The 144,179-nt window shown below is 37.5% G+C and overlaps 1 protein-coding gene and 1 long non-coding RNA gene across 2 annotated transcripts; both read left to right on the top strand.

Moving 5' to 3' along the window:
• The first annotated feature begins 2,063 nt into the window (after nucleotides 1–2,063).
• Nucleotides 2,064–90,729, top strand: LOC130682653 (THO complex subunit 2-like). The gene is made up of 28 exons (XM_057497497.1): nucleotides 2,064–2,109; nucleotides 3,549–3,619; nucleotides 4,464–4,585; nucleotides 5,133–5,266; nucleotides 18,731–18,897; nucleotides 29,588–29,680; nucleotides 31,866–32,021; nucleotides 32,523–32,695; nucleotides 33,937–34,132; nucleotides 54,038–54,079; nucleotides 54,491–54,621; nucleotides 54,713–54,814; nucleotides 66,074–66,158; nucleotides 66,773–66,866; nucleotides 67,282–67,362; nucleotides 68,896–68,992; nucleotides 71,052–71,169; nucleotides 71,765–71,944; nucleotides 72,794–72,958; nucleotides 83,816–84,091; nucleotides 85,095–85,236; nucleotides 85,684–85,841; nucleotides 86,735–86,863; nucleotides 87,222–87,353; nucleotides 87,439–87,623; nucleotides 88,952–89,130; nucleotides 89,375–89,477; nucleotides 90,198–90,729. Exons 1-28 carry the CDS (start codon nucleotides 2,073–2,075, stop codon nucleotides 90,727–90,729), a joined length of 4,080 nt encoding a protein of 1,359 aa, XP_057353480.1. The 5' UTR covers nucleotides 2,064–2,072.
• Nucleotides 90,730–90,813: 84 nt separating this feature from the next.
• Nucleotides 90,814–97,288, top strand: LOC130680239 (uncharacterized). Its single transcript, XR_008993239.1, has 3 exons — nucleotides 90,814–90,873; nucleotides 92,336–92,371; nucleotides 97,159–97,288. It is a non-coding gene; the product is annotated as an uncharacterized LOC130680239 (long non-coding RNA).
• The last annotated feature ends 46,891 nt before the right edge of the window (nucleotides 97,289–144,179 follow it).

Raw genomic sequence — 144,179 nt, forward strand, 5'->3', positions numbered from 1 at the left:
TACTCAATTAAAAGTGCTAGTATAAAAAATAATTTGGCTAGAATATGTTTTTCTCCCAATATAGCATCTCTCAAGGTATTTTCTTTAGTTTGTGGTTATGTTTAGAAATTAAATGTATTTTTTAAATTGAGGATTCAGTGATTTTGAATTGAGGTTGCATAGAGGACCTTCACTGATACCAATTTTCATGTTTTTGCAATTTCTTTTAAAAAATATTAACTAGATTTTTCCCCCTAACCTTTAAGTGGTTATTCTGTTTCATTCTGTTATTTTTTAGAGTATTTAAGTTAACTTCAGATCAATTACTTGTCATGGTGGTTTGGTATTTAAATTGAAAGATGAATTGTCAAATTGTAGTCATGTTTATTTTAAACCAGTAGTTAAGTTTCAGTTTTTACAAGTGGTGTATTACTCTATTAGGCTGTATTTTAAACTGACAGAAATAAAATTATCTGCCCAGTTGAGAAAAACTTTCATAACTGTTACTGAGGTAGGACCTGGCACTTCTTGATATCAGCGTGCATTTTCCCCTGTGTTGCTCTAAGCTTCTGTGGCCTTTTCCTGTTAGTGTAGGTCATCTCCTTTATAATTTTGTGTTTTCCTGAGGATAGTTATAAGGAACTTCTGTGTTTAGCTGTTGTGATTTTTTCTCCTCACATTGAGATGTATTTCAGCAGTAGAGGTTCAATATGCATTTCTCTTTTATCACTGAATTGTCTGTATGAGAAAGCAACATTAGTTCATGTTGGAGTAGTCTTTCAACAGTGAGTTTTCCATGTTTGAAAGCTCTTGTCTTGCTCTATTATTTCTGGTCTTCAGGTATCCTGAGTACTTGCACTCAAGTAGACATAGCCAAAGTTCATAGCCATTTAAGAAATTTGAGGCTAAAATCTGGTTGACAGTTAAGGTTATTTCATTCCATTAATTGGGCATTGGTGTAGGGTTTAGTGTATTTATGGAATTTGATTATAATACTTTTCTCATTTATTGAAAATGAACAGTCCAAATGAACTTAATGTTTATAAAAAGTTTTTTATTAATGTATAGTTGACATATTAGTTCTATTTGTATGACAGTGATTCCACATTTATGTACATTATGAAATGCTCACCATGACAAGTGCAGTTACCATCTGTCACCATAAAATGTGTGTTTTGTTCTTCCTTAGCTCACCCTTCCTTTCAGTCCTTCGTGATACATATTCTTCTGCAGCTGGATTGTCTTTGTCATGGCCTTCTCATAGTACTGAATCTCACGGTCCCACTTCTTAGCCACAGGAGCATATCCTGTGTGTCTCTTACAGCTGCCAGGTTTTGCTTTAGAATTATATTTCTTTCCTTTAGTCTCTGAAAATAGGCTAGTTTTAGGGTTGCTACAGTGCCAGCAAACTAACTGCAATAATTGAATTATGTCCTTCCTAATGAAAAATTGCTCTAAAATGGGGCATGGGAGTGGGAAGTTAGGAGACAGATCTAGTAAAATGTTGAAGTTTTCGTCCAGAAATGAGGGGAGATTTTTGGGTGTGTTTCTCCAAAGGCTTACAACTGTTAGAGCATAAGGAAAATAAAGATAGATTTTTGGTAATTGTCTTCAGAGAATCTTGAATTAGGGAACACCAGCTTGTGATTGTTCTTATATTTTTTAGATTTCTGTTCTGATACTACTATGATTTTTGCATAGGTCAGTGATGGGCACAATATTTAAAATTTTGGATGATAAATAAACCATTTTTAACAGTTTTGCTTTAGGTAGGTGTGAGGTACTGAAAATTCCAGTGGTTTCTAGCATGAAAATTCATTGGAAAAATTTCAATCAGTTGTGCTCTGTAATATTTCCTGGTGTTTATTTAGGTTTCTATTTTTTGTCAAGTTACTTAATGATAGAAATTTAAACATTTTTTTCCAACTGTTATCTCTTTATTTTCTCTATATTATGAAACATGAAGAATTTTATTACATGTCAACACAGTCGTGTTGGGGTTTTTGTTATTCTGAAACCATAATACTTGCTGGTGTGCTATTGTGTTTTATTATGAATAATTATATTTTTAAAATTAGGAATTTCATGAGGATATGCCTTCCATTCTTGCTGATGTATTCTGCATATTAGGTAGGTATTAAACCTTTATTTCACCTGTAAAACGTGCTGTTTATTAAATTAATGTACTATGTTAAAATGTTTTCTTCCAAAGTAAGGATTTTACAATGTACAAATGTTTTTATAAATCTAGAATATATATCTTTTTACTCTATAGAGACTATATAGTATTGTAAGTCAAATGTGAGTATAATCACTGTTTATAAACTTGTGCTAGTTTTAGTTTATAATTCAGTTTTCAGAATGTATCTTGATATAAAACAAAGCTAAATTAAGCCATTTCAAATAAAAAGGCTAAGTTTTCTGAAGTTAGCTACATTGGCCAGGATATTGGGAAATGGCACTGTCCAGGAAGGGAAAATGGAGAAGGGCAAAGAAAACATGGGTATATTTCATGATAAATCCCCTTCTCTCAATTCTCACAGATGGTGGTAGAAAGTAAACCGAAACAAAGCGGTGGTAGGATGTCTGGGGAGAGCCCTACAATACTTAGAGGACAACTTTTAATACATCCCTAAAATCAGTGCTGCTTTCTATAGCACATTCTAAAGTATGAGTTGACTTTAAAAATAGGATAATAGTATGTAATTAGTTAAAGTAATAATCCTAAAATCAGCTTTGTAATCTTGCTAATTCTAGATGAAAATTTTGATGCTTGGCATTTAGAGCTAATAGTTTTATTTCTTTCATGCCACAGAAAATTATTCGACAAATAGGTCTCAGTTTTTTTTTATTGAAGTATTGTTGATATGCAATCTTATATTGGTTTCAGATATACAACAAGGAGGTTTCAGCTTTTAAAAAAGATTTCAGTAGGAAGAAAATGAAAATCTTGAATACATTTTTGTTTGCTGACTAGAATTATAATTCAAAATAGGATATTAAAAATATCTTTTAATACTGTCTTTTCTTAGAACTGATGGCCAGGTAGCTTGAATAGAACATGGTACATGGTAACAAGGTGGCCAAGGTCAAGAGTTTTGAACTTCCTGAGTAATAGGATCTTTAATGTCAGAAGAGATCTTTGTTGTCACCCAGTTACACTTAACACTCAAGAAAGGAATTTCTTCTTTAGCATCTCTGACATGTGGTCATTTAAACTTTGCTTTAATATTTCCATTTTTGAAAACAGTGGGTTTTTTTTGAAGCTTTGTTGCTTTTCCAGTGCCGTTACATGCATCTTCTGTGTAATCTACTTACCATTTCATGGGTTTACCATTTTATGGGTATGCCATTGGTCACAGGGTCAGTCTACAGTATAAGGAGAAATTAATTCTAAGCATTCATATGTATATGGAGGACAGATCATGCTCACCATAGTTTCAGATTTTTTTTCCAAATGAGCATTTCAAAATTAGCTAGTTTTAAAGAAAATTAAGTATCTTATTTTAGTGTTGGAGAGAGTCTTGGAAAATATGTCAAACTTTCATCTTTTTTTTCCTTCACTGTAGATACTGAGACAAATTGTTTAGAAGAAAAAAGCAAGAGAGACTATTTTACACAATTGGTATTAGCATGTTTGGTAAGTTTTAAAAAGCACTTTCTACATTTTCCATTGAACACTTGTAATTGCAGTAAACACGATAATGGAGGAGGATGTTGACATCTAGTTGACTATTCATTTTAAGGTGAGATTGGGGTTTTGAAATGGAATGATTTGTAAAATTGGACATACTAATTATTTCTATGAAGTAGACATGCTAGCATATCATTTATCTATACATATAAAACCTTAGGTGGTATTCCTGACCTAATAAATTCCTGAGAGAAAGGTAAACATCTATCAAGTGAGTAGAAATTATGTGGACAGCTTTTAAACTGAGCAGTTTTTCCTAAATGATTAGGTATGGAGAAAAGAAATGAAGGTAGTTTAAAAATAATAAATTCTAGAACTTGTCATAATCATTGTCTAATAAACCATTTTGTTTATACATTTAGAATCAAGGAGAAATGCCATTACTCAGACCTGGAAGAATGTCCTTGTCTTTGCTGTGCTAGAATTTGACTGAAGTGCTGTATTATCTTAAAATACAGTTGACAGATTCAATTTTAATCAGAATTTCATCGGTTGTTCTTGTCATTTGTAGGCCGTGTACAGCATGCACTTAATTTTTTAGTGAGTGTTTTTTTAAAGAGCTATGTCATATTTTTCAATATTTGCAGTCTTCATTTTTTCAATTGAAGTTCTAAGCTTTTTTTATTGTTACAAATTGATACGTTTTTGTGTTATTTTAGTATTTGGGAAAAGCTGTTTTGAATATATTGAAATATACTCAATATAAATAAATATATAATATATTTTAAATATTGTGGTTGTGTAGTTGGAATGCTAAGGAATAAATGGCCTTTAATATTTTTTAATGCAGTATTTAGTTTCAGACACAGTTCTAAAGGAACGCCTGGATCCAGAAACATTGGAATCATTAGGGCTTATCAAACAATCACAGCAGTTCAATCAGAAGTCAGTTAAAATCAAGACAAAACTCTTGTAAGTACACGTACCTTTCTGTTGCAGATCAAGTACCTGAGTGTGTTTTCTTAGCTCTCATTTTGAATACTAGAATTTCTAAAGGCAGTTGAAGGTTTTTTATGTTGCTCTTACCATGTGTCTCCTATTTTTTCCTTTTAAAAGTAGCCTGTAATTACTGAGTTAGCATTGAACGTGGCCTGTGTGAAACCAGTATAAATTTTTTTCCATATTAGAAGTTGAAATAGTGTTCAGTGCTTTAAAATAATTAACAACTGGCTATATTCTAGGGTATATCCTGAGTGATGGAAATAGTAGTATGTTGTTCCTCCTTGGGATTAGCAATATCTATTCTTTGTGTTACTGATTTTCCCTGTATAATAGTCTCTTTGAACTATTGTTATCATTCTATCCTAAAAGATAAACAAAGGTAAGTTTTTCAACAATAATTCTTAGTATTGTTATCTGAGAGAGATAAGAATATTCAATGAAAAGAATACAGTACTCTTAATTAAGCTTGCTAATTGAAATTAATTTTATCCCCTGTATGATATTTATCTAATTTCAGTTATAAGCAGCAAAAATTCAATTTGTTAAGAGAAGAGAATGAAGGTTATGCCAAGCTGATTGCTGAATTGGGGCAAGATTTATCTGGAAATATTACTAGTGATTTAATCTTAGAAAATATCAAATCTTTAATAGGTAAGACATGCATAGTATGTTAATAAGAAATGTGTTTTTTAGTTATTGGAGGATATCCATAAAGACAAAATGAGTGCATTCCCTATAGTTTTTTTTTAATTAAGAAATGAGAGCATGTGTTTTTAAACTTGTTTTTTTTAAGATTTTATAAGTAATAAAAAATTTAAGTTGATGATGAGAAATCTTTTTGTCACTGTTCCCTGTGTGTCTGTATTAGTTTCTGCTTTCTCTGGTATTTCTCTTCAACTTTTAAGTATTTCTCAATAATTTTATAGAGAGCAGAAAATAAAGTAAGCAGTTGAAACATCAGTAAAGTCTTCGCTGAACTCTTGAAATGCACAGATGTTTAGTTTTTGTGAACTTGATTTACAAAATATCTTTATCAGAGACATTGAACACACCTTATTTTATCTTTACAGCAGCCTGTTAAAGTAAGTGGAGCAGGTGGTATAAAAGTGTAACAGGAAAGTTATTTTTTATAAGAATTTTTTAAAATAAATATTTCTTTAGCATTATTCTTTTTATTTGCATTGAGCATATAGAGGAAATAGTTGGCTTCTATGAAAAGGAGGAATGAATGGTAGAAAAATAGGTAGTCCTGATTTTTCAAGAAAGGAAAGAATTGTCGCTCTTAATGGTTAGGTATTTCTTAATGGTTAGGTATTGTGCTAACTTAGGGAAGATTATCTAACACCTAGATGTCTTAGGTTTTGAGACCTTTTGGAGAAGTTGTATTTCCTGTTTCTCTGGTCATATATATATATATTTTCTCTTTAGATAGTTTTTATTCATTTAGTTATCATTATTCTACAGTTACATGAAGAACATTATGTTTTCTAGACTCCCCACTGCACCTAGTCCCCCCCACAAACCCCATTACAGTCACTGTCCATCAGCGTAGTAAGATGCTGTAGAATCATTACTTGTCTTCTCTGTGTTGCACATCCCTCCCCATGTCCCCCCGGCATTATACATGCTAATCGTAAGGCCCCCTTTCTTTTTCCCTGCCCTTATCGCACCCTTCCTATCCATCCTCCCCAGTCCCTTTCCCTTTGGTAACTTTTAGTACATTCTTGGGTTCTATCCTTCTGCTGCTCTTTTGTTCCTTCAGTTTTTCTTTGTTCTTATACTCCACATATGAGTGAAATCATTTGATACTTGTCTTTCTCCACCTGGATTATATCACTGAGCATAATACCCTCCAGCTCCTTCGATGTTGTTGCAAATGGTAGGATTTGTTTTATTCTTATGGCTAAATAATATTGCATTGTGTATATATACCACATCTTCTTTATCCATTCATCTGCTGATGGACACTTAGGTTGCTTCCTTTTCTTGGCTATTGTAAATACTGCTGCGATAAACATAGGGGTGCAACTGTCTTTTTCAAAATGGAGTGCTGCATTCTTAGGGTAAATTCCTAGAAGGGCAATTCCTGGGTCAAATGGTATTTCTATTTTTAGCTTTTTGAGGAACATCCATACTGCTTTCCACAGTGGTTGAACTAATTTACATTCCCACCAACAGTGTAGGAGGGTTCCCCTTTCGCCACAACCTCGCCAACATGTGTTGTTGTTTGTCTTTTGGATGGTGGCGATCCTTACTGGTGTGAGGTGATATCTCATTGTGGTTTTAATTTGCATTTCTCTCATGACTAGTGATGTGGAGTATCTTTTCATGTGACTGTTGGCTATCTGAATTTCTTGTTTAGAGAACTGTCTGTTCAGCTCCTCTGCCCATTTTTTAATTGGATTATTTGCTTTTTGTTTGTTGAGGTGCGTGAGCTCTTGATATATTTTGGATGTCAACCCTTTATCGATCTCTCATTTATAAATATATTCTCCCATACTGTAGGGTACTTTTTTGTTCTATTGATGGTGTCCTTTGCTGTACAGAAGCTTTTCAGCTTGATACAGTCCCACTTGTTCATTTTTGCTTTTGCTTCCCTTGCCCGGGGAAATATGTTCATGAAGAAGTCGCTCATGTTTATGTCCCAGAAATTTTTGCTATTATCTTTTCTAAGAGTTTTATGGTTTCATGACTTACATTCAGGTCTTTGATCCATTTTGAATTTACTTTTGTGTATGGGGTTAGACAATGATCCAGTTTCATTCTCTTACATGTAGCTCTCCAGTTTTGCCAGCACCATCTGTTGAAGAGACTGTCATTTCCCCTTTGTATGTCCATGGCTCCTTTATCATATATTAATTGACCATATATGTTTGGGTTAATGTCTGGAGTCTCAATTCTGTTCCACTGTTCAGTGGCTCTTTTCTTGTGCCAGTACCAAACTGTCTTGATTACTGTGGCTTTGTAGTAGAGCTTGAAGGTGGGGAGCATGATCCTCCCCACTTTATTCTTCCCTCTCAGGGTTGCTTTGGATATTCGGGGTGTTTGGTGCTTCCATATGAATTTTTGGACTATTTGTTCCAGTTCATTGAAGAATGTCATTGGTAATATGATAGGGATTGCATCAAATCTGTAGATTGCTTTGGGCAGGATGGCCATTTTGACAATATTAATTCTTCCTCGCCAAGAGCATGGGATGAGTTTCCATTTGTTACTGTCTTCTTTAATTTCTCTTAAGAGTATCTTATAGTTTCCAGGGTATAGGTTTTTCACTTACTAGGTTAGGTTTATTCCTAAGTATTTTATTCTTTTTGATGCAATTGTGAATGGAATTGTTTTCCTGATTTCTCTTTCTATTAGTTCATTGTTACTGTATAGGAAAGCCACAGATTTCTGTGTGTGTATCTTGTATCCTTCAGCTTTGCTGTATTTTGATATCAGTTCTAGTAGTTTTGTAGTGGAGTCCTTAGGGTTTTTTATGTACAATATCATGTCATCTGCAAATAGTGACAGTTTGACTTATTCTTTACCAATTTGGATTCTTTATATTTCTTTTGTTTAATCTAATTCCCATGGCTAGGACCTCCAGTACTGTGTTGAATAACAGTGGGGAGAGTGGGTCACCCTGTCTTGTTCCCAATCTCAGAGGAAAAGCTTTCAGGTTCTCACTGTTCAGTATGATATTGGCTGTGGGTTTATCATATATGGCCTTTATTATGTTGGGATACTTGCCCTCTATACCCATTTTGTTGAGAGTTCTTTTCATGAATGGATGTTGAATTTTGTCGAATGCTTTTTCAGCATGTATGGAGATCCTCATATTTTTGTCCTTTTTCTTGATGTGGTTTATGATGTTGATGGATTTTCGGATGTTGCACTGTCCCTGCATCCCTATCCCTAGGATGAATCCCACTTAGTCATCGTGTATGATCCTTTGGATGTATTTTTGAATTCGTTTTGCTAATATTTTATTGAGTATTTTTGCATGTAAGTTCATTGGGGATATTTGTCTGTAATTTTCTTTTTTTGGTGGGGTCTTTGCCTGGTTTTGCTATTAGGGTGATGTTGGCTTCATAGAATGAGTTTGGCAGTATTTTCTCCTGTTCTATTTTTTGGAAAATTTAAGGAGAATGTTTATTATATCTTCTCTGTATGTCTGATAAAATTCTGAGGTAAATCCATCTGTCCCGGGAGTTTTGTTCTCGGGTAGTTTTTTGAGTACCGCTTCAATTTGTTTGCTGGTAATTTGTTTGTTTAGATTTTGTGTTTCTTTCTTGGTCAGTCTTGGAAGGTTGTATTTTTCTAGGAAGTTGTCCATTTCTTCTAGGTTTTCCAGCTTGTTAGCATATAGATTTTCATAGTAGTCTCTAATAATACTTTGTATTTCTGTTTGGTCCGTCGTGATGTTTCCTTTCTCCTTTCTGATTCTGTTGATCTGTGTTGATTCACTTTTTCTCTTAATAAGTATAGCTACAGGCTTATCTGTTTTGTTTATTTTCTCAAAAACCAGCTCTTGGTTTCATTGATTTTTTCTATTGTTTTATTCTTCTCAATTTTATTTATTTCCTCTCTGAACTTTATTATGTCCATCCTTCTGCTCACTTTAGGCCTCATTTGCTATTTTTTTTTCCAATTTTGATAATTGTGATGTTGTACTATTCATTTGTGTTTGTTCTTCCTTCTCTAAATATATCTGGAGTGCTATATACTTTCCTCTTAAGACTGCTTTCACTGCGTCCCACAGGAGTTGGGGCTTTGTGTTGTTGTTTTCATTTGTTTCCATATATTGCTTGATCTCTATTTTGATTTGGTCATTGATCCATTGATTATTTAGGAGCATGTTGTTAAGCCTCCATGTGTTTGTGGGCCCTTTTTCTTTCTTTGTACAATTTAGTTCTAGTGTTGTACTTTTGTGGTCTGACATGTTGCTTGGTAGAATTTCAATCTTTTTGAATTCACTGAGCCTCTTTTTGTGGCCTAGTGTGTTGTCTATTCTGGAGAACCATGTGCACTTGAGAAGAATGTGTATCCTGTTGACTTTGGGTGTAGAGTGCCAAAGATGTCTGTTAGGTCCATTTGTTCTAGTGTGTTGTTCAGTACCTCTGTGTCCCTACTTATTTTCTGTCTGGTGGATCTGTCCTTTGGAGAGAGTTGTATGTTGAAGTCTCCTAAAATGAATGCATTGCATTCTATTTCCTCCTTTAGTTCTATTAGTATTTGTTTCACATATGCTGATGCTCCTCTGTGTTGGGTGCATATATATTTATAATGGTTATATCCTCTTGTTGGACTGACCCCTTTATCATTATGTAATGTCCTTCTTCATCTCTTGTTACTTTCAATGGATTGAAGTCTATTTTGTCTGGTACTAGTACTGCAACACCTGCTTTTTTCTCCCTGTTGTTTGCATGAAATATCTTTTTCCATTCCTTGACTTTTAGTCTCTGCATGTCTTTGGGTTTGAGGTGAGTCTCTTGTAAGCAGCATATAGATGGTTCTTGTTTTTTTCTCCATTCAGTGACTCTGTGTCTTTTGATTGGTGCATTCAGTCCATTTACATTTAGGGTGATTATTGGTGGGTATATACTTATTGCCATTGCAGGCTTTAGATTCATGGTTACCACAGGTTCAAGGCTAATTTCCTTACTATCTAAGAGTGTAAGTTAACTCACTTAGTATGGTTTTGCAATCACAATCTAAATGTTCTTTTCTGTTTCTCCTCCTTTTTCTTCCTCCATTCTTTATATATTAGGTATCATATTCTGTACTTTTTGTCTATCCCTTGATTGACTTTGGGGATAGTTAATTTTGCATTTGCTTAGTAATTAGCTGTCCTACTTTCTTTACTGTGGTTTTATTACCTATGGTGACAGCTATTCAACCTTAGGAACACTTCCATTTATAGCAGTCCCTCCAAAATAGATTGCAGAGATGGTTTGTGGGAGGTAAATTCTTTCAGCTTTTGCTTATCTTGAAATTGTTTAATCCCTCCAAATTTAAATGATAATCTTCCCAGATAAGTAATCTTGGTTCCAAGTCCTTCTGCTTCATGGCATTAAATACATCATGCCTGTTCCTTCAGGCCTGTAAGGTTTCTGCTGAGAAGTCTGATGTTAACCTGATGGGTTTTCCTTTGTCTATGATCTTATTTCTGTCTCTGGATGCTTTTAACTATTTTTCCTTATCCTTGATCTTTTCCATTTTAATAACTATGTGTCTTGGTTTTGTCTTCCTTGGGTCCCTTGTGTTGGGAGATCTGTGGATCTCCATAGCCTGAGAGACTATCTCCTTCCCCAGACTGGGGAAGTTTTCAGCAACTACCTCCTCAAAGACACTTTCTATCCCTTTCTCTCTCTCTTCTTCATCTGGTATCCCTATAATGCGAATATTGTTCTGTTTGGATTGGTCACACAATTCTCTCTATATTCTTTCATCCTTAGAGATCCTATTTTCTCTCTGTGCCTCAGCTTCTTTGTATTCCTCTTCCCTAGTTTCTATTTCACTTAGTGTCTCCTATACCGTATCCAACCTGCTTTTGATACCCTCCATCGTGCCCTACAACGATTGGATCTCCATCCTGAATTCATTCCTGAGTTCTTGAATATCTTTCTGTATCTCCATTAGCATGTTGATGATTTTTATTTTGAACTCCCTTTCAGGAAGAGTCACGAGGTCCATATCATTGAAATCTTTCTCGGGAGTTGTATTAGTTATTTTACTCTAGACCTGGTTTCTTTGGTGTTTCATATTTGTACATGGCGCCCTCTAGTGTCCAGACGCTCTATTCTGGAGCTGCTCATCCCCTGAAGCAATGTTGGTGGTCACAGTGGAGCGGTATTGGTGCCTGGGTGGGAGGGAATAACTGTACCCCACTTCCCAGCTGCTGTGCCTGTCTCCACTGCCTGAGCTAGTGGACCAAGCACACAGATATAAGCTTTTGTCCCAGAGCAGTTGGATATTGATCCCTGCTTTCCACAAGCAGCTGGAAACCCAGTCTTCCGAGGAACTCCACCTGCCCCAGCTTTCCAACCCCTGTTCAGTGAGGTCTGCTCTTCTCTCCAGGTGTGTGCAGTCTGGCGCCGTCCTCTTTCCTGTTGCTGTCTCAGGATTAGTTGCGCCAACTATATTTTCTTGTTGTATCCAGTTTTAGGAGGAAGCCTCTGTCTCTCCTCTCATGCCGCCATCTTTAATCCTCTCTGGTTATATTTTAAAAGATGTTTATGCCTAACTTCTTTCCCTGTTTTTTAAATTTATGTATGACTAAGAGTGGGGAGTATCCTGATCCTTACACAGTTCTTCCAATGTTATACTGAGTAGGAACTCAGATAAAACTAGGTTTAACTACAGTCATCTTTAGTAAAGATCATGTTTTTAGCTTATGCTTTTGGTATAGAAGGTAAGATGCTTTTAGTTTAAAATTTCTACTTTCCTTGAAGTAAGTTTAATTTTTGCATCTGATTTACTCTCTCTGCTACTTCCTCCTGTTTTCACACCAAGACTTGTATTCCCCTAGGCCTGCAGGGCTCTTCCTTACCTGGGTGGCAGTGGCATGTGTAAAAAAATCCTCCTGTAGGGTTTCCTTTTCTCTTTCTAGGGTAGGCTGTACCTTTTTCCTGCAGCATTTTGTTCTAGCTTGAGATGCCTGTCAGTACTGCTTTCCTATAGGTTTGTCTTTCCTTATGGCCTGCTATGTGCTTTCCTAAGATGGTGTTTCCCACGTAAGAATTTTGTGGTGTGTAAGTACCTGGTTTTTTTTTTCACTTTGTTTGCCTATATCTTGTCAACTCATCTGGCCTTGTTTCTTCTATTTTTTGTCCTTGTGAATTTATACCTTTTTATTTTGGTTCCTTGTTATTTTGGCAACATTTGAAAGCGGGGTTTTCCTGAAGGTGTACTTTTATCCAACTGGGAAGGGAAAATGGATGCTACTTACTTTTGCCCTCAGAGAACTGGTGGTGTTATTTTCTCTGAAGAACAGTGTGGGAATCACAACTGCAAGCTCATGACATAATGGATATTCCATGAGTATGAATAGTTAGATTTTATGTGCTAAACTTCTTGTTCATCAAGCATACTATGACGCACAGAAATGTCACCTCCTCGGTGTAGCCTTTCCTGCCATCTCACCCAGGCCTGCCTCATGTTCACTGTTCTTCTGAGCACTTACCACCATATAACATGCAGTGCATTTTATTCCCCAACCCCACTGGAATGTAGGCTCCATGAAGACATGGATTTTTGTTTGTTTGGTTTAGTATCTCTAACAGCAGTGCCTGATATATAGGTGCTGGATAAATACTTGTTGAAAAATGACTGCATTTTTCCCCCTTTCTTGTATGGTTTGTAGTGATTCTTACCTTCCTTCCCCTGACATTGTGGTGGGGGAACAGGATGGTACTTAGTCTGATCAGGAGCATCCTTATTTATTACCATTTAACTAAAGGGTAGTTACTTGTTCCCTACAACATTCTAGTTTATCAAAATGTTTATATCCTAAATATAAAAAAGCTTCTAGCCTGCCGATAGCCTGGGGTTGTTTACTGCATGAAAAAGCAAGGAAGAAGAACTTTTATGAGCCTGCATGTGGTTGTGTTTTCAAACCTAACACTAAATTTGAAAAACTTGTCAAGTAGGAGTGGATAGGATAGTGATCACTAAGTTCTTGAGCTGTCGTGATAGATCCCACACAAACCGTCCCTGCATCAAGATGGCAGAAAACATCTACAATAAATTAGAGATGAGGATATTAGAGCTGGACTCCTTTGATTGCTGAAGTAAACCATAAGCACTTTACTCTTCTGAATACCCTTCGAAATAAAGTAGTAGCTAGGTGTTCTTCTAAATTAGTGGTCAGCAAACTTTTTTCTGGTAATAGTGAGATAGTAAATATTTTTTTGTTTTGTGGGCCACATGGTTTTTGTTGGACCTACTCAACATTACCATTGTAGTATGAAGGAAGCCACAGGCAGTATCTAAATAAATGATTGTTTCTGTGTTCCAGTATGACTTGATTTACAAAAACTGAATGGATTTGAGACATAGGCTATAGTGTGCTAATCCCTGCACTAAGTATAAAGTGGTGGCTAACATTATTTATGGACCTAGCTTACTTGAGTTTAGTTTTAAAGAATGAAAATGGTTCTTCCTGGTTTTGGGTTTAGTGTTTCAGGATCTCTTTGGCCTAGGCTCTAGACCTGTCCTACTCACCCTCAATCAGAGACCTCTTCATCAAATTTCAGGACCTTCATTTGTTGCCTGGTGTCCAAGGTTGTAGCTTTGGCTGGGGGTAGGGTGAGAGTCTCTGCCTCTTGAGTCTCACAGGTTAAATGTGGTTGCTTGTCAAATGACCACAAAAACATTAAACACAAAATAAAAACCCAAGCCAAATGATTTTATTCTTGGACAGATATGGGACATTTAACCCCCTTGACTATGTTATCTCGAGTATGCTTAATATTTTGTATTGGAACCAGTCTGAATATAAGGGCCCTTCAGCCTAGAAACATCTTACTGTGTTAGCTGTCTGCTGTCCCTTTGAAAGGGAAGCCAGTTGACTGCCTCCTCTGCCTAAGTTTTTGGTTTATTGAAGTTTCTTTACTGTATACTAGTTATGAAGAAGTTGTTTTTCTCTACTATTAAAAAGAAGATAGCAATTGGTGTTCACATTGCTAGTTTTTTTATAATTATACTTTCATTTTGTTTGTTTTTATTTTTGCAAGTTTCATTTTTCTGCCTTTTGGTTCCTTGGTTCTTGCCTTGATCCTATGTGCAGTTTTTTGCAAATATTATTTCTTAGCAATAGTCTAATACAGGTTTTTATTTGCCTGTTTTAGTCCATTAGGGCTACTGTAACAAAGTACCACAGACTGGGTGGCTTTATAAACAAAAGAAAGGTGTGTTTCACAGTTTTTGAGGCAGGAAGCCCGAGATTGAGTGCCAGCATCTTTGGTTCTTGCCTTGATCCTATGTGCAGGGTTTTGCAAATACTATTTCTTAGAAATAGTCTAACATAGGCTTTTATTTGCCTGTTTTAGTCAATTAGGGCTACTGTAACAAAGTACCACAGACTGGGTGACTTTATAAACAATAAAAAGTTATGTTTAACAGTTCTTGAGGCAGGAAACCCACAATTGGGCACCAGCATGTTTGGATTCTGATGAAAGCCCTCTTTTGGGTTGCAGGCTGCTGACTTCTTGCTGTATCTTCATATGGTGGGAGGGGCAAGGGAGCTCTTTTTTTTAAAGGGCATTGCCCTCATTTATGAAGGCTCCATTCTCATGACCTAATCATCCCCTCCACCCCCCCCATCCTCGCTATAGGTCCCACCTTCTGATACCATCATATTGGGCATTAGAAATTCTACACAGGAAATTTTTTTGGGGGGAGGTGGAGGACAAACATTCAGACAATAGTATAGCCTATTTCTAAAGTGAATTCTAGATGCCAGATCATATTGTTTTATTCAAAATAAGTTTTTTTCTGTATTGGTAGGTCTGTTATATCAGAAACATGGTTACTGGAGCTGTCATATTGTTTGACATTATGGGCTAAACATCTCTCCCAATCATGTTTACAATATTACATTGTGTTTTTTTTTTGTTAAGAATCTCAATTTGGCCTTTTCCTAAAACAACCATTGTCAGTTTAATTATATTTTTGCCTCTAGTTAAAATCACTTGGTCTAATACATTGGCTGTCTTGTCCATCTTTGAGGAAACTCCAGTTACTTTTCAGTGCATTTTTTCAAAGATGTATCACCCAAAAGGTGTGAAGTCCTCAAGATTTGAGAAGGCATTTTATTAATCTCTGTATCACAAGCATCTGGTATATAGTAGGTATTTATGTTTATTTAAATGAAGGAATTTCACCATTATAGATTCACCATTTCTATATTTTTCCACTTGTTCCCTTCTGATACGGTTCCTTTGTTTGTTCCTCAAAAGTCATAAAGATATTATATGTGCTTAAAATATTCCTTAATGTGGCTGGTGAAAGAGGTAGGGAGCTAAGCTTATGTTCTCACGTAAGGTCACATGACTACTGATGGTTAGGGTGGACAAGACCTTCTAAGATGCTTGAGCACAAGAGTGTCAATGTTCTGCCACAGCTGCCATTAGAAAAAAATTACTTCGGACATTCAAGATTACTGAATGTTACTAGAGTCCCATTGTATATGAAATAGCTTAGCTGTTACTTAGCAAATCTGTAAGGTTTTAAAAAGCATTTTTAAAATCTTTGGTTTGGTTACATTTTCTGTCTTACATAGCAAAGGTCACTCCAAATGATTGGACTAACTGATGGCATTTGAGACATTTAATAGTAAATTCATTAGCCAATTCTTCTTTTTGAAAGATGCAAGGTTGATACCTGTTATAAATAGAAGTGCATATACTGCCTCTTCTAGATTACTGGCTTAAATTGCACCTAGAAATAAGTTAGTAGATAGTTGACAGTACAGGTCATTGATAGAAGTCTCAATAGAGTAATACTGCTTCATAAAACATGTCATTGGTTCATATTATAGCAAACTAAAAATGTAAACTTTAATGTGAATGAAACAACATTTCCATGTAACATGTTGCTGTTCTAGTTCTTATATACAAGTTTTTTATATGTAGCTTAATCAGTAATTAATTATAAGCCAGCCATTTTTTTCAAAATTACATTCAGTGTATCTTTTGTCCTTTCTGTTAGAGTATTATTCATTTTATATAATGATTGAATCTTTACATTTAGTAAATGTAGGAGTAGTTATAAGGTTGGAGAGTTTGCTAGATCTTCCTTTGATAATGTTTATTGTCAATGTTACTAGCAGTTTGGAGAAATTTTTCCCATCTTTATTCAGGCATAATTGACATATAATAAACTGTCCAAATTAAAGTGCATCTTGAGTTTTAACATATGTATACACCTGTGAAAACCTCACTGCAACTTAGATAATGCTTGTTTCTATTACCTCCTTCCCCACCTCCCAATTTCCTCCTTTTTTATTTCATTCCCCTTCAATCCCTCCCCAGGCAACCACTGACCTGCTTTCTGACTCTAAAGACCAGATTGGATTTTCTAGAATTCTTTTATAAATGGGATCATATAATGAATATTCTATTTTGTCTGGCTTATTTCATTCAGCATCATTATTTTGTGATTCATGCATGTTGTTTATATTAATAGTTCTTTCCTTGTTATTCCTGAGTGGTATTCCACTGTATATACTACAAATATACTGTACCACAATTTCTTTACCCATTCATATGTTGATGAACATTTGAGTGTGTCCTATTGTATATAGAGCTGCTAGGAATATTTTTGTGTACAAGTCTTTGTGTGGACATAGATATTTCCTTTCCTTGGGAAAATACCTAGGAGTGAAACGGCTGGGTCATATGGTAGGTGTAAGTTTGACTTTTAAGAAAACTCCTAGTTTTACAAAGTAGTTGTACCATTTCATGTTTTATATTTCTCCTAGTAGCATTTAAAAATTCAAATTGCTATTTTGGGAGTCACTTTTACATTTATTTCACTTTTTCAGTTGTTATATTGGAACATACTTTTTGGGGATATAGGGAAGGGCTAAAATATTTAGATGTTTTCTTCCGAGGACTTTAGGTCAACATCTTTTTGGAGAATTTGTGAAAATTGGAACTCTTTTCAGTAAGACATGATCAATGTATTAGTCCATTTTTTTCCTTAGTATGTGAAATGGAAAACAAAATGTGTTCTTAACTTTGGATTTCATAAAAAGAGGAAAGAAATACTTATAGTATTTGAAGAGTTTGGTTTTCTAAGTAATTGCCAAGATACTGTGAATCAGACATTAGTTTTATAGCATTTAATATAGTTGCAGAGTTAACAGGAGTAACTCTGGAAATCTTATAAAATAGGTTATGTAAGAATTTTCTTTGAAAAATCCCCAAAGTCATCTGTTAGGTACAGTGTTTGACATAATGCCTCTCCCTAAGGTTAACACAGTTCTATTTTCTGCTGCATTAGCCAGTGTTTATTTGCTTGCCACAGTGAAGTGGTTAGCTAGCATGTACGGGTTGTGTCTAATGAAAAAATATGTAATTTAAAACACTAGAATTCTATTTGGCTTAATGCATAAGACATATGGGAACTGATATAAACAGCATAGCAGATTAATAGCTCATGCTGACTTTGGGTCATAAGTATACATTTTATTGAGAGGAATGGTGGGTAGAATTGCCTGCATCATTTAATTTAATTTTTATTTCTATCATTTTTTTTGCTGTGTGTAAATGGTTGTATTCTCATAAATTAAATGCATACATGATGTCACTGCACTATAATATAATATGGCAGCAGCTGAAGCTGAATGCAAATAGAGGTAATGATTTACTAAGAGTAGGGTGGCTGATAGGCAGGTTTACTAAATCTGTGTCCATTGGCCCTTTTGAGCTTACCTTAAGAGATTAGCAAGGATAAGTAGCCGTCTGCACTTATTCAGTGCTTCTTTCCCATCCTTTTCCTGCTCTACCTTATTTTTTTCTTTCTCTCTTGCTTATCTTTATAAATGCTGCCCAAAACCATAAGTATAAATCAGTGGTACAATTATTTTCTGTAGCTTTGTTGTGTATGTAAAATAAACTAAAAAATGATTCTAACAATATGTTCTGCTTTCATGAATCTGAGCTTTTAACTGTTTGTAAGCATTCAAAGTACTTCTGTATAAAACATTAAAAAATCTCTTTTAGTTGCTGAACTTGTAAAATGCATTGTTTGATTTTCATATTTTGCTAAGAGTTAACAATGTTCATCTTTTTCACTAGCGAGAGTAATCAGTAACTGATGACACAGTGTGGCAAAGAGGAACGTTTGCTTGACTTAGTGTTGCAGATCCTGAGCTTCAGCTCTATCACTAACCCTCTTTGTAATGCTGGGAAAGTCACATTTCTTATCTGTAAAATGTGGGGAGTGGACTTGATGATCTTGAAAATTATGAAGATATTCTTCTGGGGAAGGGGAAGCAAATTTATAAAATAAGTTGTTTTTAAAAACATTTTTATCTTGTTATGTAGGTTTTCCCTGAAAGTTAATGGCTTTAGTAGAAATGATGTATAATCACTTTTGAATTTGTGTATATCTCATCTCTTGCAGGATGCTTTAATCTGGATCCCAATAGAGTTTTGAATGTCATTTTAGAAGTGTTTGAATGCAGGCCAGAACACGATGAATTCTTTATATCTTTATTAGAATCTTATATGAGTATGTGTGAACCACAAACACTGTGTCATATTCTTGGATTCAAATTCAAGTTTTATCAGGTAATAAAAAAAATGTGTATGTGTGTATCTCTATATATCAATGGAGAAAGAGGGAGAGGTTAATTTCATCATTTTATATGTATAGTTTAATTTGATTTTGTTTGTAAATGATTGGCTCCAGCTCAGCCATTCAAGCAGAGGAGAGAAGATAAATGGATAGGTAACAAAGCAAGATGATCAGCAATATATTAGTAGGGTGAATGGTTTGATGTGAAAGCCTAGAGGAAAGCATAATAAATATTTGCCTTTCAAGAGAAGGAGTCAGGGAGGACTTTGCAGATACAACCTTTTTTTCACCTGGTTCTTGGAGGATGAGTAGAAGTTTTTTGAGAGTTGTCCGTGCAGATGTAACAAGTACTGTGAGAGTGAGGACATGCCAATATAAATGTATGTAACAGACTGAAGAAATGGTCCATAATCTGATGTGGCCGGATTGTAAAATGGGAAAAGAAGGGACCAGAAGTGAAGTTGGAAAGGTAGGTGTACTTTAGATTGTCAAGGTCCCTTGATATCTGTGCTGATTCAGAATTTTACTGAATAGATAGTGCCCATCGCAGTGACCTTGGAATTTTTTATGGATGTGAATAAATCCTTAAGGCATATCGTAGCATAATTTTTCATTTAAAACACTATAGTAATTATCTAACAAATCTATGCTTTGGATTATTTCTGTTTCAATCCATTTTTCATATTATTACTATTACATTCTAAAATAGATATAATTGACACACTGCACAAAAACCTTTCCTGCAGGATGAAATTCAAACTTCTAAACATGGTAGAAAGGCTCTTCACAATCTAGCCCCATTCTTTCCTTCCACCCTCATCTTTAGTGATTTTATTTTCTTAAACCTAATATTCTCATCATAAGACATTCCTAGCCATTTCCTGCATTTAGGGAAAGACAGTGCTATGTATAAACCTTTGTTTACATGCAGTTCTTTATAACTAGAAAAGTGTTCTTACCCAACCATCTCACCTGTCTTTTCATCTTGTGAACTCCTATTTATTCTTTAAAATCAAGTGCTTCTTGTTCTGTAATTTCTTCACTGACACTTCACACATGCAGAATTAGTCACTTTTTAATCTCTATTCTCATAAAACTTGGCACAGAATTCTGGTACTTATCAGGTTATATTAGAATAAAACATATCTACATCCTGTGCAAGATTTTAAGCCACTTAGGACAAGGTCTGTGTTTTACTAATTTTTCTGAATTAATTTACTACTTAGCCTATAGTAAATACACACTAATTGTAAATGAGTGATCTATGTTTTAGGAAGATAACGGTTGATAGCATGGAGGATTTTAACATAATAAGGCCTCCATTGTCCTGTTGGTATAGCTTTCCTAATTTGTCTTCCTGCCTGGGGTCCTTAGCTAGTCAAGAAATACTCATTTATTGAATGTTTATGATAATGGTGTTGCTTTGCTAGGCACTGAGGATACCCTGGTGAAGAGTGTGTATTCCTGTTCTCTGAAGGTCAAGTTTAGGATAATAATACATTTTTTAAGGATTTTCAAATGATAATATCACCTACTGCCTTTGCTTATCTTTGATTTCCCATTTTTGGGATGTTGCAGAAGAGAAGTCAGATGAGAACTTGAAAGCGTATACCATTTTGATACCAAACAAGACTCATGGCAGGGTTTTCAGGCAAGAGCACTTTATCTTTGTTCAAGAATTGATGATAGCAGCTGTCCCCTGTTTCACCAGCAGCCAGGGAGGCCACTGTTAGTACAGGCAAAGAGAAGTTCAAGTATTAATCACATTTTAAGAGGCACTGTGATTGCTTTGGGTTTGAGAACATGAAGCCAACTGCTGACATGACAGGGTAGCTGAAATTTAACTTGAGCATGCATGACTAGAGTATAGGTTAGGGCTTTGGAAATTGTAGGTCTTGGACCATATTGCAGTGAATAATGATAATCCACTGCATAACATCAAATATTGTTAGTTGAATGTGAGTTTTAGAACTAAAATTTTTATGTGAAAATATTCCTCATAATGGTAACACTTTTTGGGCTGAATTAAAATATCCCTGGGGGTGTTGACAATGTTGGAATAATCCTTTTTTCAAAAATAGAATGTCTTTTTCTTATATGAGAAATGCTCAACCAAAAAATATTTCATTTAGAAATAACCTATTATTAGAAAGAATAACCCTCGTATTATAACACCATTCCCTTGTTTCTATTGCCCAAGTTATCTTGTTGTGAAAATCTGCAGTCCTAAGGACCATTGAGGGTAAGGGAAGAAAGGTGTTAGAAGTTTTACTGTGTGGGAGGTAAAGGAAGGAAAGTCATAAAAATCAGGAACTGCTTAGGGGCTACAGCCCTGGGAATTGGTTTGTGGACATGTATGGTCACTCTGTTTATTGGTCCCTTAATTTACTCCTCCCTCCCCTCTTCCTATCACTACCTGAAAATGTTCACTCCTCCTGTCTACAGCCCATATTTTCACCAGTTGGGAATTATTTGGATTGACAGGCTTATTCCCACTCCCCCCATTGCTAAGACTTTTTGGCAAAGCTCATTATTTCGCTGTGAAGTCAGTGAGAGTGATTTTATTCTGTTTTCAACCTGCTCATACTGGATGTTTTGACATGGAAAGATAGTAGGGGATATAAGCAGTTTTAGAGCACATGACCATTTTGGAAAATTGGGCAGGCACATTTGATTGATTTTCCTAACAGGGATTACTGCAGTAGAGGGTTTAGGGACAACATGAGGGTCAGCACAAAGGACAGGAAGGAAGGAATACTAGAAGGTGTGAGGGTACCCCAGGACTCTTGGGCTGGAGTTGTCTTGCCATCAGAAAGAGGAGCAAGATGATCACTCTCACCCATATCACAGCCCCTTGATTTCTGGATTCAAGACAAAATAATAGTAGTAATAGTGGTGCCATGGTTAGGCACTGTTATAACTGAAATTCATTCATTTAAGAAATAATGATTGAGCACCTCTTGTGTGCTAGGCAATGTTTCAGGTGCTGGGGTGAACAAATAGAAATCCTTGCCTTCATGATCCTCACATTCAAAGTAAGTTACATTGTATGTCAGAAGATGATCATTGTGTTGGGGCAAACATAGAGTAGGACAAGGAAGATTGGGAGTGTTGGGAGTGGTAGGCTGCAATTTTGAGTAGAATGGAGAGAGTGGAACTTGTTGAAAATGTAAGATTTAAGCAAAGATACAAAAGACGTGAGGGTGTAAATGTGCAGAAAATCTGGGGAAGAACCTTCAGGTTAAGAGAACTGCCGGTGCAAAGGCCTTAAGGTGTGAGCATGCCTGATGTGTTGAAGAATAGCAAGAAGACCAGTGTGGGTGGGGCAGGGTGATTGAACTGGCAGAGCGGTGGGGATGAGGTCTAATACGAGGGGCCACGTTACACAGAGCCTAGTGCAAGGTTTTTAACTTTGATGCTGGATGAAGCCAGTGGAGGATTTTGAGTAGGAGAGTGATATGCTCTGACTTTGTGTTTTCATTTTATTTCTCTTTTACTTTTTCACTTTATTATGAACATTTTCAAACATACAGGGAAGAGTGAATAGTGAAATAAATACCCATAGGCCATCACTTAGAAGCAAGTTTATTAACATGTTGGTATACTTTTTTGGAAATAATTATTTGTATTGCTGATATCATGAACATTTACTCCTACATACGTTAGTGTGTGCTTTTTAAAAGGTCATTTTTCTGTGTACCATGATACCAATTTCATATCTAACTAGATTGCAATCGTTATAGTAAACTCAGACCACATTCATATTTCCCAAATTATCCCTGAAATTTTATAGCTGGTTCATTCAAGTGATAATCCAAAGACCAAACATTACATTTGATTGTTAGGATTCATCAGTCTCTTTTAGTTGTGCCCGCCTTACCGTTAATGGCACTGACTTCTTGAAGAGACCATTCCCATAGAAGACTCTGCCTTTTGGATTTATCTAATTACTTTTTCATGATTGGTTTAATTTGTTCTTTGTCCCCTGTCTTACATATTTGGAGTTACGTTCTAAAGTCTTGACTGTGTTCAGGTGAAATATTTTATCGCAGAAATATTTCATTGGTTGTACTATATATTTCATATAACATAATGTCTAATGTCTGTCTGACTTTTAACATTCCAGAATACTGGTGACAGTCTAATCCATCCATTATACAATAATATTTCCATCCTTGTCAATATAAAGTAATCTGTAGTTTGTCACGTTGGTACCATGTGAATATCCAGTTTTTCATCAACCTTACATTAAGTGTCTTAGAATAGGTGGATGATCCTTTCCTGAATCAGTTACTTCCTTAGCAGTTCCAAATTTTTGATTTACTAATTTTTATCATGCCTTCTACATTTATTAGCTGTCATTCTTCTATAAAGAAGAGTTGTCCCTTATAAACTTGGGTTGTTTGGTTACCCTGAAATGAATTTCCTATGAAAGCCAGGGAAAATGCTGTAGTTTTTCCCCCATTAGTTACTAGCTGGCAGAGTAAGGAGCTTCTTTAGTAGCCACTTCTAATGGTGACATGAGTGGTGAGTGTGTGAGAAAGAGACAAAAAGATAGAGTGCATTTGCGTTTTGACTTAGGTTTTCAAAGAATCAATATGGTTATGGTAGCAGTAGAAGTTGACGAGATCCTGAACATATTTTGAAGGTAGAGCCAGTAGTATTTGCTAATGGATTAGATACAGAATGTGAGAAAGTAGAGTTAAGGATTATGTTAACATTTTTTTTGCACTGACCATTTAAAAAGGTGATGTTGATGTCGTCATCATTGAGATAGGGTAAATTTTAGGTGGAATGGGTTTGGAGTGTTGGGAATAGGAGTTAGGAATTTGGTTTTGGACATGTTAAGTTTGAGGTTGTGTTAGATATCCAAGTGCAGATGTTGAGTAAATAACTGGATAAATGAATCTGGTGTCCAAGAGAACAGAATGGGCTAGTGATAGAATATTGATGTCAAAAGCATGTAGATATTTAAAGTGGTGATACTGTATAAAATCACCAAGGGTTCAATATGGAGAGACAAGAGGAGAGAATCAATGGCTGAGCCTTGGGGTACGCCAATGTTAAGGGGCCTGGGAGAAGAGGAGGAACCAGCAAAGCAGGTATAGCAGGAACATATAAAGTAAGAGGAAAACAGAATATAGCATCTTTTTGTAAGCTAGACAGAAGAAGGAATGATGAACTCTGTTAAATGCCTCTGGGAGGTCTTTGAGATGCCTAAAAATTGATCATTGGATTTATCAGCAGAGAGGTCTAAAGTAGCCAATTTGGTAGAGTTAGGGTGGTGTTAAGAGAGAATGGGGAGAGTGAAATTAGAGACAGAATAGATAACTGTATAAAGGAGTTTCTACAAAGAGGGACAGAGAATTGAGGTGATAGCCGGCAGGGGAATGTGAGCTTGAGGGTTTTTTGAATATGGGAAAGAGAACATATGTATGCTAATGGGAATGACTGAGTGGAGAGGAGGAAAACTGGAGATGTAGGAGAGAGGAGAAAATTATTAGAATAGTGTTTTGAGTAAGATAGACTGGAGTCTATGGCATAAGTGGATGGATTGGCTTTAAATATGAGCATAGAGAGTTCATCTATAATAATAGGTGGAAAGGCAGCATATGTAGGTGCAATTGTTGGTAGGTGTGTAGATATGGTGGTGAGAGTTTATAGCAGTCCTGTTAATTGCTCCCGTTTTCTTGCTGAAATAGGAAGCAGGGTCAGCCTCTGACAGAGAGGATGAAAGAGGAGGTATGGAGGTTAGGAAAGAGGGTAGGAAATAGTTGTGTAGGACAGTGAATGGACAAGAGAAAATAGAGTATGATTGGCCAGCAGCACTAAGGACCCACTTGAGGGTGGATACTTGAAATCAGCATATTGGAGGGGTTGTAGCTATTGGTAATTTTAAAGTTTAGGCTATGGAGCTAATGGCTGAAATAGTGTAGAGGAGAAGGTCTTTGGAAGAGAGGAATTCAAGGAACTGAGAAGGCAGCTCGATGGAAGGATCACTTACATATATATGAAAATCTCCAAAAATTAAGAAATGAATAGAGGTAAGACAGTGACAGTGAAGGCCATTGCTAAATGAAGGATAGTGACCAGGGGTCCACAGATAGCAGCAATACGACATCACTGAAAATGGCATAGTAGGGAAGTCCAGAACTCTATCCCTCCATAAAAGCAGCCAGTGAATTGGCAAAAACTCTCAGTCAACTTTTACAGAACTCTGGAATTTAGCAAAAAACTTGAAGCGACCAAGAAAAGGCTTGGTGAAGAAAGAAGATGCTGGTCTGGGGTAAGAGAGCACTGTGGTGTCTTAAATTGCTTGCCTACTATCGCTCACACCCAGATTGGTGGTGTCTGTGAAGACGATGGAAGTCCACATTCCTAGTGCAGATTGCTAATGCCAGAGGATACAAAGAATTGTTCTCAAAGAGCTGTGGGTTGTGACCTGTCTGGCTGCTTCCTGAAGGACTGGTGCAAGGTCCTGTCTTTGTTTCACCAGACTTGCGCTATCCCCAGGGCTGGGGTAGTTTTGGCAAAAGCATTTAAAAGCACAACTATTGGCTTTAGCAGCTTGGAGCAAGAGACAACAATCAAATAAGCAATAGAGAGACTTGAAAGCCTAGAAAGGAAGGAGTTGGATAAGGAGATACATGGGAGAATAAGGATTTTTAAAAAGCTCCTGCATATACCAGGGAATTGCAGAAAAAATGGCCACGTACATGCTCAGAACTGAATGTGGGCTCAGAAATGAGCTGCGAAGACCCCTAAGCCTTTTCCTCTGGCTGACGTTCAGGCTCTGCACAAGTGGGAAGTGAAAACTAAGGCAGAGTTGCAAATGACCTGGCCGAGTGTTGAGGAGTGCCCTAACAATACAGCCAGTGTGCAAAGCCCAGAAGAGTATTTTTTTTTCTCTTTTTTATTTCTTTTTGTTTTGGCTTCAGGCCTTTAAGAAAACTCAAAGCTAACAACACAGATTTAAGTAGCCACACAAGACAATAATACAACTTTACAACGTGAGTTTAGAAAAGTCACTAAAAAAGCAAGCAACAATAACCCATAATAAGCAGCATCAGCAAACCCCTCAGAGAGGCGGCAGGGTCTCATTTTAAGAGTTGTTACATGATCCTCAAAATGTCTGGTTTTCAGGAAGAACTGAAGTATGCAAAAACAAAGCATGGCTCATACACAAGATAAAAGAAATTAGTAGAAACTGTCCCTGAGGAAGCCCAGGTGATGGACTTACTAGGTCAATTAAACTAACATTTCTAAATATGCTTATGATCTATAGGAAACCATGGGCAAGGAACTAAAGCAATCCAGGAAAGCACTGTCTCACCAGGTAGAGAATATCAATAAAAAGAGAAATCATAAAAAAGGAACCAAATAAATTCTGCAGTCAAAAAGTATAACTGAAGTGAAAAATTGACTAGAGGGGTACAAGAGCAGATTGGAGGAGGCTGAGGAAACAATCAGCTAAGTTGATAAGTCAGTTGAAATAGATCAGGCTGAGGAGTTGAAATAGAAAAGAATGAAGGAAAATGATAGAGCCTAAGAGACCTATAGCTCACCATCAACTGTACCGATATGTGCATTACGGAGTCCCAAAAGCTGAAGACAGAGAAAAGGACAGAAAAAATAATGGTTGAAAACTTCCCAAATTTGAAGAAAGAGATAAATCTGCACATCTAAGACTTTCCATTAATACCAAGCAGGATAAACTCAAAGGATATCTGCACTGAGACCCATTTTAGTCAAATCATCAAAAGACTGAGAATCTGGAAAGCAGCAAAACAGGTGACCCATTGCATACAAGAGACTGTCATAAGATGAACAGCTGATTTCTCTTCAGAAGGCAGTGGGATGGTGTATATAAAATGCTAAAATAATAAAATTGACAACCAGGAATTCTATACTGAACAATATTGCCCTTCATAAATGACAGATCATGAGCTGGACTAGTAGACCTGCCCTACAAGAATGCTAAAGGGAGTCCTTCAGACTGAAATGAAAGGACACTAGGTAGTAACTTGAAGCCATATAAAGAAATAAAAAGAACCCTGGTAAAGGTAACTGCATAGGTAAATATAAAACCAATATTACTGTATCTTTTAGTTGTAGGCCTTCCTTTTTTCCTATATGATTTAAAAGACAAAGGAATAAAACAGTAATTATAAATGTAATTGGCACACATCGTGTAACACTGGAGGGATAGAGATATATACATGCTTTCTATATACTGTTACATAGAGTTTTTAGATAGTATTAAAACTAAGTTGGTATTAAATCAAACTATGTTATTATAAGTTTAAAATGTTAATTGTAGTATCCCAGGTAACCACTAAGAAAATAACTAAAAAATTCACAGAAAAGGAAAGGAGAAGGGAACTAAATGGTACATTCTAAAAAAACAAGCACAAAAGAAAGCAATACTAGAGGAAATGAGGGACAAAAAATAATTTAAGACATGGAAAATGAATAGCAAAATGGCAGAAAGCCTTCCTTGTCAGTACAGTTGACCCTTAAACAACATGGGTTTGAACTGTTGAGATACACTTACATGGGGAATTTTTCCAATAAATATATTGGGAAATATTTTTGAGATTTGTGACAATTTGGAAAAAAAACATTTTATTGTAATAATACAGTATATAATACATATAACAGAAAATATGTTAATCAGCTGTTCATGTTAATGGTAAGGCTTCTTGTCAGTAGGCTATTAGTAGTCATGTTTTTGGGGAGTCAGAAGTTATGTGTGGATTTTCAGCTGTGGAGGTCATCACCCCTAACCTACTCACCCTGTGTTGTTCAAGGGTAAACTATAACACTTTAAATGTAAATGGATTAAACTTTGTAATAAAAACATAGTTTGATAGAATGTAAAAGAAAGCATGATCCAACTTCATGCTATCTGTAAGACTCACTTTAAATATAGAGTTACAAATATGTTGAAAGTGAAAGTGTGGGCATTGGTATCCCATGCAAATAACATCCAGGACAGAGCTGGGTAGCTTTTCTAATATCAGGCTAAATAGACTTCACTCTATAAACCAATTAGAATTGACACTCTACCTATAGAACACTCCACCTAACAATAGATGACACATTATTCTTAACTGCACATATAACATTCTCCAGGGAAGACCCTTGGATGGCAAAGTAAGTCTCAGTACATTTGTACAAAACATATTATTTGACTATGATGGAATAAAACTAGTTAACAGCAGTAGTGAATGATAAAAAATCCAAAGCTGGGTGGGTTTTAGTGAGGGTGCAGGGAAAAAAATAGACTGAAAACAGCTATTAAAAGCAAAGATGATTCGTACTTCACCTCCAGGCCTAGTAGTGTGGGGCCTGGGGAAAATAGCCCCCAGGTTACAGTGGGAGTGGTGTTCCTAGAGAGTGCTAGGCTCTGTTCAGGCATGAAGGTGGAGGGGACATTTAGAGGAGAGGTTCAGATATAGGGGGTTTTGCTGAGGATGAGTCATGAATTCCAGAGGATTCCATGGAAGTTTTTTGAGAATGTGGAGTGGTGGGATGGACAGGACAGAACAAGGATTGTGCAGGGCAGTATCTGGAGCAGAGTATGGAAGCTGACGTATGGCTGGGAGTTGGGGGCTTGTGGTGACTCATTTAAATAGAGATAATGGAAATAATGAGAATAATACCTGGTGGATTCAGGTCAGGTAGCGAGCTTTTGTGGGTTTGCTCTGAAATCCTGACTACCATTTGTTTTTATGGGAAAATATTTTGTTACTAAGTAATCATGTACAAAAGCTTAGAATTAAACTTTTAAGTTGATGACATCTCTTATCTGTCTTAAAAATTAGAGTAGAGCAATGCCTTTTTTTAATGATAAACCTATTTGCTTTTTTAGGTTCATATGGTATGTGCAAAATAACTGTCACAGTTGTGGGGGTAGCCTTACAAAGATCTCATTTTCAGTTTTGAGAAGCAAAACAGTATATTGTTACTGTTTGCTTTTTATTTTCTTTTGGCCATTTAGTAATTGCCAGTTGTCCTCACTTCACTCTTCCATTCATCTGACCACAAGCAGTTTAAAAATTAGGGTAAGATCTTCCTGACAGCATTCAGATATCCTTGTTTCTATGCAGGGTCTGCAGGGCTGGCCTAGAATTGACCATTTTTATTTTAAAATGTTGATTTATCCATGTGTAATATGCATAGAGACCTGTTTTGAAGGGGAAATCTGCTGATTTACATAGCACAAAACCAAGAAATAAAAGAATAGGGAGAAAAAATTAAAGCAGACACAGAAAGTGCTGCACTTACCAATTTGTTAGTCTATCTGCATCTCCACTGAGAACACCTAAAAAATCAAGGTAAGAAAACACAAAAACAGAAACCCAAACTAAATATTATGCAGTATAAGATGTCACTCTTTTCAATTTCCAGATTTTATTAAACTATTAGCATGCATTGTAAAGTGTATCAATTTTTGAAATCTTTCCTCATGCTCATTAAAAGATGTCTTAGTATGAAAAAGGATGTTGACATAAGTATCTTTGTCCTGGATTCAGATATTAAGATGTTATGTATGATCAGGAAGAGGAATGAAGCTTATTGTTAACCTAGAGTTATTTAGTCTCTTTTTATTGGTAGATAAAGGATATGATTTTAATTGTATTTTATGCACTAAGAAGAACTTTTCTTCTGTTCTTCAAGGAACTAAATGGAGAGACCCCTTCATCTTTATACAGAGCTGCAGCAGTACTTCTACAATTTAATATTGTTGATTTAGATGATCTTTATGTACATGTAAGTCAATAGGCTGCTAAGAATATTTAGTTGTCCGTCCCAGGGGTGCGGGGAGGAGTAGACAGCCTTTATAGCACTCCAAGGTTGGTCCTAGGCTTTCACGTCTTAATTTTTGAAGCCCTAATGCTTTATTGCTTCGTGTTTACTTTATAAAGGGAATGAATTTAATGCTTTGACAAACTGTGGAAATCAGATACTTTAATCATCCTTGCAGGATTCAAAGTTGGATATGACATTCTCAATTGTCATCAAGGCATATCTCATGGGGGAGAAGCCAAATTCTAAACAGTGTGGTTTTAGGCTTCTCTATTATACGTAAATCACAGGAAATACGGGATTACCTAGATACTTGTTCCTTTTCCCCAAAATGTTAATTTTAGGCATTTAGGATGAGTTGCTGGATCCGGGATCTAGAAGAGTATGTATGAGATTGTGATTGATGACCTCTAGTTTAACAACAATTTAGCCTGTCAGTTTAAATAAAACTAAGTTTGTAGTATACCAATTACTGTTTTATTAGGTTGTGCATTAGGATATCTATGAACTTAAACTTGTCCAAAGCTGATATAACCTTCACTGCTTTTGCAGTCACTTTCTAACTTTCTTGCTTATCATGTACTGTGGTTTACAGAGTTGACTACAACTTGGTCTTTACCTTGGAAGCAGTCATAGTCTAGCAAGGGAGAAACATTTTGCATTATATAGTAAGTACTCTGCTGGAGGTATTCACAGAGTTCTGTTGGGTCTTAGAATAGATAGTGACTCTCTATGTTGGAAGGCTTTTCCAAACTAGTGATGTTGAACTGCTATCTTGATAGATGTGTAGGTGTTGGCTAAGCTTACAAGGTAGGAAGCTTTGTAAGTAAAATTAACTGGGTATGAAGGTGGAGGTTTGAAAGGGCCTTATCATCACCTCAGGGGAACATCAGGAAGCTCAAAGTCATTGGACCCTGGGCTGGTATGTATGGGAAATGAAGATGGAGAAATAGATTGGGGCTGAACTGTGATCACTTCATAATAAACATGTGTTCACTAGCAAGATGTGGCATGGCAGTTGTAACTTTATATGCACCTAGTAATACATTCCCAAAATAGACAAAACTAGAAATAGAAATTTAAGAAGCTTAAAGTTCTTCCATTGTAATGAGAAATTTTAGAGACAATTGGCAGTACTCTATATAAAAGATGGGGACCATATAAAAGATGGGGACCTACAGCAGATATATAGGAAAACAATAAAAATAGAGGGCATAAAGAATGAGCAGTGGGGAGCGTAATGGATGACAAAGGTTTGTTTAACTCCTTGTACCAGTCTATAGTGACTTTTCTTCCACCCTCTCTTTTGACTAATGGGACGAAGTCTACAATATGTAGTTTATTATTTCACTGTTGCCTTTTTTTATTTGCTGCTGGTTTACATTGCATTAGATTTAGCTACTGAATTATTAGATTATGCATTTCTTGGGGCAGGTACACTTTTATAGGTCACCATAGTGCCTAGCAGAAACTGCTAAATAATGGATTGTTGGCTGTGTTTTTCTTTGTGTCTGGGTTACTTTATGAAATGTCCACATTAACCGTCTTCCATGCATACAAGATGGCTGTACTTGAGATACTCAATCCTTTTTCATGTTGGAGGGTCAGCTATACACGTTACTTTCTCTTTTGTAATAAACAAAAACTAGTTTGTGACTTAAGTCATATAGTTATCTAGGAAATGACAACTGAGATGTCAAATTGTTTATAATTTTTCTACTTGATATTTTTCATTTAGAGGAATCAAATTTATGCTGTTACATAATTCAGTAGCTCACCTCTCCCAAATTGTATCTGTATGTAGTACTTTATTTAATTTGGAGTTTGTCCTTTAGAGGGGTAATCTGCTATTTTTAATGGAACCTGTATACATTTATTGGGTAAACCAAGTTCAGTGGTAAGCATCACTGTTATAGTATTGTGTTAACATGAAACTTCAAACTGCTACCAGATGTTAAAAGGTTTACAAAATTTAAGCTCTTAATTAGATTATAAAAGTATAATGGAGAGAAACTTATTTAGAAGGGATATCATGGTTATGAATAAGCTTGACTTTGTTATTTTCAGTTTTATTAATTGAGTGTAGTGTTTGCTTTTTATGTGCAAATAGTATTACCTGTTACATGAAATTTTAATGAACCATTTTTAGCTTCTTCCAGCTGATGATTGCATTATGGAGGAACACAAACGAGAAATTGTGGAAGCTAAGCAAATTGTTAGAAAACTTACAGTGGTTGTATTGTCTTTGGAAAAAATTGATGAGCGAGAGAAAGAAAAGGAAAAAGAAGAGGAGAAAGTAGAGAAGGTATGTGGTTCATTCTAGTAAAAACATTGTCTTCTGGATTTAGAATTATTTAATTTAATTAGTTAATCAATAATTTATTAATTTTGATTGTGGTGAAGAAAGGTGGTTTGATTTCTTACATACATTTCAAAATGTATTCTAAGTAAAATCACAAATGTATTTGTGACTTTTATTTGTGCTCTGTCTCTTAAGTCCCAAGGGGTTCTCAAAGGTGAATGAGTTCTAGTTTGCTGTGGCACAGAACATTAAGTACAGTGTAGTATAATCCCTAGTCTACAAACTGTCACACTGTGTCTGCTAAACGAAAAAACAGATCCTGTTTCTTTTTCAGTTGCTAAAAAACTTGATTGTAGTTTCTGGAAAATACCATTGCATTTACCATAAATGGCAGCCATTGTTGCCATATATTGTTGTATTATTTAGCTCAATTTTTTTAAAATAAAAAAAATTAGGATTTATTGGTGTCTGGTCTGTGTTCTTACTGTAATTGTTTATTTTTAGCCACCTGACAACCAAAAACTTGGTTTGTTGGAAGCCTTGTTAAAGATTGGTGACTGGCTGCATGCCCAGAACATTATGGATCAGATGCCTCCATACTATGCAGCTTCACATAAGCTAGTAGCCCTTGCTATTTGCAAGCTTATTCACATAACTATTGAGCCGCTCTACCGAAGGTATGTTAGCATATGCTCTAGTACTCATTGAGGTAGAATTAGTTTAGGACTATAAAAAAATCTGCATGTTTATCGTGTCTCTTCAAACCAAACATATATTTTAGTATGTTTTATCAGAAGATACAAATTATTCTCAGTGTATCGGTTTGATATGTGTTAGTTAGTGACTTGTCTCCTAACATCTTTATCAGGTGTTACAGAATGTGTGCTGCAGTGTAGTCTAAAAAGTATAGGTTAGACTTTTAGGTTGAGTTTGTTCCATTGAGAGTGAAAACTCCATTCTTCTGTTCTTTACTTTTCCTCCTATCTGAGGGGTAGAGAATTCTAAGGTTTTTACTTAGTGTATTTTCCTCTATCCTGGGTTGAGTGGCTCTGAGTGAGGCCTTTGCCTCTCTTCTTGCCTTACCTTTCCTGGCATTTAGGCTGCTGTTGGGGAAATTGCTAGCGCAGCCTCTCTCATCATCCCTAGTTACTGTGTCGACCAGTCCTCTAGTCCTCAGCCTACTTGCAGGATACTTAGGAGCAGTATTGGCAGAAGCTCTGGCTTCCGCCCCAGAGAGCAGAGCCTGCCTCAAAAGCCCCAGCCTTGTGACTTGTGGATAGCGGCTGGTGGCTGGCTGCTGCCTGCTGCCTTCAGTGCCGCCTGGGCTGTGGACCATGAAGGCTTCTTCTCAGAGAGTGACCCCTGTGACTCCACAGCAGGTGAGAACTCTGGGCATGCTGTGCTTTTTAGTGTGACACACTCTTTCATTATGCCGCTCACCTTCCCTCCCACCACCTATCTCGTACTCCGTCTAGCTAGTGGAACACAGATTGAGGAATGTTAATTAACCTAAGTCAGTGTTGTTTTATCCATATTTTTCTCTTTCATCTTCCAGTGTCTCTGACATCCATCCCTTGTTCCCCATGCCCATATTCAAATTCCTGATACTGGCCAAGTTTAACAAAAAACAAATTCATATGATATATGTTAAGTGTAACTTGAAATTTGCATTTTTCTGATTTCCTTTTCTTACACATTAAATTTGAAGCGTTCTCCTCTGAGTTCTTGATTTTTTTCAAATGAGTATTGGTTTTGTATTTTCTACTAGTTAAATTATCTGGTAGAATAAAGTTAGGCACAGTTGAAATATAGAAAGCAAATATGAGCAAGAAAGGTTTTACTTACTGATTAATATGACTGTATTAATTTAAAATGGGCAATTCAATAGTATTAATATGAATTTTACTTCCCTTTATAGAGTTGGCGTTCCTAAAGGTGCTAAAGGCTCACCTGTTAATGCTTTGCAAACTAAGAGAGCACCAAAACAGGCAGAGAGCTTTGAAGACTTGAGGAGAGATGTCTTCAGTATGTTCTGTTATCTTGGTCCTCATCTTTCTCATGATCCCATTTTATTCGCAAAAGTGGTGCGCATTGGCAAATCATTTATGAAGGAGGTTAGTAAGAGTCTTTTTTTCCAAGCAGAAAACTAAGTTGTGGAGTGAACATGTTCTGAGCTTATTTGTTTTATGTATTTCTCTTGAAATAAAAAGAACATGAACTTAAGAAAAAAAGGTTGTTGGTTAAAGTTTGGGGAAAGTTCATTGTGTCCTCTCTCTCTCTCTCTCTTTCTCTCTCTCTCTCTCGGTATAGATAGATAGATAGATAGATAGATAGATAGATAGATAGATAGATAGATAGATAGATGATAGATAGATAGATAGATAGATAGATAGATAGATAGATAGATAGATAGATAGATAGATAGATAGATTAGATAGATAGATAGATAGATAGATGTAGATATATATAGATATATGAAACTTAAATTTAGCTAGATTATTAGTTGTCCCCCACATAGGAAAATATGCTTTGGACAAGTGATTGCTTTTGAATCACCTTATAATTAGTGGTTAACTCAGTGTTCTTCCTCTTGCTTTTCTTATGCTCAGTTATTTTCTTAGCTGCAATTTTGAATCATTGCCATGATTTGTATGAAGTCCAAACTGTTGAGGAGGACCCATTCCTTAATTTTTATAGTAAGCTTTTCATTGAAATAAAGTACACAAATCATAATTGTACAACTCAGTGGCTTCTTCCAAACAGAATACCCATGTGTCCACTACCCAGATTAAGAAATAGAACAGTACTGGTGCACCAGAGTTTTCCTTGTACTCCCTTGTGGTCGCTACTCTAAGAGTAACCATTTGTGCTGCTTTATTTTAAATCAGCTTTGAGTTATTATTGACATACAGTAAACTTCACTCATCTTAAGTGTATAATTTGATGAGTTTTAACAGATGTGCACACGTTATGTGTTCACCACCAATTAAAATTAAATATTTTCATCACCCCAGGAAGTCCCCTTTTGGTCAATTCCTTACCCTTCATTTCTGGTTCCTGGCAACCACTGGTAGGCTTTCTGTCACTATAGTTTTGCTTTTTCTAGAACTTCATGTAAATGGAGTTCTATAGAACATACTCATTTCTGTCTGGTTTCTTCCACTTAATGCTTTTGAGATTTGTCCAAGTTGTTGCACAGGTCAGTAGTTCCTCGATTGCTGAGTAATATTTTATTATATAGACAGACCAGAGTTTATCCATTGACAAGTTGATGGGTATTGGGGTTGTTTCTAGTTGGGGGCTATTATAAATAAAGCTGTTATGAATATTCTTATATAAGTCTTTGGGGGTTGAGGGCACTTTTGTTTCCCCAGGAATGGGATTGCTGGGCCATACAGATAAGTGTATATTTAACTTTTTGCCAAACTATTCCAAGATGTGTGTATCATTTTGTATTCCTGGAAGCAATGTATATGACTTCCAGTTGCTTCACATCCTCATCAACACTTGGTATTGTCAGTCTTTTTAGATTTTAGTTATTCTAATCGGTGTGTAGTGGTATCTGTTGTGCTTTTAATTTATGTTTCCCTGGTGATCCGTGATGTTGAACATCTTTTCATGTCCTTTTTTGCCATTTGCAATCATCTATATTGAAATGTCCATTTAAATCTGCAGCCCATTTTTAGCTGTGTTGTCTTCTATTATTACTTTTCACTTTGATTTGCCTTTTCATTTTATGAACTGTCTTTTGAAAAGCAAAAACTTTTAATTTTGATGAATTCCAAGTTAGCAGTACTTTTATGGTTTGCTTTTTGTATTCTAAGAGATCTTTGTCTAATCCAAGGCCTTAAAGCTGAAAAGAATACATTATTTCTTTTCAGTTGTAAAACAAGGCAGCCAAAAGACTAGATATTGTTACAAGCACAACTGCAGTTTTCTCAGTGTTTGGTAATTGCATCTAATTTTGATTTATATTTATATGTGTGCGTGTGTATATGTGTATATATATATATATATAATTTTGTTATCATTAATATACACTTACATGAGCAACATTGTGTTTACTAGATTCCCCCCATTATCAAGTCCCCACCACATATCCCATTGCAGTCACTGTCCATCAGCATAGTAAGATGCTATACAGTCACTAATTCTCTGTGCTATACTGCTTTCCCAATACCCTGCCACTACATTATGTGTGCTAATCATAATGCCCCTTATCCTTCCCTTCCCACCCATCCTCCCCAGTCCCTTTCCCTTTGGTAACTGTTAGTCCATTCTTGGGTTCTGTGAGTCTGCTGCTGTTTTGTTCCTTCAATTTTTTCTTTGTTCTTATACTCCACAGATGAGTGAAATCATTCAATACTTGTCTTCCTCCACCTGACTTATTTCACTGAGCATAAAACCCTCTAGCTCCATCCATGTTAATTTTGATTTTTGATAATAGTAACTGCCTAGAAAATTTAACAGCTGTTGTATATCAATCCCTTGGCTACTGAAATATTTGATATGCCATTTAATACTTAGCTGGTCAAATTTTTTAAATTTTTTTAAGTTTTAATTTTCTTTTGGTATCATTAATCTACAATTACATGAGGAACATTATGTTTACTGGCTCCCCACTTCACCAAGTGCCCCCCCATAAACCCCATTACAGTCACTGTCCATCAGCATAGTAAGATGCTGTAGAGTCATTAATTGTCTTCCCTGGGTTGCACATCCCTCCCCGTGCTTCCACCCACATTATACATGCTAATCGTAATGCCCCCTTTCTTTCCCCCCCTTATCCCACCCTTCCCACCCGTCCTCCCCAGTCCCTTTCCCTTTGGTAACTGTTAGTCCATTCTTGGGTTCTGTGATTCTGCTGCTGTTTTATACCCTCAGTTTTTTCTTTGTTCTAATACCCCACACATGAGTGAAATCATTTGGTACTTGTCTTTTTCTGCCTGGATTATGTCATTGAGCATAATACCCTCTAGCTCCATCCATGTTGTTGCAAATGATAGGATTTGTTTTCTTATGGCTGAATACTATTCCGTTGTGTATATGTACTGCATCTTCTTTATCCATTCATCTACTGATGGATACTTAGGTTGCTTCCATTTCTTGGCTACTGTAAACAGTGCTGCAATAAACATAGGGGTGCATCTGTCTTTTTCAAACTGGGCTGCTGCATTCTTAGGGTAAATTCCTAGAAGTGGAATTCCTGGGTCAAATGGTATTTCTATTTTGAGCTTTTTGAGGAACTACCATACTGCTTTCCACTCTGGTTGAACTAATTTACATTCCCACCAGCAGTGTAGGAGGGTTCTCCTTTCTCCACAACCTCGCGATTATTTGTTTTTGTTTGTCTTTTGGATGCTGGCAATCCTTACTGGTATGAGGTGATATCTCATTGTGGTTTTAATTTGCATTTCTCAGATGACTAGTGATGTGGAGCATCTTTTCATGTGTCTGTTGGCCACCTGAATTTTTTTCTCTGGAGAACAGTCTGTTCAGCTCCTTTGCCCATTTTTTAATTGGATTATTTCTTTTACTTTGTTGAGGTGCATGAGCTCTTTGTATATTTTGGATGTCAACCCTTAATCGGATCTGTCATTTGTCAATTTGTTCTCCCATACTGTAGGATACCTTTTGATGGTTTCCTTTGCTGTATAGAAGGTTTTCAGCTTGGTATAGTGCCACTTGTTTATTTTTGCTTTTATTTTCCCTTTCCTGGGGAGATATGTTCATGAAGAAGTTGCTCATGTTTATGTCCAAGAGATTTTTGCTTATGTTTTTTTCTAAAAGTTTTATGGTTTCATGACTTACATTCAGGTATTTGATCCATTTCGAATTTACTTTTGTGTATGGGGTTAGACAATGATCCAGTTTCATTCTCTTACATGTAGCTGTCCAGTTTTGCCAACACCAACTGTTGAAGAGGCTGTCATTTGTCCATTGTATATACATGGCTCCTTTATCATATATTAATTGACCATATATGTTTGGGTTAATGTCTGGAGTCTCTGTTCTGTTCCACTGGTCTGTGACTCTCTTCTTCTGACAGTACCAAATTGTCTTTATTTCTGTGACTTTGTAGAAGAGATTGAAGTTAGGGAGCAATATCTCTCCCACAGTATTCTTCCTTCTCAAGATTGCTTTAGCTATTCAGGGTCTTTGGTGGTTTCATATGAATTTTTGAACAATTTGTTCCAGTTCATTGAAGAATGCTGTTGGTAATTTCATAGGGATTACATTGAGTCTGTAGATTGCTTTGGGCAGGATGGCCATTTTGACGATATTAATTCTTCCTAACCAAGAGGATGGGATGAGTTTCCATTTGTTAGTGTCCCCTTTAATTTCTCTTAAGAGTGTCTTTTAGTTTTCAAGGTATAGGTCTTTAACTTCCTTGGTTAGGTTTATTCCTAGGTATTTTATTCTTTTTGATGCAATTGTAAATGGAATTGTTTTCCTGATTTCTGTTTCTATTAGATCATTGTTAGTGTATAGGAAAGCCACAGATTTCTGTGTATTAATTTTGTATCCTGCCACTTTGCTGAATTCTGAAATTAGTTCTAGTAGTTTTGGAGTAGAGTCTTCGGGGTTTTTTATGTGCAATATCATGTCATCTGCAAATAGTGGCAGTTTGACTTCTTTACCAATCTGGATTCCTTGTATTTCTTTGTTTTGTCTAATTGTTGTGGCTAGGACCTCTAGTACTATGTTGAATAACAGTGGGGAGAGTGGGGAGATTGGGCATCTCTGTCTTGTTCCCGACCTTAGAGGAAAAGCTTTCAGCTTCTCCCTGTTCAGTATGACATTGGCTGTGGGTTTATCATATATGGCCTTTATTATGTTGAGGTACTTGCCCTCTATACCCATTTTGTTGAGAGTTTTTATCATGAATGGATGTTGAATTTTGTTGAATGTTTTTTCAGCATCTATGGAGATGATCATGTGATTTGTGAATTTTGTCCTTTTTGTTTATGTGGTGGATGATGTTGATGGATTTTCGAGTGTTGTACCATCCTTGCATCCCTGAGATGAATCCCACTTGGTCATGGTGTATGATCCTCTTGATGTATTTTTGAATTCGGTTTGCTAATATTTTGTTGAGTATTTTTGCATCTATGTTCATCAGGGATAATGGTCTGTAATTTTCTTTTTTGGTGGGGTCTTTGCCTGGTTTTGGTATTAGGGTGCTGTTGGCTTCATAGAATGAGTTTGGGAGTATTTTCTCCTCTTCTATTTTTTGGAAAACTTTAAGGAGAATGGGTATTATTTCTTCTCTGTATGTCTGATAAAATTACCTGGTAAATCCATCTGGCCTGGTGGTTTTGCTCTTGGGTAGTTTTTTTATTACCACTTCTATTTAGTTGCTAGTAATTGGTCTGTTTAGATTTTCTGTTTTGTCCTTGGTCAGTCGTGGAAGATTGTATTTTTCTAGGAATTTGTCTATTTCTTTTAGGTTTCCCAGCTTCTAGCATATAGGTTTTCATAGTATTCTGTAATAAGTCTTTGTTTTTCTGTGGGGTCCATCGTGATTTTTCCTTTCTTGTTTCTGATTCTGTTGATTCTCTTTTACTCTTAATATGTCTGTCTAGAGGCTTATCTGTTATTTTTTTTTTCTCAAAGAACCAGCTCTTGGTTTCATTAATTTTTTTTTCTATAGTTCTATTCTTCTCAATTTTATTTATTTCTTCTTTGATCTTTATTATGTCCCTCCTTCTGCTGACTTTAGGCCTCATTTGTTCTTCCTATTCCAATTTCGAGAATTGTGACTTTAGACTATTCATTTAGGTTTGTTCTTCCTTCCTTAAATATGCATGGATTGCTATATACTTTCCTCTTAAAACTGCCTTTGCTGCATCCCACAGAAGTTGGGGCTTTGTGTTGTTGTTGTTGTCATTTGTTTCCATATATTGCTGGATCTGTATTTTAATTTTGTCATTTATCCATTGATTATTTAGGAGCTTGTTGTTAAACCTCCATGTGTTTGTGAACCTTTTTGCTTTCTTTGTACAATATATTTCTAGTTTTATACCTTTGTGGTCTGCAAAGTTGGTTGGTAGAATTTCAATATTTTGGAATTTACTGAGGCTCTTTTTGTGGCCTAGTATGTGGTCTATTCTGGAGAATGTTCCATGTGCACTTGAGAAGAATGTGTATCCTGTTGCTTTTGGGTGTCGATTTCTATAAATGTCTATTAGGTCCATCTGTTCTAGTGTGTTGTTCAGTGCCTCTGTGTCCTTACTTATTTTCTGTCTGGTGGATCTGTCCTTTGGAGTGAGTGGTATGTTGAAGTCTCTTAAAATGAATGCATTGCATTCTATTTACTCCTTTAATTCTGTTAGTATTTGTTTCACCTATGTTGGTGCTCCTGTTTTCGGTGCATATATATTTATAATGGTTATATCCTTCTGTTGGACTGCCCCCTTTATCATTATGTAATGTCCTTCTTTATCTCTTGTTACTTTCTTTGTTTTGAAGTCTATTTTGTCTGATACTAGTACTGCAACACCTGCTTTTTTTCTCCCTGTTGTTTGCATGAAATATCTTTTTCCATCCCTTGACTTTTAATGTGTGCATGTCTTTGTGTTTAAGGTGAGTCTCTTGTAAGCAGCATATAGATGGGTCTTGCTTTTTTATCCACTCTACTGCTCTGTGTCTTTTGATTGGTGCATTAAGTCCATTTACATTTAGGGGTGATTATTGAAAGATATGTACTTATTGCCATTGCAGGCTTTAGATTCGTGGTTACTAAAGGTTCAAAGTTAGCTTCTTTGCTATCTTACCATCTAACTTAGCTCGCTTATTGAACTATTATAAACACAGCCTGATGATTCTTTATTTTTCTCCCTTCTTATTCCTCCTCCTCCATTCTTTATATGTTAGGTGTTTTATTTTGTGCTCGTTTATGTTTCCTTTTACTGCTTTTGTGGATAGTTGATTTTATTTTTTTCCTTTTATTAGTATTTGATTGGTCTGCTTTGTTTGCTGTGATTTTATTTTCTCTGGTGATATCTATTTAGCCTTAGTAGTGCTTCCATCTAGAGCAGTCCCTCTAGAATACCCTGTAGAGCTGGTTTGTGGGAGACAAATTCCCTCAACTTTTGCTTGACTGTGAATTGTTTAATCCCTCCTTCATATTTAAATGATAATTGTGCTGGATACAGTATGCTTGATTCAAGGCCCTTCTGTTTCATTGCAGTAAATGTATCATGCCATTCTCTTCTGGCCTGTAAGGTTTCTGTTGAGAAGTCTGATGATAGCCTGATGGGTTTTTCTTTGTAAGTGACCTTTTCTCTCTCTCTCTGGCTGCCTTTAATACTCTGTCCTTGTTCTTGGTCTTTGCCATTTTAATTATTTTGTGTCTTGGTGTTGTCCTCCTTGGGTCCCTTCTTTTGGGAGTTCTATGTGCTTCTGTGGTCTGAGCGACTATTTCCTCCCCCATTTTGGGGAAATTTTCAGCAATTATTTCTTCCAAGACACTTTCTATCCCTTTTTCTCTCTTCTTCTTCTTCTGGTACCCCTACAATGCTGATATCGTTCCATTTTCGATTGGTCACACAGTTCTTTTAATATTCTTTCATTCCTGCAGATCCTTTTTTCTCTCTCTGCGTCAACTTCTCTGCATTCGTGTTCTCTGATTTCTGTTCCATTACCGGCCTCTTCCATCTCGTCCATTCTGCTCTTAAGTCCTTCCAGAGATTGTTTTATTTCTGTATTCTCCCTCCCAACTTTATCCATTAGCTCTTGTGTTTTTCTCTGAAGCTCCATCAGCATGGTTATGACCTTAATTTTGAATTCTTTTTCAGGGAGATTGGTTAAATCTATCTCCCCAGGTTTCCTCTCAGGGGATGTCTGGGTTATTCTGGTCTGTATCAAATTCTTCTGCCTTTTCATGGCGATAGAGGTAGTCGTGGGCAGTTGGCACGTGTGTCAGCTGGGAGAACATAGTCCCTTTCCACTTGTTCGTTGCCTTCTCTCCTGCACGAATGGCGATCCCTAGCGGCTTGTGCTGGGCAGCTGCACGCCTACTGGGCCTCTTAGTCTGGCCCGAGCAGCTGCGGAGTAGGCTCCGTGCGGCTGCTGTGGGTGTGGCCATTCTCAGGCCGCTACTCCACTATGGTGGGGTCACGGAGGGGGAATGGTCGGCGGCAGTTTCTTGCCATGATGGTCCTCAGAGCTGCACTGCTGCCCAGGGGGTTAGGGTGCCCAGAGTTCACCAGGATTCCCAGCTGCTGGGCTGAGTGTGCCGGGATGCTTCCATCCAGCTGTGAGGCTCCTGTCCCTTTAAGACTTTCAAAATACACTCACTTTTTTTTTTCCCAGGGGCACTGACTGCGGGGACCCACTTTGCAGGTTTTACTGTTCCTTTTCCCTAGTATCCAGCTCACCATGCACTGTGTGTCTGCGCTCCTGGTGCAGATGACTAGGGCTGGGTATTTAGCAGTCCTGGGCTCCCACTCCCTCCCTGTCCCCACTTCTCTCCTCCCGCCAAGGAGCTGGGCTCGGGGGCTCGCTCAGGGCCCACCAGGAATCTACTTTCATCTTACCACCTTCATGAGGCACTGGCTTCTCGCATGTGTAGATGTAGCCTGGCTGTTGTACTGTATCTTCTGGTCTCTCTTTTAGGAATAGTTGTATTTGTTGTATTTTCAAAAATATATATTGTTTTGGGAGTCGATTTCTGCTGTCCTGCTCACGCCGCCATCTTGGCTCCTCTAAGGCTGGTCAACTATTTTGAAAACTCACAAATTTATGTTTTTAAAAGGTATTCTAAGTAGTTTATTACTACACATATTATTAACCTATATACATGTAAAAAGAACATGTAACAATATTTCATTACTTTGATCCTTGTAGTCTGAAAAGTATGAGTCAAGTTAAATACCTCTTGTTTAAAGAACAATAGGGTTATTTTTGCCAATGCATCATATTGGGAAGCATGTGAAGTTAATTTGTCCCATTACTGGTAATGTAAACATTGAGCACTTAAGGTGATGGCTGCCAGGTCTCCACTGTACAATTACTCTTTTTCCCTTTGTTGTTAATATATATCTTATAGGGAAACAATGTAAATAGCCTCTTTATCATCTTACTTTTCATCCACTAATGCTGTTCTTTTAAATTGGCAATCTTAATGTTCTGATTTCTTGTGAAATTCTTTGGCAATAACTATTACAAACTTGTAAACGGGAGTCCAGACATCCAACTTGTGGAATTCCCATACATAGATACAGGCATAAATAGATACACATACAGTATTACTAGCAAGATATACAGGTGCTAGAGCTGTCACCCTTTCCCTCTGCTGTTTGTATTGCAGCCCACTTGTTCCTCCATTCTATCACAGTTGTGCTTGGTGCCTGCCCCCAACACTATTTTCTATTTTTGCAGGGGCGAGAAGGGCAGAAGGGAAGAGAAAAATGTTTATTTTAATCACAGAGTGGGAAGAAATTTGTCTTCTCCCATTGCTAAAGTTGTGGTAGGAAAAGAATCTCCTACAATCAGAGTTAGGATTTTGGTTCATTTTTTGCCCATGGAAATATTTCAGTCCACCAAGCATTTGTTGTGTTTATAGGCTTAACAGGTTTTTGTTACTTATCTAGGAATTTAACTGGGTTTGGGGGAATGTGATTTAATTCCTAGTAATGTATTTACAATTAAGTGTCTTTAACAAGTCTCATTTATAAGCTTGGAGTTGCTTATATATTCAAATTATGCATTTTTATATATATGTATTTTTTATTGAAGTATAGTTGATATACAGTATTGTATTGGTTTCAAATATACAACACAGTGATTCAGCGATTGCATAACAAAATCCTCACCCCAACTAGAGCAGTTATGATCTGTCAACATAGAGCAGTATTTTAGAACAATCAATTAAATTCTCCATGTGGCACTTCCATCCCCATGCCCAGCTTATATTGTGACTGAGATTTTGTGCCTCTTTATCCCCCTCAGCTGCCCCACTCACGCACCATAACTCCTCCCCCATGGTAACCACCAGTCACTTCTCAGTGTCTATGACTCCAGTGCTATTTTGTTCATTTTGTTTTGTTTTTAGATTCCACATATAAGTGAAATCATCGTATTTTCCTTTTCTCTGCCTGGCTTATTTCACCTAGCATAATACTGTCTAGGTCCATCCATGTTGTCACAAATGGCAGGATTTCATTTTTTTTTTAATGGCTGAATCATTCCATTGTGCATGTGTACCACATCTTCTTTATTCATCTATTGATGGACACTTTGGTTGCTTCCATATCTTGGCTATTTTAAATAACCTGGCAGTAAACATAGGGATGCATAATATCTTTTCAAATCAGAGATTTTGTTTTCTTCAGGTAAATACCTAGAAGTTTAGTTACTGGGTCCTATAGTTTTTCTGTTTTCAGTTTTATGAGGAACCTCCATGCTGCTTTCCATAGTGGCTGCACCAATTTACATTTCTGCCAACAGAATAGGAGGGTTCCCTCTTCTCCACATCTTCAACACTTGTTATTTCTTGTCTTTTGGATACTGGCCATTCTTATTGGTGTGAGGTTATATAACATTATGGTTTTGATTTGCATTTCCCTGATGATTGGCAATGTGGAGCATCTTTTCATGTGCCTGTTGGCCATCTGTATGTCTTCTTTGGAGAAATGTCTATACAGGTCCCCCACCCATTTTTGAACTGGGTTATTTGTTTTCTTTGATGATGAGGTGTATGAGTTCTTTATATATTTTGGATGTTAACCCCTTATTGGGTAAATCACTTACAAATATATTCTCCTATACTGTAGGATGCCTTTTTGTTCTGCTGATGGTGTCCTTTGCCATACAGAAGCTTTTTAGTTTGATATAGTCTCACTTGTTCATTTTTACTTTTGTTTTCCTTGCCTGAGGAAATGTATCCAGAAAAGAATTGCTCAAACTAATGCTCAAGAGATTTCTGCCTATGTTTTCTTCTGAGAGCCTTATGATTTCATATCTTACATTGAGGTCTCCAATCCATTTTGAGTTTACTTTTGTGAATGGAATTGCACAGTAACCCAGTTTCATTCTCTTGCATGTAGCTGTCCAGTTTTCCCAACACCAGTTACTGAAGAGACTGTCATTTCCCTAGTGTATATTCATGGTTCCTTATCATATATTAATTGGCCATATATGCAAGGGTTCATTTCTGGGCTTTTTATTCTGTTCCATTGATCTGTGGGTCTGTTCTTGTGTCAGTATGATACTGTTTTGATTACTGTAGCTTTGTAGTATAGCTTGGCGTCAGAGAGCATAATTCTCCAGTTTTGTTTTTCTCAGGATTGCTTTGGCTATTTGAAGTCTTTTGTGGTTCCATATGAACTTTAGATAGTTTTAGTTTGTTGCTGGTGTTTTTTAGGGATTGCATTGTATCTGTAGATTGCTTTGGGCAGGATGGCCATTTTGACAATATTAATTCTTTCTATCCATGAACATGGGATAGATTTCCATTTATTGGTGTCTTCTTTAATTTCTCTCATAAGTGTCTTGTAATTTTCAGAGTATAGGTCTTTCACCTCCTTGGTTAGGTTTATTTTTAGGTATTTTATTCTTTTTCATGCAATTGTAAATGGAGTTGTTTTCCTGATTTCTCTTTCTGCTAGTTCGTTGTTAGTATATAGGAATGTGACAGATTTCTGTATACTGATTTTGTATCATGTAACACTGCTGAATCCAATTATTCTAATAGTTTTTTGGTGGAGTCTTTAAGGTTTTATATATATTATCATGTCATCTGCAAACAGTGACAGTTTTACTTCTTCCTTACAATTTGGATACCTTTTATCTATCTAGTCTGATTGCTACATCTATGACTTCCAGTACGATGTTGAATAAAAGTGGTGAGAGTGGTTGTCGTCCTTGTCTTGTTCTTGATCTTAGAGGAGCTTTTCTTCATCGAGTTTGATATTATCTGTGGGTTTGTTGTATATGGACTTTTTTATGTTGAGGTATGTTCCCTCTGTACCCATTTTGTTGAGAGTTTTTGTCATGAATGGATGTTGAGTTTTGGTAAATACTTTCTTAGCATCTATTGAGATGATCATACAGTTTTTATCTTTCCTTTTGTTTATGTGGAGTATCACATTGATTGATTTACAAATATTGTGGCATTCCTGCAATAAATCTCAACCTGGTCATGATGGATGATGTTTGATGTATTTTTGAATTTGGTTTGCTAATATTCAGGATTTTTGCATCTATGTTCATCAAGGATATTGGTCTAAAATTTTCTTTTTTTGTAGTGTCTTTGGTTTTGGTATTAGAGCCAAGCTGGCCTCATAGAATGACTTGGGAAGTATTCTGTCTTATAACTTTTGCAATGCTTTAAGAAGGATGGGTATGAGCTCTTCTTTAAATGTTTGGTAGAATTCAACTGTGAAGTCATCTGGGCCTGGACTTTTGTTTGATGGGAATGTTTTGATTACCAGTTTATTTTTTTTTTAATGGTTATTGGTCTGTTTAGATTTTCTGTTTCATCCTGGGTCAGTCTTGGAAGGTTGTACTTTTCTAGGACTTTTCCATTTCTTCCAGGTTGTACAATTTATTGTCATATAATTTTTCATAGAGTCCTCTAATAATTGTTTGTATTTCTGTGTTGTCAGTTATAATATCTTTTTCATTTCCTATTTTTTTTGTTTTGTCTTTTTATCTTGATAAGTCTGGCAGGGTGTCTGTCTGCGTTGTTTATTTTCTCAAAGAATCAGCTCTTGGTTTCATTGATTGTTTTTTCTATTGTTTTACTCTATTTATTTCTGCTCTGACCTTTATAATGTCCCTCCTTCTACTAACTCTGGGTTTCATTTGTTCTTTTTTTAGTTTCTTTTGTTACGAGTTTAGACTGTTTATTTGGAATTTTCTTGTTTTTTGAGGTAGGCTGGTATTGCTATGTACTTCCCTCTTAGAACCACTTTTGTGGCATCCCACATATTTTGAACTTTTGTGTTTCTGTTTTCATTTGTCTCCATGTATTGTTCGATTTCCTCTTTGATTTGTTCATTGCTCCATTGATTATTAGAAGTGTATTGTTTAGCCTCCATGTCTTTGTGGGGTTTTTTTGGTGTTCTTGTAATTGATTTCTAGTTTCATAGTATTGTGATCTGAAGAGGTGCTTGATACAGTTTCAGTTTTTTTTTAGTTTATTGAGGCTCTTTTTGTGTCCTAATATGTAATGTATTCTGGGGAATGTTCTGTGAGCACTTGAGAAAAATGTGTATCCTGATGCTTTTAAATGGAACATTCTGTATATATCTGTTAAGTCCATCTGATGAGTCATTCAGTGCCTCTGTGTACCTATTCTGTCTGGATGATCTGTCCATTGATTTAAGTGGGGTGTTAAAATCCCCTAATGAGATTGTATTGCTGCCTGTTTCCCCCTTTAGTTCTGTTAGTATTTTTTTCAATATTTAGGTGCTCTTTTATTAGGTGCATAGATATTTACAATTGTTATATCCTCTTTGTGTACTGATGCCTTTATCTTTATGTTATATTCTTTTTTGTCTGTTGTTATTTCTTTGTTTTGAAGTCTGTTTTCTGTGATATGAGTACTATTAATCCTGCTTTTTTCTCCCTTTAATTTGCATGTAATATCTTTTTCCATCCCTTTCTTTTCAGTCTGTATATGTTTTTAGATCTAAAATGAGTCTCTTGTCAGTATTGAATAGTTGGGTCTTGTTTCTTTATCCATTCTGCCACTGTCTGTCTTTTGATTGGTACATTGAGTCCACTTACATTTAAGGTAATTATTGATAGGTATGTACTTATTGCCATTTTATTAATTGTTTTCTGGTTGTTTTTGTAGTTCCTCTCTGTTTCTTTCTTCCTCTCTTATACCATTCTCTTTGATTGTTTTCTTCAGTGTTATGCTTGGATTTCTCTTTTTGTTTCTTCATTTTTTTGTGTGTTTGTATTATAGGCTTTAGGTTTGTGGTTACTATAGTGTTCTTAGTTTCCTAAGTGTATAATAGTCTATAGTAAGTTGGTGATCTCTCTAACACATCTAAAAGTACTACTTTTTTATTATTCTTCCTCCATACTTTATGTATGTGATGATATAATCTACATATTTTGTGTATCCTGTGACTGATTTTGTATATAGTTGATTTTACTGCTTTTTTTAAAACTTCATACTTGCTTAGTAAGTAATTGGTTTACTACCTTTACTGTATGTTTATTTTCACTGATGAATATATTTGGGCTTAAGGGCATTTGTATCTACAGAAGATCCTTTAACATATACTGTGAGGCCATGTTAGGGGTGGGGAATTCTTTTACCTTTTGTTTATCTGGGAAACTTTTAATCTCTCCTTCAGTTCTGAATGATAACCTTGCTAGGTAGAGGATTCTTGGTTGTAGGTTCTTCCCTTACAATACATTAAATAGTTCATGCCCCTGCCTTCTGGCCTGTAAAGTTTCTGTGGAAAAATCTGCTGATAGCCTGTGGAGTTTCCTTTATAGGTAGCTGTCTGCCTCTCTCTTGCTGCTTTTAAGATTCTCTCTTTATCTTTAATCTTTGTCATATTAATTACTGTATACCTTAATGCTTTCCTGGGTTTCCTTTTGTTAGGGGCTCTATGTGCTTCCAGGAACCTGGGTGTCTATTTCCTTTCCAGGATTGGGGATGTTTTCAACTGTTACTTCTTGTAAGAGACTTTCTACTCCTTTGTCTCTCAGTTCTCCTTCTGGGACCCATATTATGTGAATATTGTTTTGTTTTGAGCTGTCACACAGCTATATTAGCATTTTCTCATTTTTAGAGATTGTTTTTTTCTCTCTGGTCCTCAGCGTCATTGTTTTCCTCTTCTCTAATATCCATCTCATTGATTATCTCCTGTACTTCCAGCAGTCTATTATTCATGCCTTATCTTATATTTTTCATTTCAGTTATTGTATTCTTCAGCTCTGAGTGGCTGTTTTTCAAATCTTGTACTTGTTGAAGTCTTCTCTGAGAGTGTCAGTACTATTCTGTAGATCAGTGAGCATCTTTATGACAGTTACTTTGAAATCTTCAAGAAGACTGATAATCTCCATTTAATTTAGCTCTCTTTGTGGTGTCTTATCCTGTACTTTTGTTTGGACCATATTCCTCTGCCTCCTCATTTTGTCAGGGTTTCTGTGTTTATTCCTTTGTATTAGATGGATCTGCTATGATTCCTGGTCTAGAAATTAATGGCTTTATGGAGAAGGTGTCCTGTGGTGCCCAGAAGCTCAAGACTCTTTGCTCTCACCCATGCCTTGTTCAACTTTGTGTTGGACTCCCAGTTGCTGTTGGTGGGCTGTGGGTGGGACCCCCTTTCTGCCTATCTGCTGGCAGTAGCTGATCTCTGTCAGCAGAGGCTGATAGGTGCCCCTGTGGGCCCTTTGAATGCTATGAAGCACATCTGCTTGGATTGTTGTGGGAAGGCTTCCCTCTGCTTGCCAGGCAGCAATGGTGGTTGCTCTTGGGTTAGTGGGGTGGGTGTGCAGGAGATTGTGACATGGGGCTGAGCTGCCAGCAAGGGAGATGGAGTGCTTGGAGCTGGCTCTGACAGGTGCCTCACCTACTGGGCTGAGAGAGGGCCAGGAAAGCTGGGGAGGCCTCCCTCTGCCTGCCAGGCAGCAAAGTCTAATGGCTGCTAGGCCAGGCTGGCCAAGCAGGCAGGTGGGTGTGCAGGGAAATACATAGGGGCTGAGCTGCCAGTGAAGGAGATGGAGCCTTTAGTGCTGGTTTCCCAGATCATTTGGTCTGAAGGAGGAATGGGGAAGCATCATCCACCTGCCCTTTCTCCTCCAGAGAGAGCTCCCTCCGACCTCCATCTGTCTGGTACACTTCCCACTGATGGTTAATCTTTCAGACTGCTGCCTCTGTGTTGGGTCCCAGGAAGACTGAGCTAGCATTCCTGTCCTCCACAAGTGCCTGGAGTCTCAGCCTCTCAGAGTGTTCCAATGCGCCCTGGTGTTGAGCCCCACTAATCACCACAACCCAGTGCAATGTGGACTCGTGTTCTCTGGGTCCAGGTGTGCAGAGCTCCTGAGTGCTTGCTTATCCCCTCTCCCTCCTGTTTGTGGGATGGGGGAAGGGCTTCGGTCCTGACCGATCCTGGCCCTGCCACTTTACCCTTCTCCCTGTAGTCTTCTCTTCACCAGGTGTAGGTGGCCTGATCTGCATGCAGTCTTCAGGTCGTTTTCAGGGTTAGTTGTGTTTGCTGGAGGTGCTTCCTTGATGGGCCTGTGGGAAGTTTCCACTTTGCCATCCTTCTCCCTCTTTTCCATCCAACCTCAAATTATGTATGTTTTTTAAAAGTAGCTTATGTATTTAACACCAGATATTATTTAAATGAATAGTCTTCCAGCCTGCAGTTATTTGTAGTCATTTCTCTCTCTGATTGTGTGTATATTCCTTAAATTGGAGGTGCATAATTGTAGGGAAGGCCCCCACTTTCTCTACTGTATGAGGACAGCTGTCCGCTGCTTCACCCCAAATACATCTGGCCTTGTATGGAGCTAGATATGTCTGGCCTTGAGAAACCTGAAAACACAGCATGCTGTACCCGTGAAGGAGCTAGATAAGGGCCCTGAAGGCCAGGCACCTGGCCATGAAGGCCACATGCATACGCGTCTTCAGTACTTCTGTAACCATGACTTAGCACTTCAGCATATAAGAAGTACAGCTTTGTGCAGAATAAAGTGATCTCTTTGAGCACCCTCGATGACAACTCCTGCTGCCACCTTTGCATTGCCCCAAAACCTCAAATGCAACCCCTGGACTCCGACAATAGTATAGGGCTTTCTAATAGTATGCTTATCCTCAATCCTTAGCATGTATCAGAATCGACTAGAGGTCTTCTTTATTTTTAAATTTTTTTATGAAGGTATTGTTGATCCACACTCTTACGAAGGTTTCACATGAAAAAACAATGTAGTTACTACATTTACCCATATTATCAAGTCTCCCACCCATACCCCAATGTAGTCACTGTCCGTCAGTGTAGTAAGATGCCACAGATTCACTATTTGCCTTCTCTATGCTACACTGTTTTCCCCATGGTCACCCACACCATGGGTACTAAACATAATACCCCTCCATCCCCTTCTTCCTCCCTCCCCACCCACCATCCCACACCCCTCCCCTTTGGTAACCACTAGTCCCTTATTGGAGTCTCTGAGTCTGCTGCTATTTTTTTCCTTCAGTTTTGCTTCATTGTTATACTCCACAAATGAGGGAAATCACTTGGCACTTGTCTTTCTCTGCCTGGCTTATTTCGCTGAGCATAATATACTTGAAGGTCTTCTTAAAACACATTTTTGGGCTATTATGTCTTCAAAGACACTTTCTATCCCTTTTTCTCTCTTCTTCTTCTGGTACCCCTATAATGCAGATATTGTTCCTTTTGGATTGGTCACACAGTTCTCTTAATATTGTTTCATTCCTTGAGATCCTTTTATCTCTCTCTGCATCAGCTTCTATGCATTCCTGTTGTCTGGTTTCTGTTCCATCAATGGCCTCTTGCATCTTATCCATTCTGCTTATAAATCCTTCCAGAGATTGTTTCATTTATGTAGTCTCCTTCTGGACATCATCCCTTAGCTCTTGCATATTTCTCTGCAGCTCCGTCAGCATGGTTATGAACTTTATTTTTAATTATTTTTCAGGGAGATTGGTTAGGTCTATCTGCTTCTCAGGGTTTGCCTCTGTGATCTTGGTCTGTATCAAATTCTTCTGCCTTTTCATGGCAATAGAGTTATTTGTGGGGAGCTGGCACATGTGTTGGCTAATAGAAAGTCCCTTCTTGCTGGTTTGTGGCCTTCCTCTCCTGGGAGGACAGCGACCCCTAGTGGCGTGTGCTGGGTAGCTGCGAGCAGCCGGGGTATCTAATTCTTGCCAAGCTGCTGTGGAGCTCTGCAGTTGCTGTGGTCGTGGCCAGCCTCCGGCTGCTTCTCCAATATGGCAGAGCTGCGTCCAAGGGGGAACAGGCAGGCGGCTGTTTATTGTCATGAGGGGCCTCCGAGCTGCACTGCCTCCCAGGGGATTAGGGCACCCAGAGTTCCCTGGGATTCCCAGCTGCTGGGCTAAGTTTCCCGGGACGCTTCCAACCTGCTGTGGGGTCCCTGTCCCTTTAAGACTTTCAAAAAGCACTCGCTTTTCTTTGTCCTGGGTACACCAGCTGCGGAGACCCACTCACACGTCTTACTGTCGTGTTTCCCTAGTTTTCAGCACCCCACGCACACACTGTGTCTGCACTCTGGTGTGGATGGCTGGGGCTGGGTGTTTAGCAGTCCTGGGCTCCCTCTCCCTCCCCTTTCCGACTCCTCTTCTCCCGCCGGGAGCTGGGGTGCGGGGCGCTCCGGTCCCACCGGGCCATGGCTTGTATCTTACCCCCTTCGCGAGGCGCTGGGTTCTTGCAGGTGTGGATGTAGTCTGGCTGTTGTCCTGTGTCTTCTGGTCTCTCTTGTAGGAATAGTTGTATTTGTTGTATTTTCAAAAATATATATGGTTTTGGGGGAGATTTCTGCTGCTCTACTCATGCCACCATCTTGGTTCTCCCCTCTTGATTTATTTTTTTTCTTCATTGTTGTTATAATTAACGTTTGACAAAAATGTTTCTTAGCTGCTCTTCTAGATGGTTTTATTGTACTTTCTGTATTTCTTTTTTTCAAATTTTCCTACATATGAAATAAAGATAATTGACATATAGACATTAGAAACTCATATAAATATCTACTAGGGAATTAGGACAGCTTAGTAACTAAGAAAATGTTTTATTTCTATGGAGAAAACTGTGTAGCTTTATTAGGTTTCTTCACATTGTTGTATACCAGGAAAGGTGTAGCTTAACTGCCTTTATATCCAACATAATATACTGTAAACCTAGTTCTTCAAATTATGGCCTACCCTTATTTCTGCCTCCCAACATATACTCCATATGCCGTGAGAATTATCTACCCTCCCCACCCCCAACCAAACAGAAGAAAGCAACAACCTAGTTTGTTTTCTGCCAGGTCACTCCTTCATAACCTGATGCCTTATTTGCTCAGCAGGATATACGTTGATTTAGTAATTGTTGGCTGTGAAAGGGCCTATATCTTTTTAACCTGCCAGTTAGGAAAAAATAAGTGTGTTTTCCCATCAGGGTAATACAGCAGTCTCTAAATTAGTTTATGTGAAGACCTTGCACAGAGGTTTGACTTCCCAGTAGTAACACCTGTTAAATTATTCATGCATGAAAACATACATGCACAAAATTCCCTAATCTGCTAAGGAGATAAGCTTGTTAGGTGCATTATCAGCTTTTCCCCCCTCCCTGACTTAGTATTTAGGTCAATCCTTCCCTGAAATCAATTGTTCTTGAGTATCAGTGCTTCAGTAGTCTTGTTGGCCTTTGCACAATCCTCTGACCTCCCACCTGCCTATATACACAAGTGTTACTACTTCATTCAGAATGACCAGTCAGCACTGTCAGACGAGGCGCTTCTGGCTGTCATGTAAATCACTGGTATAATAATGACCAGGTCTTTTTGGTTCAGTCTGTTCAAGTTAGGCAGTGGTTTTGTCTTTTTGTCAACAGTGTTATTAATATTTTAGGCTTATTTCTCATTGATGGCTAAGTATTGTTGAATTAAAACATAGCTTTAAATTTCTTAGGGTTTAATTTTTTTTAATTGTTGCCTTAGTGTTAGGTTTTACTCTGTAGAGGCAAAACTAGAACATCTAGATCGGAAAATGCATCCCAACTAAATTATATTGGCTGTGGTTTTAGGATGCTTTCGTTTGTGATAATGAGGTTGAGAAAATAATTGGCTTATAAAATTAACATTTAAAATTCATTAATGTCCCAAATTAGTTGGAGGTTAGAAATATAGATGGAGTCTAAAAATGTTCATTGGTAGTGCTGGCTATTTAAAATCTATATGTGTATAAAAAGTAAGAAAATAATTCACAACCATGTGCAAATTATTTTCAAATTAGAAACTAAACTGTGACAGCATAATCTTAACCTTTTTGCATTTTATTTATACTTTTTTAAAATTTTTAGTTTCAGTCTGATGGAGGCAAACAAGAAGATAAAGAGAAAATGGTAAGACTAGAAAAATCCAGTGTGTCGATGTTTGTCTGGGTGCCACATACTGCAGGTTTTCCTGTGAGCCAGCTTTTGTCCCTTGTGAATAATCATTTTATACATTTCTTACTGAATATAGCTTTTGGCATATGATACGGTTATTTTGAGAGTGGTAGCCTCCTGTTCTTGAGGACTACCATGTTGAGAAAGGAAGAGGGATAAAAATCCCTTGTTCTCTTGCTACCCCTTTCCTTCCCTCACCTCATTTGCTCTGTTAGATGGAGAGACATAACGAGCCACTGTGGAAAGGACAGTGATAGTGTGGGAAAGTAGATGTGGCAGTTTTTCCAAGGCTGACATAAATTTATTTGGGGAGGGGGGATTAATATGGACCTGGTACTGAAATAATTTTTCCTCCCTTCTTCTTAGGAAGTTATCCTTAGCTGTTTGCTTAGCATTACTGAGCAGGTACTACTTCCATCTCTTTCGTTGATGGACTGCAATGCTTGTATGTCTGAGGAACTATGGGGATTGTTTAAAGCATTTCCATATCAGCATAGGTAAATACATAATATATGTTAACTACTGTTCTAGTGCATTAACCTCTAAGTGTTTAACTTTTCCTAATTCTTCATCTCATCATTTTTTAAGATATCGTCTGTATGGCCAATGGAAGAATGAAACTTATAACAATCATCCACTTTTAGTAAAAGTTAAAGCCCAGACAATACACAGAGCCAAATATATCATGAAGTAAGTCTTAATTTGTTTTTCTTCATATTAATCTAAAGTATATCTGAATCTATTTTACTTCCTTTCAGTCAGTTTGTGTGTGAGCCTCAATTCTGAGGGAGCCCAGGAGTATTTGCTAATGGTATAACTGATTGTATGGATACTGCAGGTAAAATGACTATCAATTTTTGTGGTATTTTTATTACCAAGTTTTTGTAGCTGTCATGTTTGCATAGTTATAAAATCTAATAAAAATCCACTTTAATGCATCATAGGATGAGTTTTTTTAAAGGACAGCATACTGTGGCCATTGCTCAGTTTACAAAATACATTAATGGTTGGTACAAGATAGTCAAGGTTCTACAAATTTCCTCTGCTAAAGTTATAGTGATTTTCTTTTTTTGGAAGATCTAATGGAATTATGTAGAACTGTTTCCACAGGGAGTCAACTTTTGAAAGTTTTCTATTTTTTTTCATTTGTGTGCTTTATTTTCATGTCATTTAAAACTTACTAGTGATTTTATTATACTTCCTGGTAAACTGAGAAGTTTAATTGAAAAATTATATACTTCAGATTATTTTGGTTTAAGATACTAAACACACTGCTATATTCCCAGTGTTTTCAGCAAGGCTATTTATAGTCTTTTCTTTCACATTTGTGGTATGGCTATTCTCATTAAAAGTAGTGCATACTATAACAGTATGCAGTGATACTATCTTTGCCCAATTGCATTGTCTTTGGTCACAGTCTGTGGGGGAAACATGTATGCACAGTCATAATCTGGTTTAATAGGTGCTGTTGTACAGTATGTATAGACTTAGAGGAAATAAAAAAGAGTGAATCATCTAATCCTGTGGAAATGGAGAGAGCATGAAAAGAGATGATATATTAGAACTGATCCTTCTGAAAGAGTTCCAGTCTTAAGAATTTCTCAAATAGAGGTTCTATCATAACAACAGCAGCTAATATTTATGGAGCCATTACTATATGTGCCAGGCATTGAATTAAGTGCTTTATATGGATTACTTAATAATATATCTAATATTATTAAATCTCTTAAATTTGTCTTTTCCATTCCTCGCCATTAACTTAGTTATTTTATTTGGAGTATTACAGCACCTTGTATTACTCTCTTTGTTCAAACCCTGCAGGTTATATGTCAGACTTTGTGGCATGGTGTTGTAAAGGAACCTCCATGACCTGTCCCTTCCTATTTCCAACCTAATTTCCCACCAGTTCTGCTCCAGTTATAGTGAGGCCACTTATGTTTCCCTGAAATGTGCTATGATCTCTTTTCATTTGCATATATTTTTTGTTTCTTGTGTACAGATTTTCCCTTACCTCTGTTTCCTTTCTCCATTTGTTGACCTCATCATCAGAGGGTGGGCCTCCGGTGGCACCTCCTCTGTGAAGCCCTCTGTTTGCACAAACCACCAAGCACAGTTGATTCTTTATTTGTGCCACCACTGTCCCAAATGCATATAGTGGTATCATACCCCTTGATATATTATGATTACTTTTCTTTTTAAAATCTTCTAATTGTTTGAATAGTTTATCCATTCACATGGTTTGATTTTCAGTAAGTATAAACAGGTAGACAGTAAAATGTCTCTCAGCCTATTGCCTTTCCACTTAGTTCTCTCAAGGAAAAAAAAAGTAGTTACTGTTTATTTTCTTACTGATCCTTCCAGAAACTTTTATTTATGTGCAAGTGAATACAAATATATTATTCCCCCCTTTTATAGTGTTGACAGCACACAGTAAGTACTGCTCTATAATTTGCTATATTTAAGAATATAAAAATTTTTAGTTGTAAATCTGTCTCCCCAGCTGGACTGAAGTTAAGAGAGGATCTATTATTCGTCCTTCTATCCCTAATACTTAGCACTTTGCCTGTCATAGAAGACATTAATATGAATGAATGAAGGGACTAATTAATTAAGTAAAATATTTATCACAGAAGAATATGTGCAGAATTTTTAATACACTTGAATTTTTGTTGCATTTTTAAGCTGTAACTGTTTCACCAGGCTTGAACAATGTGATTTTGGTATTGATTGAACCTTATGTTGAGAATAGAATGTATTAATGTATTATTTCCAGAATTTTATAAGTTTTTGATTACTCTTTAAGACATGAATTTGCTATAGGGAATCCAGTAATTCATTCCGTAAATGCTCATTGATTGTGTTCCATATACAAGAAACCATGATAGATTGAGGAGAAGACATAATCAAGAAAGTATTCCTTTTATTTTCATATTTTTTCCTCCAGGGTGGTGGAGGCAGAAAGGAATGTGATTAAAAAAAAGTATGGAGAGCGAAGGTTAGCTTTGGCAGGTAGTGAGGGCACCTGAAATAGTATACTGGGTTAAAAGTAAGGACAGGTGGTATTAAGTTTGAAGGTAGAACAGAGAGTATCGCCAAAGTTTAAAACTTGATGGGTCTCTCTTTACCATGGCAAAAAAGAAACTGGGCCATGGAGAATGGGAAAGAGAAGCACTTGTTGAAATAATTTTGATTGATGGGTCAGTATTGTCATAAGAAACTTCTTAAGGTATATCAAGTTTGCCACTTCCAGAATGGTCGCATTCCTTGAACTATCAACTGAATTGAATATTTGCTTCATTATACTTTCAGTCTAGAAAGCTTCTTGTCACGTGTATGCTTTTTTTTTTCCAAATAAATCTCATTTATTTAATCCAGTATTAGACCGCCTTTTTTTTTTAACCAGATGGAAAACATTAGCAGTAATAGTGACCAAACATACCCAGGCTCCCAGAGGTCATTTTTTTTTTGAGAGGGCATCTCTCATATATATTGATCAAATGGTTGTTAACAACAATAAAATTCTCTATAGGGGAGTCAATGCTCAATGCACAATCATTAATCCACCCCAAGTCTAATTCTCGTCAGTCTCCAGTCTTCTGAAGCATAACGAACAAGTTCTTACATGGAGTACAAATTCTTACATAGTGAATAAGTTCTTACATGGTGAACAGTACAAGGGCAGTCATCACAGAAACTTTCGGTTTTGATCACGCATCATGAACTATAAACAATCAGGTCAAATATGAATATTTGTTTGATTTTTATACTTATTTATATGTGGATCCCACATTTCTCCCTTTATTATTATTATTATTATTATTATTATTATTATTAATAAAATGCTGAAGTGGTAGGTAGATGCAAGATAAAGGTAGAAAACATAGTTTAGTGTTGTAAGAGAGCAAATGTAGATGATCAGGTGTGTGCCTGTAGACTATGTGTTAATCCAAGCTAGACCAGGGCAATAAAACATCCACGGATGCAGAAGATTTCTCTCAGAACAGGGGGTGTGAGGTTCTAAGCCTCACCTCTGTTGATCCCCAATTTCTCACCTGATGGCCCCCCTGTGACTGTCCCTGTTCTTAGGTTGTTCCTCCCTTGAAGAATCTTACCCATCTCTGGCTAACCAGTCATCTTCCGGGGCCATACAGGGAAATGTAAAGTTGGTAAGTGAGAGAGAAGCCATATTGTTTGAAAAGGTTAGCTTTTTACTTCTTTGCAGATTTATGCCCTGTGGCTTCTATGCCCAGCATTTGTCTTGAGGCATCTTTACCACTTGGAGGAATTATGATACTCGGTAAATTCTATATGAGGCACAAATTCTATTTAAGGGTTGTAATTAGGAAGGAAGAAGAAAAGCTATAGAAGTAGCAGACGGAAGAAAACCTGGGAAGATTGATTATTTCTTTGACATATCTTCTTGTAGAGTAACTTAAGCATGTATAGCTTTTAAACTACTAATTAAATTGCGCACACACATTAACATAATAGGAATACAGTTACATAACCAAAGCAGATCTATAATTACCAGCCATCTCCAGTGAAACTAAGAAAACCAGTTAGGCACCCTAGGCATTTGTGAAAATTTATGATATGATGGATATTGTCCAACTGTACTTGAACAGTCTGAGAGAAATCAGACAAATTAAAACAACCCATTCCTGGGAACTGTTCACATCCCATATGTTCTTTTAACAGTAGATAGTCTGTAGTTGTAAGATTTTGGAGCGCTAGAACTTGCACTTCTAATTCTTGGTTGAGTTCCAACAGTATAGGTGCAGTCAAATTTGTTGTTTTACTGTATGCACAGGCCAGCTTAGATATGTCCTTCATTCCCATGGCAAGTCCAGGAACCGGTGGGATGAATGCAGCTACAGCTGTAGCAGCACCTGGATCTTTGTTGACGTTTTTTGATGATTATCTTCTGGTCTGACTCTTCCAGAGAGTGCTGATGTTGGAAGTTCTTCTTCATATCGTATCTCATTTCATTTTCTGGGTAGCCAAATTAGGCTTTGATCCTCTGTATAAACACAAACAGACCCTTTGCCCACACTTTGATGTGCCCTTTATACCATTTTGTAGAACTCATTGGAGGTCACCACACAGGAACTGCTTTTATTTTTTTAAGAGAAAGGAATATTAACAGAAAAATGTACCTTCATAGCCGATCATTTGACACCCTTTCAGTGATCAAAATTAAGGATATTTAAAGCATGCATTAATCGTTGCGTTACAGTTAGTTTTATCCTATCAGGGAGTAATCCCCCTTTTCTTTCTTTTCTTTTATTATCATCTACACTTACATGAAGAATATTATGTTTACTAGGCTCTCCCCTAGTCCCCCCTATAAACCCCTTTACAGACATTGTCCATCAACATAGCAAAATGTTGTAGAATCACTTCTTGTCTTCTCTGTGTTGTACAGCCCTCCCCTTTCTCCCACCCCCCCATTATGCATGCTAATCTTAATACCCCCTTTCATCTTCCCACCCTTATCCCTCTGTACCCACCCATACTCCCCAGTCCCTTTCCCTTTGGTACTTGTTAGTCCATTCTTGGGTTCTCTGATTCCGCTGCTGTTTTGTTCCTTCAGTTTCTCCTTTGTTCTTATACTCCACAGATGAGTGAAATCATTTGGTATTTCTCTTTCTCCACTTGGCTTGTTTCACTGAGCATAATACCCTCCAGCTCCATCCATGTTGCTGCAAATGGTAGGATTTGCCATCTTTTTATGGCTGAGTAGTATTCCATTGTGTATATGTACCACATCTTCTTTATCCATTCATCTATTGATAGACATTTAGGTTGCTTCCAATTCTTGGCTATTGTAAATAGTGCTGCGATAAACATAGGGGTGCATCTGTCTTTCTCAAACTTGATTGCTGCGTTCTTAGGGTAAATTCCTAGGAGTGCAATTCCTGGGTCAAATGGTAAGTCTGTTTTGAGCATTTTGATGTACCTCCATACTGCTTTCCACAATGGTTGAACTAACTTACATTCCCACCAGCAGTGTAGGAGGGTTCCCCTTTCTCCACAGCCTCGCCAACATTTGTTGTTGTTTGTCTTTTGGATGGCAGCCATCCTTACTGGTGTGAGGTGATACCTCATTGTAGTTTTAATTTGCATTTCTCTGATAATTAGCGATGTGGAGCATCTTTTCATGTGTCTGTTGGCCATCTGTATTTCTTTTTTGGAGAACTGTCTGTTCAGTTCCTCTGCCCATTTTTTAATAGGGTTATTTGTTTTTTGTTTGTTGAGGCGTGTGAGCTCCTTATATATTCTGGATGTCAAGCCTTTATCGGATGTGTCATTTTCAAATATATTCTCCCATACTGTAGGGATCCTTCTTGTTCTATTGATGGTGTCTTTTGCTGTACAGAAGCTTTTCAGCTTAATATAGTCCCACTTACTCATTTTTGCTGTTGTTTTCCTTGCCCGGGGAGATATGTTCAAGAAGAGGTCACTCATGTTTATGTCTAAGAGGTTTTTGCCTATGTTTTCTTCCAAGAGTTTAATGGTTTCATGGCTTACATTCAGGTCTTTGATCCATTTTGAGTTTACTTTTGTATATGGGTTAGACAATGGTCCAGTTTCATTCTCCTACATGTAGCTGTCCAGTTTTGCCAGCACCACCTGTTGAAGAGACTGTCATTTCGCCATTGTATGTCCATGGCTCCTTTATCAAATATTAATTGACCATATATGTCTGGGTTAATGTCTGGATTCTCTAGTCTGTTCCATTGGTCTGTGGCTCTGCTCTTGTGCCAGTACCAAATTGTCTTGATTACTATGGCTTTATAGTAGAGCTTGAAGTTGGGGAGTGAGATTCCCCCCTACTTTATTCTTCTTTCTCAGGATTGCTTTGGCTATTCGGGGTCTTTGGTGTTTCCATATGAATTTTTGAATTATTTGTTCCAGTTCATTGAAGAATGTTGGTGGTAGTTTGATAGGGATTGCATCAAATCTGTATATTGCTTTGGGCAGGATGGCCATTTTGACGATATTAATTCTTCCTAGCCACGAGCATGGGATGAGTTTCCATCTGTTAGTGTCCCCTTTAATTTCTCTTAAGAGTGACTTGTAGTTTTCAGAGTATAGGTCTTTCACTTCTTTGGTTAGGTTTATTCCTAGGTATTTTATTCTTTTTGATGCAATTGTGAATGGAGTTGTTTTCCTGATTTCTCTTTCTGTTGGTTCATTGTTAGTGTATAGGAAAGCCACAGATTTCTGTGTGTTGATTTTGTATCCTGCAACTTTGCTGTATTCCGATATCAGTTCTAGTAGTTTTGGGGTGGAGTCTTTAGGGTTTTTTATGTACAGTATCATGTCATCTGCAAATAGTGACAGTTTAACTTCTTCTTTACCAATCCGGATTCCTTGTATTTCTTTGTTTTGTCTGATTGCCGTGGCTAGGACCTCCAGTACTATGTTAAATAACAGTGGGGAGAGTAGGCATCCCTGTCTAGTTCCCGATCTCCGAGGAAAAACTTTCAGCTTCTCGCTGTTCAGTATAATCTTGGCTGTGGATTTATCATAAATGCCCTTTATTATGTTGAGGTACTTGCCCTCTATTCCCATTTCGCTGAGAGTTTTTATCATGAATGGATGTTGAATTTTGTCAAATGCTTTTTCAGAATCTATGGAGATGATCATGTGGTTTTTTTCTTTCTTTTGTTGATGTGGTAGATGATGTTGATGGATTTTTGAATGTTGTACCATCCTTGCATCCCTGGGATGAATACCACTTGGTCATGGTGTACGATCCTTTTGATGTATTTTTGAATTCTGTTAGCTGATATTTTGTTGAGTATTTTTGCATCTACATTCATCAGGAATATTGGTCTGTAGTTTTTTTTTTTGGTGGGGTCTTTGCCTGGTTTTGGTATTAGGGTGATGTTGGCTTCATAGAATGAGTTTGGGAGTATTCCCATCTCTTCTATTTTTTGGAAAACTTTAAGGAGAATGGATGTTATATCTTCTCTGTGTGTCTGATAAAATTCCGAGGTAAATCCGTCCAGCCCGGGGGTATTGTTCTTGGGTAGTTTTTTGATTACCGCTTCAATTTCATTGCTTGTAATTGGTCTGTTTAGATTTTCTGTTTCTTTCTGGGTCAGTCTTGGAAGGTTGTATTTTTCTAGGAAGTTGTCCATTCCTCCTAGGTTTCCCAGCTTGTTAGCATATAGGTTTTCATAGTACTCTCAATTATTCTTTGTATTTCTTTGAGGTCCGTCGTGATTTTTCCTTTCTCGTTTCTGATACTGTTGATTTGTGTTGACTCTGTTTTCCTCTTAATAAGTCTGGCTAGAGGCTTATCTATTTTGTTTATTTTCTCGAAGAACCAGCTCTTGGTTTCATTGATTTTTGCTATTGTTTTATTCTTCTCAATTTTATTTATTTCTTCTCTGATCTTTATTATGTCCCTCCTTCTGCTGACCTTAGGCCTCATTTGTTCTTCTTTTTCCAATTTCGATAATTGTGACATTAGACCATTCATTTGGGATTGTTCTTCCTTATTTAAATATGCCTGGATTGCTATATACTTTCCTCTTAAGACTGCTTTTGCTGCGTCCCACACTAGTTGGGGCTTTGTGTTATTGTTGTTTGTTTCCATATATTGCTGGATCTCCATTTTGATTTGGTCATTGATCCATTGATTATTTAGGAGCGTGTTATTAAGCCTCCATGTGTTTGTGAGCCTTTTTGCTTTCTTTGTACAGTTTATTTCTAGTTTGATGCCTTTGTCGTCTGAAAAGTTGGTTGGTAGGATTTCAATCTTTTGTGATTTACTGAGGCTCTTTTTGTGGCCTAGTATGTGGTCTATTCTGGAGAATGTTCCATGTGCACTTGAGAAGAATGTGTATCCTATTGCTTTTGGATGTAGAGTTCTGTAGATGTCTATTAGGTCCATCTGTTCTAGTGTGTTGTTCAGTGCCTCTGTGTCCTTACTTATTTTCTGTCTGTTGGATCTGTCCTTTGGAGTGTGTGGTGTGTTAAAGTCTCCCAGAATGAATGCATTGCATTCTATTTACTCCTTTAGTTCTGTTAGTATTTGTTTCGGATATGTTGGTGCTCCTGTATTGGGTGCATATATATTTATAATCATTATATCCTCTTGTTGGACTTAGCCCTTTATCATTATGTAATGTCCTTCTTTATCCTTTGTTAGTTTATTTATTTTGAAGTCTGTTTTGTCTGATACTAGTATTGCAACACCTGCTTTTTTCTCTCTGTTTGTATGAAATACCTTTTTCCATCCCTTGACTTAAAGTCTGTGCATGTCTTTGGGTTTTACGTGAGTCTCTTGTAAGCAGCATATGGATGGATCTTGCTTTTTTATCCATTCTATTACTCTGTGTGTTTTGATTGGTGCATTAAGTCCATTTATATTTAGGGTGATTATTGAAAGGTATGTACTTAGTGCCATTGCAAGCTTTACGTTTGTGGTTACCAAAGGTTCAGGGTTAGCTTCTTTACTGTGTTACTGTCTAACTTAACTCACTTGTTGAGCTATTATAAACACGGTCTTATGATTCTTTGTTTCTCTCCCTTCTTATTCCTCCTCCTCCCTTCTTCATATGTTGGGTGTTTTGTTATGTGCTCTTTGTAGGAGTACTCTCATCTAGAGCAGTCCCTATAAGATGCCCTGTAGAGGTGGTTTGTGGGAGGCAAATTCCCTCAACTTTTGCTTGTCTGGGAATTGTTTAATCCCTCCTTCATATTAAATGTTAATCGTGCTGGATACAGTATTCTTGGTTCAAGGCCCTTCTGTTTCATTGCATTAATTATATCATGCCATTCTCTTCTGGCCTGTAGGGTTTCTGTTGAGAAGTCTGATGACAGCCTGATGGGTTTTCCTTTCTAGGTGACCTTTTTTTCTCTCTGGCTGCCTTTAATACTTTGTCCTTGTCTTTGATCTTTGCCATTTTAATTATTATGTGTCTTGGTGTTGCCATCCTTGGATCCCTTGTCATGGGACTTCTGTGTACCTCTGTGGTCTGAGAGGCCATTTCCTCCCCTAGTTTGGGGAAGTTTTCAGCAATTATTTCTTCAAAGACACCTTCTATCCCTTTTTCTCTCTCTTCTTCTTCTGGAACCCCTGTAATGCAGATATTGTTCCTTTTAGATTGGTCACTCAGCTCTCTTAAAATGCTTTCATTCCTGGAGATCCTTTTATCTCTCTCTTCATCAGCTTCTCTGCATTCCTGTTCTCTGTTTTCTAGTACATTAATGGTCTCTTGCATCTCGTCCATTCTGTTTTGAAGTCCTTCCAGAGCTTGTTTTATTTCTGTATTCTCCTTCCTTAGTTCTTGCATATTTCTCTGCAAGTCCATCAACATGGTTATGACTTTTGTTTTGAATTCTTTTTCAGGAATACTGGTTAAATCTATCTCCCCAGGTTCCTTCTCAGGGGAAGATGTAGCAGATGCTGAAGCTATCTGGGTTAGTCTTGTCTGGATGAAATTTTTTTGCCTTTTCATGTTGACAGGTGCTATTGACTGTCAGCTGGGAGGGCCAAACTTTTCCCTTGCTACTGGCCTTTCTTTACTGGGACAACTGCGACCCCTAGTGGCTTGTGTTGGGTAACTGCGTGTGGACTGGGTCTTGGTGTCTTGCCGGGCCGGTGTGGAGGAAGCTCCCTTGCTGAGGGCGTGGCCAGGCTCAGGCTGCTTCTCTGCTGTGGCCACGCCCCAGAGGGGTAATGGACTGGTGGCTGTTTGGCTCTTTACCTCCGTGAGGGGTCTCAGAGCTGTTGCCCAGGGTGTTAGTGCGCCTGGGTTTCCCTGGAGTTTCCAGCTGCTGTACTGTGACCTGGGTTGTTTCCGTTCAGCTGTTGTGTCCCCGTCCCTTTAAGACTTTCAAACAGCACTTCCTTTTCTTTGTCACAGGGGCATCAGCTTCGGGACGCGCTCAGAGGTCTCACTGTCCTGTTTCCCTAGTTTCCAGCACCCCACGCATGCACTGTGTCTGCGCTCTGGTGCGAATGGCTAGGCCTGGGTGTTTAGCAGTCCTGGGCTCCCTCCCCCTCCCTGCTCCGACTCCTCTCCTCCCGCCGGGAGCTGGGGTGAGGGGTGTTCGGGTCCCTCCGGGCCGCGGCTTGTATCTTACCCCTTTCACCAGGCACTGGGTTCTCGCACGTGTGGATGTAGTCTGGCTGTTGTCCTGTGTTTTCTGGTCTCTCTTTTAGGATTAGTTGTATTTGTTGTATTTTCAAAAATATATATGTTTTTGGGAGGAGATTCCCACTGTCCTACTCACGCCGCCATGTTGACTCCGCCTCTCCATGTGTATGCTTTTTAAGTTTCTAGATTTATTATGTAATAATCTCACCAGAAGAGTTGAAGGTGCTGTATAATAATTGTTTTGGATTCTAAGTACTTCATAGATATGAATTTCCACAATGTTAGTAAAAGAATACTGAACAGAGGAAAAATTAAACAGGAAGAAAAGGAGTAAAATTTATTTTTCAGAAGTTGTTTACTTTGAATATAAAAACCAGAGAATTTCCTGTATCATGGAGTGCAGCATTAGCTATTACTCTTTTGGGGTCACTGAGACAGATGGCACAACGTATTTCTTTGCATTACACCAAATTTGATATCTTAATCCCTAAGGTGATAAATAAGCCTTTCTAAATCTAAAATAATGATTCTCTATAAGAAGAGTTGTATGTACTTGTAGGGTACATTAACAGTGTTAATGCTTATTACTATTACTATATAAGGAAATGTATATATTATAAATATTAAACATTAGTACAAAATCTTAATATCCCCTGGGAGAATGCCTCATTAAAATAGCACAAGCCCTGCAGTAAAGTATATAATGAATGTGGTTGTTTACATGGATTCATTTTGGATACTTGGAAAAGAATTTTTGTTTTCATGATGTAACAAAGTTATCAGGAAAATTATGTAAGATGATCCCTGCCACCTTTTTCTCCCCTTGTAGGCGTCTAACCAAGGAAAATGTGAAGCCTTCTGGAAGACAAATTGGAAAGTTGAGCCACAGCAATCCAACCATTTTGTTTGATTATGTACGTTTTGAGGTTAACATTATTTTAAGGGACTTTTCTGTTTGTTATCTTTAAATCAGCACAGGTGGAAATGAAACAATGTAGTTTTTTAAATGTGTGGTAGTCTTGGGGTGGAACCTTTAACAAATGGTTATTTCAGAAATGAAACTTAATATACAAAATATTTAATACATTGATATATTTTTCTAGTAATATGTAACAATTATACTGTTTTAAACACTCTATCAGTCATTTTGATGTATTGAAACATAGTAAAGAGATGGATTAGTTGTTGATTTAGTTGTTAGAAACATCTGAATAACATTTCATTGTGATTCAGATACAACACTTTCATATTTTGAGATCTCTAAAACATTTAGCATGAAAGTAGCCTCTGTAATTCCAAAATTCAAGTTTAGATGCCCTGGAATTATTTCTTAATTGGAAAATACAGCCTAACAAAGTATTTTCTAAGTAAATGGTAGAATAGTAAGTTGTATATAAATACAAAATGGAAGGAAACAAATTTTAAGCATTATTTCTTTTGAAAAATAAAAAGTGTAGCCATTATTTAGATAGCACCAAGTTCTCTTTTAATTAGTTAACGCCATCTATTCTTTGTTGCTGTCTTCCAGATCTTGTCACAAATACAAAAGTATGATAACTTAATAACACCTGTAGTAGATTCATTGAAATATCTCACTTCGTTGAATTATGATGTCTTGGCCTGTATCCTTTTGAGTGAAGTAATGTGTACATTTCATGTTTCATAGGTGTTAATGGTGAACATTTTATTTTCATTCTGAGTTCCTTCAGAAACCATTTGCATATGATTCTGTTGGCTGATCTGAAGGTGGGCCAGTCAGGAGTGAGTGAGTGAGTGAGTGAGTGAGTGTGTGTGTGCATTATATAGAGAGACACAATGTTAAGTTTACTAAACATCTCGAAATAGGTGGAATCTGCCTTGCTTGCTGAGAGATGGAAAAGAAGCTAAAAAAGAAAAGTTGGTACTACAGTGTGTGTATTTTTCAATAATTTGTAATAACTTGAAGCTTAGTTTTTCCCAAGATGCAGCATTTGTTGTTGTTTTAAGGGTCTTTGTTAGAGATATAGTGACTTAAAATTATTTCTTAATGTATGAAAGATTGTATCATTGAAGCGTTAGCTAATCCAGAGAAGGAGAAAATGAAACACGATGATACAACCATCTCAAGCTGGCTTCAGAGTAAGTATTTTTATTTTTCCGAGGATGAAATTTTCATCTGTCATGACTACCATTCGATGTATTCTACTACCTGTACTAAGGACCTACTTGTCAAGAGCTCTTTAGAACATCTAGCCACTTGATTTCTACTGAATGTCCAAGTCCTTGGCTGTGTTAGGAGGTTTATATGTTATGTACTTCCCAACTCAAGAGGCTGGTATTGGCTATGGTAGTATTTGGGTAAGCATTGGTAGGAAGATGAAAATTCCCTTCTGGTCTATTATTTTAGAGGAATTAATCTTAAAGGAATGATTATCTTTACCATCCTGAGGTTCCAGTCATCTTAAAAGAAATAAAAATTTTCTCTTGTTTAACAAAAAACCTAGTCTTGTTTTATGTATTTTTTATTTCTTGTACCTTAGCAGCTAGTTCACTTTTCTTTCTACCTATTGTGTCTGATAGCTGAATCTTGCAATAGCTCCTCATTGCCCTTTAGAATCTGAAATCCGTAGAAGTCATACAAGTAAGTTCTTTCAGATTTGGGTCCTTACTCACTGTACTAGCCTCATCTTTTGCCTCTTCCCTAATATTCTAGGTTCCATTAATACTGAACTACTTGCACTTTGCATGCCCTTTTGCACGTGTTATTCCCTCTACTTGGGATACTCTTCTGTGCCCACTCATCTCCTCCACCACATCTCTACTTGCTCATTAGATTTCAGTTTAGAGGTCAGTTTCTTTGGAACTCTTTCCCTGTTAATGCTCCCACCAGAAGTCAGTATTAGGTGTCCCTCTTCTGTACTCCCATGGAATCTTTTATTTGTCATAGTGATTTCAGTTTACTTTTCTGTGTCCCTCACTAGACTGTAGGCTCCTTGAGGGTAGGACCTAGGTTTCTTCATTTAGGTGCTCAGCAAATAATTGTTGAAAAGGCTGTGGATTACTTGACTTGACTCAGATCTCCTCCTCTTGTCTTGACTGGGGTTTTCTCACTATTCAGTGATAATGGACTGTTGGCTAAAATTGGTCTTTGTCTGCTTCTTGCTCTGGCAATGCTTTACCTGTTTCCTTGCCTCTCCACAACTAGTAGCATGTTCCCAGATAAAAAGATTTTTGTGTGTGTAGGACTCAAACATTTGAGAGGCGGGTGTTTTGTTGATCATTCAACTCTATGGAGCGATCTGCAATATCATAAGCCCTGGAATCAGGACAGATAGGTTTGAATCACTTTTCCTACCCATACCAACTGTGCGACCATGAACAAGTTACCCAAATTTTCCTCACTGATAGGTTTGTACCAACCTGAGATGATTATTGCAAAGATTAAGTGAGATAATTAACAAAGGGCTTAGTACAGTGCTTGGTGTATGTATGTATGTTCAATAAATATTAACTATTATTATAAAATTCCATTCAATGGCATTAGCAATACAATTATTTCCGCCTCATTTTGTTTTAGAAATTGAGTTAGTTGAAGAAAATCACATACTTAGTATTGTGTTTTTTTGTTTTATAAACTGTTTTTTAAAAGCCCTATTTTTTAATTTCATATAGGTCTGGCTAGTTTCTGTGGTGCAGTTTTTCATAAATACCCAATTGATCTTGCTGGTCTTCTTCAATATGTGGCTAATAAGCTAAAGGCGGGCAAAAGGTATTCTTAGCAAATTATATGTAAATGAAATTAAGTAATTTGAGTTCTTCTGGTGGTATTATTGGGATATTGAGATTGCTATTATCCTGAAAAGGTATTTGTTACAGTCTTATTAGAATAGTTGCTCACTTATATTGAATTCTGTAACTAAAACTGTAATTTAATACATAAACTTTTTTTTTACAGAAAGAAATGTAATATTTGGCTACATATGTGATTAAAAAGACTAACTTATTTTGACTACCTATTTGGCTTTTGAATAAATAATATAGTGTATTGTAAATCCTCTTAAGACAAAATATATTGTACTATTGATTATTACTACTGGACAGTAATTGACCTTTACATTGAGCATTTTGTTAAGGACATGTTTATTTTGTAGGTGTGGTATCTTTAAGACACTGTTAATTATTGACCTTGAACTTTAGAGATATGTAAAGCTTACATACCTTCTGGACAGTGTCCCATTTTCTTTGTAAATGCTGAGGTCTAATATTTTATTCTGGACCAATACCAGTGCTTAAAGTTTGAATTAGTATGTAAGGGAATTAAACCTCATCCGCAGTAGACTGACTAGAATCAAGGAACTGAAAATTGTTTCCAAAAGCTTTCTGGTAGAAAATGAAAAAATTTATAAAGCTATCTGGTGTTCCAAAGAAGTATTACCTAAGTAATTCTTGACAGATTATTATTTTGGTTTAGGGAAAACCTTTAAAAAAAGTACTGTTTAGATTCAGGATTTTATCAGCGTGTCATTCATACTGTGCTCATCTAGTGATCATTCCTATATACTCTATTTACTCTTTGTAGGCCAGGAGAACATGTTATTTGTAAGTCCGTAACTCGGTTCTCTGTCCTGTGAGTATAGTTTTTGTGACCATCTAATTAAAAGATAGTTTAAAGAAGAATTAAAATATTGCATTGGTACTTGTTGCATTCTAATTTGCATGAGGGCCCTCTTCGTTTCAAAAATCATGTTAAGGGAAGTCAAGTCAAGTTGCAAGATAAAACAACAAGAATCTTAGAAAATTCTTCCTTTGTCTATTTAAACTTGCGTCTCGGGTATGTGTAGCTTTCCCGTTGGAAAGACATCTATACTGGTTTTGTAGGAAAGAATGTTTTCATTTTATCTTCATTACTTAACTAATTAAAGATCTTGGAAGTTATAAGGTGTTATTTCTGTTGAAAGTCCTAAGCTTTGAGAATTAAAATGCATGATTGTCAACACAGTAATGAATGTGGTTAAGGCTGACCACCAAACTTCCACCTTAGGCTCAAATACCACAACGTGATACTTTTGTTTCCTTCCTTTTTTCCTTTCTCCTCTCCTTCCCTCCCTCCATTCCTTCCAAGTGTGTGATTATTTAGAGATGGCTCTAACCAACAAGAATACATATTGGCCATCCTGTACTGGAGGATTAAAAAATTCTATGAGACATTACTGGGTCAACTGATAAAAATGAAATAGGAACTTAGGTTAGATAAAAGTATTGTATCAGTGTTAGATTTACTAAGTTGGTAACTATGTTGTGGTTATATAAGAGAATAGCTGTGTTCTTAGGAAACACATTCTTAGGAATTGTAGGGGTAGAATGTACCCCTAAGTGATGTTGCTAAATAAGTAAGTTATTCTCAGATGGTTCAAAAAATTGTGCGTGTGTGTGTGTGTGTGTGTGTGTGTGTGTGTGTGTGTGTGTGTCTATAGAGAGAGGGAGGAAGAGAGAACAAAAAATGATAAAGCAAACAGGAGTAAAAGTGTTAATAGGTGAAATTGGGGTAAAGGGTGTATCAGTGTGCTTTGTACTATTATTATTTTTGCATCCTATCTGTAAGTTTGAAATTATTTCCAAGTAAAAAGTTGAGCATAAACACATTACATGCCCGAAGTATTTCTCAGTATAGTTCTAGGAGTGCAGTTTTTCCTTAAAAACTGCTTCAGCCCCTCACCCCTGTGTTTATGTGCAAATAATTTAGGGCTTTTCAGTATGTTAATTATAATATATTCTTACCTTTATGTTTAAAGTTTCAACTATAAACTGTTTCTTATTTTTCTAAATAGTTTTGACCTGCTTATATTGAAAGAAGTGGTACAGAAAATGGCAGGAATAGAAATTACAGAGGAAATGACAATGGACCAACTAGAGGCCATGACTGGTGGAAAGCAGCTAAAAGCTGAGGTGAGAGTTTCTATTTTTGTTTATTGACTTTTTAAATTCAAAATGTGTGCATACTCTTACAGTGAAGAACCCAAACAATATGTAAGTATAGAACACCAAACAAAACCATAGTACCCTTCTCTCCTAACCACCCCCACCTCCCCTTAAAAATTGAGGTAAACTCGTTGTTTTAATTTTTTTTAAAAGCTGAAGCAAAGTATAAAAGACAGTATTCGATATGTAAGAGAAATAAATACCACTTTCTGTGGTCCTTGATATCTTAACTGGCATAAATCTGAACATAGTTATTCTGTTGTTGAATCTGCTCCACTTGGAATAAAGAATATTCCTTTTCCTTTGTAAGGGACTGCAAGGTATAAAATGGAGAATATGTAGAAGTTTTAATTAAGTTATCAGTCATCTTTCAGCCACTGACTATAATTAGTAACACTCTCACTGAAATAAATTTTTGAGAAAGGGAAGGAATGTTACAAGTATATGAGTTCTTAATCTTCCTGAACTGAATTGTAACTGAACTTTTTCTTCTTTCTGTCTTCAAACCAGATGGCCTGTGTTATGTACTGTATGCTGGTAAATTTTGTCTTCTTTTGTGCAGGGTGGCTATTTTGGCCAGATCAGAAACACTAAAAAATCTTCCCAGAGATTAAAGGATGCACTATTGGACCACGACCTTATTCTTCCTCTGTATTTGCTTATGGCTCAGCATAGAAATGGGGTCATCTTTCAGGAAGGTGGAGAGAAACATTTGAAACTTGTGGGAAAGCTCTATGATCAGGCAAGTTAAAGTGGTTTTTGTATTTATGTGGATTTTAAAAAATCCTAATATTAGAAAATATGGAATGTTATATAATTTGAAAATGCCATTTTGCTCATCATATGAGTGTGAAGCAGATCTAATGTAAAATAGATATGTTAGAAATATAGGGGCTATTTGTGCAAATTATGTTTAAGAGATGGCCCTTGGATAAGGTTTATATATATATGTGTGTGTGTGTGTATACATATATATATATATATATATATATGTATACACATATATACACATATATATATGTATAAGGTTTTCAGTTAAGCAGATAACTTCAAGTTGTTTGCTTTCATATCTTACCTGATTTCTGGAAATCTGAAATTTCCATCACAACAAAGTAGATGTGATCTTAATAAAATATATTTCTGCATACTAAGCACCAAAACCTATGATTAGCCTACAAGGTGTTTTTTTTATCACCGACTATATTCCAAGAGAAAAAAAGATCCACATGTATTTTATTAAGTTTTCATCTTTCAAGGACAGTAGAATTGACTTATATATACATAAAATTGTTGTATGTGATTTAGGTAAATATATTCTGCTACTAAAAGTGATCAAGAATAGTTTGGAACTTGAGATGTTGTTGACTGTTAAAGCCTTAGATTAGTCAATTTTTCAGGGCCTTGGCATTTATTTTTGCAATGTGATTATGTTTGTAGATTGTCTCTAAAGTTCTTTCAAGTTGGAAACTTTGAATTTGTGATTGTTAACCAAAATATTGTTAAAATGACATATCTTAATCGTTTTGGAAAATGTTTATGTTAGTTTTATAAAAACCAGTAGCATTTGTCTTTTGTCTTTTTCTAAATTTAGTGTCATGATACCCTGGTGCAATTTGGTGGGTTTTTAGCATCTAATCTAAGCACAGAAGATTACATAAAGCGAGTGCCTTCAATTGATGTGCTCTGTAATGAATTTCATACACCCTACGATGCAGCATTTTTCCTGTCTAGGCCAATGTATGCACAGCACATTTCGGTAAGATAAATACTCTCTGCTGCCATTCAGGAATGACTCCAAATTATTTCTTACCTGTTTTATTTGTAAATGCATTTTAGCCTGACATAGATGTAGATCGTGTCTCTTGGAGTTACTCTTTGTTAATACTCAGCTCTGAGCAGTATACAATGAGAATGCCCCTTTAAGAAAATAAGCCTTACTTGTTGTGTGATTTTACTGTTACTGCATCACCAGTTGATCAGGTTGATGTCTTATGGACCCTCTAGAACTATAGCTCTCAAACATTAGTGTAGATGAAAATTACCAGGGAAGCATCTTAAAAACTCAATCCCATGTTCCCAAATTGTAATTTAGTAACTTGAATAGTACCCAGGGGAATTTGTTTGTTTGCTGTTTGTTTTTTTTAACAAGCGCTAGATCATTCTAACTCAGGCAAACGTGGTACATTATTGAGAAACACTCCTGTTGAATGCAGAGCCCTGTTCCTTCACTGATAATATCCTGTCAGATAACTGACTTGTTGATATGCAGAGTGCTTTGAAAGTCATAAAGACAGATGGAGAGAAAGACTTAACCACCACAAGTACTCTAAAAACTCTTGCAACCTCAGTGGTGTAATACCTGGGAAAGGTGTATTCCTGGTTCTTGTTTTATTTATCTCCATATAAATGAAATAACAACAGAAGTAAACTAGAGCCTTCCTAGCAGGATAGCCTAGTAAAGACTGTATTGAAATTCAAGTAAGGATGTGGGCGAAAGGAGACAGCCTGCCCTCTCCTCTACTCCTCTATGCCACCTGCATGCTTTCCTGCAAAGCAGTGCCCACTAATGGTGATTCACTCTTCCTTTTGCCTTGGGCCATGGCCAGTGCTCATTTGGAAACTGTGATACTTCCCCACTCTGACTGGAGCCCCAGCAGACTCTTCACTTTTGTGCAGGCTTGGATTCTTCCCCTTCTGTTTTATTTGTTGTTTTAAAGTCTGTAACTGTATGGTTTGGGGAAAGATCTCGGTCTTTTCTCTTAAACTAGGATTCCATGTTTGTTCCCAGTGGGAATACAGGGCTGTGCGGTAGAAGTGTGGGGGGGAAAAGGCCCTGAGAAATTCTGGGTTCTCATTGATTAGGCAATCAGCGGGCAGCTATTCGTATTTACATATCAGCTGCTGCAGTCTCACACTTCCCTTTAAGAATTGACTAAATGCTAATTGATTTAATTATCACTTTAGCAGTTCTGTGCTATGCTCTTTAGGGGAAGGGAATAAGGCCTCTTCTTCCTCTTAGAATTTCTCAATCCAAAAAATGGTGTGCTCCCTTTGCATAGTTATACCCGGTGTTGTTGCTCCCGCCTTCCCCCCAAGTAGATCAGTTTCAGCTATACAACAAGGGACCTGATTTCTTGAAGGAGTGAGGTTAGAGGATTGCTTCATATCAGGAATTCTGCCCTGCCCTGTGCTATACTGAGAAGTGAACACACTAATCTGTGATAGTGAACACTCTGGCTGCCTGAGGTTGGCTGAACTTTTCTAGTTCAAAAAATGGAGCCAGTCATTCATACCAGTAGCTACCTTTTCGGAAGCCTGTGTAAAATACTGTGTCTTTGTCATTTAAGAATTACAAAAATCCAGGAATGAAACAATATTAAGAGAACTGTGTGACCAATCCAAAAGGAACAATATCCGTATTATAGGGGTCCCAGAAGAAGAAGAGAGAGGAAAAGAGATGGAAAGTATCTTAGAAGAAATAATTGCTGAAAACTTCCCCACACTGGGGGAGGAAGTAATCGAACAGACCACGGAAATACACAGAACCCACAACAGAAAGGATCCAAGAAGGGCAACACCAAGACACATAATAATTAAAATGGCAAAGATCAAGGACAAGGAAAGAGTTTTAAAGGCAGCTAGAGAGAAAAAGGTCACCTATAAAGGGAAACCCATCAGGCTAACGTCAGATTTCTCAACACAAACCCTACAGGCCAGAAGAGAATGGCATGATATATTTAATACAATGAAACAGAAGGGCCTTGAACCAAGGATACTGTATCCAGCACGACTATCATTCAAATATGACGGTGGGATTAAACAATTCCCAGACAAACAAAAGCTGAGGGAATTTGCTTTCCACAAACCACCTCTACAGAACATCTTACAGGGACTGCTCTAGATGGGAGCACTCCTAGAAAAAGCACAGCGCAAAACACCCAACATATGAAGAATCGAGGAGGAGGAATAAGAAGGGAGAGAAGAAAAGAATCTCCAGACAGTGTATATAACAGCTCAATAAGCGAGCTAAGTTAGGCAGTAAGATACTAAAGAAGCTAACCTTGAACCTTTGATAACCACGAATTTAAAGCCTGCAATGGCAATAAGTACATATCTTTCAATAGTCACCCTGAATGTTAACAGGTTGAATGCACCAATCAAAAGACACAGAGTAACAGAATGGATAAAAAAGCAAGACCCATCTATATGCTGCTTACAAGAAACTCACCTCAAACCCAAAGACATGTACAGACTAAAAGTCAAGGGATGGAAAAACATATTTCAAGCAAACAACAGTGAGAAGAAAGCAGGGGTTGCAGTACTAATATAAGACAAAATAGACTTCAAAACAAAGAAAGTAACAAGAGATAAAGAAGGACACTACATAATGATAAAGGGCTCAGTCCAACAAGAGGATATAACCATTCTAAATATATATGCACCCAACACAGGAGCACCAGCATATGTGAAACAAATACTAACAGAACTAAAGGGGGATATAGACTGCAATGCATTCATTCTAGGAGACTTCAGCACACCACTCACCCCAAAGGATAGATCCACTGGGCAGAAAATAAGTAAGGACACGGAAGCACTGAACAACACAGTAGAGCAGATGGACCTAATAGACATCTATAGAACTCTACATCCAAAAGCAGCGGGATATACATTCTTCTCAAGTGCACATGGAACATTCTCCAGAAGAGACCACATACTAGGCCACAAAAAGAGCCTCAGAAAATTCCAAAAGATTGAAATCCTACCAACCAACTTTTCAGACAACAAAGGCATAAAACTAGAAATAAACTGTACAAAGAAAGCAAAGAGGCTCACAAACACATGGAGGCTTAACAACACGCTCCTAAATAATCAATGGATCAATGACCAAATCAAAATGGAGATCCAGCAATATATGGAAACAAATGACAACAACAACACTAAGCCCCAACTTCTGTGGGACACAGCAAAAGCAGTCTTAAGAGGAAAGTGTATAGCAATCCAAGCATATTTAATAAAGGAAGAGCAATCCCAAATGAATGGTCTAATGTCACAATTATCGAAATTGGAAAAAGAAGAACAGATGAGGCCTAAGGTCAGCAGAAGGAGGGACATAATAAAGATCAGAGAAGAAATAAATAAAATTGAGAAGAATAAAACAATAGCAAAAATCAATGAAACCAAGAGCTGGTTCTTCGAGAAAATACACAAAATAGATAAGCCTCTAGCCAGACTTATTAAGAAGAAAAGAGAGTCAACACAAATCAACAGTATCAGAAACGAGAAAGGAAAAATCACGACGGACCCCACGGAAATGCAAAGAATTATTGGAGAATTCTATGAAAACCTATATGCTAACAAGCTGGGAAACCTAGGAGAAATGGACAACTTCCTAGAAAAATATAACCTTCCAAGATTGACCCAGGAAGAAACAGAAAATCTAAACAGACCAATTACCAGCAACGAAATTGAAGCGGTAATCAAAAAACTACCAAAGAACAAAACCCCCGGGCCAGATGGATTTACCTCGGAATTTTATCAGACATACATGGAAGACATAATACCCATTCTCCTTAAAGTTTTCCAAAAAATAGAGGAGGAGGGGATACTCCCAAACTCATTCTATGAAGCTAACATCACCCTAATACCAAAACCAGGCAAAGACCCCACCAAAAATGAAAACTACAGACCAATATCCCTGATGAATGTAGATGCAAAAATACTCAACAAAATATTAGCAAACCGAATTCAAAAATACATCAAAATGATCATACACCATGACCAAGTGGTATTCATCCCAGGGATGCAAGGATGGTACAACATTCGAAAGTCCATCAACATCATCCACCACATCAACAAAAGTAAAGACAAAAACCACATGATCATCTCCATAGATGCTGAAAAAGCATTTGACAAAGTTCAACATCCATTCATGTTAAAAACTCTCAGCAAAATGGGAATAGAGGGCAAGTACCTCAACATAATAAAGGCCATCTATGATAAACCCACAGCCAACATTATATTGAACAGCGAGAAGCTGAAAGCATTTCCTCTGAGATCAGAAACTAGACAGGGATGCCCACTCTCTCCACTGTTATTTAACATAGTACTGGAGGTCCTAGCCACGGCAATCAGACAAAATAAAGAAATACAAGGAATCCACATTGGTAAAGAAGAAGTTAAACTGTCACTATTTGCAGATGACATGATACTGTACATAAAAAACCCTAAAGACTCCACCCCAAAACTACTAGAACTGATATCGGAATACAGCAAAGTTGCAGGATACAAAATCAACACACAGAAATCTGTGGCTTTCCTATATACTAACAATGAACCAACAGAAAGAGAAATCAGGAAAACAACTCCATTCACAATTGCATCCAAAAAAATAAAATACCTAGGAATAAACCTAACCAAAGAAGTGAAAGACCTATACTCTGAAAACTACAAGTCACTCTTAAGAGAAATTAAAGGGGACACTAACAGATGGAAACTCATCCCATGCTCGTGGCTAGGAAGAATTAATATCGTCAAAATGGCCATCCTGCCCAAAGCAATATACAGATTTGATGCAATCCCTATCAAACTACCACCAACATTCTTCAATGAACTGGAACAAATAATTCAAAAATTCATATGGAAACACCAAAGACCCCGAATAGCCAAAGCAATCCTGAGAAAGAAGAATAAAGTAGGGGGGAATCTCACTCCCCAACTTCAAGCTCTACTATAAAGCCATAGTAATCAAGACAATTTGGTACTGGCACAAGAGCAGAGCCACAGACCAATGGAACAGACTAGAGAATCCAGACATTAACCCAGACATATATGGTCAATTAATATTTGATAAAGGAGCCATGGACATACAATGGCGAAATGACAGTCTCTTCAACAGGTGGTGCTGGCAAAACTGGACAGCTACATGTAGGAGAATGAAACTGGACCATTATCTAACCCCATATACAAAAGTAAACTCAAAATGGATCAAAGACCTGAATGTAAGCCATGAAACCATTAAACTCTTGGAAGAAAACATAGGCAAAAACCTCTTAGACATAAACATGAGTGACCTCTTCTTGAACATATCTCCCCGGGCAAGGAAAACAACAGCAAAAATGAGTAAGTGGGACTATATTAAGCTGAAAAGCTTCTGTACAGCAAAAGACACCATCAATAGAACAAGAAGGATCCCTACAGTATGGGAGAATATATTTGAAAATGACACATCCGATAAAGGCTTGACATCCAGAATATATAAGGAGCTCACACGCCTCAACAAACAAAAAACAAATAACCCTATTAAAAAATGGGCAGAGGAACTGAACAGACAGTTCTCCAAAAAAGAAATACAGATGGCCAACAGACACATGAAAAGATGCTCCACATCGCTAATTATCAGAGAAATGCAAATTAAAACTACAATGAGGTATCACCTCACACCAGTAAGGATGGCTGTCATCCAAAAGACAAACAACAACAAATGTTGGCGAGGCTGTGGAGAAAGGGGAACCCTCCTACACTGCTGGTGGGAATGTAAGTTAGTTCAACCATTGTGGAAAGCAGTATGGAGGTACATCAAAATGCTCAAAACAGACTTACCATTTGACCCAGGAATTGCACTCCTAGGAATTTACCCTAAGAACGCAGCAATCAAGTTTGAGAAAGACAGATGCACCCCTATGTTTATTGCAGCACTATTTACAATAGCCAAGAATTGGAAGCAACCTAAATGTCTATCAATAGATGAATGGATAAAGAAGATGTGGTACATATACACAATGGAATACTACTCAGCCATAAGAAAAGGGCAAATCCAATCATTTGCAACAACATGGATGGAGCTGGAGGGTATTATGCTCAGTGAAACAAGCCAAGCGGAGAAAGAGAAATACCACATAATTTCACTTATCTGTGGAATATAAGAACAAAGGAAAATCTGAAGGAACAAAACAGCAGCAGAATCACAGAACTCAACAATGGACTAACAGGTACCAAAGGGAAAGGGACTGGGGAGGATGGGTGGGTAGGGAGGGATAAGGGGGGGAGAAGTAGGGAGTATTAAGATTAACATGCATGGAGGGGTAGGAGAAAGGGGAGGGCTGTACAACACAGAGAAGGCAAGAAGTGATTCTACAACATTTTGCTATGCTGATGGACAGTGACTGTAAAGGGGTTTATAGGGGAGACCTGGTATAGGGGAGAGCCTAGGAAACATAATATTCGTCATGTAAGTGTAGATTAGTGATACCAAAAAACAAAGCAAAAAAAAAAAAAAACAAAGGGCTGTTCCTGTGTGGTAACCTCCAACGAGTTCTACACAAGGGTATAAAGGGCATATAAAAGTGTAGGCAAAGGGTCTGTTTGTGTTTATACAGAGGATCAAAGCCTAATTGGGCTACCCTGAAAATGAACTAAGATACGATATGAAAAAGAACTTCCAACATCTGCACTCTCTGGAAGACTCATGCCGGAAGATGATCATCAAAAAACCCCAACAAAGATCCACGCACTGCTACAGCTGTAGATGCACTCATCCCACCAGTTCCTGGACTTGCCATGGGAAGGAGGAAGGAGATATCTAAGCTGGCCTGTGCATACAGTAAAACAACAAATTTGACTGGATCTATACTGTTGGAACTCAACCAAGAATTAGGAGAAGTGCAAATTGTAGCGCTCCAAATCTTAACAACTACAGACTATTTACTGTTAAAAGAACATATGGCATGTGAACAGTCCCCAGGAATGGGTTGTTTTAATTTGTCTGATTTCTCTCAGACTGTTCAAGTTCAGTTGGACAATATCCACCATATCATAGATAAGTTTTCACAAATGCCTAAGGTGCCTAACTGGTTTTCTTGGTTTCACTGGAGATGGCTGGTAATTACAGATATGCTTTGGTTATGTAACTATACTCCTATTATGTTAATGTGTGTGCGCAATTTAAGTAGTAGCTTAAAACCTATACATGCTGAAGTTACTCTACAAGAAGATATGTCAGAGAAATAATCAATCTTCCCATGTTTTCTTCCTTTCTGCTACTTCTATAGCTTTTCTTCTTCCTTCCTAATTACAACCCTTAAATAGAATTCGTGCCTCATATCAAATTTACCGAGTATCATAATTCTTCCAAGTGGTAAAGATACCTCAGGACAAATGCTGGGCATAGAAGCCACAGGGCATAAATATGCAAAGAAGTAAAAAGCTAACCTTTTCAAACAATAAGGCTTCTCTCTCACTTACCAACTTTACATTTCCCTGTATGGCCCCGGAAGATGACTGGTTAGCCAGAGACGGGTAAGATTCCTCAAGGGAGGAACAACCTAAGACAGGCACAGTCGCAGGGGGGCCATCAGGTGAGAAATTGGGGATCAACAGAGGTGAGGCTTAGAACCTCACCCCCCCGTTCTGAGAGAAATCCTCTGCATACGTGGATGTTTTATTGCCCTGGTCTAGCTTGGATTAACACGTAGTCTACAGGCACACACCTGATCATCTACATTTGCTCTCTTATAACACTAAACTATGTTTTCTACCTTTATCTTGTATCTACCTACCACTTCAGCATTTTATTAAAAATAATAATAATAAAGAGAGAAATGTGGTATCCACATATAAATCAAGTATAAAAACCAAATGAGTATTCATATTTGAACTGACTGTTTAGAGTTCATAATGCATGAGCAAAACCGAAAGTTTCTGTGATGACTGCCCTTGTACTGTTCACTATGTAACTTATTCATTATGTAAGAATTTGTTCTCCATGTAAGAACTTGTTTGTTATGCCTCAGAAGATTGGAAACTGACGAAAATTAGGCTTGGGGTGGATTAATGATTGTGCATTGAGCATTGACTCCCCTATACAGAATTTTATTGTCGTTAACAACCATTTGATCAATAAATATGAGAGATGCCCTCACAAAAAAAAAAAAAAAAAAAAAAAAAAGGACAGACTTCCAATGGTAAAATAAATAAGTAACCGGGATGTAATGTATAGCATAAGGAATATAGTCAAGATATTGTAACAGCTTGGTAGGGTGATAGCTGGAACCTAGAATTATGTATATAAATGTTCTACCACTGTGTTGTACACTTGAAACTAATGTAATGTAATACTGTGCGTCAACTACCCTTCAATAAAAAATAATTATTTAAAAAAAAAAAAAAGAATTACAAAAATCTAAACAATAAATGTCGTTTGCCTGTCAGGGTTGAGGAGGAAAACAACTATACAGAGGTGGCTAGATAGCTAAGTCAGAGATAAGTGTTCCCCATTGGCTATATTCTGTCTTCTGGAAAGGGAGTTCTTGGCAACCTTGCCTGCACTTTGGAGGAGTATCCAACCTCCTGGGGATCCTTGCTTTCGCTTCTTGAGTGAAAGCCTGTCTTGTAAAGCCTTTGATGAGGGAATGAGTATTGGAGGACTGCTAGGTCCCTTCCATAAACTGACTACCGATTTCTCTCCTGCAAATAATTCAGCTGACCAAACACTGCTCAGAATATTGGGCCAGGAAGAGCTTTCTGAATAGTAATTAGAAGTACAGCAATAATTGGGGGTATCAGTTCTATTCCATAGATCTAGGGTCCCAGTGCGTTGAGCTGTAGAGCTGTTATGCCTCTCCACTTGACTGAAGATGTGAGCCTGAAGAGGGAGTTAAACTGACTTTAGACAAATACTCATCGTAGGTAAATACAAATCATAGATATCTTTTCTGATCAAAACTGTTGTTGTTTTTTAACAAGATAGGGACTAGGGGAGTACCTAGTAACAAGTCATCAACTTAGAAGAGGATTGGGGAGATGGGCTATCCTATAACCCTCTCATTCCTATAACCTAATTTTCATTTATAATTATTGAGACTCACCTTGCAATGTGGGTCTGAAAAAAAGGCTCTCCCCCATTTCATATTCTAGATCTTGTCTAAGTCAGGTAGCTAAGTTATCTTATGCAGGTTGTTTCAACCCTATACTATGTTTTATTAGAACCTTAGATGATATCATTCTGCTCACATAGATTCATTATTATTTACTCTTGATAGTACCTACCCTCAAATTTTTAAACCCTTTCTTATCCCAGCTGCTCTGCTCTTAGGTCTCTGTTGTAATTGGGACCTCTCTCTTGTAAGTAATGTTCTTCATAGTTTTGTCACCTGTGTAGTCTCAGTAGTTATCATCAGTGTGCTTTCTAAAATGGGGTAGGAGGAGGTAAATCTTCTCACTTCCAGAATAATTTTAAGATTCTCAGAGCCTGCTTGAGATACCGTCTGGAACCAAAAGCACTTGGTATTTCTTCAGTCTCGTGAGCCTGGGGTATAGACATACTTAGGAGGGAAGGCAGCTGGACTGTGGGGAGTCAAGACTGTTCTGCCATGATGGAAACTGGAAGTGGATCCTTTGACCTCTGACCTTCTAGTTCTGGGTTCCATGTTTAGCCCAAACAATGAATGATTTAAGTGTTTTTCTAACATAAAGAAGAAACTCTTTTTGGGTCTCCTCCTAGGTTCATCTTCAGGATTATGCCTAACCCAAACAAAATTTTTTGGGTGAGAGCTCTTGTATCCTCAAGAGACTGAGGGACATGAGACAATTCTTTGTATTATATATATATATAGAGAGAGAGAGACAATTCTTTGTATTATATATATATATATATAGCATAGAGCATGGGTGTGGTGAGTACTTTGTATTATATATATATATACAACTCTACTTTGTATTATTTTCTTTTTTGCATTTGGCATACACACTGTAGTGTCCCATCCTTTACCCCTCCCACCCCCCTCTGGTACTAGCAGGTTCTTCCCTTGTACAATTAAGAGTATGGCCTCCCTCTGGCATGCCCCCATCCCCCATCACACACACACTCAAATTAGGGTAAGTCAATCAGGCCACAAAATAAAAACCCACCATAGTGTCAGTTCCCACACTCTTTAAACTCTAATATACCACAGCCATTCACAGGAAGTCGTGTTTAGCTTTGCAGTCTAGTGACCAGTGGGTTCCAGTTTGCCAGGGACGTCCTTGTACTAACACTAAAGTCTTGCATCCCTGGAAACCTCTTAGTCACTGGCAAAACTGGGCAGTTGGTCACCCTACTTATCAGTCTTATGATAACTTTTTCATAACCTTTCTTAGCATTGATCCAGCTTCATCAAGAAATTGTAACAGGCAATATGGGTATGTGTAGTGATAACACATTCTGTCCAGATTGGCTGTTATTAGTTCCATTCTGCCTCTTTGTTAGTGTTAAGACCCGCTTCTTGGTTCCCTTGACTATCTCAGAAGCAGGAGTGGAAACCCTGTATGTTTAATCTTTGTGCAGCAGTAAGAGAGACTATGGTTGGGGGAAAGGGCAAGAGGCACACATATGTATCCCCTTACTGAACAGGTTAGATTCATAAGAATTTCCTGAAAAGCTCCTAATGAGCACCCAGGACCAAAGATTAGAGCAGTTTCCAGGGATGATTTATTTTAAAATCAATGTTGGTAAGGAAGTAGAATTCCTACAGCAGTTCAGATTGGTCATCTTTTGACTCTTGAAAAGAAAAGGGAACATAGGTTTTCATACTATGAAAGTCACTGCTATAAAAGTGTGTGTGTGTGTTTTTATCTTTAGTCAAAGTATGATGAACTTAAAAAATCAGAAAACGGAAGTAAACAGCAGCATAAAGTTCATAAGTACATTACATCATGTGAAATGGTGATGGCTCCTGTCCATGAAGCAGTGGTCTCCTTACATGTTTCTGAGCTCTGGGATGACATCAGCCCTCAATTTTATGCCACATTCTGGTCATTGACGATGTACGACCTTGCAGTTCCACATACCAGCTACGAACGGGAAGTCAATAAACTTAAAGTCCAGATGAAAGCCATTGATGACAATCAGGAAATGGTAGGTTTTTGTTCTAGTAGCTCAAGTGTAATAACTTCATGGTATTAGTTCAGCATTTCCCATAGTTTAAACTTGTACTAACAAGCTATGATCTTGTTGCTATATATGTTCCTAAGTGGGTTTAGTGGTGACCTCTCACTGGGTAAGAGCATGGGTATGGATGAGTACTTGGAAGTTAGCATCAGTCAAAAGTTTTTGAGTTTGCTTTTCTACTGAGGGCTGGGTTAGCAACTTTACATGGTCTGTGTGATCATTTTACAATTGCAATTGCAAGAGCAATAGGAATTCCTAAAAGGAGAACTCTTTCGGAGAAGACTTTACTGAAGAGGTAAGTCTTGAGCTGCATGGGCCTTGAAGGTAAATTAGGTTTGGAAATTTGGAGGCAGACTGGCCACTCTAGAGCTCCAGCAACGGTGTAAAGTAGTCTAAGGTTTAAGGAGACCACTTCTACTGTAGTGAATTGGCTTAGGGATAATTTGAATAGAGTCAGATTATGTAGAGCAATGAAAGTTAGAAGAGAAGGCTTGATAAAATTGAGAGCTATTTTAAATTCCTGAGCAGGGAAATAATAATGGTAAAAATGGTACTTTAGAAAGATTACTTGTGACAGCAGCATAAAGGATGCATTTAGTGGGGGAAACGACTAGCATTAGGCTGGAAACCAGCAAAGTGGCTTTTTGGGTATTTCATTGTGAGAACGTAGACTGGTGGAGGTATACTGGGAAAGCACAGGACTTGTAAGCAATTGGGATTTTGGAATGAATAAGAAGGAAGAGTCAAAGGTGATTCCATGCCTTAGACTAAAAGTACCAGTGTTGGGAAGGTAGCCTGTTTTGATGGTGTATGAGGACTGGATGACTTTGTCTTAGATTTGTTGAATGGAGGTAAACATCCGTAAATATCCCTGTTGACATAATATATCAGCATTTATCTCTGCTTTTAATTAAAAGAAAGGGAGGTAATGTGCCTGTACTTAGAGAAGTATCTAACTTATACTTTGTAGCCTCCAAATAAAAAGAAAAAAGAGAAGGAGCGCTGTACTGCCCTTCAGGACAAGCTTCTTGAAGAAGAAAAAAAACAGATGGAACATGTACAGCGAGTTCTACAGAGACTGAAACTGGAAAAGGACAACTGGCTTTTAGCGAGTAAGTTAGAATGGTTACATTCCTGCTGCTGCTGAATTACGAAAGCAAACCTCAATAATTCTGGAGGTGTTGAAGTGTATTGTGTTTTTATTTCGACTCAGTGTTCACTATCCCAATTTTTGGTTACTCATAATTCAGAGTCGACTTCATATGTTCACTAAATGAACCGATTTAGCTTGCTGGCGAAATTAACTTACAACTACAATATTGGCAGCTTATCATTCAACTTTTCTGTATAAAATCACACTTCTGGAGAAATTACAGGTAGAAAAATATCCGCAGAGTGAAAACAAGTCTCATCCCAGGCATGACCTTTAGTTACAAACTATAGTTTGTGGTTCTATAGCATTCTCTACGGTAAAATTAATATGTTGTTATTATGTTTAGTGGCTTTGAGGCACTTGAGGACGAAATTTACCACTTAATATATTCTTTCCTTATTTTTAGAATCTACCAAAAATCAGACCATCACAAAATTTCTACAGCTGTGTATATTTCCTCGATGTATTTTTTCAGCAATTGATGCTGTTTACTGTGCTCGTTTTGTTGAACTGGTGCATCAACAGAAAACTCCAAATTTTTCCACACTTCTTTGCTATGATCGTGTAAGTTCTTTTCATTGCAACCTTTAAAAAAAGTCTCACACAAAGATAGCTAAACATTATAATCTATAGAGGTGTTACTGTGTGTCTGGTTAAAAGCATGAACCCAAGAGCCAAGTGCCTGAACTTGAATCCTAACTCTGCCACTTTCTACGTACATGATCTTTGCTCTGGCAAGTTTTTAACCTCTTTGTGCCTCAATTTTCTTATCTGTGAAGTGGGATAATAATACCTGCTTCATAAGATTCTTGTGAGAATCAAATGAATCACTATACACGAAAGTACTTTGAATAGTGCCTGATATGTAATAAGCACCTCTAGTTAATCTTTTAACATTTGGGTTTATATGTTTGTCATAATAGGTAAAACTCTCTTCTCCACTCTTAACTTTCCCCTCAAAATACACCTTTGCACGTACAGATGCTTTTCAGTATGATCACATTCACAAATTTTGCATCTGGCTTTTTCTTTATAATAAATTACTGCATTTTTCTGGTTTTAAAATGTACTATATGTTACAGCATGTCAGCTGCCTATTTCTGTTTTCTATCAGCCTTTTCTCTCCTTACTGTCCCTTTAACCCCAGGTAGTATCTGTGTCTAAATCTCTGTTAAAGCAGTGAATGATATAATAATGATGGTAGTTTTTTTCTTCTGTCATTGTTAATCAGCTTTTTAAATAAAAATTTTGTTGTCATTGCTTTATTAATGTGCTGTTCCCTCACAAAAGCCAAAATATTTAAAGGTCTCAGAAATTGTGCGTATCAAAGGGGACAATACATTGTGACTAAAACTTATCTGTTAGTTAATTATGATTTGCTATAGCATGATCTTTTAGTATTTTGAACTAATTTTGACCTTGATTTGTTTTTATTTTTCAAATATTTTTTCTTGTAGGTTTTCTCTGACATAATTTACACAGTCGCAAGCTATACTGAAAATGAAGCTTGTCGATATGGGAGATTTCTTTGCTGCATGTTAGAAACTGTGACCAGGTGGCACAGTGATAGAGCCACATATGAAAAGGTAGGACTAATAAATATCATTATTTTATCCATGTCTCTAATAGCCACTTCTAGTAATTGCTAGGTTGTTCAGTTTTTAAAGGAAACTGAGTTTAAGACTCAGCTGTAAAACAGTGTTTAAAATTTAAGCACAATTTGTTCATTATTAAAAAGTGCTATTTTTAAAAATCCTACCTTATGTTGACATTCCAAAATTAATATCATCGACTAAGCTGAACCATCCTATGAACACTACCTATCATTCAAATACGCATCACGTTTTCACATGGATTCATTAATCTAGTCTACGTAAGCTTCAGCTTCTGCTATTTTGAGGAACAGAACTTTTCTTTGAAAAGTAAACCTTTTTTTCCCCTTAGGAATGTGGAAGTTACCCAGGATTCCTCACTATATTACGCGCAACTGGATTTGATGGAGGAAATAAAGCTGATCAATTAGACTATGAAAATTTTCGTCATGTTGTACATAAATGGCATTACAAATTAACCAAGGTAAAAAAAAGAATTTCTCAAAGGTGTTTTTTTCTTCTCCATACTTAGACTTTTATAATGACAGATCTTAAAATGTTTGTTGTAGGCATCGGTGCATTGCCTTGAAACAGGCGAATATACTCACATCAGGAATATCTTGATTGTGCTAACAAAAATACTTCCTTGGTACCCAAAAGTACTGAATCTGGGTCAGGTTTTGGAAAGAAGAGTACATAAAATCTGCCAAGAAGAAAAAGAGAAGAGGCCAGATCTATATGCATTGGCTATGGGGTAACACAATTATACTTTAATGTGATTTATGAGACTAGATGACAGAAGGATTCTGAAGACTTTAAAATGTTTTACAGTGTTGAAGTTTATCTTCTGCCTTACCTCAGGAAATTATGGGAGATTATGCGTTCATGTTCCCACAGGCTGGTGAGAGTTGTCACTTCCAAGTATCAGCTTCCAGTCTATACTGGATGATAGTTTCAAAAGTCATATCCAATATATCTTGGTTTGAAGGAAATGTCATTTCATCATCAGTTATCAGCTCATTGATAGCAAAAAAAAAAGCATCTTCATTTAAGGATTAGTTTACATTGAAATTTTTTTTTTTAGGAGAGGCTTTTATTGAGAGATATAGTGAGAGGACAGAGCTCTGCCAGGAGGGGACGAGAGAGCCTGGGGTGGTGCTTGTCTAGGGGATTTACAGGCAGTTGAGCATTTTGGGGAACTGATAAAGGGCTTAGGGGTGTAGACTTGTTAAAAGTGGTGTTAGGATGTTTGTCCTTGATGAGACATTAAGTTTCTTTTAGCATGCTAAAGTGAATCTTACACATGATTGCAAATGATTAGCATAATAAAAACATGGGCTGCTTTCCTTTATCTGGGGAATATGAACTGATCTCACAGAAGAATGACTCTAGAGCTTAATGTTTAACACAGAGTTTTGGTAGGGGGTTTCCTTGTATGTAGTTACATTGCTCTGAGTGTAAATATCCTGCCTTGCTTTTTCTGGAGGCCCTCACCCTACTCTGACTACACCCAAGGTCCCTGTCTCATTTCCTCCTCTACAGATAGAGACCCTAGCTGCTGCTAGGAAAAGGGGGCAATGACCACTCTGGCTGCTTCATGCTGAGAGGGGGTGCAGTAAAGGGTGCAGTTAGGTCCCCATCACTGGTCAGTCGAGAGGGCCTCAGAATATGGGCACTTCTATTCTGGGTTCCATTTCTATTACTATTTGCAGTTTTATGGCTTCTCCAAGGCTATCCTGGACAAGCTCCCAAAGATGGTGCTGGGGTTCTTGTTCGTGGAGTCGAAGAATGAACTTAGCAAACACCCAAGGTAGAGCCAGGGAGAGGCTTTTATTGAGAGATACAGTGAGAGGACAGAGCTCCTGGCTCATGCCAGGAGGGGACAGGAGCCCTGAAATTTTTATTTTTAAGGAAGCATCTAGGGCTCCTATAAAGACCTTCAAGAACACTGAAAATTAATATTTTTTATTTTCTGGAACCAAGTAGCGGAGTGAATAACTTGATAATTTTATTTTTTTAAATACCATATTTGTGTTTTTTTTATTTGTACTTGTCTATTTAAACAGTTTTTGTGACTTTCAGCTACTCGGGGCAGTTGAAAAGTAGAAAGTCATACATGATACCTGAAAATGAGTTTCATCACAAAGACCCCTCTCCGAGGACTGCAGTTGCCAGTGTACAAAATGGGCCTGGTGGTGGGCCTTCTCCATCATTGACAGGAAGTGCATCTAAATCTGATGAAAGCAGTAATGATGAGACTGGTATGCTTATTTATAGAAATTTATAAGTAATACATTTTGTTTCAACAAACTGAAATGTTTTGTATCACATGACAAGTAAAATGCAAGCTTACTATTACTTTTTATTACCTAAGTAGGAGTATGTAACTATCAAGAAGTAATCAGCCCTTTATTTCCTTCTAATTAATCTGTAATCATTTTGCTGTGAAATTATAGTTTATTTACATTTAGGGAGTGGTCAAATAAATCCTTACCTTTATTTCAGATAAATCAAGGGAGAGATCTCAGTGTGGTGTGAAAGCTGTTAATAAAGCTTCTAGTGCTACACCAAAAGGAAATTCAAGCAATGGAAATAGTGGCTCTAACAGGTGGGAACACTGTGCTATATGTCAAAATTCTGAATTCTTTTTATTTCATTTTATTGAAGTGTCATTGATATACAAAATTCTGAATTCTTACATGATGAACCTCATTAGACATGAATGAAAGGTAGTTGAATGCTGTGAAATGAAAGTCATTTATGTTGGACTTTGAAATTTTGTATGTACCCTTGTTTTGGTTATGTGCTTACCATCCTCATTATGTTTTGTATAAGCTGAGACTGCCTCTGTTTCCCCTGCTGTGGCATGCAGGAGAAGGTAGGTGATGAAGTCAAAAAACATTTTAGAATTGAGTGTTTGCTGTAGACAGGGTGAGGATTATTTACGTAAGAGAAGCCTATGCTGATTTAGACCAGCAAGTGATTCATCCAGTCAAGTAATCCACTTCCTGATAGTAGCACCTTCAGTTGACTTGTGGGATAATTTTTGGTTATGTTCATTTGTAATCTCCCAAGGTTATGAACATATGCAGGAAAAGGGCCTGACATCACTTAAATCATTCTTTTTAATCTGCTCTTCATGAATTTGGTTATTTATTACTTACTGGATAAAGAAGTACTTTTTCATTTAAAGTTGTTCTTTAGTTTTCAAAGGGCTACTCTTCTAGAATTTTTGAAGCCACTAAAAAACTTTGTTTATGATTTAAAACATTCCATGGAGTGTATTTTATGACCATTTGTCCTAAAATCTCATATTTGTATTCCTAAGCAGCAAAGCTGTTAAAGAAAATGGCAAGGAGAAAGGGAAAGAGAAAGAAAAAGAGAAAAAAGAAAAGACTCCAGCTACGACTCCAGAAGCCAGGGTACTTGGTAAAGATGGTAAAGGAAAACCAAAGGAAGAATGGCCAAATAAAGATGAAAAAGCAAGAGAAATGAAGGAAAGAACACCTAAGTCTGACAAAGAGAAAGAAAAATTCAAGAAAGAAGAAAAAGCTAAAGATGAGAAATTCAAGACCACCATCCCCAATGTAGAATCAAAATGTACTCAAGAAAAGGAAAGAGAAAAGGAGCCATGCAGAGAAAGAGATATAGCAAAGGAAAATGCTAAAGGAGGAGAAAAAGCATCAGTTTCTGGGTCCTTAAAGTTACCTGTTCCTGGATCAGTCATTGCAGAGCCTGAAAGGGGCAAGTTTACCTTTCTTTATATTTATTTACCTTTGCATGTTGTAATGCATGGTTGTTTTCAATTTCCTTGTTTTGGCAAGTTATCTAGGGACTTTACTGGGGGAAGTAATACTTAATTACCTAAAAGTTGGTGGGTTTTTTTTTAAGTATTTGGTAAAAGTGGAAATATACCTTATTGTGACTATTTCTTTTGCCCAACAGAACAAAAACGCCGCAAAATTGATACACACCATTCTCCATCATATTCCTCGACAGTAAAGGTTAGTATAGCCTGAGGAAGGCAGCGTCCATGTTAGGCTCACCTGTTTGGAATACGTGTCCTGACTTCCTTCAAGTCTTGTGCCAAGTATTCACTGGAGCCACTGGAGGTTTTATGTTGCATTAGAAAATGAAATTTTTACGTATTGGTGGACAGATATTTTTCCTATTGACTATTTTTATTATAAAAATATTAAAACTTCAAGGACCTAGCACTAATTTTGTAGCATTTCAAAGTGCAAGAGAAATTTTACCCAGAAGTGCCTCACTGCTTTAAGCAGTCATTTTTGGGGTGCAATGGTAGCTACAAGCAAACGAGTCTTTTTAGCAGAATGAAGCATATTTTTCAGCATAAATATTGAAGAATTTATAGCACTGAAGACTTCCTGGATGGTACAGGATAAACAAGATACCTCTGAATTCATCAAGCTTCTTGATGAGCATCCTACCCATGTGTGCCTTCTAAGAAGGAGTCTTGAAAGGAGTTCCATTTTGAAGTCTCCTTGGCGATCAGTTCTCCTGTAGTTGTGTGTATTCAGTGAGCACGCAGCTTCTGTTGTATCTTCCCCTGGAGGTTTGTTTATACCCACTGGTTTCCCAACAAGTTGAACCTTGCGTTACGATAAAAGCAGATGTGGCATCCAGTCCTACCACCCAGCAGAGAAATCCCAGGCATTCAACTGCAGCACAAAATCGTGGGTGTAGCCTTCTTGAAGACTCGGGGTAGTCATTCCTTGCTCCATATTTAATTTTAATTCTAAAGTCATGTAATTTCATGGAATATTTGAATTTGCAGTATGTTGAACTTTTAAAACTGTAAGTTAACTAATTCTTTGTCAAGAGCACTGTGGTGGAATACTCTAATTGGTTTCTTTTTTTTAAGTGCTTTTTTTTGTGGGAGGTATGAGACTCACCATCAGAGTCACTTTGCAAAAAAAGTGATTACTCTCTTATGGAATACCTTTTTGTTTTCTTGTTAATGTAATGCCACTGAGTTTTCTGCAAGGATAAAAAATGTGTATGGTACAGTCACAATTGAAGTAAAATTTGAAGCCTCCCAATTACAAACTATGAAAATGTAAGATAATGTTGTTCTTCCACAGTGACCTCCACTATTTTAAACTTTTTGTGCAGAAAAATGTTTTGCTTTCTTAAGTCTCTTAATATTACTTATAACTTAAGTACAGTATTATGAAAAATGTGGCATTGACATTTATTTTTTAATTCTGAGCAGAGAAAGATTTTTATTACATTGCTTGCATACAATTGTTTTTTCAACGATACAATTCCATTACATGGTTTTGCTTTTGTTTTTTGTTGATATTCATATAATAATGACATCACAAGATTTATCCTTGCAAGAAGTAGCTGGTTTATTTCCAGCTTACAGCCATATTTCCCAAAGTTCCTCTGGGTTCTGAGAACTATGCCATCTCACCTGTCATCTCCATTCATTTTCTGCAGGACAGTCTCATCGAACTCAAGGAGTCTTCAGCAAAGGTTTGATTCTTTTAAAAATCATCACGCCTAAGTAAAACAAAAAATTCTTTACTTCATTTATTTAGTAGATATCCCTCGCCCTAGTAAGTGTTCAGTAAGCTAATAGAATAGCCTTTAAAAATACCTATTACAAACAATGGATGACAGTGGCCTCTTTTACTGAGATTGTTATCAATTATGTGTGATGTGGGGACATTCCTATAATCTCTCCTTAATTGCTGTGTTATGCATTATCCTATTATGCTTCAAAATCTGGAAATAAGTTTAACGTTTGGGGAATGGGTTGTTGGTTTGATTTGGGGAGTTGACTTATTTAATTTCTCAAAACAAATCTGTCAGGCTGTTTTCTGATTTTTTTTTTTAGACAACGCAAAAGACCAAAAAATAAATTTGATTCATTCACATAACTTTCTGAAAACTGAGCCCATCTCAATCCATAAAAGTCTTATATTATTGCCTCTGCCAAGCTACCTTTTTGGCAGTTGTATAATATCAAGAAATATGGTTAATGTAAACCAACCTTTCTCCAGGAGGGGAATACTCAACTTGATGGTTGTGTTTACATGTCAGTATTAAGTATTGCCTATTATTCTACTTTCTTGAGTATTCTGCTACTAAGAATATTGTGCAGTTTGTGTATCTTATTATGAGTTCATTTTATTGTAGTTGAATTGTCCATTGTTCATGTTATTTTGTCTTTATGATAAAACTTGTACCCTCTTTTCACTCTGCTTTTCTACTTTGCCTCCTTTTATATCTGCTAAGTATGATTTCTTACTGGTGGACCAATGCAAAATGAAATTTTGAAACAAATTCAGTGACATTACTGCTTTTAGTTCTGTAGCTTTATAATGAAATATCAATGGCAAATGAGGACTAATTTTTAACACTTCAGCCAATGTGCCTGTGCTCTGAACTCATAGCATTGTTTTTAGATTGTCCTGTATTAATCAAGACTATCAGCTGTACTGCGAATGCTTTCTTTTAAAGTAACTTTATTGGCTAAATTTAATATGTATTGCAATATAGTAGGTTTTCATAACCAGATTGTGTGTGTTAGTCTTAACCATCAGTGGCTTGTGTGGGCTATTTAAAATTCATGGATTAACAATGTTAGCTTGTGAGTATTTATTTCCTGAAACATACATTGAAGCAGTTTGAAACCTGCTTTTACAGGTGACTGGATTTTCTGATCATTGATGAAGATTATGGTTTCTTATATTTGTGAAAATCTTATGAAAATAAAACATGAGATGAACATATGTTATCTCATTTCGTGCTATAACAGCGCTGTGAGGTAGATAGAGCAGGTGGTAGCATCTTTTTTGACAAACTGACTAAAGTTCTTGATCCTTTCTCAGTGGCATAAGTGGTTAGTGCCAAATATTGGAGTAAAATTAAGGTTCCTCAAATGTTCCTACCACAATGAAAAAATGTTGCAACAAAAATTGTAGCTCCTTGATCCTTAGCACCTGCTTCAACAGTAGTTGAAAGGGTTCCTAGCCGCTGTAGTGAGTTCATCTTGTTTAAATTACAGTGATTCAAGTCAGTCTGTCCTCCCCCTTTTAAAAAAGATGGTGATTTTTGTGGGCATTTAAAATTCAGTAGATTTATTCCACATTCAGTCAGAAAAATTAGAAAATGGCATATGAATATGCTTCTAAAAATTGTGACTCAACCACTTTTCAGGTCCTTAGTGCTTAGTATATAGTACCTTGACAATATGGTTAGGTGATCAGTAAATAATTGAGATGAACTCTTAATGCCGTTGGCCTTTGTTCAAACATCCGGAGTTTACTGGTCTGCATAGGAGTTGATGTTGCATTTTCATGTGTCTAGGAAAATTTAATAGCATATGAATGTCTTTAAAAATTTTTGCTGGGCTTCGATCTCTAAAATTGATGCTCTATATAAACTTACTGTTTCCTGGGGAAGCTCTTACTTTTTCGAGGATTTGAAAGACGTGTGTCTATTTTTTCATGTTATCTTGTCTCTCAGACATATAAAATTGTTTCCCTCCTTTGTTTCACCTTTTAGTTATGTTTTGTCCCTGGGATATTTTTTAAATTAAATTATTTACTATTTTCACCTTCTAATCAGTGGTAAAAGTAACATGGACTTGTCCTTTCAAGTAAGATTAATTGAAGGGAGAAAAGCCTGAGCCTAATTTAATATCTAAATCTTTTCTCTCAGTTCACCTTTTAACCCCCAAATTCCAGCTGACATATTTCCACTTTTCGTCAGTTGTGTTTTCACCTAGCTGTTCCAGCAGCTATACTGATGAAGAAAGTGTGAGGAAAGCTTGTTACTTTAACCAGGCTGCTCTGTAATGTTTTTTATTAAGGCCTCATTGATATACATTCTTATGAAGGTTTCACATGAAAAACAGTGTGATTACTACATTCACCCATATTACTGAGTCCCCTCCATGCCCCACGAAGTCACTGTCCATCAGTGTAGTAAGATGCCACAGGCTGCTCTGTAATTTAAGAGGGCAACCATAACCACCTTAAAAACAATTCAGCTTTGAATTCTGAGCCCATCTTTATACATTGTAGCCTAAGTAAAAGCAATGCTCTCTTAAACAGATTTTGAATTATCAAATTGTTTTTTGGACCTAATTATCCCAATGCCGAAACTAAAAGCAAATCAGAAACAAAACCCAACAATGCTACATGCAGATCACTTTAACAAATCAATGATTTTATTTTGCAAACTTGTATTGAGTACTCACTGTGTGTACAAGGCACTGGGAAGTGTGTAAAGGTAGAAAAGACATATTAGCTCCTCTATCATATGGAAACTATGTATGGACAAAAACAAAAGCCATGAAATTGATAGGAAATAACCTATCACAAAAAAGGTTATATGAAATAATACAAGAGTTCACCGGAAATTGAGTTGAAGGATGGTTGAAGTGTTAATGGCTTTTGAGCTGTCTTTAGTCTTTGGAGATTAAGATAAAAGGGAGCACCTGAGAACTGCTGGGAAGGACAGGGTGTTAGGAAGCAGTGGTAGTCACAACACGAATACATTGGATTGCTTCATAGTAGGACATACTTGTGCAAAGATTGTGAAGAACTTGGAATGTCCATGCTAAGTTGTATGCATTTATTCTCTATGCAGTGAGAGATTATATGTTTTTGTAGAAAAGGGTTTTGTGATCCTAACTATTCTTGAAGGTTAGAAAGAAGAAATAGAATTGGGTACATTTCTAAACTAAGAATTTCTAGGTTTCTCAATTCTTTGCAATACAGAATTCAAGTTAGATACAGTTAAAAACTTCATTCTTGTGGAGGCTGTGTGTGCATGTGCCTGCTCATTTGTAACCAAAAAAAATTTTTTTTAATCAGGAGAATTGGGCAATACTTCACTTAGGGAAATCTTTGAGTATTGCAATAATATATTATTTCCTTTGTCAGTTTCATAAGTAATATTAAGACATGAATAAACATTACAGTTAAAAAATCTTGAGTGTCATTTAGGGCATTATACCCAGCAGGAGTACCTTTTGGACAAGCACTTTGATGATTGTTTCTCATTCTCTTGCTCTTTGTTATTAATAAACATTTTGTCTATTTCAGTTGATCATCAACTTTTCCACAATGAAATTTTAAAGAATCTACTTCTGCATTGCTATGGCAGCATTTCTGAGCCAACTGAAATTGGAAATATTTGATAGTGTTAAAAATGTGTTTCTTTTAATTTTCAGACTGATGGTTATCTTTTTTCATATATTCCTTTGAATATCAAAGGATTTCTTCATGTAAAAATACTTGACTTTTGCCTCGCTATTCTTTTCATTCCTAAGGTGTATCTAGAATTGTGTAGTTATGTAATGAGTTCTAGTCCGTATTCTGCTGCCTAATACATATAGTCTTAAAAAAGTTTCTAGCACAGTTACAAATGCCATAAGGTTAGGTATCTGATTACTTCATATTTTCTTTTATAATGGATTTCCATATTAACAGCTTGCATAAGTAAGGTCATCTTTTTAATTATTTAAAGTTAGCATATCTTTGATCTTTGGATGTTTTTATTGCCTCTGGGCCTTTTGGCAGGGAAAGAATGGGCAGAGAACATTATTTCATCATTTTTCAGTCTTTTTGAGTTGTTTCATCATTCTCAGATGACTATATGGTTTTCTGGGCTATTTAGAACCAATAGTTAGACAAATTTCATAGTCAGTTGTGATTATTGATGTACATTGGAGCGCTTTCTGAAGTAAAGAATGTACAGCCTTTACATTTGTAAAAATAATTTAGGATAATCTATGCATGGTGTATGCTGAGGCAGAAAAGACCAGTAAACTTACAGCTTGGTTTTATTTTTATACTTCTGTTCACTGTCATCGATTGCCTATCAGTGGATGGGAAAACTATTAAAAATTTCTATGATTGTGTAGAGGCTTGTATTTTTTTCACAGTAGAGAAAGTCTAGTTACTATTTTTCATATATGGACTCTTGTAATGGTAGTTACAGGTCTTCATAATAGAGCTGTATAAGGAACTGGAGCTATTTACTAATTTACAAATTTACTAATGAGTCTCAGTTGAGGCAAGAATTCACTGATTGGGTTTAAATGATCATTTTTATATGGCCAGGAATTGAAGTCTTTGCATAATTTGTGTCCTGCTCTTTTTATTTTACCTCTCATAATACAGACCACTGACCAGTTTTGACTTTGGGTCTAACTACCAATTATCTTTCATTAAATAAACAATCAAGCAAATGATGCCAATACTGGCAAACTAATAATCTTTAGTAATATTGCCTTAATTTAACAGCTCTACATTAATCATGCTCCACCACTGTCCAAGAGTAAGGAGAGAGAAATGGACAAGAAAGATTTGGACAAGTCAAGGGAAAGATCCAGAGAAAGAGAGAAAAAAGATGAAAAGGACAGGAAAGAGCGGAAAAGGGTTTGTAATTTTTTTTAAAACTAGTTTGGAAAGCTATCATATACAGTAGCATGTTTTGTTGCCTTTTTAAAAGTACTAGTTTGTTGCATGGCAGTCTGATAACTGGTATTTTCATCTTAAAGTGTGAAATCTTCTGCAGTAATAAGCATCTGCAGCCTAATAATTTCTACCAGCTGTGCTTGTCTTTCATGTCATTTTACCAAGTATGTGAAACTATGGCAAATACTCTCCAATGCTAGTTAGCTATGCCCTTCTTGTGTAAGAGTAATATTTTAATAAAACAAAAACATAAACTCTTGATCAATGTGGTTCACGATTCTTGGTTCTAGGATAATTCAAACAATGACCGTGAAGTGCCACCAGACTTAACCAAGAGACGAAAAGAGGAAAATGGAACAAGTAGGTAGACTTATTAATACTTTCAAAGCAGTCATCACCCTCAATTAGAAGAGGCTTTCATGATTCTTTTTTATAATTTTAGTGGGGGTTCCAAAGCGCAAAAGTGAAAGTCCGTGTGAGTCTTCTTATCCAAATGAGAAAGACAAGGGAAAAAATGTCAAAATCTTCAGGCAAAGAAAAAAGCGGCGATGCATTTAAATCTGAAAAGACGGATAAAATCTCCTTTGGCAGAAAGGTAAATTAGGGAAACAAAGGAACAATATAGTTTTTCTTAGAAAGCCAACTCTGAAAAGTTAGCAAATACTGAGGGTTTTTTTGCAGTCACAAATAGTCTGTTAATTATTTGGAGGTGGGAAGAGGAGGCTTTGAGGGAGGGCAGGTTTTTGGGGAATTAGAGGCAGTTCAGTCCCAAATTACTGGGAAGGTAGAATTGGTTTACTTGTAAAATTCCTTTCCTCTCCATTCCACTCCCACCTAGTTCTCTGTTCATGGTTCAGCCTTTCTTTCTGTGTTCTCTTTTTTCTCTGCCAGCAGTGCTTTTAGTTTCTCTTCATTCATGAGATTAAAAGATGGTCACATGTATTCTCCCTGATCCTTACATTATCATAAAGTCTTTATTAACCGTGGTTTTTAAACATATTTCTATAACATTTTCTCCTGATAAACTTGTTTGCAAACTTTTTTTGATTTTCATACAAGATGGTGTACATTTTCTTAGATACTAGTGGATGATATTCAAAACATATCTCATGCATTTGCCATAAAGTAATAATTTAGTAATAAGCAAGTGATTATTAAAGATTAAAGTGTTTATTAAGCATTATTATGGTATATATTGAAAATGTATTCCATATATTAATAGTTCTTAAATGGGAGTCTGCTCCTTTTAATAAGTATTTTTTCAATTGAGGTAAAATTCATGTAACATAAAATTAATTATTTTAAAGTGTAGCATTCAGTGACATTTAGTATATTTATAATGTTGTGCAATCATCTCTAGTTCCAAAATATTTTCATCACCCCAAAGGGAAACCCCATACCCATTAAGCAATAATTCTCCATTTCTCCCCTCCCTTTAGACCCTGGCAACTACTAATCTGCTTTCTGTCTCTATAAATTTACCAATTTTGAATATTTCATATAAATGAAATTGTATAATAATGTAGTCTGACTTCTTTCACTAGGCATAATGTTTTGGGAATTCTTCCATTGTGTAGCATGTATTAGTACTTCGTTTCTTTTTCATGGCTGAATAATATTCCCTAGTGTGATGTACAACATTTGTTTATCCTCAGTTGATGGACTTCTGTGTTGTTTTCCACCTTTTGCCATTGTGAATAGTGCTGCTATGAACATCTGTGTGCTGCTGTGAAGTATTTGTTTGAAAGCCTGTTTTCAGTTCTTTTGTGTGTATACCCAGAAGTGGAATTTCTAGGTTACATGGTAATGTTATGTTTAACTTTTTGAGTAATTGCCAAACTTCCACAGTGGCTACACATCTGCAAGCAATGTGTGAGGGTGCCAATTTCTCTACATCCTTGCCAACACTTGTTATTTTCTGTTTTAGTTCTGCTTTTTATTATATCGATCCTCATGGGCTTAAAGGGGTATCTCATGGTTTTGATTTGCATTTCCTTAATGGCTACTGATGTTGAGAATCTTTTCATGTGCCTGTTGGCCATTTGTATGCCTTCTTTGGAGAAGTCTATTCAGATGCCTTGGCCATTTTTTAATTGGATTGTCTTTTTGTTGCTCAGTCATAAGAATTCTTTATGTAGTCTGGGTACTAGACCATTATGAGATACATGATTTGCAAATGTTTTTCTCCCATTCTGTAGGTTGCCTTTTCACTTTCTTGTTAGTGTTCTTTGATGCATCAAAGTTTGCACTTTTGATGAAGTCCAATGTTTTCTTTTGTTGCTTGTGCTTCTTGTGCTTTTGGTGTCATATTTATTAAGTAAGTTTTTGAAGAAAAATTTGTGACTGGTGGGTGATGAAAAAGGATTTTGAGCTGTTTTTTTATAATTGGTTTTCCCTTCCCGAACTAATTCCGCCACTCCTTATAGGAGTCTAGGCATGATAAAGAAAAGATAGAAAGGAAAGAGAAACGGGAGAGTTCAGGAGGAAGGGAAGAGAAGAAACAATATCCTTTTCATCTTATTGATGTTTTTAATCAGTAGAATGGAAAGCTTTGATACTGGTCATGTTTAGAATTGTACCCTTATAGTATATGGCCCAAATGCTGAAAGGCTTATTAGCTTTTAAGTGGTCTCTCCAGTTAACCCTCTCAAATACGTGAAATATGGAAGTGGGACACTTGATTACTTTTTCACTTCTGTGGTGACTGAGGTTGTTTTATGCCACGAAGGGATTTAGATGCCCTCTGGCTGTATTAGCACTGAGAGGAGGAAAATGAACAAAGCCCCTTAGGCTTAGGGCATGGGGAATAGAAGGGCAGGATGATGGGGCAGATGAGCAGAGCTGGTAGAGTGTAGAGTTGGAGGCCACCAGGCTGGTCAGAGCCAATTAGGCCTGCGGACTGAGGGATTGAACTAAAAGATGAGATGCTGTTCTCTGTTTTTTTCTTTCCCAAATTGTTTTCTCTTAATTTTTCATCTACTCATAAGTCCTCCAACAAGCACAGAAAATGAAGACTGTGAGTCAAGGTGAGTGTTCTCTCACCTTCTTTTCATTTAAAGATAGAAATATAAAATAAAGGTCTGAGAATGTTGAAGAAACTAGATCCATTTTGCCAGATATAACTAGAATTTTTCATGTAAATACGATGACCAGGTGTTTGGGTATAGATGCAAAAGAAGATTCACAGTTATTTTTAAGCTGTTTTCATTTTAAGCTTGCACATTAGCCACACTTTTTTTTGCATCAAGATGTATTTAAGAACACCTGCTTTACTTCTACACTCATTCCCATCATCTCTAGATAATTTATTACCTTTTAAAATTACCTATATAGCCTTGTAGGTGGTGTTAGTATCTGCATTTATAGGTGAAGAAACTGAGACAGAGACTAAGTTGAAGAGGGTTACAGAGATATTAGCTGACAGAGCCAGAACTCAAACATAGGTCTTCTTGCCCTTTACCTGTTCTCTGTTCTTCATTTTGCTTTTTCATGAAGATGTTATGCAGAGATTTTTAAGTTTTTGTGCCTCTTTTTCTATCACTGCCCATGTGTTTTGTAAAGTCTAAAAATATGGTCCATGCTTTTCATTCTGGAATTTTGAATAGGCGGCTTTGTTGTCGAGGTAGTTACGTCTTACAAAATTTTAAAAGCGTTTTAGCCATCTTAAGTAAATTGTGTGTGAGCAATAGTCCACTCTATCTTAGTGGACAGAGTGTTCAGAACCTAATTTAGTGTTTTTTGAGCACTCAGATCACCATCTGAACGGTCATTATTTGGTGATGCCTTAGGATTATGGAGGTATGTAGGATAAATTGCCCTCTTCTTTTAATGGTTGGAGATGGCTGTATTTGAAGTTGTTGACTCTTTTTTTGTATCCCATTTTCTTGCTTCCATATTAGCTGTCACCGCTTAATGATATCAAGTATGCTTGCTGTCTGTACCCTCCCCCTAATATTATCTGCTGCTTCTAATCTTTTACGAGACCAGGTAGATAACCAAGGCTGTTTGCAGTTGCTTAAATTAGGAGTGAGAAATGTCTGAGAGCCCATTCTGTGAAAGAATATGTGAGCATTAGGGGTTGCATTTTGTCGTATTTATTTTAGCTGCCAAAGCAGGGTTTTGAAGTTGCCAGATAGCAAACTTCCTGACAAGTGGTGTGCTTTTTCTGCTCTGTTACTGTGTGCTTGTTAGTTGAATACTAGAGGAGGGTAAATGAGAGTTAAGACAGAGCATTTGGACTTCAGTAGGTTCTTTTTTAAATTAGAGAGATTGAAAAAGATATATTAATTGCCCATTCTTCAATTCTAGCCATCCCCTGCCACAACAACTTTGCTTTCTTCTCTAGTTAACTATAAACTCTTAATCTTTCTTCTTTTTTAATTTAAATTTTAGTTTTTATTAATTTTGATCCACTGCTTTGATTGTTTTTCAGACTTCAATTGTGTGTATTTGTTACCTTCTCTAATAAGATTATACTGTAGTTGTCCATGTATGGGCTTCATATACTACAGTTACCATTCTGTGTTCCTGCCCAGATATCATTTAAAAAATGATTTTCTTATTTATTTCTTTTTCTCCTCTTGCTCCCTTGTTCTCCTTCCCTCATCTCCTCCTCTTCATCAGCTCCAAATTCTGTCCTCTTTTGCTAGAGTCATGCCAGAGCTGGTGCTTACACAGTATAGCATTTCACAAGCAAGGACAAAAGTGGTTACTTGTGAAATGCAAATTGGTTTTATTGAGATTGCTAATAAGTGATTCTCTCTCAGATTACAAAACTAGTAGTCTGGTACCAAGTCAGACCATCCATTCTAAAATGTCTGCATACCTATTTCTGCCAAAACGGTGCCATTTGGTGGAGTGCTAAATTCAGACAGATCTGAGTTTGAATTTGGTTTCCAACGCTTACTATCTAACAGGTCTTGCTCAACTGTTTCCACCTTTCTCTCTACCTGTTTCTTCATTTCCAAAATAAGGGATAGTAGTTTCCATGAGGTTTTTGGGGGGATTCAGTGTGATAATGTTTATGAAGTACTTAGCTATCAAATGGCCAATCTTCTTTTTTTATTACTTACCTTAACCTTTCTTTTAGTTTTCCATTTTGCTTTTTACTTTCACATGGCCTCTTTATTCAAGAAACAGGAAAACCTCCCTCTTAAATTTTCATTAAGAATGGCCCAACCATTGTCACTGAGAACTTTCACTGTGATTTTATACATTGCTCTTTGCTCACTGCCTAATTGGTGTATGAAGGTTATGCTGTAGATTTCTTGGGAGTTCTTATTTGCGTGGTCCATGGATTTGTGCTTTACTTGTCTATATAATGTCTCAGGACTAAAGGCATGAGAAGACTGGCCTGGGTGTTAGGTATTAGGATAGAGGTCTTGTAGTAAAGCTTCTAAGTTCAGATAACCTTTAAAGGTACATTGAGCTTGATGTTCATCCTGTTCAATTTCTTGTTGACAGCTATGTCCTATACTTTCTTCTTGAGTATACTTTTAATTTGTGAGGTTCTGCTTGATTTTTTCCCTTTTTCTGGCTGTTCTGGTTGCCTCCTTCTATTGGATACATTCTAGGGTCGGTCAGGTCTTTCTGTTGTTCTTCCTTCTATTAGAGTTCTCAGCGTTTCTGATTGGCACCATTTACTTAAACTCAGGCTACTTCAAATAGCTGCTCTGTTTTTAATTTATGTTACATTATACAGAAAGGAGAGCTGCTGCATACGACACATTCTCATGATTCAAAGATGTCATTAATACTAAGATTCATTGTTGATTTCTGGAACTGTTTTTCGGGAAGGGTGAGTAGGAAAATAACATTGATTTGCAAGTATCACCCTGGTTTCAGAAACATTAATATTAGAGGTATGGAAATACACTGAGAGAAATCAGTGGCTCTTGACTCAGATTAATTCCTTCCAAACTCTTCTGTATTCTTTTCCTATCTCATAATTTTTAGTTGCAAAATCCTATATGCTTGCTTATCCTCTGTATCTTTACTATTATTTATTATTGCTAAAGTCCAAATTCATCTTACATATCCTTGATTTCGTCTCTTGAACACTATTAGCTGCTTTGCCTTTAACCTTTTGTCATAGTTTCATCTTTTAAAATTCTGCCTATTGAAGTTTTCCTGGTAGAACCATCCCTTAGCTTCTCAATTTTACTTTGATGTGTGTGGTTCTCAATTCATGAATATTGAGTTCAGCTAACTTTTGAGAGTCCTTTTGTGAAGTAGGTGCTGTGCTAAACTGAGACTTGCTCACAGACTTTGAGAAACTCGGTCTTCTTGGACTTTGATTCTTCGTTTCAAAGAACATAAGCAACTAGCTTATAACTAGTTTATAAAAACATCTGTGTTTATAATATACTACATTCCTATTCTAATCCTTCACTCCAGTGAGGCCTAATACATTTTGCAGGTCCATCTTTCACCTCCGGTTTCATATGTGTCCTAATTCTCTCACCCTTTAAAACTAAGGTTGCAAATTCTCAGACCTTGGGCAGAATGTGGCTTGTTAGGTGTACCTTTTTGATCTCATACAATATTTACCATTTTGTAAATTGGTTGCCTTTAAAAATGAAGAGTTGACAAAATCCAAGTATCAGTTCCTCTTGAAGAACTGGAGAATCTGGCAACATCGTGTCCTGAATTCTTCATAGCACCAGTCAGCTAGACCCACCTAGGTACTTGTGCCTCTCATATAGAGTGAGTCTTTTTTTTTTATAGTTTACCTCAGTCTGTCCCCATCCAGCTCACTTCATTTGTTTCCATTATGTACTGGCTCCTGTAAACAACTGATTTGTAATTCCTGTTCTGAGATTTTTTTCCTCAGTCCGTACTTAGAAACTGGCCTACTAAGTGCTCAAAGATAGCTTATTTTAGGAATGTTTTGCCATTTCAAGGCATAGCCCTAGATGCCGGTAATATGTGTTGGAGTAGGGAGTGTTCAGTTAAGTTTCTTTCTCAGTAGTTCCCCATTGCTTGAGTGTGTGTGTGTGTGTGTGTGTGTGTGTGTGTGTGTGTGTGTGTGTGTGTCAGCTTGCCTACAGAGTCCTAGCAACTGATTCCTGTGTATATACAAGTGTGTCATATGACCCTCTCCTTAGATTGTGATCTTGTTGAAGGCAGTTACATCATCACTTCCTTCCAATCAAACAGTCAAGTATTTTTCTTTATTACCTGCTGTGTTTCAGATACTCTGTTAACTTTAATAGAGACATGTACATCTCTTGGGGATTGATGAGAAATATCACTGGCTTTTTTTGTTTTGTTTTTGCCCTCAAAAGAAAATTCAATCTATTTACAGCATTTGATAGTATACTGTATAAGGATAAATTGCTTTGTGTGCTGCAACATATTTTTTGAGAGAGGGTTTATTATGCTTGCATTTGGTTCTGTGTGTAGTAATCATTAAATGTGTGTGAAAGTTTCATTAGGAGATTGAAATGATAGACACAAACTATTTTTCCCTTCATTATCATCCTTTATACTCTTTAAAGTAGTTGGTGTGAGTTCTGTGCACTGGTATTCATGGACACCAAATAGTTGGAGAGAACAAGAGGATTTGTCTGTTTCTGTTGTTCCACTTAAGGTAGACCAAATATTTGCCATGATGTGCTGTGCTGTTTTTTATCTAGACATGGGCGTGAGCATTTAAAAGGCTCCCCTGCCACATTTACCTCTAAGTGGCACTATCCCTACACATGCATTTATCCTGAGTATGCTAAGATTCAGTTCGTTTTAACAGTGATATATGTTATCTACATGGAACATCTCAGGGACTGTGTTTGCCATGATAAGAATTTCTAGATAGTAGTATATAGGTAAATGAAGGAATAATGAGGAATTAGGAGGGTTGTCCCTGTCTTTTTCCTATAACCTCTTTCTTCATTTTTTTAATTGTCACCTTCACCCATATATGTCTTTCTACTCGGGGTGGTGTGTATGTGTGAGAAGTAGGATCATGAAATCCTGACAGCTTCAGACACTTGTGCAAATGAAGGGAATTAAATTTGGGGATACTTCCTTTGAGGTGAAGACACTGAACAAAAAATAATGAATTTGGTGTGCTTGTAGTTTATGGCTTCTCTAAAAAAAGTCTGTTGCCATCATGAGGGCTCTTTTATGAGGAATCTGAGAACTATTGAAACATTCATTAGGACCTTGTTGGTGAATGCGATCATCAAATTAGAAAGTATATGTGTGTGTTTATGAGGTATACCTCTGATAAGAAGGCTGGTTTTATATTTGCTTTTCTTCTCGGTGTTGATCACCAGTCTAGCTGCTCTTTTCTCCAGAACACTGTAACTTTTCAAACTTGCTTCTTGATGTCACCACTCTATAACATCATTTGAAATCAGCTATCTCAACTCTGAGAAGGTGCTCTTTGAGGGCATTTCATGTAATAGTTTCCTGATGCCCTGACAAAGGAAGAGGGCATGGTGGAATATAGGGAAATGACTTTAGTAGTACAATAGTTAGGGCCTATGTCTGGCCAAAAAAAAGGGCAGGTTGTGGGGGAAGCCCAAGGATGCCCAGAGAATTCCCAGTAGAAAGTGATGTTTACAGATATAATACTGTCTTATCCTTTGATATGCCCTTAAATATGTCATCAAAACTATCATTGATGTAATTCTATTGTGACGTCTTGATGATTGAAAATCGATTTATTATTCTCCTTATGGCCCTATATGTCTACTGATATCACAATACTCTTTATTAGAACATTGACTTTTTGGGAGGTAATTTTTAAAATTTGAGATAAAATTTACATAACATAAAAATTGCCATTTAAAAGTGGTTTTTAGTATATTCACTATGTTGTAACAATCACCAGTAATTCTAGAGCATTTCCATCACCCCAAAAAGAGATCCCAATTCTCCCCTTGCCCCAGCCCCTGGAACAAACAATGTACTTTCTGTCCTCATGACTTTGCCTGTTTCAGATATTTCATAAAAATGAAATAATGAAATATGTGGCCTTTTGTGTCTGGCTTCTGTTATTTAGCATCATGTTTTCAGGGTTCATCCATGTTACAGCATGTATCAGAACCTCATTTCTTTTTATAACTGAATGGTGCTCCACTGTATGAATGTGTACCACATTTTTATCTGTCATAAATGATGGACATGAACCATGGATTTTAGGTATTAAAATTGTAAGTTCTACTTTAGTATATCTACAATTACAATTGGTAATGTCAAGATTATACTTGGTATAAACAGAATGCTGTATTGAAACAGTATGCAAATTATTTATCAGCATATCATGCATATGATTTCTAAGGCCCTTGTAGCTCTGGTTTTATGAAATATTTGAATGTAGTATTTTGTCAATAAAGTTTAATGCATTAAGCATTAGTTTAAAATTTGAGAACAATGTTAGGCAGATATGAAACTATTTGCCACATGTAATGATCATGTTTTGAACTTACTTCAATGTGCAGTATTTGAAAAATGTCAATACATAAAAGGAAATAAGTATAATTAAGTGAATATATTTTTAAAGCAATGTTTATAATTTAGCAGACACTGCATCTTAATATAAGTCACTGTTAAAATTGTGTCCTTGTGAAAAATGAAATGTCATTTTTTTGTTGATCATGTAAAATTAATTCCTTTTCATTGCTGTGTGTTCTGTTTACTTTTGACAAGCTTTTGCTTGCCCCTGTGGGATGTTTTACTTCTATTTCATTTTTCCCTCCTTTTTCTCTTCTGATCCCTCCCTCTCATAGCCAAAATATTCACTGGTTTTTTTAGAAGTCATCATAGTGTGCCCTGTCTTTAATGGTTTCTAAGAGTAGATGATCAAAAATACACAGATATTTTTCATCATCGAGAGACTTTATTCAAGCCTTTGTTACTGACAGAACTCACCCATTTCTTTCTTAAATCAATCTTCCTTTCTTCCCCTCCCCTCCTCTCCTTACCTCCTGCTTTCCCTCTTCCCTATCTATCTCTCCCCTTCCCCTCCTCTCTCCTTCCCTTCTTCCTTGCCTTTCTCCTCCTTTCCTTTTTCGTCTGTCAATATAATCACCTTCTTTCTTTCAGATGAGATTGGAATGGAATTGTTCAGCTGTGCCAAGAAATTAATTTTCCTGAGTAGATTGCCAAGAATTATGAATGAAGAGGACCGGTCCATTTGCATCTACTTAAATTATTCAGTTATTTGCTTTATTGCTCCATGCTGAAAACTTGGAAGTTGAGTTGTGCATTAAAGTTTTTAACTTTTTGCTTAGTTTCTACATGTTTATTTCCAGTAAATGACTGAAAGTGTTAACTATTCCATACTTTTAGCACAGTGTGCTGCATACAGTTCCCAAGAAGCAAATAAGGTTACATGTGTACAGAATTTCACTTTAGGTTAACTAAGCATTTCCTGGGTTTAGTTGGGGTTTTTGTTTGTTTCAGTCTAAATGCTTCCTTTCCATTGTTTGAAACTGAAAATGAACAATATTGAACCATTTTGAATTGACCTGATTTTAAAACACAGTTTAAATTTGTTATTTGGCCTGTTGTTAAAATGGGTCACTAAAAACAAAGTGAGAGCAGTCTTACACAATGCTTAGGAATCATTTTATATAGTATGTGTACAACATTAAAACCTGTTGGAAAAAAAGGAGGTACCAGAACTCGTCCTTGGCCATTTTTTCTTGTAATTATGTTAGACAAATTGATGGGAGGGGGGATCAAAAGTTAATTGTGTTTAATTCTACTGCTAGAGAAGCTTTGTATTGCTGAACTATGATCTAGGAAAGTTTCACAATGACATTTTTAAAAGAAAATTTTTTTATCAACTGAATTCTACCAGTGTAACCTTTTTTCTAAATAAACAACAGTTTTCTCAAGTGATTGTATATCATTGTGTATATTGTTTCTTATTCACAATAACTTGGCAAAGATAATTCAGTAAGGTTCCTAGCCCTTTCTTCCCATTTCTTTCTTGGTCCATGGGCTACAGTGTTTTCAAATGACATACCTAATATGAAAAAGTCTCTATTTGTTCACCTCTGCACTCACGCTGAAATCATGCCTCGAATTGGCCACTTACTCTTCAGTTTCTTAAAACCAATGACACTTATGTAAATTAAACTTTTTAAGAGAATGAAAATAAAGTCCATAATTTAAAGGGTTGGGAAATGATGAGCATATATTAGAATTGGCAAAGGAATAAAAATCTTGATGCCCTTTTTCAGGTAATAGTAATTTGCAAAACTTAATGAGCACGATGCTTCTGAGAGAGCGATCCACTTGGTGACCACTGAGCGCCCACGATGCGCCAGCATAAAAAGAAATGATACATCGTCAAAGTGATTTTGACTTTGAGAAAATAACTGTATGAAAATCATTTTCCCGCAACATAACAAGGAGGAGCTTTCCAGTTGTGTTGGATTCACATTATAAAGATAACATGATTGTGAGTTTGAACTAGAAAGCTCACTACTACTTAGTATCAGTATCTCTTCTCTGTCCCCCAAAACATTGAACATAGGTATTCTTTGCTCATGCCCCGTGCTAGAAATGCATTGAGGATGGAAAACACTAACTCTGTATTTAACTGTACAAGAATATATTTTATGTCAGAAATCTGTATTTGTGTACTGAGCTATTTTTAAGCATCTACTCTGTTCTAGGCACTAAGGACTATTAGGACCTAACTTCGGTACCTGGGTGCTTCCAGTCTAGCTTGAGAAATAAGGACCAAATGAATGCTACTGGGGGGTCAGTCATCTTTTTCTGTAAAGGGCCAGATACAGTAAATATTTGAGGCTTTGAAGGCTATGTGGTTCCTGTGCAAGTCTTCAGCTCTGCCATTATTGTGTGAAAGCTGTCATAAGTGATATGTAAGTGAATGAGCATGACTGAGTTCAGTAAAACTATTTACAAAAACCTGCTGTAGAGAATCCTGTAGAATATTTATTCAAAAAACATCTGAGTGCCTCTTAAACACTCCAGAGGTACATCCTTGAGCAAAACAAAGTTCTGCCCTCATGGAACTTATGTTCTAGTCACTGGAGGCAAACACCAACTATTTAATATTAGGTGGAGGGAGGTCCTGTGAGGAATAATAGGCCTGGGTAAGGAAGTTGGACGAGGCAGGGCTTACTGCTGTACAATACAGAGTGATCATGTGGAGTCACTGTGCAAAAGCAGGCTATTTTGAGGCAGTTAATCACAGTATGAGAATTTTATTACTAAGTAATGTGAGTAGGAGCTATCCCTAATCCCTTACCCATCTTTGAACCTTTTACGTGAAAATCATGTAATACGCAGGATTTTTCTCTCAGGAGTTAGGCTCTGAGCTCTAGTGGCTTGTGTCTAAGATGGCCATTTTCTAGAAAGGAGTTCTTCAAGCTCATAAGTGGATGTGGAAGATATCTGTGGACCACCAGAAACTGAATGCAGGTTTGTGGTGTGTGCAGTTTCCTGGGTCTATAACTTGCACCCAATTCTCAAGAAGATCTAACATGTCAAGTTTTTCTGGATTTTGTTCCAAAGAGCTCTCAAATCTTTATATAAACTATGCTTGAACCTTTCTTGGAGGCTCGTGAGAAGGAAGACAGTCGTGCATCTGTCTACCTTGTCTTAAATGGTAAGGGCAAACATTACCACATCTTGCATTATTAAATGATCTACAAGTGATCTGAAATTTTTTTTTAGGGCATCTCATATTTATTGATCAAATGGTTGTTAACAACAATAAAATTCTGTATAGGGGAGTCAATGCTCAATGCACAATCATTAATCCACACCGAGCCTAATTTTCGTCAGTCTCCAATCTTCTGAGGCATAACAAACAAGTTCTTACATGGAGAACAAATTCTTACATAGTGAATAAGTTCTTACATGGTGAACAGTACAAGGGCAGCCATCACAGAAACCTTCGGTTTTGCTCATGCATTATGAACTATAAACAGTTCAAATATGAATACTCACTTGATTTTTATACTTGATTTATATGTGGATACCACATTTCTCTCTTTATTATTATTATTTTTAATAAAATGCTGAAGTGGTAGGTAGATACAAGATAAAGGAAGAAAACATAGTTTAGTGTTGTAAGAGAGCAAATGTAGATGATCAGGTGTGTGCCTGTAGACTACGTGTTAATCCAAGCTAGACAAGGGCAATAAAACATCCACGTATGCAGAAGATTTCTTTCAGAACGGGGGGTGAGGTTCTAAGCCTCACTTCTGTTGATCCCCAATTTCTCACCTGATGACCCCCCTGCAACTGTGCCTGTCTTAGGTTGTTCCTCCCTTGAGGAATCTTACCCGTCTCTGGCTAACCAGTCATCTTCCGGGGCCATACAGGGAAATGTAAAGTTGGTAAGTGAGAGAGAAGCCTAATTGTTTGAAATGGTTAGCTTTTTATTTCTTTTCATATTTATGCCCTGTAGCTTCTATGCCCAGCATTTGTCTTGAGGTATCTTTACCACTTGGAAGAATTATGATACTCGGTAAATTTGATATGAGGCATGAATTCTATTTAAGGGTTGTAATTAGGAAGGAAGAAGAAAAGCTATAGAAGTAGCAGGCGGCAGAAAACATGGGAAGATTGATAATTTCTTTGAGATATCTTCTTGTAGAGTAAATTCAGCATATATAGATTTTAAGCTACTACTTAAATTGCACACACACATTAACATAATAGGAGTATAGTTACATAACCAAAGCATATCTGTAATTACCAGCCATCTCCAGTGAAACCAAGAAAACCAGTTTAGGCACCTTAGGCATTTGTGAAAACTTATCTATGATATGGTGGATATTGTCCAACTGAACTTGAACAGTCTGAGAGAAATCAGACAAATTAAAACAACCCATTCCTGGGGAATGTTCACATCCTATGTGTTCTTTTAACAGTGAATAGTCTGTAGTTGTAAGATTTTGGAGCGCTACAATTTGCACTTCTCCTAATTCTTGGTTGAGTTCCAACAGTATAGATCCAGTCAAATTTGTTGTTTTACTGTATGCACAGGCCAGCTTAGATATCTCCTTCCTCCTTCCCATGTCAAGTCCAGGAACTGGTGGGATGAGTGCATCTACAGCTGTAGCAGTGCATGGATCTTTGTTGGGGTTTTTTGATGATCATCTTCTGGCATGAGTCTTCCAGAGAGTGCAGATGTTGGAAGTTCTTTTTCATATCGTATCTTAGTTCATTTTCGGGGTAGCCCAATTAGGCTTTGATCCTCTGTATAAACACAAACAGACCCTTTGCCTACACTTTTATATGCCCTTTATACCCTTGTGTAGAACTCGTTGGAGGTTACCACACAGGAACAGCCCTTTGTTTTTTTTTTTTTGCTTTGTTTTTGGTATCACTAATCTACACTTACATGACGAATATTACGTTTCCTAGGCTCTCCCCTATACCAGGTCTCCCCTATAAACCCCTTTACAGTCACTGTCCATCAGCATAGCAAAATGTTGTAGAATCACTTCTTGCCTTCTCTGTGTTGTACAGCCCTCCCCTTTCTCCTACCCCTCCATGCATGTTAATCTTAATACCCCCTACTTCTCCCCCCCTTATCCCTCCCTACCCACCCGTCCTCCCCACTCCCTTTCCCTTTGGTACCTGTTAGTCCATTCTTGAGTTCTGTGATTCTGGTGCTGTTTTGTTCCTTCAGTTTTTCCTTTGTTCTTATATTCCACAGATAAATGAAATCATTTGGTATTTCTCTTTCTCCGCTTGGCTTGTTTCACTAAGCATAATACCCTCCAGCTCCATCCATGTGGCTGCAAATGATTGGATTTGCCCTTTTCTTATGACTGAGTAGTATTCCATTGTGTATATGTACCACATCTTCTTTATCCATTTATCTACCGATGGACATTTAGGTTGCTTCCAATTCTTGGCTATTGTAAATAGTGCTGCGATAAACATAGGGGAGCACTGATCTTTCTCATACTTGATTGCTGCATTCTTAGGGTAAATTCCTAGAAGTGCAATTCCTGGGTCAAATGGTAGGTCTGTTTTGAGCATTTTGATGTACCTCCATACTGCTTTCCACAATGATTGAACTAACTTACATTCCCACCAGCAGTGTAGGAGGGTTCCCCTTTCTCCACAGCCTTGCCAACATTTGTTGTTCTCTGTCTTTTGGATGGCAGCCATACTTACAGGTGTGAGGTGATACCTCATTGTAGTTTTAATTTGCATTTCTCTGATAATTAGCGATGTGGAGCATCTTTTCATGTGTCTGTTGGCCATCTGTATTTCTTTTTTGGAGAACTGTCTGTTCAGTTCCTCTGCCCATTTTTTAATAGGGTTATTTGTTTTTTGTTTGTTGAGGCATGTGAGCTCCTTATATATTCTGGACGTCAAGCCTTTATCGGATGTGTCATTTTCAAATATATTCTCCCATACTGTAGGGTTCCTTTTTGTTCTATTGATGGTGTCTTTTGCTGTACAGAAGCTTTTCAGCTTAATATAGTCCCACTTGTTCATTTTTGGCTGTTGTTTTCCTTTCCCAGGGAGATATGTTCAAGAAGAGGTCACTCATGTTTATGTCTAAGAGGTTTTTGCCTATGTTTTTTTCCAAGAGTTTAATGGTTTCATGACTTACATTCAGGTCTTTTATCCATTTTGAGTTGACTTTCGTATATGGGGTTAGATAATGGTCCAGTTTCATTCTCCTACATGTAGCTGTCCAGTTTTGCCAGCATCATCTGTTGAAGAGACTGTCATGAATGGATGTTGAATTTTGTTGAATGCTTTTTCAGCATCTATGGAGATGATCATGTGGTTTTTGTCCTTCTTTTTATTGATGTGGTGGATGCTGTTGATGGATTTTCAAATGTTGTACCATCCTTGCATCCCTGGGATGAATCCCGCTTGGTCATGGTGTATGATCCTTTTGATGTATTTTTGAGTTCGGTTTGCTAAAATTTTGTTGATTATTTTTGCATCTACGTTCATCAGGGATATTGGTCTGTAGTTTTCTTTTTTGGTGGGGTCTTTGCCTGGTTTTGGTATTAGGGTGATGTTAGCTTCATAGAATGAGTTTGGGAGTATCCCCTCCTCTATTTTTTGGAAAACTCTAAGGAGAATGGGTGTTATGTCTTCCCTGTATGTCTGATAAAATTCCGAGGTAAATCCATCTGGCCCGGGGGTTTTGTTCTTTGGTAGTTTTTTGATTACCGCTTCAATTTCGTTGCTGGTAATTGGTCTGTTTAGATTTTGTTTCTTTCTGGGTCAATCGTGGAAGGTTGTATTTTTCTAGGAAGTTGTCCATTTCTCCTAGGTTTCCCAGCTTGTTAGCATATAGGTTTTCATAGTATTCTCTAATAATTCTTTGTATTTCTGTGGGTCCGTCGTGATTTTTACTTTCTCGTTTCTGATACTGTTGATTTGTGTTGACTCTCTTTTCTTCTTAATAAGTCTGGCTAGAGGCTTATCTATTTTGTTTATTTTCTCGAAGAACCAGCTCTTGGTTTCATTGATTTTTGCTATTGTTTTATTCTTCTCAATTTTATTTATTTCTTCTCTGATCTTTATTATGTCCCTCCTTCTGCTGACCTTAGGCCTCATTTGTTCTTCTTTTTCCAATTTCGATAATTGTGACATTAGATCATTCATTTGGGATTGTTCTCCCTTCTTTAAATATGCTTGGATTGCTATATACTTTCCTCTTAAGACTGGTATTGCTGCGTCCCACAGAAGTTGGGGCTTAGTGTTGTTGTTGTCGTTTGTTTCCATATATTGCTGGATCTCCATTTTGATTTGGTCATTGATCCATTGATTATTTAGGAGTGTGTTATTAATCCTCCATGAGTTTGTGAGCCTCTTTGCTTTCTTTGTACAGTTTATTTCTAGTTTTATGCCTTTGTGGTCTGAAAAGTTGGTTGGTAGGATTTCAATCTTTTGGAATTTTCTGAGGCTCTTTTTGTGGCCTAGTATGTGGTCTATTCTGGAGAATGTTCCATGTGCACTTGAGAAGAATGTGTATCCTGTTGCTTTTGGATGTAGAGTTCTATAGATGTCTATTAGGTCCATCTGCTCTACTGTGTTGTTCAGTGCTTCCGTGTCCTTACTTATTTTCCGCCCGGTGGATCTATCCTTTGGGGTGAGTGGTGTGTTGAAGTCTCCTAGAATGAATGCATTGCAGTCTATTTCCCCCTTTAGTTCTGTTAGTTAGTATTTGTTTCACATATGCTGGTGCTCCTGTGTTGGGTGCATATATATTTAGAATGGTTATATCCTCTTGTTGGACTGAGCCTTTTATCATTATGTAGTGTCCTTCTTTATCTCTTTTTACTTTCTTTGTTTTGAAGCCTATTTTGTCTGATATTAGTACTGCAACCCCTGCTTTCTTCTCGCTGTTGTTTGCTTGAAATATGGTTTTCCATCCCTTGACTTTTAGTCTGTACATGTCTTTGGGTTTGAGGTGAGTTTCTTGTAAGCAGCATATAGATGGATCTTGCTTTTTTATCCATTCTATTACTCTATGTCTTTTGATTGATGCATTCAGCCCATTAACATTTAGGGTGACTATTGAAAGATATGTACTTATTGCCATTGCAGGCTTTAAATTTGTGGTTACCAAAGGTTCAAGGTTAGCTTCTTTAGTATCTTACTGCCTAACTTAGCTCGCTTGTTGAGCTGTTATATACACTGTCTGGAGATTCTTTTCTTCTCTCCCTTCTTATTCCTCCTCCTCGATTCTTCATATGTTGGGTGTTTTGCGCTGTGCTCTTTCTAGGAGTGCTCCCATCTAGAGCAGTCCCTGTAAGATGTTCTGTAGAGGTGGTTTGTGGAAAGCAAATTCCCTCAGCTTTTGTTTGTCTGGGAATTGTTTAATCCCACCGTCATATTTGAATGATAGTCGTGCTGGATACAGTATCCTTGGTTCAAGGCCCTTCTGTTTCATTGTATTAAATATATCATGCCATTCTCTTCTGGCCTGTAGGGTTTCTGTTGAGAAGTCTGATGTTAGCCTGATGGGTTTTCCTTTATAGGTGACCTTTTTCTCTTTAGCTGCCTTTAAAACTCTTTCTTTGTCCTTGATCTTTGCCATTTTATTTATTATGTGTCTCGGTGTTGTCCTCCTTGGATCCTTTCTGTTGGGGGTTCTGTGTATTTCCATGGTCTGTTCGATTATTTCCTCCCGCAGTTTCGGGAAGTTTTCAGCAATTATTTCTTCTAAGATACTTTCCATCTCTTTTCCTCTCTCTTCTTCTTCTGGAACCCCTATAATACGGATATTGTTCCTTATGGATTGGTCACACAGTTCTCTTAACATTGTTTCATTCCTGGAGATCGTTTTATCTCTCTCTATGTCAGCTTCTATGCGTTCCTGTTCTCTGGTTTCAATTCCATCAATGGCTCTTGCATCCTATCCATTCTGCTTATAAACCCTTCCAGAGTTTGTTTCATTTCTGCAATCTCCTTTCTGGCATCTGTGATCTCCCTCCGGACTTCATCCCATTTCTCTTGCGTATTTCTCTGCATCTCTGTCAGCATGTTTATGATTCTTATTTTGAATTCTTTTTCAGGGAGACTGGTTAGGTCTGTCTCCTTCTCTGGTGTTGTCTCTGTGATCTTTGTCTGCCTGTAGCTTTGCCTTTTCATGGTGATAGGAATAGTTTGCAGAGCTGGGACGAGTGACAGCTGGAAGAACTTCCCTTCTTGTTGGTTTGTGGCCCTCCTCTCCTGGGAGAACAGCGACCTCTAGTGGCTTGTGCTGCGCAGCTGCGCGCAGACAGGGCTTCTGCTTCCTGCCCGGCTGCTATGGAGTTAATCTCCGCTGTTGCTGTGGGCGTGGCCTGGCTCGGGCAGCTACTCCAAAATGGTGGAGTCGCGTTGGAGCAGGAGCTGCTGGGAGGCTATTTATCTCCGTAAGGGGCCTCCCTGCTCCCTGCAGCCCAGGGGTTAGGGTGACCAGAGATCCCCGGATTCCCTACCTCTGAATTAAGTGTCCCACCCTGCCCCTTTAAGACTTCCAAAAAGCACCCGCCAAAACAAAACAACGACCAAAAAAAAAAAAATTTAAATTAGAAAAAAAAAAAGAGTGGCCGCTCGTTTTTCTTTATTCTCCAGCGCCAGCCTCAGGCATCTGCTCACTGGTCTTGCTGCCCTGTTTCCCTAGTATTGGGGTCCCTATCCCTTTAAGACTTCCAAAAAGCGCTCGCCAGAACAAAACAGCAAAAAAAAAAAAAAAAAGGAAATGGTCGTGCGCTTTTCTTATGTCCTCCGGCCTCCGGTGCCCGCTCACTGTTCTTGCTGCCCTGTTTCCCTAGCATCCAGGGCCCCCTGGGCACGTACTGTGTCTGCACTCTGGCCCGGATGGCGGGGGCTGGGTGTTCGGCAGTCCTGGGCTCCGTCTCCCTCCCGCTCTGCCTATTCTTCTCCCGCCGGGAGCCGGGGGGATGGGCGCTCGGCTCCCGCGGGGCCGGCGCTTCTATCTTACCCCCTTCTCGAGGCGCTGGGTTCTCTCAGGTGCAGATGTGGTCTGGATATTTTCCTGTGTCCTCTGGTCTTTATTCTAGGAAGGGTTGTCTTTGTTATATTTTCATAGATATATGTTGTTTTGGGAGGAGATTTCCGCTGCTCTACTCACGCCACCATCTTCTGCCCCTCCCTGATTTGAAATTTATTGTTGTAAAGTCACTGGGCCATGGTGTAGGGCCATTTTGTATTTCAAGGAAGCACCTTAGTCAAGTATGGGTGGAAATTGTAGTAGCCTTATTTTTTTCCAATAATTGTGTAATTGTTTTATTTCTACCCTGCTATGTTCCAAAAAGGATCTATTAAAAAACATAAGCTATGATATTTAAGAAGTAAATGAGAAAATCTGATTTCTGGGTGGAATTAATACCCCAGATGAGTTTAATACCCCCAAAATGTCACATACACATTGGCTGTGAATAGGCTCTGAGAAATGTGGCAGGCCACACAGAGAAGGTAATGTAGTTACAGGAATTAGAGTGTTAAATAAAAAGCCAGTCATAGGGAACATTTTCTGGCAGTGAGGCCTGAAACAACTTTGCATTCTCATAAAGCAGCCCTTTTTTTAAATGTATGTATGTATATATTTAATTGTATTTTTATTGAAGTGTAGTTGACAGGCAATATTATATTGGTCCCAAGTGTACAACATAGTAATTTGACAGTTATATATACATTATTAAATCCTCATCCCAATTATTGTAATTGGTTGGTGTCTGTCCTCTCTATTCAGTAAATGATGAACGGATGTAATGGTCCTGAATGTCAGCCAATGGCCAGCACTTCAACTCCTAGTAAGGAATAATGACACCAAAATAAAGTGGTCCAGGCACCTAGGTCTCTGATGATTTGGTTCAGTCAGGAAAATTTTTGCGTATTTGGGACAAATTTCCTAATCTGTGGTTTATGATAGCCTTACTTATTTATTTTAAGGTATCATTGATATACACTCTTATGAAGGTTTCACATGAAAAACAATGTGGTTACTACATTCACCCATATTATCAAGTCCCCCCCACACCCCAATGCAGTCACTGTCCATCAGTGTAGTAAGATGCCACAGTGTCACTATTTGCCTTCTTTGTGCTACACTGACTTTCCCACGATTCCCCCACACCATGTGTGCCAATCATAATAATCCTCAATCCCCTTCTCCTTCCCTGCCCACCCTCCCCACCCCACCTTTGGTAACCGCCAGTCCCTTCTTGGAGTTTGTGAGTCTGCTGCTGTTTTGTTCCTTCAGATTTGCTTTGTTGTTATACTCCACAAATGAGGGAAATCATTGGGTACATGTCTTTCTCCACCTGGCTTATTTCACTGAGCATAATACCCTCTAGCTCCATCCATCTTGTTGCAAATGGTAGGATTTGTTTTCTTCTTATGGCTGAAGAGTATTCCATTGTGTATATGGAATACTCTTCTTTATCCATCCATCTACTGATGGACACTTAGGTTGCTTCCATATCTTGGCTATTGGAAGTAGTGTAAACAGGGGTGCAGATGTCTTTTGGAATATGAGAACTTGTTTTCTTTGGGTAAATTCCTAGGAGTGGAATTCCTGGGTCAAATGGTGTGGGATTGATGGGGTTAATACATAATTCAAGTAATGCAGAAATCAAATGTATAAGGACACATCACTTGATTGTTTTTCCTGCACACTCTGTTGATGTGTAATCAAGGACTGAGTGATGAGAACCACAGCAGTTCTCATGGCTCGGAGCCACCTTCACACAGTTTTGGTATCCTTGAGAAGCGTCATGTCCTTGGGTTAGACTCAAGGCCGGAGAATGATGTTTGAGTTCATTGTAAGTTTATTTACTCAATAAATATGAGGAGTGCCTTTTCGGCATTGCTCTTGAGCTGTTAGGCCTTGAGTCCCCTGGCTGATCCTTTCAGGTCTTCGATATCTCATTGCGTCTCCTCCCTTATCTGCGGGTCAGAGGCTGGAAGGGGACTGACAAGTGGTGCCCAAACAGGGATAGTTGAAACTCAGAACAGGGACCATCGAAACTCAGAACAGACACTGTTGAAACTCAGAACGGCGACATTTGAAACCCAGAGCGGGGAAGCTCCACTTGGGTGACCCTTGAAAAGCAGAGCGAGCAGGCTCCGAAGACCATGGATCTGGTAAGACTCCCAGGAAATCGCGCGTAGGGATAGGATCGAGACGTCAGGGACACTATAATGGGCCAAACTGAAACCAAAACAGCTAAACTGGAGGATTATTTAAAATTGCTCCATGCCCTCCTAAAAACATCAGGAGTGAAAACTTCTAAGAGATTTTGCTCAGCTTTATAAATATATTAAGAAACATTGTTATTGGTTGCCACCACAGGGAACCATCAAACAGACTGGGCTAATGTTATGAGAAATTTTTAAAAAGGTTCACAGACAGGGAAACATTATCCCTGTGCCTGTTTGGGTGGATCAATAGTTCTTTAATAAAGAAAAACTGGCATCCTTACACACATCAGTTTAAGAACAGCTTCAGCTAGATAGAAATTCCCACAAGCTCATGGAATTCCCCTGTATTTGTTATAACAATGAAGTCAGGAAATTGGAGACTCTTACATGACTTAAGACACATTAGTGCAATTCTTAAACCTATGGGACCTTTACAACATAGCCTCCCTTCTCTGACTATGATTCCAAAAGACTAGAACATGGTTATAATTGATCTTAAAGATTGTTTTTTTTTTTTTTTACAATTCCTTTGGTCATAACACATAGGGGAAAATTTGCTTTTACTGTTCCTTCTTTAAATGTACAGGCCCTTTCAGAAAGAATTCAATGGAAAGGGCTTCCTCAAGGAATGCTAAAGAACCCCACAATTTGCCAAAATTATGTGCATAGGACTCTTCAGCCTATATGTAGGAAATGGCCCTCAGCTTGTATATTCATAATATGGATGATATTCTCATAACTCTACATAAACATCTATCTCTTACTACTATTCTCAATGAGACCGAAGTTGAATGAAAACAATGGAGCTTATAAATAGCTCCTGATAAAATACAAATACAATACCCAATGAATTACTTGGGAAATAGAATTCAAGAAAATTCAATAATCCCTCAGCAAATTCAGATAAGGACATCACATCTTAAAACTTTAAATGGTTTTCAAAGATTATTAAGAGATATCAATTGGATCCAACCGTTATTAAATATTCCTACTTATAAACTGCAACATCTCTTCAATACTTTGCAAAGACCCTCAGATCTTAATAGTTCTAGAGACTTAACCTTAAAAGCTGAAGAACTCAAGGAGGTAACACAACACATTCAAAAAGCTCAATTATTAAAAATTGACTTACACAAACCTTCACTCTTATTAATTTACCTTGCTCCCCATTCAAAGCAGTCCTCTTAGGCCTGCGCCACTTTCTCCTGTATAATGTAAATAGAGCCTGTAAAGTAATCAAGCTGAACCCTCAGACCAACATGTAAATAGCTCTATTTTATTAACTCCTTTCCTTAGAGGCAGTCGTCCTAGAGCTAAGCATTTCCTTGTCTGCAGCCCCAGGGAAGAGAAACAAGCCTGTGACTCAGATGAAGACTCAAGCGGTGAAAAGTCACACAGTCCCTGTACTTATCAGACAGGCAGGGGCCTCAAGGAATGACTAAAGCTTGGGCAGAAAAAACTAGGAAAACTAACTGGGAGCAATTCGATCCCTAAACTCTAAAAAAGAAGTGTCTTATCTTCTGCACACAAACCTGGCCTCAATACAAACACTCTGATTAGAGAGTCTTGGCCCTTGAAAGAAGTATGCAATATAATGTTATGCAGCTAAATATATTTTTCCACAAGGAAAGAAAATAGTCAAAAGTCCCGTGAACTACTACAATATAAAACTAGTTTTCTAAATTCTTTTAGTGAAAATCTATTCTACTTATTAAGTTCATCATCTTTGAAAATTGGGAAGTCTTAAAGTAGACTCCCTGAGATAAAAGAAATTTATCTTTTACAATACAGCCTAGCTTTAAATAACTGCTGCTAGAATTGTACTTGTATTTCATTTCCAGCCCCCTGGACACACACAGTCCCTATCAGTTCAGAGCCTTCATCGGCCCTTTTAGTCGGGGGCCATCTAATCCTTAACCCAGTTATGTAAACTGCTCGCCCTTAGAGGGTATTCTTGAACACTGAAGTACTTTTAATCAAGAAAGTAGAAAGAAAGAAGGCAATTGAATATTAGTAACTCAAATCTTCGTATCAGTTTGTCTGTGTATATACTTTTATATGAAAAGTGTTGCTAACTGTAGTCATTACATCTCTGTATGTTTGTGTGTCTAAGTATGTAAATAAAAAATGTTTTCTACCTCCAGATAGTATTAATAAAAATTGGTTTAAAAACAACACTTGTGAAAATTGGGCATTCTAAAACTTCCAGAAAACCTAATAAAAATATTAAGCATTAATGCTAATTTCAGTTTAACTGAAACGGACATGTCCTTATAGTTATCAGCTTCCAAAGTTTACTTAAAGTCATTTAAGTTGATATTACCTGTTAAATATTTCAAGAAGACGCTTAAAGAAAAGCTTGACTTTGTCTAATGTTTAGTGAAAGTTTTATAAGTAGTCTGGCATGGTTGCTAAAAATAAGTAAACAAGCATAGCAAACGAACATCTTAATAATAATACTGTATTAATGTATAACAGTGTATATATCTGCAAATAGCCTGAGAATTTTTGTGGTAATGAAAATTCTTAAAGCTTGCTAAGTTATATAGACATATTTTGTGGTTAATGAGAAATCGTGCTATAAGTCACATTTCCAAAAATTATAAAATATGTTCATAAATGTATCAATCTGAAGAATGCTGGTGTAACAGTTTACAATGGTCTATTTTTCAGTGTTCACTGAAGGTTAAAGTACCAAATAGTTTTAAGTTCTAATGAAAACTACTTAATATAATAAGGAAAACATTTCTATATGTTAAAGAATGTATGTTTTAATAAGAGAAGGTATAAAGAATAGAAATGCATTGTGTTGAAAAAGAAGATAACTATTCAAAAGTACAGCTGTTTTTTCAAAAAAAGAAAACCCTAAATGTAAGAAGAAAGTTGTAAAAGGTTTGTAAAAAATTGATATAGTCATGCTATGTGAAATTGAAGCAAATAAATCTTGATATCAAGTACACAGCAAAACTAGAATTTTTGTTTGTTAAAAGTTTATTACTGTACCTTTAATGTTAAAAGATTGTAAAAAGTTTTCTGATTGTTTATTAAAACAGTTTCTTATGCTTAAATCTCAATGAATTGTCTGAGTATTTAAGAAAATGAGATCTTAATATTAAAAGGACTGTAATCTAAATGTTGTTAACAACTGTATAACCTGTATTTGCTTTTAAGCCTTCTTAATATCATTCTGGTTAAATAACAAGTGCTATTTAATAAGTATAATTCTATTTAGACAATGTCTTAAAAACTTTTGACAGCTTCCCAACACCAAATTTTAAAAAGTACTTTACCTCTAGTTAACTCTGATATTTTCCAGAGGGTCCCTGGAACATGTCAGAGGAATTTCTTCTCCTCATCAAAGAAAATATTTGATTAATTTGGCTTATTTACCTGATATAGACTTACCTGGAAAGCACTGTCAAAAACAATAATGCTAAACTTTATTACTGAATGTTTTATGTTACAGAAAATATCACTCTTCCCCGTGAGATGCTTACTCCTGATGCCCAATTAAATTTACCTGTTAGCACTACTATAATTACTGACTGTGTGTGTATTCATTGTACTCATGTACCCTCTTACTGTAATTCTACAATCAATGTAAAATGGTCTTCTGGATATAGACTTCCAAATGGTTGGGTATTTTTGTGTAATGACAAAACTTATCAAGGCCTTTCTTCACACTATCGAGGTGTTTGTGGTGTGGGACACATTCTTCCTGCTCTAATAGACCGTCCTGGATATAAGTGCAAGAGACTTCTCTGAGCTCTGCCATCTGATTGTGAAGACAACTTGAAACTTTCAGATCCTGCTGCTGTTTCAGTTGCAGCTGCATTCCTCCTGCTGTTTCCTGGACTTGTTGTAGGAATGCAGAAAGATATCCAAGCTGGCCTCTACATACAGTAAAACAACAAATCTGACTACTTCTATATTATCTGAACTCAACCAAGAACTAGGAGAAGTACGAGTTGCAGTACTTCAGAATCGTGCTACTATAGACTATCTATTTTTAAAAGAACATATGAGTTGTGAACAGTTTCCAAGAATGTGTTGTTTCAATTTGTCTGATTTTTCTCAAATTATTCAAAATCAATTAGATGATATCCATCATATCATCAATAAATTCTCACAAATGCCTGAGTTATCTAACTAGTTTTCTTGGTTTCATTAGACATGGCTGGTAATTGTAAGTCTGCTTTCGTTTTGTGTCTGTATTCCTGTTCTGTTAATGTGTGTATGCAAGTTAGTTAGTACTTTGTTAAAACCTATACATGCTTACGTTACTCTACAAAAAATCATGTCAAAGAAATAATCTTCTCATATTCTCTTCCATCTGCTACTTCTATAGCTTTTTTTCTTCCTTTCAAAATACAGCTCTGTTCTAGAATTCGTGTCTTATACTTAAAATCGCTGTGCCTCATAATCCTTTTCACTGGCAAAGATGTCTTAAAGCAGGTGCTAGACATAAGCCATGGGGTATAAATCTGTAAAGAAGTGGAAAACTAACCTTTTCAAAGAATATTGCTTCTCTCTCACTTACCAACTTTACATCTCTGTGTATGGCCCCAGAAGATGGCAGATGGCTGGTTAGCCAGAGATGGGTAAGATTCCTCAAGGGAAGAACAACCTAAGACAGGCACAGTCTCAGGGAGGCCATCAGGTGAGAAATTGGGGGCCAACAGTGAGGCTTAGAACCTCACTCCCCCCAGTTTTGAGAGAAATCTTCTGTGCCCGTGGATGTTTTGTTGCCCTTGCCTGGCTCAGATCAAAACGCAGTCTTGTGTTTGAGCAGGTTTAGACCTGCTCACCTGCACCTACCTTCTAATTGCACTACATTTATTTTCTATCTTTACTCTCTTTTACATAAGTTCAAAACATAGACTTTTATTTTATACTGTAGAACATAGAGAACTACACTATGTCAAAAAAAAAAAACCTTCCATTAGAAATTGTCTACTTAATATACTCCAATGTCTATGTATTACTTAAAAGAAAAAGGGGATATGTGGGATTGGTGGGGTTAATACATAATTCAGGGAATGCAGAAATCAAATGTATAAGGACACATGGCTTGATTGGTTTTCCTACACACTCTGTTGATGTGTAATCAAGGACAGAGTGATGAGAACCAAAGCAGTTCTCATGGCTCGGAGCCACCTTCACACAGGTTTGGTATCCTTGAGAAGCGTCACATCCTTGGGCTAGACTCAAGGCCAGAGAATGATGTTTGAGTTCATTGTAAGTTCATTTACTCAATAAATATAAGTGCCTTTTCAGCACTGCTCTTGAGCTGTTACGCCTTGAGTCCCCTGGCTGGCCCTTTCAGGTCTTCGATATGTCATTGCATCTCCTCTCTTATCTGCATGTCTGAGGCGGGAAGGGGACCAACGAGTGGTATTTCTATTTTTAGTTTTTCAAGGAACCTCCATATTGCTTTCCACAATGGTTGAACTAGTTTACATTCCCACCAGCAGTGAAGAAGGGTTCCCCTTTCTCCATATCCTCACCATCATTGGTTGTTCCTAGTCTTTTTGATGTTGGCCATCTTAACTGGTGTGAGGTGATACCTCATTGTGGTTTTAAGTTGCATTTCCCTGATAATTAGCAATGTGGAGCATCTTTTCATGTGCCTGTTGGCCATCTGAATTTCTCCTTTGAAGAAGTTCAATTGTTCATTTTTTATTTTGTTTCCCTTGCCCAAGGAGATGTGTTCAGGAAAAAGTTGTTCATGTTTATATTCAAGAGATTTTGGCCTCTGTTTTCTTCTAGGAGTTTTATGGTTTCATGACTTACATTCAGGTCTTTGATCCATTTTGAGTTTACTTTTGTGTATGAGGTTAGGCAATAATCCAGTTTCATTCTCTTACAGATAGCCTTACTTTTTATAAGTGTGTTTGTAAAGATCAGAAAACTCATGTGACCATCGTTTGGTTTCCATGATACAAGTAACATAAGATGTCATTAGTTTAAAAGCTGTGCCCAGCTTTTCATTTTTTTCCCCATTTTTACAGATACTGATCTCTAAGCCTGCCTCTTAATAGCATGAAGCTTATAATATTATAGCTGCTTCATTTTCTATCTTACTGCTTATCAGAAGCATTGTCTAAATGTTTAATTTTTTTAATTGAACTAACATTTCTAGAGCTACTGTCAGGGCCAAATAAATTTTATTGGGTCTGGAGGAAAAAAAAGAGGAACTGCTTAAAATATGCTGATTTATGCTACTTTGTACAGATTTTGTTGTATTTATAGACAAATTAACATGATAATTAAGAATGACAATAGGCGCGATGTTGGAAGTAGTAACTAAAGGAAGTGTAGCAACCTGAGAAGATAAACGTTAATGTTACGGTAATTGGTTTTTGTTTCTGATTCTGAAGTACTGTTTTAAGCTCTAATGACTATTTGTACAAAGGTCAGGTTAACAAAGCTTAATTTCTTTGATGTGTTGTTAAATGGAGGTATTTAATGGAGGAAGAAGGAAAGGAGGAGATTTTGAGCACAGGGCACATAAACTAGAGAAATGCATCATTGCAAGTCAGAAGTAGCCTTCATTTCAGGAATAGGAGTTAGGAAATGACTTGGTACTTAACCTCTAGCTTAGTCTGACCTCTAGTTTTTTTTGTATTGCAGCTAAGTGTCCTTGGACTTGAGTGTCAGACTGATAAAGAGATACTAAATCCTTATACCCACAAAATATTAACCAGAATATCATTGTATTATATTCAAGGCTTTCATGATCCTAATTTCATGTAGTATGTAGTGGTTCTTATCTCCTAGGTTACATATACCATCATTATCAAAGAACATTTATCAGTTGTAATTAGGTATGCCACTGCTAAGTACTATTATGTAGACAACTTTTATGAATTGATCCAAGATGTCAGTAATACAAAAGATCATACAAGATACAGGCAGGAAATTAAATATAAAATGAAATGAGGTGTTCATAGCATATCTGCAGTCCAGTTACATTTTAAGATGATGGTGAGTACTCAAGGTCAGAATGACCTCAAACTAGGTATGATTTGGGAAGTCTTGTTCTTAACAGGTTGATCTGGGAAGTCTTAAGGGTTTGGATGTTCAGGAAGCCAATCTATTTCTACTCAGACCTAGAGGGTGTAGGTCTTTTGGGTCAGTATTGTTAAGGGTGTTAAGTTATTTTTCCTCGGTTCTTGTCCCCGCCACAACAAAGAACTGAAGGGCAGAGAAACAGTAGTGAAGTGAACTAAAAGTTTTATTTGAATATACTCTAAGGGAGAAGTGGGCCAGAGTCAAGATAGACAAGGACAGGTTTACTTGAATAAAGCAAGAGAGGAAGGAATAACAGGGAGGAAAGGGAAGCTCATTGAACTGGTGCTCAGCATAGAGCATAATCCCTTGCCAACTCCTAAAGCCAGGTCACTTGGTGTCGTGTCTGCTGGAGTCTGCACACCATGAGAACTAATCCCTACCACCCCAGGATTTGGGGGAGCCGCAAGTACTGGATGGAGTGAGGTTATGTTCTGAGAACTTCCCAAAGGCAAAGGAAGATTTTCAGGCAGGCTGCTGAGCATGATCGTATAGCTGCAGCTCTGTCTGGATCACCCAGGGGATGGGAATTTAGAAGCTCAAATCAGAGCTCTCAGTAGCCCCTCTCTCTACTTATCTGAAGCAGGACAGAGAGAGTGACATGCTTGAAGAAAGGTGAGTGTGGACAACCTCAGAGAGGAGGCACACTTAAGGGTGTAGAGTTTGGGGTTTTATAGGGCTTTTTTGGGTAAAGATCAGCATAAGGCATGATGTGTACAGGTGATTTATAATTCCTTTGAAATTTTGTCTTAAGACGGGTTATGTAGGTGACTGTTTGGGACTTCAGCATTCTTTGTCCACGTGGGTTTGTTTACGCATTGGAGGTCTGTCTCCTGCCCTGGTTACAAAGTTACTTGATTAGGGGCTGAAGGAAGAGGAAAAAAACAGCAAATAGTTTAAGTTAAAGAAGAAGCTGGGCCATTTCTGCAGACTAAGTAGATTTTAAAATGCATGATCTAATTGAGACAATGGAAACACAGGCTCTGCTTGGATACTTTATCTGGGGAATATCTGGACATTCTAAGTTACTCCTGGCTGTTGGAACTTCAACTAATTAACTCGTTAACTCTGAGTCCTTTGTGGCTCTCTGGTTTTATCTGCTTAACTCTTTGAGTCCCTTTTAGTGAGCTTTACTGGCCTATTCTCTCTCAACCTGCCCATATCTATTTTTCTGCCTAGTAGTAACCCTAAGTTGGCACTGAGGGAGAGAGAATGTTGAACTTGGAATTTAGACTCATTTTGGTATAGTGCAGAATCCTTGAAGCCAACTTGTTATACTAGCCCAGGACTGGTCATGTTTGAGAGGCAAAGGCTCTTTATCTCAGTTCAGGCACTGTTCCATGCTGCCTCAACATGTTTTCCTTTCTCAGTCTTCTTTTCATGACTAGGTCTGACATCACCAATCTTTTTACTGCGTTAATCAGTGCTAATCACATTTTCCATGTCTTTATAGTTAAGTGAAAAGTTGTTGCCTCTATGTCAAGATGACTTTCCTTGTCTGTTTACTCTGAGTGAGAATGAGCACTTGTATTTCCTCACCTGGTCTTCACAAGGCCATTTTGTTGATGAATTAAATCTAACAATACATGCAAAGCACATAAAGAGGACCTAATACATGAAATGTACTCAATAACAGTTAGGAATTGTTATTAGTGATAGTGGTACTTTATACCAGTACTTTGTACACTGGGAATCATCAGAATCAGAATTACTTGTGAAACTTTAGCCGACCCCCACCTGCAAATATACTGAATCAGATTCACTTAGTGTGGAATATTTTTTAAAGTTGCCTCTTGATGTATTTTTTAATTCAGTTTGCTAATATTTTGTTCAGTATTTTTGCATCTGTGTTCATCAGGGATATTAGTCTGTAATTTTATTTTTTGTGGTGTCTTTGCCTGGTTTTGGTATTAGAGTGATGCTGTCCTCATAGAATGAATTTGGAAGTATTCCCTCCTCTTCTATTTTTTGGAAAACTTTAAGGAAAATGTGTATTATGTGTTCTCTAAATGTCTGAAAAATTTCAGTGGTAAATCCATCTGGCCTGGGTGTTTTGTTCTTGGGTAGTTTTTTGATTACTGATTCAATTTCACTGCTGGTAATTTGTTTAGGTTCTCTGTTTCTTCCTGGATCAGTCAGTCTTGGAAGGTTGTATTTTTCTAGAAAGTTGTCCATTTCTTCTAGGTTATCCAGTTTGTTAGCATATAGATTTTCATAGTATTCTCTAATATTTTTTAATCAACCTCATTGAGGTATATTTATGTTGCATTTGTTTTTACTTTTTTATTTGGAAACAATTATAGATTCACAGGAAATATCAAAAATAATAGGAGAGGTCTATGTACCATTCTCCCAGTTTCCCCCAATGGTTACATCTTACATAACTATGGTACTGTATCAAAACCAGGGAATTGACATTAGAGAATATGTGTGTTTAGTTCTGTGCCATTTTGTCACGTGTGGATTTGAGTAACCACTGTCACAATTAAGATATGGAACTATCATGTCACCACAAAGATCTCCCTTGTGCCACGCCTTTATAGTTACATTTACCCCTCCCCTCCCCACCATCCCTAATCCATCAGAACCACTAATCTGTTTTCCATCACTGCAATTTTGCCACATTGAGAATGTTGTATAAATGCAATCATGTAGCATGTAAATTTTTTTGACCCTATAAGATCGACTTTTTATCCACTTTGCATTATGCCCCTGAGATACATGTATTTTCTATATTTCATGCCTTTATTTCTGATTAGCATTCCATGGAATGGATGTCCCCCAGTTTATTTAACCATTCACGTTGTCCAGGACATTTTGGTGGTTTGCTGTTTTTTCGCTATTAAAAATAGAAACTGCTGTGTACAGGTTTTCTCTTAGGCATAACTTTCCACTTCTCTGGAATAAATGCCCAGGAGCATGACTGCTGGGTTGTGTGGCAGCTGTATGTTTAGTTTCATAAGAAGATTCCAAACTACTATCATCCATTTTACATTCCTACCGTTAATGTTTGAGTGATCCATTTGTTCCATATCCTGGCCAGCATGTGGTGGTGTCACTTTTTTATTTCAGCTGTTCTAATAGGTATGTATTTATAATTCATTGTGGCCTTAATTTGCATTTCTTGGATGGCTAGTGCCATTGAAAAATATTTTTTAAGAATTTATTGAAGTGAAATTCATGCAAATAAACTAACCATTTTAGTTGACAAATGAGTGGCATTTAACACATACACAAATTTGTGAAGCCTCTATCTAATTCTAAAAAATTTTCATCACTCTGAAGTAAACTTTTTACCCCTTACACGGTTTCTCCTCAGTCCTCCCTCCCGCTAGCCCCTGGCAACCACAAATTCTGTCTCTATGGATTTATCAGTTCCAGGTATTTCATATAAGTGAACTCAGATAATATGTAGCCTTTTTGTCTGACTTCTTTCACTCAGCATAATGTTTCACTTATAATCATCCATGTTTTAGCAGATAGTAGTACTTCATTCTTTTTTTGCAGCCAACTAATATTCCATTGTCTATGTATATGCCAAAATTTATTTGCCCATTCATCCATTATTGTACACGTGGGCTGTTGTGACCTTTTTGCTATTGTGAATAGTGCTCCTGTGAATGTGCATGTACATGTACTTATCTGAGCACCTGTTTTCAGTTCTTCGGGGTATATACCTAGAAGTGCTTTTTTTTTTAACTGAACACATTCCCATCCATGCTTAAATGGAACAGCACAAAGCTGAAGCCTATGGACTTGAAGTGCCATTAAACAGAGCCCAAGGACAGCAGGCAGCTTGTAATTAGGTGTGAAACCTTAGAGGCAAGGAAACCACAGAAAGGCTGAGTCTCATTTGTCCAAACAGGGGCACATGGGAAACTCCCCAGGGGACCAGACTAAAAACCTAAGTGAATGGTCATAAGTGAGACAGGGACCATGGGCTTATAGTAGGGTGAGGGCCTCCGGAAAAAGCAAGGCAAGCAAGATATTTACAGTCAAAGCAATGTAACAATGTACAGTCCCTATCGAAACTCTGTGTTCAGCATTATGCAAAGTCAAGGCCACACTAATTATCTAGGGTAAAGATACTAGACTAGAAATATAGACATCTTCAGTGAGATCAGTTAAAGGTCAGAGGCCAAGAGCAACTTGGCCTGGAATGTTAGAGTGTTCCACAAGGGTATCTCAGCATAACCTGTGACTTCACTGTAAACAGCCCTAGCAAACAGAAAACAACCTAGCCCACCTTGAGGGCAGGACAGGTGGTACAAGTCTGCACCCTAAGCCCTCAATTCCCAAAGAGGTTTCTGCAGAAGTCTGATGATAGCCTGATGGGTTTTCCTTTGTATGTGATCTTTTTTCTCTCTCTAGCTGCTTTTAATAGTTTGTACTTATCCTTGATCTTTGCCATTTTAATTATTATATGTCTTTGTGTTGTCTTCCTTGGGTCCCTTGTATTGGGAGATCTATGCACCTCCATGGCCTGAGAGACTATCTCCTTCCCCAGAATGGGGAAATTTTCAGCAATTACATCCTCAAAGACACTTTCTATCCCTTTTTCTCTCTCTTCCTCTGGTACCCTTATAATGTGAATATTGTTCCATTTGGATTGGCCACACAGTTCTCTCAATATTCTTTTATTCCTAGAGATCCTTTTTTCTCTCTGTGCCTCAGCTTCTTTGTATTCCTCTTCTCCAATTTCTATTGCATTTACCCTCTCTTCTACTACATCTAATCTGCTTTTAAATCCCTCCATTGTATGTTTCATTTCAGATATGGAATTTCTCAATGATTAAATCTCTGTCCTAAATTCATCCCTGAGTCCTTGAATATTTTTCTGTACCTCCATGAGCATGTTTATGATTTTTAGTTTGAACTCTCTTTCTGGAAGATTGATGAGTTCAGTTTCACTTGGCCCTTTTTCTCATGTTTGTGGGATTTTGGTCTGAACCAGTTTCTTTTGATGTTTCATATTTGTATGTGGTGCCCTCTAGTGCCCAGAAGCTCTACTCTCTGGAGCTGCTCAGTCCCTGGAGTGATGTTGGGTGTTGCAGGGGAGCAGCACCCAAGGAAGACAACACAAAGCCTGTGGGGAGGAAAGAGCTGTTTCCTACTTCTCGGCTGCTGTGCCTGTCTCCACTGCCAGAACCTGTGCACTGAGCACACAGGTGTAAGCCTTTGTGCTTTGTGTTTGTAGCTGCCTCTGGTGGGGCCTCCCTTTGGCTGGCCTGACACCAGGGCAGGGACTGCTGGTTTGCAAGCCGGTGCCCGCAGGCCAGGAGGAAGGTGCAGCAGGCTGCATATCATGATGGCCGGGCCTCGGAGCTGAGTAGCCAGCCAGGGGGATGGAGCACCTGAAGCTCCTGAAAGTTCCCAACCTGCTGGGCAGAGTGTGCCTGGACAATTTTGTCCACCTCTTCTTTCTCCTGAGCAGCAAGCTCTGTGCAATACTTGTCCCTTTAGCCACCCTCTTGCTGTTAGGAAGTCTCTTAGACTGCCTGCCTTTCTTTTTTCCTGAGCAGCCAGATGTGGATCCCTGTCTTCCACAAATGGATGGAATCTCAGTCTCTCCAAGTATTCCACCTGTCTTAGTTTTCCAATGCCATTAATTTCCAGAGCACCATGCAATGTAGGCTTGTGTTCCCAAAGCAGATCTCCAGGGCTGGGTGTTCAGCATTCCCAGGCTTCCAACCTCTCCCCACTCTGTTTCTCTTCCTCCTGATGGTGAGCTGGGGTGGGGGAAGGGCTTGGGTCCCACTGGATCAAGGCTCTGATACGTTACCCTTTTTCCTGAGGTCTGCTCTTTTCTCCAGGTGTATGCAGTCTGGTGCAGCCTGGTTTCCTGTTGCTCTTTTAGAATTAGTTGTATTAACTGTATTTTCATATTATGTGTGGTTTTCAGAGGAATTCTCTCTTTCACCTCTCACACGGCCTCTCTGTTTGAGAGCTCATTTATTAAATCCACACAGGGCAGCTTCTTGGGGGCACAAAACATGGTAGAGAAGGTTGGAGGTGGATTTTATGGTCAAATGGAAGATATCAGGATGGTAACCACTGTCTGACTGGACTTCATGGAAATGACACAGCCCAAGAGATCCACATTCTGCTCTTTGCTGCTAAGTTAAATCTTTGAGAAGACTCACTCTTCTCACGCCTATGCCTACATATGTGAGCATGTAAGTATGTGTGTGTACATACCTACTGTGTGTATTCTTCTGTAAAATGTTCAACCACTGCCAGTGAAGAAGTGGATCAGTGGAACAGAATAAGAAGGCTAGAAACAGACACCATATAAATCAATACATAATAATTCAAGGTGGCAAACAAAAGTTAAGGAGAAACTATTATTTCTTCCAATTCACATCTGTAGCCCCATAATCCAATAAGGTTATAGCCTGACCTCACACTTCACCTATGTAAATTCCAGATGAATTAATTAAATGTAAATAAGAAAACAAGAGACCCAGAGAATAAAAGCAGTATAAGTGTAACTTAGGAGAAGGGAAGGCCTTTTAAAGACAGAAACCATAAAAGAAAATAGGTTTGAATGTATAAAAATCAAACTTCTATATGCCAACGAAATAGGAAGACAATGACAAGCTAAGAAATTTGTATCATATGACAAAGGGTTAACTTATAAAGTGCTCACAAATCAATAAAGAAGGTAAATATTCCAACAGAATTAAAAAGAGGGGCAAAAGACAAGGGTAAGCGATTTCCAACTGACTACAAATAGCCAATGAAGGCGGTTCAAATTCACTGATTAGGAAAAATTTAAATTAAACAAAAAAAATTACCATGCCATTAAAATAATTTTCCATTGTTTTCCTATCATTGATGAATAATAAAAGTAAAGATAATACCCAGTGTTGACCTGGGCATGAGAAAATAAGCACTTTTAAATACAGCTGGTGGGAAAATAAATTGGTATAATCTTTCTGGAGGGTAATTTGGCAATAGGTTTCAAAAGTAGTAAATATGCATGCTCCTTAGCTGAGTTGTTCTAGTCAAAGGAACTGATCCTAAGGAAATAATCAGATGTGTTATTTGTAAGGAAACACCTATAATATAAGTTTATAATGTTGAAAATTTAGAAACCCTCTGAATGCTTTAACAATATGGAATTGGTTAACTAGTTGTGATCCATCCATAAATGAATCACAGTATATGCATATGTTGGAATACTATTCAGCCATTAAAAGTTATGTCATCGAAGAATGACATGGAAAAATGTCCATGATATATCACTAAGTGCAAAAGCATGCAATGGATCTGTGTGTATTGAATGATAGCATTTTATTACTCATAGAAAAACAGGAAGGAAACTAATTAAAATGTTAATGAGTATTATTTCTGGGTGGTGAGTTTGTAGATGATTTCAACATTCACATTTTTTCAGATTTTTATTTCCAATTATTTGCATTAAGGAACCAATAGCTAGGAAAAAAATTAAAATCACAATTACAGCATAAACTCTTTTGGTTTGTTCTTTTGTCTATGAAGGCATCTAAATGAGGATAAATAGTTTGTATTAGGTTGGCATCTTGGGCCAGCTCCTCCAGTTATCCCTATGCCAAGTCTCCCTAAGCAATAGCAGGAGCAGATCACACTGTGGTAGTGTAATTGGAAAAACTGCTGGGAAACTTGCCTTACTCCATCCTGAAGCACAAAGACAAGTGCTTTCTCTGACATTTGATTGTCAACCTCCAGTGGCCACTGAATGTCACTGTGGTTCCAGAGAAATGAGTGAAGATAAGACTTCTTTGGTCTCGGTAATGACTGTGGAGACTGGGGCAGGAAAAATAAATAGGTAAAGCAGCCCCAGAATTCCCTAGAGGCCTTCCCAATGCCTACAGCCTCCCATTTCTACTAACAATACATTTAGGCTGATAAATGAGAAATGAGAACAAAGTGAATCAATGCTTCTCAGCCTCTAAGACTTTCTGAGTCCTGTGGTGAGAACCAAAAGTCCCAGGTTGTGATCCTGGTTCTGCCAGACTGTTGCCAGATTCCTTCAATGGACAAATGGGGAAGGTGAGCGCGGAGATGGAGGACAGACTCAGAAGGCAGAAAGGGGTTACACAATAGGCAGGCTAAGCACCTGCTTGGGGCACTAGCAAAGCAAAGGGGCCAACCAATGATGCTCTTCTTGGAAGCAGAGGCTCTGCAGGAACCATCTCCCTACCACGGCTGTGCAGTACAGGGGCTGGCACGGAGCAGGTGCTCAGAAAAGTTGGTTTGGCATCCCTACTACCTCTTGAACCTGGATTAGGTGCCCCTCCTTAATGATGCCATAGAACTTGTGATTACTTCTATCCTAACACTTAAGGTCCCAAATTACAATGGTCCATTTACATGTCAGTAGGATGCTTGAGGCTAGAGACTGTGTGCTTTGATATGATCCTCAGCACTTAGTGCAAAAGAAAAGAGATTTTCATAATCCCCCCCTGCTCTCCACAATTCCCCATCCACCTGATGGAGTGGATCATGGTAATTAGAAAATCTAGAAAATCTTTTTTTCCCCCAGATGGGCTGAGTTGCATGTGGAGAAGCTGGAATTGGGTTAGGGGCAGGCATGAGAGGTCCAGGAGGAGAGGGGCTTAGTGAGGCTGGGCAGCTCTAAGTGGCTGAAGGAAAAAAATATCCTTCATGGTTGGAGAGAGACTGAAACTAGGAGACATGTCAAGAGGGGGCTGGTGAAGCTGTGTGTGATGTAAATGTTTCCTCTGTCTCCCCTTTGAAACCTTCAGTATAATAATCATCAATGCGTTACCGGTAGATTTTCTTTTGAGGCGTGTGTGAAGAAGCATCAAGATTGGTGGGCAAAAACAGATGCTGCCCCCTGGGGAACAGCTAATCTGTGGGCTTCATTAGTCCAGCACACATATTTCTCAGTTCCATGCTCTTCTCAGGAAAGCTGATTTGTTCTACTTATATAACTGGCTGTCCTGATATCTGAGAGCCTCAGAGGTCAAATGTGATGGTGTAAAGTCAACCCCAAGTGCACACAGAACAAGTGGCTACCTCTGTGGTACTGATCCCCCCAACTCTCTGTCTTTTTTTTTCTTACCTTTCTAATGAGGTACAATTGACATAACATTATATTATTTTCAGGTGTACAGTGTAATGATTCAATGTTTGTATATATTGCACAATAATGACCACAATAATCCCAGTTAATATCCATCACCTTACAGCTACAAATTTTTTTCTCATGATGAGAACTTTCAAGATCTACTCTCCTAACTACTTTCAAATATGCAGAGCAGTTTTATTAATTATAGTCACCATGCTGTACATTATATCCCCATGACTTACTCATTTTATAATGAAATTTGTACATTTTGACCCCTTTCACCCATTTTGCCTATCTCCCAGCCATCACCTGGATATCAGAGAAGACTTATGACATGTGTCTCAGCACCATTTCCCCGGGGACTGGAGAGGGAAAAGCATTTCTGCATTAGCTCCAAATCTTCCAGTCGGGACTGACTACATAATTTCTGGGACCCAGTGCCAAGGCCCCTTGTTCTGGTTAGGTCAGAGGAAGGACTCAGAAGTGCTACTAATTCTATCTTTTTTCCTCCATAGGTCCTCTTTTTCCTATTTCAAAGGAGCTAGGGAAAGGTGCAAGCACTCCCCAGCACCATCTGTACTCCCTTGGGGTCATGGTATTAATATATTAAGGGATGAACAATGCGGTCTTTCACTCTCACTCTTTCTCATGTCTGTGACTTTGCCTAGACTGCTATCTTCCTTCCTGCAGTTTGTGGCTTTGGCTGGGTGATGGCTGGTGGTGTGAAAAATGACATGCTATCCTAGAACCTGTGCTGGAGACAGCTCTTCTTCCCAGGAGTGGTTTTGAGTATGCAAACAGCAAAGTAAGGATGGTCTTGACTTTCTGTCTGTGGCAGAGACTGCAGGTTGATTACCACAATATGTTCTTTCCTTCTTCCTAGGAACGTGGTGCATGCTTATACCTTCTTCCATCCCCTGTTCAGTAGGCTTAGGCATTTGACGAAGTCCTCCACAGTGGAATGGGAATGGAAATGGTGTGTGCCACTTCCAGGCCTTGAGAGAATGAACTAGCCTTCCCCATAGTGCAACCCATGGTGACCTAACTTTAACCAAACATATGACATCCATGATTTAAGGCATGGAGGGGCAGCCCCATGAGAGGAAACCAGATACCTAAGTGACCATGGATCAGAGTTGCCTTGCTTACCTTGACTTACGCCCTTATGTCACATATATTATGAGAGAGAGAGGCCGATCTAAAAAAGTAAATCCCTGTATTGTTAGTACTGTTATAGCAGCTCTTCATGTTGCCCAAAAACACTGTAAATGTGCTCTATATGGACTCCTACCAGAGCTCCAAATTCAAATTAGTACCTTTTTGCTGCAGATAACTCTTGTGCAGGTGAAGACAGGCCTCATTATACCTATAGAGATTGAGTTGTTCCCATGGTGGGAATGTCTGCACAGATGCAGCCATCATGCCATATGTCTTTCTGGAGTGGAAGGTGACCAGGCCAAGATTAGAGGTCAGATTGAACTTGGAGTCAAGGGTGCTGTCTGCCTGTGGAAAGCCCAACTGGCTCACACCAGGACTGAATCCATGAAGACCTTTGCCTTATTAACAATAAGCAGGAGTCAATTGAGTTAATGATCCCAGGAGAAAAAAAGCCTGAGCTGTAAGGTATTCCTTGCAACGGAACAGTGAAACAAAACCTTTACAATTCTAATAAAAGATCCTAGGCATGGAAGAGAAAAGTCACATTTTCGTCATTCTAACTTGAATCTATGGTTACTAAAGATTGTATTCTGTAGGAAATTTCACTTGAATGGTTTATTAGAGCTTCAGATTTTCTTGAGCAAAGAAAAGTGGTGTCAAAGAGTTGCCAAACCTCAAAGACACTTGATACAAGATATTCTGAATCTTTATGGTATAGAAAAGCTATCCTTTTTGTAAGGTCGCTAGAGATGGAATCTTTTATCTTCCTAGAAAGCCATGGAAGGCCTTTGCTGATTTCATGAAAGCAGCATTGTGGGCTGAAAAACACTAGCTGTGTCACCTCCTCGAAGACACTGAGAAATGTGTAACCTTTAAACATGAAAGAAATAGAGTGTGAAATATTTTAGCTGGAAGTTTAAAGGGTGATCTTAAGAAACGAATTCTTTAGCAAGTAAGAATTACTCCTCTTTATAATTGGGGGGATAGGAGGCTAAGCTCATGTAAGAATTAAATATTTATTTGCCTTCTAAAGGAAATTGAGGCAATAAATCACAAAAATTTCTTTGAAAAAAGTCTTTAAAAATAACTTTTGAAAAAAAAATAATAACTTTTGATCTCTTTCAAGGGGAAAAAAATCTACCACCTGGTTAGCACCAGGCAGTATTAGTAGTTGACTGAAGGTTTTCAAATAGGGAGAATATATTCTGAATTAGCTGGGGGCTATTTGTGATAATGCTCCTGAGAGTGAATGCTGTTCTTTCATATATGGAGCAACCAGCATTTGCATGCTGTGCACTTTTGGTCATTTCACATCTGCGGAGCCTAGAAGAGCAGTGTTGTCCATTTGTTGGTAGGTGTGTCTCAGCTTGGCTTTGTAACCAGCCACCCCAAAACTTAGTGGCTTAAAGCTGTAATCATTTCACTTGCTCACAGTTCTGTTGGTCAGTGATTTGGAGTGAGCAGTCATTTTGCTGGTCCTACCTGGAGTCACGTATGCAGTGAAATAGGAGGGAACAGTAAAGCCAAACGTAGAATGGTTTCATGCTTCTCTCCTACCTCATTGTGTCATGGAAGGGTCTGCCATTGGAAAAAGCTGTCTCTGAACTTGGTGTTACTGTGGGCATGCTCAACAGTTGAATAATGCCATTGAGTGGCAGGAAATGAATGGGAAAAGTGAGAAAGAAATGAAAAACTGGGAGAAAAAATCCTGTATGAGAAACCAGGAAGCATTTCAACTTAGCTTTGTCAAATGTCAGATAGATTTGAATTATGACAACACGGTCTGCATTAGACAGCACACCGCTCTGCTCTCGTGCTCTGTCAAATATATACGTAATGGTGGTTGGTCAGTTACCCTTGGCCTGCTCTACCATGGGAAGATCAAACTTCTTAGCAAAATGTTGATATGCTTTATAATTTGACCTTTACCTTCCAAACTTAGCATGTGCCTTCCCTTCCCCAGGACCCACTTTGTGTTCTGAAACCATCACATGTGCCATGTGTTACAGATGGCAAAAAGAAATTGACTAGAGATGGACATGAATTGATACGTGTCTACATAACTACCTTCTGGAAGTGAAAGTACTGGTGGTTGGTTGGTTAATCTTGACAAAAATGATTCCTCTTCCCACATTCTTTACTCCTAACAAACTGCTCCTCCTGGCATATGTGTTCTTGTGCTTTCCTGCTTTGATTGTTTGTTCTTCTACATCTGCTTCTAACCAGCATGTCCCAAAACTCTCTCTCCCTCCTTAAACTCCCAAAGCAGTTTATCTGGATTATTTTACTGTTTGTATCAGAGTTTCTTATACATGTATCTTATCTACTCTGTTTGCCTGGAATCTCTTTCATGTCCAGGTTTGTGTCTAAATCATCTTTGTATGCATCTTATTATAGTGTTCTACTTCAAGCTCTACTACAAAGCCACAGTAATCAAGACAATTTGGTACTGGCACAAGAACAGACCCACAGACAAGAGGAACAGAATAGTGTCCAGATATTAACCTAAACATATAAGGGCATTTAATATACAATAAAGGAACCATGGATATACAATGGGGGAAATAACAGCCTCTTCAACAGCTGGTGCTAGCAAAACTGGACAGCTACATGTAAGAGAATGAAACTGGACCATTGTCTAACCCTATACACAAAAGTAAATTCAAAATGGATCAAAGACCTGAATGTAAGTTATGAAACCGTAAAACTCTTAGGAAAAAACATAGGCAAAAATCTCTTGGACATAAACATGAGCATCTTCTTCATGAACATATCTCCCAGGGCAAGGGAAACAAAAGCTAAAATGAGCAAGTGGGACTATATCAAGCGGAAAAGTTTCTGTACAGTAAAGGACACTATCAATAGAACAAAAAGGCATCCTACAGTATAGGAGAATATATTCATAAATGACAGATCTGATAAAGGGTTGACATCCAAAATATATAAAGAGCTCACCATCTCAACAATTTGTTTGTAAGCAAATAATCCAATTAAAAATGGGCAGAGGAGCTGAACAGACAGTTCTCCAAAGAAGAAATTCAGATGGCCAACAGACACATGAAAAGATGCTCCACATGGCTAATCATCAGAGAAATTCAAATTAAAACCACAATGAGACATCACCTCACACCAGTAAGGATGGCCACCATCCAAAAGACAAACAACAACAAATGTTGGCGAGGATGTGGAGAAAGGGGAACCCTCCTACACTGATGGTGGGAATGTAAGTTAGTTCAACCTCCGTGGAAAGCAGTGTGGAGGTTCCTCACAAAACTCAAAAAAGAAATATCATTTGAGCCAGGAATTCCACTCCTAGGAATTTACCCTAAGAATGCAGGATCCCAGTTTCAAAAAGACATATGTACCCCTTTGTTTATCACAGCACCATTTACGATAGCCAAGAAATGGAAGAAACTTAAGTGTCCATCAGTAGATGAATGGATAAAGAAGATGTGGTCCATATACACAATGGAATATTACTCAGCCTTAGGAAGAAAACAAATCCTACCATTTGCAACAACATGGATGGAGCTAGAGGGTATTATGCTCAGTGAAATAAGCCAGATGGTGAAAGACAAGTATCAAATGATTTCACTCATCTGTGGAGTATAAGACCAAAGAAAAATACTGAAGGAACCAAACAGCAGCGGACTCACAGAACCCAAGAAATGACTAACAGTTACCAAAGGGAAAGGGACTGGGGAGGATGGGTGGGAAGGGAAGGATAAGCTGAAAAAGGGGGTATTACTATTAGCAGACATAATGTAGTGGGGGGCATGGGGAGGGCTGTACAACACAGAGAAGATAAGTAGGGATTCCATAGCATCTTACTATGCTGATGAACAGTGACTGTAATGGGGTATGTGGGGGGTACTTGGTGATGGGGGGAGTCTAGTGAACATAATGTTGCTCATGTAATTGTAGATTAATGATACCAAAAAAAAGTTGGCAAAAGCTTCAAGTTGGCAATATCCAGTTAATTAATTTTTTCAAACAATATGTATTGAGCACCTGCTCTAGGTGACAGAATCTATCAGTGAAGGGCAGAGCCAGACCCTGGGTGCTTAGAGGTTATACTCTGCCAGGGGAGAGAGGTAATAATCATAATAAATAAGTAATTTATATCATCAATTAGGCAAGTACTATGAAGAAAAGCAAAACTGTGAAGGAGTTTAGAAGCTCAGCACAGGAGTGCTAATTGTAAGTAGGGTGATCAAGGTAGACCTCATGAGAAATGGCCACGTGAGCAAAGGCATGAAGAAGAGGGAGGAAGGAACCACTTGGAAATGGGGTAGGAGAGTGCAGTGCCTGGCCAAGGATACAGCCATGGGAAAGGATGTGAACTAGGAGCAGGCCTGGCATGTATGAGGAACACGGAGGCATTGTGAGGACATTGTGGCTGGCATGGAATGGATGAAAGCAAACTAGTAGTAAGAAAGATAAGCGTGGTGATAGTGGACAGGTCCCCGGAGACCTTGAGTCCATCCTACGCACTCAATCTTTCACTCATAGTGAAAGAAGTAATCTTTGGAGGCTTGAACAGAGGAGTAATATGATTAATTTTTAAAAATATCATTCCAGATACAGGCATACCTGGGAGATATTAAGTGTTTGGATCCAGACCACTGCAATAAAGCAAACATTGCAATAAAGTGAGTCAAAATTTTTGATTTCCAAGTGCATGTAAAAGTCAATTAAGTGTACAATAGCATTATATCAAATTAAACCAATGTATAAACCTTAATTAAAAAGTACTTTATTGCTAAAAAATGCTAGCCATCATCTAAGCTTTCAGCAAGTCACCATCACTGTTCGCAGGTCACCATAACAAGCACAATAATGAGAAAGTTTGGGATATTGTGGGAATGAACAAAATGTGACAGAAACTTGAAGTGAGCAAATGCTGTTAGAAAAATGGCACTGACAGACTTGTTCCACACAAGTTGCCAAAATCTTTGGTTCATAAAAACCTCTTGCCTGCAAAGTATATTAAAGTGTGCCTGTACTGTATTGAGAATCAGCTATAGAAGAACAAGGGTTAAAGCAGTAAATGTGTTTAAGATTTATTTGATCCAGTAGATAATTAATAATGACTTAGATAAGGGTGGTACACACACACACACACACACACACACGAATGATCAGAGTTAAAAAAGGCTTTTGGAGAAGTACTAGGCAAAGGATCATAAATATGACATTGAAGGTTCATTCCAATCCTGTGTCTCCAGAACCCTGCATAGATGTCAATGGTATTCTTGGGGACAGTGGCCCTGTTCATCCCAACATCCTAGTCACCCTTAGGATGTTTCATGAAATTTTACCACTAGATGGTAAATAATTTTTTTAAGAACTCAATTCAGATTTAGATGTGAAATGCTCCTGGGACCTGAACTCTATAAAAAATTGTGACTTACATATGTCTTTGAATGAAGAAACTGATAAAATGAATGATTGTTGTGGGTAAAGGGGTATTAGACTTGCCCTACACTGGTCCCAAGAGAACTTCATTTTATGTAAAGAAAAAATGATTACAAGGAAAAAAAATGATTGATATTTACAACTGCCTTTGGTAGAGGGTGGGATTGTTATGGAGATGACTCTTCATTTCAGTCAACAGTGACATGAAGGGGAGATGAAAGGGAGGGCCTGTGTGAGGTAAAGCCCCCATTCTGCAGTGCACTCTGTCCCCAGGTCGTCAAATCTTCTGTAAATGCATTACGCTCACAGCGGGCTTACAGTGAAGAGTGGGTGTCTGCCTGGTGCGTGCATATGTGTATATGTGTATATGACGACTGGGTGTGTGAGCAAAGGGGAAAACAAAACAGAAAGCATATGAGAAGGGCTGAAATAGGATGCTACAGATGCAAATAGTGGGGGCAGCTGGTAAGGGCAACAGCATATGCAGAGCTGAAAAAGAGGAGAGCTGGCTCATTCAAAGCACTAAAAAGAGGCTACTGTGTCACAATGGAGACCTGGCAAGAAAAGTGGTGGAGGGAACATTATTAAAGAGTTAAAATTGAGGCCAAGTCTTGGGGAGCCATCGCAAAGTTGTATGCAGAGGACTGCCAGGACTAGATTTGTGTTCTGAACTTCCTCTGTGTCCTATGAGCAGAGAATTCACTTAAAATATTACACAGTTGTCTAGGAAAATGATGATAGTGGTCTTGATAGTAGAGATTTTAAAAAGTAAAGATATTTATAAGTCCTTATGATTGCAAATAAATAGAACGCACTGATGGACTGCATGTGGCAGAGGGTTAGAGAGGGAAGTAAAGATGGTAACCAAGTTTCTTCTGTAATACATGCACACCCTTTATCAAACTTCCCTCAGATCTTATTTTTAAAAGAATGTTTCAGATTCTGAAGATCAAGTAGTATACAGTGGGAAGAGCACAACACTGCCAGTGGGGAAACTTAGATTGTACTCTCAATTCTGCCATTGGCTAGGAAACCTTCCCTGCTAACAGAGTCAAGAGACCTTGCTCCACATAACGTAGGAAAGCCATTGATCTTTGAAAACTAGGAGGCTGCAGCTTGATGACAGGAGCCAGGCTGGTACTACAGACAGAAGGAACACCTCTCATTGGCATTCTGGCAGACGCCAGCCACATAATATACTGATTCCATTTGGCAGCAGCAAAGTACTTAATGAAAACTTCTCTTTCAAAATGTGACATGTTCCACGTGAGCTGTCAGAAGGAGAGTGTACATAATGATGAGTACTGGCATGGATCAAAGCCATCTGGGATAGCCACTTCCCCATTGGGCATCCCATGACTTGGGGGATTATTTTTTTTTTCTGGATAATTATTTTTTATTGAAGGGTAGTTGACACACAGTATTATATTAGTTTCAGGTGTACAACACAGTGATTCAACATTTATATACATGATAATTCTAGGTACCAGCTATCACCATACCAAGTTGTTACAATATTTTGACTATATTCTTTATGCTGTACATTACATCCTGGTTACTTATTTATTTTACAATTGGAAGTGTGTGTGTATATATATATATATATATATATATATATATATATATATATATATATATTGTGTGTGTGTGTGAGGGCATCTCTCATATTTATTGATCAAATGGTTGTTAACAACAATAAAATTCTGTATAGGGGGGTTAATGCTCACTGCACAATCATTAATCCAGCCCAAGCCTAATTTTCGTCAGTCTCCAATCTTCTGAAGCATAACAAACAAGTTCTTACATGGAGAACAAATTCTTACATAGTGAATAAGTTACATGGTGAACAGTGCAAGGGCAGTCATCACAGAAACTTTCGGTTTTGCTCATGCATTATGAACTATAAACAGTCAGTTCAAATATGAATACTCATTTGGTTTTTATACTTGATTTATATGTGGATACCACACTTCTCTCTTCATTATTATTATTTTTAATAAAATGCTGAAGTGGTAGGTAGATATGAGATAAAGGTAGAAAACATAGTTTAGTGTTGTAAGAGAGCAAATGTAGATGATCAGGTGTGTGCCTGTAGACTATGTGTTAATCCAAGCTAGACCAGGGCAATAAAACATCCACGTATGCAGAAGATTTCTCTCAGAACAGGGGGGGGTGAGGTTCTAAGCCTCACCTCTGTTGATCCCCATTTTCTCACCTGATGGCCCCCCTGCGACTGTGCCTGTCTTAGGTTGTTCCTCCCTTGAGGAATCTTACCCGTCTGTGGCTAACCAGTCATCGTCTGGGGCCATACAGGGAAATGTAAAGTTGGTAAGTGAGAGAGAAGCCTTATTGTTTGAAAAGGTTAGCTTTTTACTTCTTTGCAGATTTATGCCCTGTGGCTTCTATGCCCAGCATTTGTCTTGAGGTGTCTTTACCACTTGGAAGAATTATGATACTCGGTAAATACGATATGTGGCACGAATTCTATTTA

Source organism: Manis pentadactyla, chromosome 2 (genome assembly GCF_030020395.1).
Source record: "Manis pentadactyla isolate mManPen7 chromosome 2, mManPen7.hap1, whole genome shotgun sequence".
NCBI lineage: Eukaryota > Metazoa > Chordata > Mammalia > Pholidota > Manidae > Manis > Manis pentadactyla.

Bases quoted from the DNA above. Each gene is read 5' to 3' on its own strand.
- LOC130682653 (XM_057497497.1), top strand. From the start codon at position 2,073: ATGCCTTCCATTCTTGCTGATGTATTCTGCATATTAG. The intron at 3,620-4,463 runs GTAAGTTTTAAA...TTTTTAATGCAG, and splicing joins AATTGGTATTAGCATGTTTG to TATTTAGTTTCAGACACAGT. The intron at 29,681-31,865 runs GTAAGTCAATAG...AACCATTTTTAG, and splicing joins TAGATGATCTTTATGTACAT to CTTCTTCCAGCTGATGATTG.